Source organism: Meriones unguiculatus, chromosome 8 (genome assembly GCF_030254825.1).
Source record: "Meriones unguiculatus strain TT.TT164.6M chromosome 8, Bangor_MerUng_6.1, whole genome shotgun sequence".
Classification (NCBI taxonomy): Eukaryota; Metazoa; Chordata; class Mammalia; order Rodentia; family Muridae; genus Meriones; species Meriones unguiculatus.
Window position 1 is genome coordinate 66857889 of NC_083356.1, and position 142905 is coordinate 67000793.

Genomic DNA, 142905 nt, shown 5'->3' on the forward strand with positions numbered 1-142905 from the left:
CCATGATGGACATGAGCTGTGTCAGAATAAACCCTTAAGTTTTCTCCTTAACTTGATTCTGTCAGATATTTTGTCACAGCAAAGCAAAAAGCAACTAAAAGGAACTAGTACCCCGTACCAAAAGCAGAAACCCATTGCATGAATTTCTGTTCTTTCCTGTTCCTGCTTTTTCTGTTGTTCAGGACTAGAGTAGAACCTGAATTTCAGATTTATGGCTCCTCTTTACCCTATCACTGTTTCTGTGGCCATTTGAGTTTTTGACCAGTATGATCATCCTGGCTTTTCAGATTTGATTGTATTCATATAGAGACCTCCCCTGACCACTGGAAATTTTGAGGTGGAAAATGCTCCCCAACGCTTTGATCCCAGCTGAGGACCTGGGAAGGCAACATGGGGCTAGCACTAATAACTCTCTGCCCACCCACCAGAGGGTTACAGCCTAATGCCCTCTAGCCAAAGAGAAAGCTTGGTCAAAAGATTACCAGACAATGCTTCTCCCACCCATCTCCAGCAGTGCTTCCATCCCAGTCCTCTCTCCCTGGAACTTCTGGGAAGAGGTGCTCCCCACCCAAGGGCAACCTGAACTCCTCCACTCTATCTACCATACCACATCGCGCAAGAAGTTCTGTTGGACTGAATTACTTTACTGAATTACACTGGGTTGTTGAAATGATGACTTCATGAAATCTTCCTTAAATATGGCACTTGGTAGGTACAACAAAGATTCAAATATATCTTCAGGCTCCAATTGCAAACTTGAAAAGATTATTTAGGGCAAAAAAGATGGCTCAGCAGGTGAATGTACTTACTGTTAAATCTGATGACCTGAGTTCAACACCCAGGACCCACCTGGGTGTAGTATGGATGGAAAAGACCATCTTTTACAAGCAAGCTGCCTTCTGGTCTTTAACACCCAGAAAGGACATGTTGCAGAAACATGTTCTAAAAATAGTTTGGTAAATTTTGATTTTTGATCCCACTTAAAAATTTGATGCCTAGAACTGGTATTATCTTGATAACTTTCTGAGCTGTTGGCTGTGGCTTTTTCTCTTCTATCTGCTGGGTCTTGAGAAATCTGACTCGTGGGGTGACAGGAGAAACTCCCTACTCACCAATACTTCTTGCATTCATAATGATCTCTCATCTGTCTGGCACAGCATCTGACACTTTCAGAAAGCCTCTTTTTGATGTTTTCAAGGTCTACAGCTCAGTCAATGCTCTCTACCTGCTCCTCAGATTGCCAACAACAGGAGACGATGCATTCTGCTTTCTTTTGGAAAGGCCAAGAAAACTTCTTATATGCCAGCCGACTGCAGTACACATAGTGTTTTGAGGGGACAGTAAAAACAATCTTTGGTGCAGTGCATAGCCACAAGCACGAAGCAATGGTAGCAACTACAACACAGAGGGCGGTGACAGCCTGGGCTAACTTCTCACCCAGGAAGAACTTGTTAAAACCCAAATTTATTTTCTCCTTTTCCTGCACTAAAATCCCTCTGCTCTTAGTACAAAGTCTAAACTCCTTAACATGTTTCCAGGGACCCATGACCCAATCCTGTAACTTTCCAGACACCCCCCCAGAGGTCACTCCCTACCACATACACTCCACCATACCATACACTTTATTCATACCACGCAGACCCCTCACTGCACCACACATACCCACCACAGACCTACCACAGACGTACTACCTTTACCCTCCACCGCACCACACGCCCCATCACTATGCCACATATATGCACATGCATTATTCACACCGCATACACTGTAGTAAGCACACATGCCCCATTATACCATACATATCCTAAACAGACCCCACCACTCACACGCTGCACATGCCATGTACCCACCACGCATATCTGCTGTGCACATATGCTTTCCCTGCATATCACCATCCTACCACCTACACATACTCCATATCATATACAGCACATGTCACACACATACCCCCTGTACCCCACTATACCACATGCTAACATACATACCCTGCACTGCACATTCCACCATAGCAAACACACACACTACCCCACACACATACACATACACGTGTCTTACACCACATGTCCTACCACACATGCTCAAGAATACCACTTACCTATGTATACCACATACACAGACACACACAGGACCTGTACATAACACTTAGGCACAACACATCACACACACTAGTCTTTCACACTTTTATAGACCCATCCTATACCTCACATATCACACTACACATATGCCGCACAGTACACACACCGCACAGCCCACAAACACACTTAACTCCAGCTCTAGTGGGACCCAACACTTTCTTCTGGCCTCTTCTGGCACCTGTACAAATGTCTGCACACAGACCATTTTTATTGATTCTCTGGAGGTCTCACATCATGCATCCCAATCCCTTCCCTGTGGCTACTGCCTAGAAGTAAAAAAATAAAAATAAAAATAAGAGAAAACAAACAAACAAGACCCTTTTCTGTTGTCTATATACTCACTGGAGCATGATCAAGCTCTCAGTTATCTGCCCCTTACATAGACCTGGGTCCTTCGCCTCCCATACCTCCACCAGACGCCATCCATTGTGGAGAGCTTCTCATCATCTCCATTACACTCTATTTATTTGTTTGTTTGTTTTGAGACAGGGTTTCTCTGTGTAGTTATAGCTGTCTTGGAACTGACTATGTAGACCAGGCCGGCCTTGAACTCGCAAACACAGCCCCCTGCTGCAATAGGACCCAGATGCGGCCCTCGGCAGCAGTGTAGGCCACTCCCATCATTATGCCCTCCCAGCCCTATCAGGTGGCAGCATGGCACACAGACATCGACATGGTTTCAGGCAGACCACAGACCTTTGAATGGCCTTCAGTAGAAGCTCGGACTGTGAACATTAACACAGACCCTGGCTGCAGCAGGGCCTCAGACCCAGATATGACCTTCGGTGAGAGCAAGGACTGGACATCACCATGGCCTCAGGTTACAGTGCGGGCCACTCCAATCAATATGGCCCCCAGTGGTATGGCCTACAGACACCGACATGGATTCAGGCTGCAGCTATCAGGCCGTCATGGGCCTGCCTGGTTGCTCGCCCTTTTATCATGTGCCCACCAGCAACAATTTTTTTAAATAAAATAATAATTGTTAATAATTAAAACCAGATAGAAAACAGTCTTCTGAGTGTATTTCAATAATTCAAGTAGGTCACTACAAAACTAAGCTGAAGACTCTATCCCAAGGCACACACCTCTAGAAATGAGGAACATTGTCTGGAAGTAGACTCCTCCTCACTCAGCTCCAGCTGAGGAACGTGACCGGGCAATAGAGAGATTAAGCAGGCTCTACCCATGAATGTGGACATGTGCGTTGGAGGATAGAGGCCTCAGACCTGGTGAATACCTGCTCTGACCCTCAGAGTGTAGGGGAAAACACAGCTCACTCACACCTGTGACATCTTGTCCCCAGGTCCTTCTCTATCCTTTTCTGTGCTGAGCCTGAGGGAAGTGATTTTTCTTGAAAAAGAGAAAGAAAGAAGGAAAGAAAGAAAGGAAGGCTTGAAGGACAAACTGACAGACACATGATGGGAATGTGAGCAAAGTAAATAGATGTACCTTGGGTTTCAGCATATAGCAGGAAACGTAGAGGGGCATTTGGGCCACGGAAGGGAAATGCCTAAAATTAGAAAGGGTTTTCACTTAGGAAAAGGAAGCTGGGTGACTGATTCTCAAACAAATGTCTGCAATATCTGTGCTTTGCAAATGCTGGGAGTGTTCAGGTGGGAAACAGACACAGTCCAGTCCACAACATTTGAATCTTTTCTTTCTTTCACGTGCCAGCTTCCTGAGGGCATGCAGAATACAAGCCTTCTCACTATGGGCAGAGCGTCCTCCCAATGCCACTGTGTCCTTGAAACTGACACATACTCTCTGCTTTACTTTTTAGTAAAGAGCTTCCTTGGAGTCATGGCTACTATTCATGCCCTAATATCAGTTGGAGGAAAGCATGTTGGACTGGGTATTAGTTGTGTCTGAGATCAGACTGAGAGGCCACCACTCAGCAGCTGAGTGACCCAGAGCAAGGTCTATGCCCAATGCACCTCCAGACACTGACTCCTCTTGGTGGTATAATAAACAAATGAGGCCATCAATAGAGTAGTCGGTCTTACTAGCATTTTGAAATACTTAGCAAGTATTAGTAAGCTCTTAATACAAGGATCCCCTACTTGGCATTCTCTCAAGATGATACTCCATCCAACTCAAAAGTAGCAAGGAGAGCCATCAAACAAGAAAGGAGAAAACAAGGTCTCAAGTCTTACCTTGGGGCTAATATTACAGACACAGTGAGGACAGTGGCTGTTGAAACCTAGGTCCACAGGGGAGTAGACAATGCAACTTAGCTTGTTCTGGGCAGAATGTGCCAGAAGTTTTTCAGAGGACAGGTGGAGAGATTGGGGACAAAACTCAGGTTAGATCTCCTGAATATTCTTTACACTTCGAGCTCTTTTTACAACTCCGCTCAACCCCCAACTATTAAAGTTGATGGTTCCTCTATCAGTACCCTGGGCACTGCCTGGGACTGAGGAGGGCTGATCCTGCTTTGTTGTTTCTGCTAATAGCAGGAACCTCTGGCATTCCAGGCCCACAGAGGATAGAGTCAGCCCTGGCTCTGGTTTTTTTCCTTGGCATGTCCCCAAGAACAGCTGTCAGGAAGGTAGCCCACTTGGTGCCTTGGAATGGGCGAAAGGATTCCTGCAACCTGACTCCTGCTGTTCTAGGCTGGATCACAGGGTCCCGCCAGGGGAGGGCATTCCTGTTTGCTGATCTGCTTGCTCTACCTCTCTAGCAGGGTTCTACTCCCTCCATGGGGTCTGACCTCACTCTAGCCACACCCTGGCTTCTAGAAGCCTTCTTCCTAATGGGAGAATGGTAGGTGCTGGGAAGAGGGAGGAACCAGGTTGAAATGAGCAGGATTGCCAGCACCTAATACAAGCCTAGGTCATTGGTGCTTATTTGATCTTGCCAGCAGGGTTCCCTTAGTCTCCATTGATTCTGTAAGCTCAGTTTTCTCGTTTACAAAGCAGATTTCAGAAAGGGTGCAGCTCATTGTTTGTAGCTTTAAAACTATTATTAGTAGAGAAAAATGTGAATTTCCCCTCTTGCCCTTGTATAACTCCTTTAATCATTTCCCCTCTTCTGCTACCCCAGTGAGGATTTTTCTTATTTATCCCCAGGAGCATCAGGTCCCCCTCTAGCAGCCAAGGTGGATCCTGCCAAGGGGCTACAAGAATGGGCAAAACCCCAAGGGATGTGTGCCAGGTCACATGCCCAACCTTCCCCAGCTGGACAAGTGCCACTGGGGGCTTTTTCCAAACTGCCTTTCCAGCCAGTGGCCCCTTTCCTCTCACCTGCCAGGACCTGTATTTCTATTTCTGTTTTGAAAGCCTCAGGGAAGTGGACCAGAATAATTAATGATTGATTCTCAGGCACAGCCACCAGGAGGCCCCAGGGCAGGCTGCTGGCCATTTCCCCAAAGTGTGAGGACAGAGAAGAAATCCCATGAGGCTGTGGCAGGATTGGGCTTGTTCCTGGGAGAGTGGTGAGAAGACTATAGGTGCTCAGACCACGTCCACTCTCTGCATACTAAAGCTAGAAAGTTTGCAGACTGAAAGAGGCCATAGCACTGGCCTCTGTTTCTTCCTGGATCACTGTTTCCTTCCTTTTAGGAAGGACATTTACTGCTCCTCTCACAGCAGCCCCACATCACCACAGTCCAGGGTGCACAACTGCGCTCTCACTGGCCTCTTTATCTTGAAGTTCTCACCCAGAAGGTTTTGAAAATCTGATCATGCATTGGGGGAAAGGATTAAAGGAACCAATGTCGACTGAAAAAATGCTAGAGGAGTTTTAACTCTGCCCTTCTTGGGCGTATTGCCTCTGCCTTTGTTGTCTAATAATAATTAACTTTTGTACCTAGCTGGTTTTCAAAGGGCTTTCACATTTGTAAGTCTATTCATCCTCACAACAAAGTGCAAGGTAGGCCTACCCTTTCTCTCTACTTCACTGCATCTTATTTCCCACAGAAAAGGAAACTGAGGCTCAGAGAGAAGAAACGATCCCATTTCACACAATCAGGTCTGGAACACTCACCTTTTTATGCAGAGCAGAGAGCTCTCTTATTTCTAAAAAGCACATGCTAGTGCAGGAATGCTCATTAAGTAGGGGAGCTAGGCTGTTAAGGTGGGGAACCTTATGCCAGGCCTGCCCCCAGGAAAACTGCACAGAGAACCTTCTGGGCCTTCATATCCAGAAGGAAGATGAGGTTCCAGATCTACTCTGCTGTGGTACTTGGGGTACCACTAAGAGGATGCTGGAAAAAGTACAAGGAGTGAGCTAAGCTAGCAGGCATCAGGATTCCACCTGTATAGCCACACACTCATAATCACAGCATTCAGCTGAAACTCTGGGCTCCTTTCAAAGAATCCCAAACCACTTGGCTTTAACCAGGTAGTGTAACTAACTCAACTTGGTCTGCCAGAACAGCCCCATTTTAGTGTTGGAAAAACTCACAACCAGGAGCATTCAGGTGAAATTCCACTCCACCACTATCAGTGTTATGGTGCCAAAAGACCATTTTTGAAATCACCAGATCAATGTTGCATTAAAGCACCAGAATATTATGTAAACTCAAAAAGTTATCAATTGTTGCGTAGGATTGTCACATTCACATGGAATGAATGGAAAGTTAAGCCTAAAGGAATATTTATTTCCACAAACAATGAAACATGCAGCCAGATTTCTCAGATTTTAGAAGCCAACCAGCATTATTCATTATCGCATTTTAATACTGGCAACAAATTAAATTTTCTTGGGAAAACACAGAATATAAAACTTGTAACTGAAGAAAAAGAGAGAGAGAGAAAAAAAGTAAAAGAAACAAGGAAAGGAAGGGAGGAAGAAAGCCAGGCGGTGCTGGCAAACCCCTTTAATCTCAGCACTTGGAAGACAGAGGCAGGAAGAGTTCGAGGCTGGCCTGGTCAGCAGAGTGAGTTCTAGGACAGGCAGGAGTACACAAAGAAACCCTGTCCTTGTTCCCCTCCCCCAGAAACCCTGGTCCCCCAAACTCAAAACACTAAAGCCAAAACCAAAAATTTGTAACTGGGTTTAAGTTATAGTTTAAACTACAGCCCCGGGGGAGAAGCCTATGTGTGCCGAGCTGAAGAAGACTAGGTGGGGGCGGAGTGGGCAGTATTGGTATTTTAAAAGGAACTCTTTAATTTCTTACTGAACTGAAAATCAAGATGTAAATATAATTTGAAATTTTAAGCAAAGTCAAAGAGAGGATTGAGACTTAAAGGCTTGAAGAAAAGGTTTTTGTAAACACATTTCTTTCAAACATTTTCTTTTCCAAAAAAAGAGACTGACACTAGAGATGCTGCATTTAGGTGCCTGGGGACTGTTTAATGATATTTCTGCTTCTGCTTAGTTGCCGAAAACTAGGGAGTGCAAAGGGATTGGGGTCTGATTTCCAGTTGTAATTAGAAAACAAGGCATGGTGTTCTTACTACTGGCTGGTTCTAGAAGATCAACCCTGCTCAGGGTCCTCCTGGCCATCTATGTCGCCTGCAGCCTGAAGCAGGGGTGCCCTTGAGGCATGTGGGCCTGTTCTTCCTTATAAGTAGCTCAGTGCAGCTGCACATTACATTCTCACATTAGAATACTGTAATGAGTTGCTGTTGGTCTAAATATAAAGAAAAAAAGAGTATTTTGTTGGTCAGTTAAAAAAAGAGTATTGGGTAAAATTGATTCATTAGCTTTAATGGTTATTAGACCCCTGACTTCAGTGGAACTTCTGAGGTTTTCAAAACCATGTGGGCAAGGCTTCTCAGACAGCCTAGAGTACTTCCTCCTGAGAGGAGAGAGCAGTGTGACCTCTGCAGTGGCCTGCTGACCCCACAGCTTCCCCCCAGTGGCAGGGCAGAAGCAGACAGACCCCTGGGGTCTTTGGGTCCTGTACCAATATCCACTTCCAACCTGACACACTTGACTCTTTTCTCCCTGGGAGGATCTTATAGTAAGTCAGAAGATCTGGACCTTGCCAAACTACAGAGCAGTCTTAAAGAACAGTACAGAAGCCTTTAAGACAATAATGCATTTGGTGCTTTCATTTAGAACCCTTTAATGATGTTAAAGATTCATTTACGCGCGCGCGCACACACACACACACACACACACACACACACACCTTTCTTTTCACAGAATGACTAAATTTCTCCTAAATTGAGATATGAGAAAGGATAGATAAGCAGTGGCATAACTTTTTTTCACACACAGGTGCATGCATACATCTTCCTGAACATCCCAGTGTCTAACCCCCTGTACTACCTTCCTCCTCATTCCAGCACTTTATTCCATCCCTCAAGGCAGAACAGTCCCTACTGCCCCACAGGGCTGTCCTCTGAGCTGTAATCCTAAATCCTGAGATCTAGTCTGAGATTGCTGGGGGAAAGGGAGCATGACTCACTGGCCTGTAGGTTCTCCAGAACATTTTCTCCCACATTCTCATAATGTCCCCTGGTACAGTGATTCGGAATCACCGAGAATACTGTGAAGGTGAAGTGGCAGCCAGTGCCACCTCTTATTCCTTCTACATCACAGAAGCCTGGATCATGGCCACAGGTCAGCCCAAACCTGTCCTTTTTTAAGGCACAGGATAAGGTAGAATCTAAGTTCTAATGGCTCCCTTTAATTCCAAAGACTGAAAAAGAGGACTGAGCTGATTTACTGTGCATGTTTGAGAAGAGAGAAAAGCCCCTGTGGTCTTAGGGAAACACCATTTTTCTTAACCTAGTAGTGGCTAAGTCTCTGTAGCCCAGAGAAAGTGGCTTGGTGTTCATTAGGCATCTGTTCTAGAGAAGGCCACACCAGCAAGTAAGTCCATCTTGTTGCAGCTGCATGAGGGGACTTCTACTGAGACTCATGCCCTCAGCCAGAAGTTCTCACCCAGAAAAGAAAGGGCCCCTTTCCCATGAGCAGGAGCAAAGGAGGTTTGAGGGGTTATCACATAGCAACCTTGAGCTCACTCTGGTGGTCAGCGACCCCAAGAGTTTCCAAAGAACCACATCCCAGGCCCTGAGGCTTTCATCTTCCACTCCCCCAGGACTTCCTGGCCTGCTGAGTTAGGACTCCCTGGCCGCCCTCTCTTCCCTCCGCTGGAAACAGAAGCTCCTGCAAATGTTTCTAACTCCTGAGTCCACTCAGCCATGTCCCCCTTGCAAAATCCTCCCCTTCCTTCACCCCCCTGCACCCAGCCAGCCAATCCGCGGCCTGAGAGCCTCACCAGACACATCTCCCAGGGCCTCGGCGGGATAAAACTGGTTGGCGATGCCAGGTGGATGGGAGCAAACTTCAGAAGGAGGAAGAGACGCCTGGGCCCTGGGCACCCTCAGGGGCAGACCCAGGCAGAAAGGGCCTGAGGCCAGCCGGCCAGGTACGTTGCCTAGGGGCTAGAAGGGAGCTGGTTGGGAAACAGCTGTCCTGTGAGAAAGGAGAGGGTCCCAAGAAGACTAGCAGCCTTTTTCCCTGCCAAGTTTTATGTGGGACAAGGCAGGGACAGTAGAGGGATAGGGTACCTGGGCTGAAGTTTGGGGCTTCCTGGTGCACTCCTAACCATGGGACAGGCACATTCCTTAGGCCAGGCTGAGGGTTGGCCTCACTTTAACCAAAACTCGCCTACTCTTGGCTCTCAAATGGGAGTCAAAAGACCTGGCTTGGGCAGGGGATGTGGGGTTGGGGCCTTGAGTCTCATGCCCTTTGCCCTGGGTCTATACGCAGGGTAGTAGCGTGGCAGCCGACACTGCCAGGACCTGCGTAAGAAAACCGCGAGTGTTCCGCAGGCCGTCAGCGACTCCCCAGCGATGCCTCACAACTCGATCCGATCCGGTAAGGTCCGCAGAGGGGCTGGACCCCGAGCCCTCGCGCCGAGCCGCGCTGGTATGTGAGAGAGCTCACCCTCCAGGCTGGCAGGACCCACCTGTGTGGGGGCATAGCTGGTGGGCGCCTCGGGCCTGGCGCTCTCTCCTCTGGGGACTGCCTGCTGTCCGGTTCTTGGGTCCCCCTGTGTCAGTGTCCGACTGCGCTGTCCTTCCCCGGCCTTGGTTTCTGAGAATTATAGGAAGCAGTGAGGGGTCAAAAGGGTTGTCTTTCTGCACTCCACAACCATCTTGTACAGCATATTAGGGTGAACATTCTGCATGCTTTCAGGCCTTAGGCCAAGTAGATTTTAGACTTGCCGCGACCTCTAATCTTTGGTCTCTGGGTGCACGCAGTTTTTCTCAAGACTCCCCTAGGGTGCCGTGAGCACCTCCCCTCCCTACTCCGTAAGTCTCAGCCCAAAGGAAAAGGAGGATGGGGTCTGCGGTCTTGGAAAGGTTGCGCACTGGATTCCTTCCTACCAGGTTTGAGCCAGGCGGGGACCCACGCTCAGGGCTTCCACTAGTGCAGACTATGCGGGCCGCCAAAAGATCCCAATTTTCCTCCCCACCTGCGTCCCAGCCCAGGGCCTTCAACAGCCCCCAAGCTTCCTTCAGCTGTGCTTGATCGCGGCCGGGGCCAGCGTTTACCCGGGGAAGGACTCCTAGGGTCGAGACTGGCGAGCGCGGTGGGCGCCCGCCACCCGGTCGCACTGCCAGGGCGGATCGCCGGCGGTGATGGATGGAGGCAAGTCTGGCGCGAGGAAAGCGATTTATGGGGCCAGGGCTCATCGCGATCGATTTGGGCCGGCCAAGTGAGAGGAAATCAATATTTCAGATGAATTCTCTGCGAATATGAAGTCGCGCTTAGCAAACGGGACATTTGTTATAATAAGGAGGGTCGGATGCCGCGCACCGCGCGGTTGAGATCTTTATTTGGCCGCCAGGGTCGGGCAGTGCAGCGCAGTCTCTGATCCGAGGGCCCAGACCGCGCAGGAAGGACTCGCCAAACCCCCGGTGCGCGGAAAGGCTTCCCCACCCTTTCGCTGCAGTAAAGCAGTGGAGGATTCCGCAGAATGCTCACTCCCCACCCTCTGCCCCGCTCCGAAAGTGGGGCCTTAGGGGTCTTAGCTCCCTGGCCGACTAGGGCAGCGTCAGGCATCGCGGCGAGGAGAGGTCCGGCGCTGCCCTGGCGCCGCCGGTGAAGCTGCGTGGTGAAGCTGCCTGCCCTCACTGATTTGGCTGCTCCTAGCGTCTCCCTGTGCGGCTTTCCAAGCCCAGGGCAAAATTTTAGCGCCTTCGTCTTTAGACAGACTAATGTGTGCATCGCCCCTGCCCCAGGAGCTGGGTGGTTTCCAGGCCGAGCGGGGTCTCGGGTCTAGCGGCTGCTACCCTCCCTGGCTAAGCTTTTGGCGATTCGGGGTTACTCTGCTTCAATCTCCTCCTGACAAACCTCAAAATGAGGAGGATGAGCGAGTCTCTTCGCAAACGCTGCTTAAGAAATAAGGACGTCAGAATTTCTCCAGATTGGCTTGCTCTTATTCTAAAAACGCTCATTAGAATAAAGTAAAATAAAAGAAGGGAAGACAAAAGGCACAATGACCCTTTACTTCACTCTCTATCAGCAACTGCCCCAGAGGCTGAAAGAAAGGCACTTTTCCCCTCAGCTCAGCTCGCCCTTAGGTTTGAGTGCCTCCCTTTCTGTCTCCAGCCCGCCAGGTATTTTCTGTCTGAGGAAGCCAGAGGAGCATCTTCTCCCTCCTCCAAACAAAAGAAGAAATAAAGCCGCGAAGGAGGGAAAGAGAAAGTTCCTCCTCCATCCATATACAATGATTTTTAAAAAGATGAAAAATACCTAAAGGAACCCCAATAGTTTAAATCTGTCCCGCGTTTCTTTCCTGATCCCTGTGTAGGCAAAGCTGTCTTTCAGATCATTGATTTGACACCATATCCCTTATTTAGAGAGGAATTCCTAGTTGACCCCTCTTTTGTTGTTGTTGTTTTGTTTTTTGTTTTTTTGGTTTTTTTGGTTTTTTTTTTTTTTTTTTTTTGAAAAGCCCATTCTTTAGGTTTAGCGGCTGGTCATCCCATTTCTGCCTGCGGCTGAGTCTGCGGGTGTAAGTTTTCTGTGGAGCAGACGCCAGAGCACAAGAGCCCTCTCAGGTTTTGGCTAGAGCCAAGCTAGGCTCCCTGGTCCAGCCTTCCAGCTCCTCCAGGAAAAGTTTCCTTCGCACTGGCGCCCAGACTGAGACGGCTCACCCCTCAACCTCCACTCTCGTCCCGGGCTAATCTAGTCTTGCAGAAAGATTCTAACATCTTTATAGCTTTATTCTCAAGGATGGTTCGTGCTGTGAGTGAATTATTTTGACATCTGTAGGTCAGCGTTGGGCTGAGTGGTCTGTAAATGAGCAGGATTTTTTGTTGCACCGGGGGACAATATTCTCTCAAGGCAGAAGCTTAAAAAAACATTTGGAAAGATGCGTGAGAAATGATCAATGCCACTTAAATATTAAAATGTAAATAACAGTTTCCACAAAGAAGAGAGTTTGATAAAAAAGCAAGCAGATTGTCATTAATAATAATAATATTAAAAAACTTGTGGAGAACCTCCTTCCATCCTGAAAACATGTCATTCTAGCGGCAAATGAGAAGGTCAAAGGAAAAGATCGCATTTATTGCCATCAAACACCTAAAACTAGTGTCTCCTGGGAGAGAAGTGGAAAAAATTCAGCTGGAAAGGATCTCTTTCTTTCCAGGTTTCTTGCCCGGTTTGCGGGGGGGGGGGGGGAACCAAACCAAACCAAACCAAAAAAACCAAAACAACAACAACAAAAAAAACAACAACACAAGAAAACAAGATAACAACAACAACAATACAAGGTTTTCTTGGGAGATGAACCGGTGTCCGGTAATATAAAAAGGTATTGGGGTTCCTCAATTCATCCTTGTTTCAGGACGGTCTGTCTTCCCACCCTCTGAAAGTTAATTAGGAGATAATTTAGTTGCCTTGTGAATTAGTTTTAAGATAAGTATCTTTTCAAGGGTTGTCACTTTAATTGCCCCACTGATTGATAAGAAGTAATTATTTCTAATTGACACTTTTTTGATGTCTATTGGAAGCATTTATTTGAGACCTTTTTGGAGTAAAAGGAAAGTTAATTAATTTTATCAATATACACCCAAAAGGACTTTGCCTTTTTTTTCTGAACAGGACAAAGGAAACGAATGAAACAAAATAAAAATCAATCCATGGGATTTTAATTATTAAGAATCAAAGGAGATCATCTATTAATATAACAAATCAAAACATCTTATGACAGCGTCAAATCTCTATTTTTAGTGAGTGCAACTATCATGAGCACAAAAATTTCCATGAGTATATTTATTAGCCCTTTGTGCACCTACATTATTTTGGAGCAGGCTCCCTCTGCTTTGTGGTTGTGGGTTTTTTGTTGTCTTTGTTTTGTTTTTCTAAAATCAATGAAACTTGGAATGCTCTGAATAGATAAAATCAGTTTTTTGTTAAGAGGTAATTGTAAGTATGATTTACTAACAGTCATTCTTGCCCTCTGTAATTATTGATGGAGCTGGGTGTAAAGGTGAAACTTTACTTATGGTGGGTGACATGCTGTCTCATACCTAAACCTTGGAGTAAACAGTTTAATCATTGACCTGCAGAACATTTTACTGTGAGAGAGAAAAAGACAGGAAAGAAAAAAAGAGAAAGAAAAGTGAAAAGATGTAGGGAATGGGGAGGTGGTTGGAAGTGACAAAAGTACAGCATTTACTTCAGAAAGGTAGCTCACTACAGGGGAAAATCCCAATTTAAGAGCACATTCTTTTGAACATAAAATCTCTACCACAGCCCCTGAGCCATCCCTAAACACCACCTAAGCGCCTCCTTTCTATGCTAAAAAAGAGGCAAACTCTTGGGCAGCCAGCTGGTTAAGACATTGCCCATCTAGCTATCAAAGTTTTGATTTGAAAAATCTACGAAAAGAAATCAATAAAATGTACACTGTGTTCTAGGAAAATACAAAAAAGGGGGAGGGTGATGTTTTTATTTTGTCCCGAAAGCCCATCTGTTTGCCTGTCTTATAGGCAGATTTGTGACTTATTGACATAAGAAGCTATTCCTGTATTAACCCAACTCTCTCTCTCTTACACACATACACACACACACACACACACACACACACACACAATTGCGCACCTCAGGAAGAGAGGAGTATAATCATGTGAAATATGCTCATCAGGTTAATTTCAGCCAGTGTCTTTTTCAATAATTTATGTGAAAAAAGAAAATCTTCTCTGCTTTTAATTCTGTTTCTTCAAGATTATGTCAAGCTGCAAGAATGAGGAAACATTTCAAATGAAAATGAAATTTAAGACGTACAAACAGCAGATAATATCACATACCAACCTCACTATTAGTGAAACTGGGAAAATATATAAATAATGCAAAAAAATCAGCAAGGGAGAGTTTAGTAATGGAAAATTCCCCTGCAATTAAATGAAACAGTAATTTAGTGGAGATATGCCTGAATGAATTAGCATTTATTAATTGGCTTTCATAAAAACAATGTGTGTGTGAGAAAGGGTAGTGTAGAAATTATAGATTCTCTGCAGGAAGAGTTGCTCAAATGTTTATATCAAATTATGTCCTTATCACATTCTTTCTTTGTGTTTGTGAAAATTTTGAGTTCTTTTACTGGCAAGTTTCACCTGTATGTAAAGAGCTTGCAGGAAGGGAAACCCCTTCTAGGGCAGAAAGAACGAAGTTGCTCCCCCTCTTTTATTGGTACATTTCTAAACAGGAAAACAAGGAGGTGCCTAATGGTGTATTTGGCTCCACTTTGCTTAGGAACATCCAAATCAGGTCTACAAAGATAACCTACCTACTCTGGGGAACAGCTAACCAAGGTAGAGAAGGCTGCTTTGTGGTTTCAGCCCTTACCCAGATTGCCAGAGCATCCTCCCGGCTCAGGCAGGAACTGTAGTTTGTAATGTCAACAGGGAGCTTGCCAGAGTTGACTGGTGTGGATGTGTGTACTTGCTCTCACCAGCTCTCAGCATTTTAAAGCCATTCTATCAGTCCAAGAAGTGCCAGGGTTCTCAGCTGGGCTGCAACGCTTTGGGTTCTGAGATTCTGAGAATAAGGAAGACAAAAGATAAAAAAGACAGTTGTGTTTGTTGGAGAGAGAGAGAAAGAGAGAGTTTTAAAAGGAGGAAGTAGGGAATGAATGAGTCCCTGTTTAAGACTGAAGATTATTTTGCCTTTTAGTTGATACACTGGTATATGCTTCCCCTCTTGAGTTTCTCCTTCCTTCAGAAGTAAAACTTCAAGGTCCAAAACACATTCTAAGAGAATGTACACCCCCCTTCCCATGCCATGGTTGTTTTCTCCTGGATTCAGGTGCCAATGCCTTCCTTAGCCCAGGTTCTTTGGGAGAAGGGAGTCAAAGCATATGAAACGTGTTCAAAGGCTGTTTCTAAGGCAATGTTAGATGGGTTGCTTTGAGGTTAAAAAGTACAAAGAACAACTGTCAGGGGGTTCTGGGCTCCTGAAAGCTGAACCAATCCCAGCTGCTCCGCCCACTAGAGTAAACCTGGAATGTAATGTCTAAAGCCAAACAGGTGGGAAAGTGTGTCAAACTGTTTTTCATCTGCACTAACAATGCTTTAAAGTACATTTGTGAGGAGAGATGACTATTTTTGCATGTACGGAGTCAGGCTAATAAGCCTACTTGGATTTCCAAAGGCCCTTCAGACCACTCCCATGACTCCATGGGAACATGACAATCAGGTTTATTATACAGGGACTAGAAAAAAAAAATCTTCCTGGTAAGGTTTTTGGGTAAACCCTTTATTCAAGTCACTGAATGCTGGCTTTGCCTTGACTGTAGATCTTTCCTTAGGAATGGGATCTGGGTAGAAACCAGCAAGCATCTTTGTTCAAGGATAAGGATAGGAAAGTTCAGGTGTCCCTCACAAACTAGTAGGTCTCTTTTCTGCATTAATTTCTAAAGATCTCATTCCATAGTACTAAATGTCATGTAAGATGCCAAAGAGTATGTCTAGGCTATGCATAGCCTTTCTGTAGCCCCCTCCTCCCTTTTTCCAGCAGTGCTGCTTTTATAGCCAAAGGAGAATAAGTCCCCAGAAACCAAACTTACTCTGGTGTTTAGTGCCAGGAAGCTGAGGTTTTCATCTGAGGACTGTTACAGGTGTGGCCCTGTGCTGAGAGCAGGTACACCTATCTTCTCATTTCATTCTCATGACTTCGCCTGGCAGGTATTGCATGGATATTTCTATAGAAATGAAGGGAACTCACGGCCAAAGAGGCAGGTTTCAATCCATTTCCTTTCCACTTCAAATCTAGCTCATCAAAATTCTGTAGCAGTAGACGAATGATCCTCACTTGCAAACTTGATAGAAACTCAGCCAGAGCACTAAGAAGCTCCAGTGCCTGTACCGGCAGGAACTGCTAGACCTTTCGCTCTGTCAGCTTGCTTGTCTCAGCCGTGTCCCCAGTCTCCAGCACTTGACTAAAATGTGTTTGCTGTCGTGTACTTCTCCGTCTTCCCACCTGTGAAGTGAGGGTTTAGTTCTCCCTGCACCTCTTGAAAGTCGCTGGGGAGAAGGAGGTGTCAATCATTAGCTAAAGCAAGGGGAGAGCATTCTTTTAGCACATTCTTCCAAAACTATCACCACATCTCCTTCTGTCCCGAGGAAGTGCCATCCTTGGGCACGTTAGGAAGTTAAAACCCACAGGAAACTAAATTCCCTCTCTTAGCATCTCAAAACCACATTCAGTCCGAGTGCTTCGGTTTATTTCAGAAATGGTGCATGAGTATCTGTAATCAAAACAGCCTTGGTGTATCCAGAAAGGCCTCCCTACTTTGCCAGGGACTAGCACTGGGTATCCAATGTCCTGGCCACGTAGCCAGGAGTGGTAGAGACACTGGGACACTGGGCACTGGGGCAGTTCCTCCAAGTTAAGTTTTGTTTCCCCTGCAGCTTCCTGGGGTCTCTCTCTCTCTTTCTCTCTCTCTCCCTCTCTTGAGCTCAAAGCCAAGGCTCTGCTCCTTTGGAGACTCTACAGAGTTTTCCTTCTAAGTTAGCTCAAAATAGGATTCATTTTAATGTCTTCATTTAACTTCTGAGATGGCTACATTTTGTGATGTTTTGATTTATGCAGAGAAACAGAAAGAAAGTGTATAACCCACATCTTTAGCTCCTACCCCTTCTCTCTGACTCCCCTCTCTTCTTTTTCTCCCCTTCCCCCATCTCCCTATTTCCCTTTCTACATCTCTCTTTCACCCCCTCTCTCTTGCTCTCTCTGTCTTCAGCCACAATGGCCACTGGTTTTGTCTTTTTCACTTGTTTTTCTAAATGGCCTTGGAGTGACCTGGCAGTTAGTGCTAATTAGTCTGCTGGGACATATTGTCACTGTCAGAACAGGCCAGCAGACACGGGTCTGGCTGAATGATGCATCTAAGAAAGAAATGGCTTAATCTGCTGTCATCCTGTGAACTGTGTGTTTGCACACACCCAGCCCTCTGTGTTGTAATTTTTATTCTCTGGTGTCTCCAATATCTGAGAAAAACCCACATCCCTGTGAGGTGTCAAGAGGGTGAAGGACTTCCGAAATGACTGTGAAGCCACAATCCTATTCCAGCCTCCCACCACCAAAGACCCTGTTCTGTAAGCAGCAGGAGGGGGCTAAGCCTGGAGGCTTTGTTCTTGACCTGGGGCCTTGCTGTTTTCTCTCTGTGTGACCTTAGGCAAGTCTGTTGTCTCTTTGGGTTTGATTATTTTCTCTATATGAAATTGGGAAACACTTTAAGGCTTCTAGAAAGCCATGTATGAAAAACCAGTGTTCAAATGAATATATATATATATATTTTTTTTTCAAAAGAAATTGTTATTCTGACTATGACACAGAGTGGCTACTCAAGATTTTTTGGTTTTGTTTTTTTTTTACTTTTTTTTTTTTTAAAGAGACTTATGTAGTCCAGGTAGCAGAAGATAGCATAAACTTCTGATGCGTTTGCCTCTATCTCCTGAATTACAAACATGAGCCACCACTACTGCATTACAAGGTGCTGGGGATCAAATCTGAGGATTCCTGAATGCCAGGCAAACCCTCTAAAAATTGGACTACATCATTACCCAAAGCAACAAATAAGTAAGTAAATAAATAAGGAAGGAAATAAATAAGTTTGAAAAATACTTTTTACAATATGGCCATCAGGAAATGAAGTGTAGAGGCTACATTTTCAGATATCCAATTGTTTTATGCAGATTATCCTAAACATCAAACGGATAACTTGAAACCCAGAACTGAAACTTTGTTCTTCGTAGATTTAGGAGAGACCTCTCTATATTTCACTTGGATGAAACAGTAGGCCCATCCCACAGGGGTGTTGAGATGAAATAAAAAGCTACTTGGGCAATGTTGACTAAGATCCCCACAGTCACTGTCAGCTGTTACGCTGTGCTAGCTAGAAACCTATTTCTTGCTTCTTTTACAAGAAAACCCCGTAGTAGCAGGAGCACTGAAATGTGTGCGCTCTGTACTTTAGGTTGAAATCAAAACAGTCCAGGGCAGCGGCTCTCACCTCATGGGTCACAATCCCTTTGACCAACCTCTGTCTCCAAGGATATCTGCAGGATTACAGTTAGGAAGTGGCAACAAAAGTAACTTTATGGTGGGGGGGAGGGTCTGCTACAACATGAGAGACTGTATTAAAGGGCCGCAGCATTAGGAAGGCTTGATGGGATCTGCCTGAGAGCTCTGGTGGGTCTGCAGTTATGCTATGTGTGCAGCTAAGTCAGGGCATGCAAACACTTGCCTTGGAAACTTGTTTTTAGTGCAGAACCATACCATTTAGTCTTTAGCAGTTAAAAATCACCTATTTTCTGATTTCTTCCCCCCCCCCTTTTTTAACCACCTCCTTCTCTATCCATCTCCGTCTTAAATTTTCCTGCTTTGTGTAATAATAATCTAGTTTGAGCCTGATGGCAAACCCTGGTTGATATTTAAGTCGTAGTAACTGAACACTAATTGCTGACTTCAGCTTGGCTTTGCTTCTTCGTCCTAACACTGACTTTCTTGAGAAGCCTCAGAATGGAGGTGACAGTTGTGAGTGACCCCTCCATACTCACAGATCCATCTTGCAATGAGCACCTGATTTTTAACTCAGATGGAAACGAGGAGGAGGATGTCGGCAAGAAACAGCAGTAGAGTCAATCTAGAAAGCAGCTGGAATCTGAGAACCAGCACTTTATTTCAGCTTAACTAGCCTATATGACGTGCCACCTACCATGTTCAGGGCACTATGCCAGCAAAGGTGACATTGGTGGCCAGGAGAAGAAAACGTGAATGACTGGGCTTTCCTCATGAAGAGATGAGACACTACTCAGGGCAGGGAAATGGAGTCTTATGAATCCCTTTACAGAGAACAGACCCATGTACCAGGAGGGGGAGTGAGCAGACCGAGCAGTTCAGGGGCAGGACAAGGACAAACACTGTCAAATAGGTCATTTATCTTGAACAACCACCAGAGAGAAACCACATCATCATGGCTGACATATAAACCTCTGGGGTCTGGTAGTCCCTGAAGCACTCTGCTCCAGAAAGGTAGCCTGGAAGCCTGGATAGGACCAGCAAGCTACAGGCAAGTCTACACTGGAGTTTCATCTCCATTTGAATGGACATCTCAGAATGAGACAGAATTATAGGTGCCAGGATCATGGACAGATGCCCACTTCTGCAGAGCTAAAATGCTAGATGCTGTTTGCTGTCAGGGGTCCTTTGCCTGGGAACAACTGAGGCTCAGGAGCACTTCTGGCTCCTGCCCACGCTGTGATGTTTTATTTCATTTCTCTAGAAGTTGTTCTCTGCATAATGCAGTGTAGACACAATTGTACCAACCTCTGATTGTTTACAGACTATTTGTGTGGTGTGTTTGTCAATCTGCCCCACATTGACAGCACCTATCTTGAGTCTAGAAAACCTACGTTTCCCTTTGATAGAAGATAAAGGGATTCTTAAAAGGCTGGCCTCTAGGGTCATGCATGCCTAGCTTTGAAGCTCTTCCCAACTGCTTATATTATGTGAGCTCAGGAACTCTTTATTTTGTCAATCAATTGGGACTCACTGGCCCTGCCTCAAAGGGTTGACATGTACGTAAAGCACTTGCTGCCTATATTTGAGCCATCTATCCTCAGCAGACCCACCACCGCCTATAACCTTTCCAGGATACTCTCTTCCTCCCCAATTCCCCCAAGAAATCTTAGTGCTGTGCTTTTTATGGCCATTTGTAGTCTACTTTGCTTAGGGGTGTTTATCTTTTGTGACACCTACATTCTAGGCTTGAGTTGCTTGAGGATCTGTCAGGATACCCACACACAGACTCCAAGAGCTTCATAGGATTTAATAGTTTCAGTAACTATTCCGATTGGTCCGAGGAGTGTTGAGGTCTAGGGGAGTCACAGATGAGGCCTTGACATCACAGTGTACCAACAGGGGACTGAAGGTTTGAACACTTGGATCCAGGCCTTACAGTCCTTGTGGTAGATCAGGGGATCCTTCTCTCAGTGTCTTTGTGGAACACCCTAAAGTGGAGTATGGGTGGATTAGAAGCTTTAAGATGAGAGAGAGAGAGAGAGAGGAAGAGAGAGAGATGAAGAGGGAGAGAGAGAGAGAGGAAGAGAGAGAGATGAAGAGGGAGGGAGAGAGAAAGAGGGAGGGAGAGAGAAAGAGAGAGAGAGAGAGAGAGAGAGAGAGAGAGAAAGAGAGAAAGAAAGAAAGAGAAAGTTGTTTGTGGCCTGTTCTGAGTGAGCAGGATTTAGAAAATGGAAAGAAAGGACCTCCCTCACAGGCTTAAGTCCAGTGAGAGCTTTGGAGGCACATATCAACACACACACACTTGATACACACCTAATACAGGAACATACTCATATAACCAGGCCTGGAACTAGAGAGAGGTATAAAGGTGCACAAGCCACTTTCTTGTGGGCTCATGCAAGGGATTGGGCAGTTCTGAGAAGGAGTGAGTGGCTACTTAAATTTTGTAGTCTGAACACCTGGCCATTTCCAGTTTAGTCCTCTGTCTCATATACACACTCTCATCTATTGGCAGATTTACATATGGACAAGTACTACCTTCTTACACACATAAATACACTGGGAATAAGACTTTATAATGCTTAGTCCTAGAACTACAGGTAATAAATGGGACAGAGATGCCCCTCTGCTCTCAGAGCCCGGTTATGTCCTAGTTGAATCCACAGTTGTAAGGAAGTGATAATAGATCAAGTGGGAAAGTAGGATCCAAGCTACCCAGGGCCTCTGCTCTGCACTGTGGGCTCATTTACGCATGGGGAAATAGCCCATACCACCTTGTTTTTGTAGCATATGGTTTCAGATCTGAGTAGATAGTGTATCCAGCCATGTCCTGCTTCCCTGAGCCCAGTCCCTTATGAAGTTAAAGAACATGGATGGTCATGGAGGTTCAGCAGACACTCCTGGACTCAGTATTATTTTTGTCAGCTGAGGCTCAGGGACAGGAGATCATCTGCGCCTCTGACATCACTAGGCCCCTGGAGTTCACGATAAATCTTCTTTGATTTGGATAAAGTTACTCATGGTAATTTCTGAAGGACTTATTTTCACAGAATCCAGCTGTTTTTGGATCCTGAGGATGAAAGCTTGCGGGCACATTGTTCAGAAGACACCATCATCTCTAACATTCTGCTCTGGCTTAGAATTCTGGAGCAGTTCTTCCCCTTGAGGCCCTTTGGCACTCTTCCCAAGCCCAATGCACATATACATCCAAACTTTCACAGGTGTCTGTTGGTCAGAATCTGAAAGGGAACAGAGAAAGTTATGAACATGTGAGACCAAGCATGTTGCAACACCCACCAGAATGGTGTCTGTGGTTATTGCAAACAATACGGTTTTACTCAGTGGACAAATAGTTACTACTTTTTGTGGTTCTCAAACAACATTTTCTTGCAGGTGAGCACATGCATACAGCAACACCTAAAGTACTAGCAGGAAGCAGTGCATCTGTAGACAAAACAGCTTCGAGTTGAAGGTGTAGGTTTTCTACTTAGGAACTTCTATGTCTGTTCTTTGGGGCCCAGGATCTAGAATCTGATTTAGCATTCCTGTCAAGCTCACTGCTTCAAGGTGTTTGTTGCAGAACAATCTGACTCTCCTGGTCTAATACATTTCAGAATAGCTGGCACTGGTGTGAAGGGGAACTTGTCTGATGTCCACAAAGAGGTTATGCTTCTCTAGTTACATGAAATAATGGGATCCACATGCATGTGCTTCCATCTTTTATAAAAGCATCTCTACACCTATTCACTCTCTGACTTTGACAACCTTTGCTTTGCTCTTTTGGCTGCCTGGGGCAAGCTCTGCAAATCCATCAGCATGCCCATTGGCATTTAATTCCATTGCCCAAATGTTCACAGTATGCTTTTACCTGATTCCATATTCCGTGGCCATGCAAACCCTGGGTTTTAATTCTAAATTATTTTAAGCAGGATTATCATTAAAGTATTCAGTTAAATAAGTAAATACTTACCAAGCCCTTCAGTGTGGTAGGCATGAAGGTAGGCTTAGTGGCTCTTGCTGGGTCAGGACAAAGCTACCAAAGGGGACACAGCCTCAGCAGCAGGACTCATCCTTCTCAGCCTCTCAGTCCCTGATGAGGGCAGAGGGTCCAAGGCTGCCATAGGCAGTATTCTTTTTTTAAATTAAATTTTTATTTTTTAATAATAGTTACAGTTTATTAACTTTGTATACCAGCTGTAGCCCCCTCCCTCATACCCTTCCAATACCATACACTCTCTCTCATCTCCTCCCTGTCCCTCTAAGTCCATGATAGAGGAGGTCCTCCTCCCCTTCCATCTGATCCTGGCCTATCAGGTCTCACCAGGCCTGGCTGCTCTGTGGCCTTTGGGCAGAGTGCAGGGCATCATATGGAAGAAGGGGGGTTAGTATGACCTGGAGAGGACATGAGCTCTACAAGAACTAAATATATCTGGGTATAGGGGTCTTTTCTGAGACTGTTTCTCCATCCAAGGACCATGTATGGCTATAACCTAGAACCCCTGCTCGGATGTAGCCCATGGCAGCTCAGTATCCAAGTGGTTTCCTTAGTAAGAAGAACAGGGACTGTTCCTGACATGAACTCGATGGCTGGCTCTTTGATCCCCTCCCCGAGGGAGGGGAAGTATTCTTAAGACTCGATCTCTCTGCCATCATGCTGACATTCCAGAGACAGAAAAGCAAAGTGGACTTTCATCTACAGCCAACGACAGGAGAGGCTTCAGTCCAGACAGTTGCAAAATGCTGAGCAGGAGGGGAACTAAGGTCTGACATGGGTGTAGCTGAAGGAGGGCCAGAGGTTAAATCTCACAAGGTAGCCCAAGCAGAGGTCCTTGTGAAGGCACTAGAAATGGGAATATGAAAGATGAATAGGGGCTAGAGCAGCTTTGTGGAACTTAAAGCTGGGCTGGGATGTTCATTCTTGTCTGCCTTCAGAAAGTCTGCTTACATTTGCCTAACCTGTTCATAAAACTTCCGTCCTGCCTGGTTGACTTCAGGTTTCTGTGTTTGGCACTTTTCATGTACTTTTCCCCTGTCTCTTGCCAGAGTCTGTTAGACATTGTGATATTTTTATTAAGGGAACAGCTGTGGCAGTAAGTTTTGATAGCTAGATTATTCACATTAATAAAATGTTTTGATTTCTCTCCTCTCCTGGCCCCATTCCAGAGAAACTTAGCCTGGTGATTTTCCAAAAATAATCTAGGAGTCTTGCTGGTACTTCCTTTTAATCCAATCATTAACAGTTTTTTGTTGTTTGTTTTTTGTTTAAGTCAACTGCTAGTGCAGGATCTGAGAAGACACCTACCACCTTACCCACCGAAGTTCCCAGTATTTTTGTATGCAAACCCATGTTTCAGCAAACTAGTCATTGTTTACAAAACACGCACATGTGTATTCCCACTGTGGGCTTTGCCCATTCAGTGCCAGACCCATGGTCACCATTCCCCCTCCTACAAAACCTTGTTCAAGTTCCACCCCTTTCGGTGAGACTCTCTCAGATGCCCTCAGACTTTAATGACTCCCATCTGACTTCCCATTTTATCTGCTCTGTTCACTCTCCAGTATTCAGCTCCTGTTACCAACATCTTTTAGCTTTTTACTGGGATGTTTTGTCTCTGAGCTAGCTGAAAGTAAAAGTCCTTTTAAACTTCTCCGTTTCCCAGCACATTGTACAGAATCTTATAGAATGAATATCTGTGAATATATGTTAACTTTCACTTAATTCTCCAATGACACGTTTTATTGTTGTAGTAACTAACTGGTTTTTCCAATGTGATGCATACCTTATTCTTTCTACATGATATGATGTAATTACTTTTTAATTTTCTTTATAATAAATGACAATCATGAGACTAAGGAAACAAGAAATGTGGTTTTGTGGAGGACCTGCTGCAGTTACCAAAGATGGAGTTGCCCCACTAGCATACCTCCTTAGTTCTGGGGAGGTCAAATTCAGGGTAGCCAGGTTGGACCACAAAGACAACTAGAAGTTGCAAACATAGGCAGACATTGGTAGTTCTGACCCAGGAACCTGCCTGATAGATATAAGCTGCTTGGCAGGATGACTAGTTATATTAAAGATAAGCACTTCTGTGAGGATGGAGGGTTTCTAGATTTCTGTAGCCTGAGAGTAAAAACAAAAACAAAAACAAACAAGAGACTCTGGTCAATACCTGGCATGGAGATGTGTGCCAAGTGATTAGTAAGAACTCGCCAGTTCAAAGGTGCTGCCTCCTCCTCCTTCTCCCCATCTTTCTCTCTTCTCCCTGTCTTGCCTTCATTTTTCTTTTCTCCATTTTTCAGGTTCTTTTTTTTCACCCTCCCAGCTATATTCTTCACACTAACAGGGATTTTTTTTTCAGTAAGTCGCTGCTACAGTGTACATGTTGATTTGAGTCCAAAGATTCATGTACTAGAGGCTTAGTGTATGTGATGGTTAACCTTCATTGTCAACTCAACTGACTTTAGAATCACCATGAAAATACATGTCTGAAAGATTTGGCTGAAGAAGGAAGAGGCACTCCGAAAGTAGGTGGCACCACCCTTATGGGGGTCCAGGACCCATAAAAAGAAGAAAGCAAGTTGAGTACAAGAGAACACTCATGTCTGTTTAGTGACTATGAGCACAGCATGGCAAGACATCTCATATTCCTGCCTTCCACATCATGATGGACTATATCTTCTAACTGTGAACCAAAATAAATCCCTCTTGCTTTTTTTTTCACAGCAATTAAAAAATAACTAATATATCCTCAAGTGTAATGGTATTGAGTAGTGATGGGACCATTGGAGATGGAACCAGAGAACAGTAATCAGCTCTTCTGTGCACTCCATGCTTGTTTCAGGAGTGAGTTAGGCATGGTCTGGTGCTTTGTATTCAGATGGTAATTGCTTGTGCCTCCCCTCCTCCCAGATTCTGACTGTTCTAAGAGCAAACCCTCACTGTAACCTTGCCTCCAAAATTATCCCTGACTGGCCAATGAAGTGCTGACACTGGGCTGAGTGGAAGAGAGGGTGCAGAGGTTTGAAGTCTTGGAGGAGAAAAGGATCTCAGGAGGAGAGGGGAAGAAAGGTGCAGGAGAGAAGGAGAATGGACTGGTTTGAGAGAAGATACTAATGCATGTATTGGGGACTATGGGTGGGAAGCTGATAGTGGGGGAGTAGATAAGATTATACTCAGCTCTGTGCTTAGCTTTGAATAAATCATAGTCTCTATGTGTGATTATTTGGAAAAATTGCTGGTTGAAGAGTCACTAAGACTTTGCTAATAATATGAATGAATATTAATTATAGTCATACAATAGGACCACTCCTGTTTTATGGGTTAGTGTTTCAGGAAGGTTGGTTATATAATAGAGGTTACAACTCAAGGCTACTTCATGAGTTTGGCATCTTCTGCACGTACCCTGGTAGGGACCCTATCTAATATGAAGCAAGAGAAGGGATTATGCTGGGGCTTTGTTGCACCAATTCACTGATGCTCTTCTGTGAAAGAAAAACAATCCTACCACAAGAAGGAAGGATCAAGAATGAAGACCAGAGTGGCAGCTTGGCAGGGAGACAGTAATGCCAGTATATGTGGGTGTCATTTTTAAGAGTTTTTCCCAAGAGTCTTGCTTGATGTAAGGAAGGTGGTGGTACATGTAATTCATAGTGACTGGCTCAAAAAGCCTTAAGGTTTGGTAACATAGTAAAGTTTATTAATGTGTATGTTTCTCAAGGGTAAGACCTTCATCTATTCTGAAGCCTTTTAACACATGTTAACGTCTCCCAGAATACTATCAGAGAGTGAGAACTCATTGAATTGAAATCTAACTAATTAAAAATTGTTTTAATATCAACTCATTTTCTAAAAAAACAACATTAATAGCCACTAGCCTCTGAACCCGGGGTGGGAGGATGGGATGAGGGAGCTGGAAGTCAAAATAAGTTCTCAGAAGGTATCTGACGTTGGCTATGTCCATCAGAAATTTCCACCATCTCCCAGGCCAGGTGTTTGGTACCAAGAATCCACAGGCCTCAGGAAGTTCCGGGGGAGGAGCCAGAGGAAAGACCTTTAAGCTACCTTCCAGGACCCTGGAAGTCTAGCTGCAAGTTCATGTTTAGTCAATTAATTAATAATTTTGGTTCATAGTTCTTTCTATTTGACAGAGTAGATATAAACTCTGAGGAACCACCAGAAAATCTTTTTAAGGACCCAGGATCAGGGACACTATGCCAAATCTTCTTCTCAAGGGTGGCTAGTGAGTAGTAAGGGTGAAGGAGGGTTCTGCTCTCCAGATGGAGCCTACACAATCAGGGGAACTGCTGCAGCTGCCTCTGAAGTCTTTGTGTCCAGGAAGAAAGCCTGGATCATGAGCTTCAGATGGGGGCCTCTGGAGAGGCAAGGCTGGCAAGGAGAGAGCTTCTGAACTTTGCTCCTGGTAGCTTCTTTCCTTAGGCCAGAGTGCAGTGTGTAGATCAGCCACATCCAGAATCATAGCCACAGAGGGCCTTCATTCACATCCTTAGCAAGGTGAAGTAACACACTTATTTTAAAAATGATTTATTTATTTTTATTTCAAGCTCATTGGTGTTTTGCCTACATATATATCTGTGTGAGGGTGCCAGATCTCCTGGAGCTGGAATTATAGACAGTTGTGAGTGGACATGTGGGTTCTGGGAATTGAATCTAGGTCCTCTGGAAAAGCAGCTAGTGCTCTTAACTATTGAGCCATTTCCCTAGCCCCCAGTAACACATGCTTATTGCTCAAGAAACTGCCAAATCTTAGCCATATGGAGAAAGTTGCCCATCTACTGCTTAGCCTACTAATAAAATATATGGGACATAAGCAAGCTGGAAACAGCCTTTAGAGATTTTGAGAGAGCCCCAAAGTTCATCCTACCTTTAGAGCCTTTGAGAGAACCCCAAAGTTCATCCTACCTAGAAAAAAGTAGGGCTTGGCAACTTTTAGGCTCAACGCAGCCCCTGTGACCCGGTTGCTTGCAGCACATGGGCCTTTGTGCTTTGGAAACCTCCAGAATGGCCTTAGGAAAAGGCCTGATCTCAAGATCAGCAGTACTTTCCCCAGGAAGCTTAGAGGCTTACTGACATTTACAGGAGCTTTATCCTTGAAAAATACAGACATTGGGTCCTTTTTTGGGAAGGAGGTAACAGGGTTAATCTGAGGGCTGGGGGAGGCAGAGAGAAAAGGGCCTTGAAACCACAATGAAGTCAACCAGATTAATAGAGGAAGAGAGGGGGGTACATCATTAGGAAGACAAAGAGAAAATCATGCTGGAGCAATAGAAAAGGAAATCTAATATCAACTAGGGAAAAATAAATGGAGATTAGGGCAAACAAATTAGCTTTAATGGGTTCAATGCTAATACAAGAATAACAGCAGAGCTGTGAATGCCTTTGAGGGGAGATGGGATAAAGAACCTGGGCAGTCATGCAGGCAGTGGAGATTATGCAGGGAAAGAGTGTGGCCAAGGAGCCAGGGGAGGGAGAGAAAGGAGAGGCAGATGAAGGAGCATGAGGAGAGGTGGCATAGAAGGGGCCTGCTGTCTTTGATAGGGTCTAGTGCTACTAGGTCAGAGGGACAATTAAGACTGGGTAGAAATAAGGTAAAGCAACTGGAAGAGACTGAGGGCAGGGGGAAAGCCTACAGCTGGAAAGACAAAAGAGCGGTGGAAACAGACTTAAAGACAGCAGAGGAAAATAAGCCAATATGGAAGAGTAAGAGAGAAAAAAAAAGTTGTTTTTTTTTTTTTTCCTTACTGGAAAGAAACCAACAGTGAAGACATGGACATCAATCCTCCAACAAATAGAAACCTGGAAAGGATTTTAAAGTGGTTTGTGAAGCATACGCACTTGGGAATGAGGTGCTGAAGGCGTGTTCACTCTAAGGTGTTGTCTGACTAAATGTGGAATAGCCACCTTGCTGCCAGGGCTGGCAGGAGGAGGGCGGCAGGAGCCACCAAGTACAGAGCATTTTGCTTAGGCATCACCCGGAGAGATGGGAGCTTGAGGGTCAGTTCTGGCCCTATTGTAACATGCAGCCTTGGGCAAATTACCATCTCTGCTCCACAAGCTGTCATGTGTAATGTGGAGGGATGTGCTTTCTACCTCTGTGAGTTAAATGGAAAGATGCACTTACATTGTTCTGCTTGACTCAGGAACAGTTCTAAGTATTACCTAACCCAGGAAAGAGGATGAATACAGAACACAACCCACTCTCTTATTCCTTCTCTTTTCATGTTTTTAGGGCCAATATTGGTAAAACACAAGTTAAGTTTTCATTTCATTTTCAGCTATTGCCTAATCTAAGGGAAAGCTCTTTATCTACCCCCTCTCTGTACCTGACTACCAGAGATGAAGTAACAGTACTAAACCTTCACAGCAACACCCGATCCGAGCAAGGGCATCTTCCCCTGCTTTCTAAGGGAAGCCTTTTAATCCTATTTGGAGATATTCTTCAATTTGGCTGAGCCTCAGACCTTAGGAGACTTCGAGTTGCTATTGGTTTTCCCAACTGCCTTAGAGCTTGTGGAGAAACAGAGCCAGGCAGATCAGAGGTAGGCATCCAAAAGAATGCCCAGGAGTCAATGGATAACCACCTAGTCATGCGCTTCGGGAGGAAAAGGAGTACTGGCATTATTCTTGACCCCTAAGGATTCCAGAACCAAGCTTTTCTCATCACTAAGGATTCTAAAATAACGAGAACAGAAAACAAATCAGACAAGAGGGGCAAATGTGATAGGGGAATTTGCTATTTGCTGAGATGTGAAAAATTAAACTGAAACTATTACAGAAAGAACCGTTCATGAAACCATAACCCACAAAAGAATGGATATCAAAAATGGAGACAAATGGAATGCGAACCTTTGTGGAGGGTCTACCAAGCCCACGTTCCATGCTAAGTTCCATGGTGTCTCATATCCAAACAGCATACCTAAATGGAGGGCAGTTAAGGTCATGCCAAGGTCGTAACTTAGAGGTTTCTGTGCAGATTTTCTGGTCTCTCTCTTATACAGCTTCAGAGGATGAAAATCAATGAATATATAAACCTCATCCAGGAATCATTGCCAAATTACATGCTGGGAAGCTGCTTATCAGATGGAGTATCTGTCTATTGTGGACTGCTAAATGGGCCAACTGGTAGGCAGTAGTAGGCTGAAGGACTTCCTTCTTGCTCCACGTGGTTGTTGGCAGCATCACCTCAGCAGCAGCAGTTGCTGGAGATTCCAGTTCTCCTAGAGACAGCCTCACATGTCTCCTAGAAGCATCTGGGCAAAGCCACCAGCTGTCGCTCCAAGCCCCAGCTCCCATACAGCTTCCTTAAAGCACCGAGATTCTCACATTATCAGGTCTCCCTTTGCTTCTGCCTAGGGACAGTGGCTGCTCCCAGTGATAGTGCATCTGTTATTCAAGAGCTTAGACCAGGAGGCTTTCAAATTTCAGATCTTTCTAGACTTTGGATTATTTGCACATATATATGTACACACATATACACATACACATTTTTCTTCTTGAGGATGAGACCCTGTTATCATTCATCTATCTCTCTCATATTTTTTATGCATATAGCATGAAGACTGTTTTGTGTAAGATTTCCATGAACCTATGTTTTTTACTCATACCCTTCAGAGAAGTCAGGTAATGAACATTTAACTTCTTGGTACTAAAGAAGTTTATGATTTTTGAAAACATTTCATATTTTGGGAATTTGGATTAGGAATGACCAACTTGTGTCTCAGAGGCACTACCGTTCTTCCTGTGTGCTTTTATATTCCTTGACATCCAGGAAATGTCAAAATCCATCTGCTGAAATTCCTAGGAACAGGCCTCTGTCTTCTGACCAAACTCTAAATGATGTTACCAGAGAATTTGGAGGAAACAAGGTTCTAGAATTGAATTGATTATGTCTTTGAAGTTAGTGTTGAGCTTCAAGGTAATGAGGTGCAGGGAGCAGTTTCTTTTCTTTTTTACTGACTGAAGGGAAAGACACAAAGTAGCACTGCTCATAGTCACGGTCAAAAATTTCTCCTCCAGCAGGTGTCTGAGCTCTGAGGAAAGCACAGCATCTGCAGGAATCCTCTGTCTCCCTAGCTCCAGCTGTGCCTTATGAATCTTCTCCCAACAGAACTGGAAGCCTCATAGGCCAGTGCTGTGTAGTCACCCCGGCATTCTTCATGTAACCTTTGCAACCAGGGTTAGAAGCAAAAGGCTTCGCAACTAGGAACTTCAAGACCCACATTTGGTGATAATTTCCTTATAGGTGAAAAATTGTAACAATAAAATAGCCCTTATTTTTCCACAGGCTCTTGCAGAACATGCAGGTACATTCATCCATAAATCTGGCTCTTCACAAAAGTATGAATCCCAGAAGGGCTCATACACTTAACGTGAACACCAGAGGCTTGATTTAAGAGCCAGCAGAATGGCCACTGCATTCATTTCATAGGTCCTTCAGAAGCAAATGAAAACCTCTCTTTTCCCAGGCTGTGATATGTTGAGCTACTTCTTTAAATACTTATATCTAAGAATCTGTGGAAAACAGAATTCTCTTGAAGGCAAAAAATACATAGTCTTCTCTAGACCTCCTCTGGGTCTGCCTTCTTCCCTCTTTTCTCTGTTCATCCTTGTTTTCCTTCACTTTTTCTTTTTCCTTCTTCCATTTACTTTCCTTATTTCTTCCAATAATGAATTAAATAAACGTGATTCAGTATCACTCTGTATCAAGCATTACTCTGGATGCTAGGGTTTCAGTAATTAATAATAATGATAATCATCATCATCATCCCTCAAGAAATAGTCTATGCAATGGGGCACAGTCAGCAGCTGGGCACTTATAGTATGCTAAATGTGGTAGTAGAGCTTGGGCCTTGGCACCTTTAATAGAAAGAACCAGAGGGTGCAGGCAAGAAAAAAACATGGAGGACCTCCTTAGGAGGCTAACTCTTAAGATATAGATGAAATGAAAGTAAGGTAATGGCACTCCAGGCATAGGCCATGGCATGGACGAGGACCCAGGAAAGGACTTAGGTACTCTGACAAAAATAGTAAGCCATTATGTGTACTATAACATTGATTTTAAGGCTTAGACAGGTGGGAAATGAGTCAAGAGAGAAAAGAAATGTCATGATGGGTCTTTTTTTGCCAAATTTAGAAGCTTGGGTTTACCATGAATGAAAGGAAGCCATGCCTTTAAACATTGAAGAATGTTTAAAGAAACATTTAAATGGGAACGGTACATCCAGACACGGGTTTAGAGGTATTCCAACTGCATAACAAAGGGTCTCCTGGGGAAGGCTGGAGGGAACCAATGAGCCCAGGTAACCACTCCTACCTGTCTGGATTATGTGTCATCTACGGGGATTTTTCCTCGTGCTCCTTGAAATGATTCCAACTTTTCCTAATTCTATATCCATTGTACCGTGTATGCATCTTAAGTGTTAAACATTTACTTGTGCGTTTATTGGCCAAATATAGAACTCTTCCTAGACTGTCACTAGACTAAAAGCTTCATGAAGGTAGAGACTGATTTTATGTGCTCACTCTACTAAAGTGTTTGGTATGAATAAGACAATGTTGAATACATGGATTTTTGAATGGTGAAGACAGCTAGAGGATATTGGTATAAAAATATTTAGAAATAGAAAGGATGTAGTCTGGTGAGTATTCTGTATGGGAGAATGGAAGATGCTAAAAGCAGTTGGCTAATTCATGTGGGATATATTTATTTAACATGAGATACACATAATTTACCAATAAGCAAAACCTAAATATTTTTGACATCATGTAGCTTTCAATCTGGTAACAAAAAGGTCATTTTTCATTTATATGCAAAGAGATTTGGATCATCTCAGATACCCTTCTCCTCATTCAAATTTTGTCTGGACTATGGAAGTTTCCCTCATTATTTTCAAACAAGTTTCTCATAAAAAGCCATACTCAATTTTGATCAACACTATGTAAAAAATGTAAAGAATGCTAGGAAAGCATCTAAACAGAGGTTCAGCCTAGTCTGTAAATGAAAGCAAAGCTCCTTAAGGCCGGTGACTCCATGCTGAATACAAGGTTAACAGGGTTAATTAGACAAAAGGGGAAGGCAAAAGTTCTAAGTGGATGAAACAGCATGTGCTAAGGCCCAAAGGCAACAGATGCACAACAGTACAAAAGACCGGCAATGAAGAAGATGGAAGAAAACGTGATGAAGCTGAATGTATGTACTCACAGGGCTGCTGTTGTCATCAGCTAAGATGGCTTGGGGAGATTTATTACTTAAGAGATTTCCTATAGGAGGGGAGACTCTTTATTCACAAGGCTATGAAAAGATAGGTAGTAGATAAAACTACTCCTAAATACTTGGCTGCCCAGTAAAGGTTTGTAGAGTGAGAACAGCACTGGTATTTGAGAGAAGTTGTGGAAAGAAACAGACATGGTGCAAAACAAAATGAAGATATGCTAGAGAGAAATGAAAAGCCTAGGCTGGTCATGAAAGGAACCAGGAGATAAGCATGGAGGCCTCTTTAAGAGGGAGAGCATGGCACCTTCTACCGACATATCACTAAGTGTTTGAGCAGGTGAAGAGAGATGACCCCTGAGTGGGAAGGGAAGAAATGTGAGGAACAGGAAAGGCAAATAGGATTATTTAAGTCATTTGGCTTGAAAGCAATAGGAAGAAAGAGTTTCACAACCAAGAAAATAATTTTCAGGCAGGGGCTAGAGAGAGAGAGAGAGATTGATTTCATTTTATTTGTACATCCAGAGTATGGGCCTAGTAGAAAATGAGTGATAAAAATTGGCTCTTTTTAATAGGACAATAAGTTATAGAGTGAGTTTCAGGAGCATCTGAAACCCAAGAGATCTATAGAAATTAATGAGAAAAGTAAACAGTAGGCACTGTCTCTCTTCTCTAGCTTCCTTTAGAAGGACAAGTGACAGGCACAGAGACATCAAAGGTCATGCAGAGAACTGGAGGCAGAGTGGATGCATGATGCTGCTTTCCAGCAGGACAGCTTATTTTCTCTAAGTCCAAGGATGTGACAGGCACTTAACCTCATGGACTAAGGTGATCTGGTATACCAACTTGGGACAGTGGTATCCCACAGTCCTAGAACAATTTTTTAGACACAATTTGAGACAAAGTTCTTGGATTTTTATTCCATAAAGGTGTAAAGCCAAGATGGAGAAGCTGGGAGGTTGTAGCCATTGCCTGCGAGCCAGTGTTCCTGGTTCCAGAGTGAGGGCTTCAGAGACAAATCAGCATCAGCAAGGCTTATTCTTCATGGAAAGGAGTATACAGTAGGATTTGAAGGGTACCCATGGCAGTCACTGCACTCCTTGCTAAGGGCTGCCCACTTTCATTTTCTTTGGAGGAAAAGCATAAAAATAAATAAATAAATAAAATCCACAGATAGTAAAATTCTTTTCTTTTCTTCTTTCTTTTTTTTTTTTTTTTTGTACAGTTCACTGAGATGAAAAAAGAAAAAAGTATTGTGGGATGAGATTTGAGGGTCCCTCAATAGGACTCAGAGTCATATAAACAAAGACTTTGCCTCTACTCGGGGAATTCATAAAGAAACCAAAAAGATAAAGTTTTTGGTCAGAAGTCAGTGATATGATATATAATGGTGCAAAAGATTGTGGGGGATCAGGAAAGGTACTTAGTGTTTTGACATCAGTTCATATGAGAGTTTTAAGTGATGTCTCTGTTTTTGTCCATCCTTACTCTTGGAACCTTCTGGTGGAGAAGAAATTGCCAAACAGTGTCTGTGAGCTCCTGGAGTAGAGCTTCTAGATAGTGAACTTCACCTAAAGCTTTACAGACCTGCAAATTCATTTAAGTCAAGCTAAGCTCCCCCTGATTGGTAAAGCTTGCATTTTCTATCTGAAGATACATACTCAAGAGCTTTCTTACAATCTGGCCAGGCTTCGTCTATCTCTACCTCTCCCCACCCACAGTTCTCTAGACATGCAAAAAGCCTTTGCTTATGAAGCTTCAAACCTCTTCCTGAATTATACTTTCCCCAACCCTACCTGTGGACCAAACATGGATCTCCTACTTATCACTGGCTTCCGGCCTTCAGGCCCACCTATCCATAAAGTACAAAGCATCATGGAAAGAAAGTCAGTACAGTGGGCATCAGTCCCTCTCTGAGGGCAGGAAGGAAGCCTGCACCCACCTCTGGGCATTTGGTGGTGAATCACCTACAGAAGTGCACTCCCCCACACCGGACACAGAAAATGCAAAAGCCTGTCCATCACAGAACTTAGTTCAAAACCTCAGCTCATAGGGCCACCTTCATACTCAGCCACTTGTCCTTCCCAAGCTTTCTTTCATGCATGATCTATGGAGGCAGCAAATAACATTCAATTTGGTCAAAGCCTCAAGACTTTATGTAAGGAATTTTTCTTAGTTCCTGTGGTTATTTTCCTAGTCATTTCTTCAACTCCTCTATGCCTGTGTGCTCCTCCAAGGGATTTCTACCATAACACAGAGATTCCTAATTAATCTGGCTGTGTCTCCCAAAAAGGGTATAAATATTCATTTCTTGTTCAAGGTTACATACACAGGACCTTGTGCTTGAGTCACCATTAGCATTTTGTTAATGTGTTGAATTGAGATGAAAGCCACTAAATACATGTAGTAATTGCAATTCTTGGGAAAAGACGGGAGAAAGAGAGAATATAATCTTGTTTGTTTTGTTAGCCATTGCTCAATGCCCACTATAAATCAGTGGTTCCAAAGTATCAGTGTTCACACAATCTGGAAGTTTCTTTGAAACACACTTAAAAAAATTCTTTGAGAATTTCCTACAGTGAATTTTTTAAAATTTATTTATTTTTTATATTAATCACAGGTTATTTACTTTGTATCCCAGATGTAGCACCCTCCCTCCTTCCCTCCCAAACCCACCCTCTCTCCCTCATCTTCTCCCTGCCCCTTTCCAAGTCCACTGATAGGGGAGGACCTCCTCCCCTTCCATCTGACCCTAGCTTATCAAGTCTCTTCAGGCCTGGCTGCAACGTCCTCTTCTGTGGCCTAGCAAGGCTGCTCCTCCCTGGGAGGTGGGGGGTGGTTCGAAGAGCTTGGCGTTGAGTTCATGTCTGAAATAGTCCCTGTTCCCCTTATTAGAGAACCAATTTGGACACTGAGCTACCATGGGCTATATCTGAGCAGGGGTTCTAGGTTATATCCATACATGGTCCTTGGTTGGAGAAACAGTCTCAGAAAAGACCCCTGTGCCCTGATATATTTGGTCCTTGTGGAGCTCCTGTACTTCCAGGTCTTACTAACTCCCCATTCTTTCATATGAGTGCTTGCACTCTATCGAAGGTTTGGTTATGAGTCTTAATATCTGCTTTGATACACTGCTAGGTAGAGTCTTTCAGAGGCCCTCTGCTGTAGGCTCCTGTCCTGTTACTTGTTTTCTCCTACATCCCATTTGTCTTTCTAAGTGAGGATTGGTCATCTTACCCCGAGTTTTCTTTCTTGTTTATCTTCTTTAGGTATATAGATTTCAGTATATTTATCCTACAGTGAATCTTGATCATATTAATCCCACTTCCCCAGCTCTTCCCAGATCATCCTCCACCACCCTATCCAACCAACCCTCCATTTTGTGTGTTTGTGTGTGTGCACATGCAAGCTAATCCATTGTATCCAGTTTGTTTGGGCTGACTACTCCTGGAGGTGGACTCAGATGTTACACCATTAAAAAAACAACCCAACTTTTCCTCTCCTATCAGCAATCAAATACCAACAGATCCTCAGCCAGGGTTGGGTCTTCATGTTTTCTTTCCCTCTTCCATGCTGGGCTTTTGGATGGCTTGCACTTGTGCAGGTCTTGTGCCTTCTATCACAATCTTTGTGAGTCTGTATGTGCACCTGATTTGTTGAGTACAGAAAACACTGTTTCCTTGAATTTATCTACCACCTCTGGCTCTCACAGTCTTTCCACTCCGTTTCTGTGCAGATCTCTGTACCTTGAGGGGAAGAAGGGATATTTATACTCTGTTTAGCACTCCAGAGTTACTTCTCTTCATAATGAACAATTGTGGGTCTCTGACAAACACAAATTCTTTGTTCCACTCTGAATCCACTGATTTAAAAACTTAAGATATTGGATGCAATAGGTTTTTATTCAATAAACCCTACAAGTGACTTTGGTTGTGTTTCAGTTCACATTTGTTCAAATTTTAGGTCCAAGCCGGGGTGGTAGCATTCAACCATGTTAATGTTATAATGAAAACCTTTATATTTACATCAAGACTTTCAGCTAATGAAATACTTCTCCTCCTCCTTCCGATAGCAGTTGTTACTAGCTTACACTAGCTGGTACAATGAGAAATGCTGTCAAACTCCATTTCAAGCATACAGTTACAAACAACCAAATCCACCTAAATGATGTGACTAAAATGATATGACAGAGTCAAAGCCAATATCTGACCCAAGCTCCTCTCCAGTAAAATAATGCCCTAGAGAAGTCACAGTTCAGGGGCCAGAGATGTGCTGACTGCTCTGTAGTAAGCTTCAGTAGGGACCTGAGCATCTGGGTTTCTATGGATACTGAGTCAGCCTTTAGGATAATTTAGGACCCTAGTTTGTACTACCTGTATTGGAAAATTACAGGAGTATTTTGTGCTTGTTTTGTTTTGAGGAAAAATGCTCAGTTTGTGCCACCTCTATAAAATACACACACACACACACACACACACACACACACACACGCATATGCAATTATGAAATCTGACTTCCAGATAGAGAGACTCTAGCACAAAGATCTATGCTTCATGCAGCAAGAGTTCTGGGAAATAGGGACAAAGCAGGGCTACCTAAAGTCTTTTACATTTGGATAGCTGTCCTATGTGCCCTGGTGTTCAGTGTCTAGACCCTAAAGAATCAAAAGGCATCAATGAGGAAGTGAGGGAAATTTTTCTACAAAGAGCAGCATGGCCAGTGAGGGATCAGAGGAACAAGTTCAAGAGCAGGTAAGAGACATATTTCTTACCTGGGGCTGGGCTGAAGGTCCTGCAACTCATCTAACCCATGGAAAAGTACTCATCAGGACAGGTGAACTACAACAGGACAGGGAGAAGCTGTCCTGGAAGATGGACCATCACGTCCCTCACGCTTGGTGCACAGCCAGTGGCTTTTCCTCCTCACTTATTGCCCAGGACAGAGGCTCATGACCTTGTTTGTTTGTTTGTTTTAAGGGAAATTATCTGTTCTGCTGAAGACATCTTGGGCCCCTGAGGAGAAACTGAGAGGCAGTTCTGCATGTGCTAAGTCAGTGGGTGATAATGGGCACAGTGTGCCCAGCAAAGGCACTTCTTCCACTTGCTCATAAATATTGTTAGATGATGCCACTGGCCTGGTATCAACTTTCCCTTCTTAGGCTGACCTTCTGTGACTTCCAACCCTCCTGTACAATACCAGCTGCTGTGCAGTAAGCTTCAGTCGGGCCCTAAGCATTTGGGCTTAGACCATTGTGTTTCACCTCAACCTCCAGAGTTCTTAGACTTCCCCACCCTAAGCTGGTCACTAGATCCCACCCTGGGGGTGAAAAGATGCTATTCATGCCTAGGCAATGACCTGTCATTGCAGAGACAGGGTCAGCTCCAGCCATCAATCAAGAGCCTACCCTGAAGCCGCAGTGATTGGGGCCATAAGCTTTGTTTGCATCCTTGGCTGCTCTTCGAATAAGCTGAACCAATTGAGTCAAGCTACTAAAACGCTTTTTATGGACTTCATTTTGGAAATTGTATATCTCAGTCCTAAAATTAACCCACCATGGATCTTAGAGTCAAAACCATTGCAATCTAATAGAAATCTAATAGCCTCAAAACCTTTGCAGGTACTATTCCCATGGCTCAAACAGGATCTCCTTTCTCTCATCTAGAACTTCCTACCTTGAGTCTCAGCTTGGACTTTTATAAGTACCCTTCTGTGCTTCTCTGACCAGAGCCAGGTCTATTGATTCAATAATTACTTCTCTAAGAATGGGATTCCAGAAAAGATCCTGGGGGTGTTAATTAGCTGGGCTAGGCTCCTACTGTGATAAGCCCTGGAGGTGGGTACAAATATGCAGATGGATTTATTCACCTTAGGGCTTCAGAACCTGGTAAAGTACCTGACACACAGTAGGCACTAAGTAGATAAGGGTCTGACTAGCTATCTATGGTCGGAATGAAGTACAGAATCAGTCCAAACAGTGGGAGCCAGGTCAGGGAAACAGCCCAGGCTTGGCTTGCCATGCACTGTACTATCCCACCCCCACCCCTAGCCTGACACAATGGTACTGAACTCACGGGATGTGTCCAAATGAGTTCTCAGCCTGGTGGTTTTAGTTCTTTGATCTGTCAAAGAGAGAAGAGAACTTGGGGTTGCTTAGGCAAGATAGTCACAGACGGCTCAGTCCATTCTGACATATCTCAACCAGAAACTCCTTTGTTTCTTTTGTATTTGTGTTATAAAATATGGTTCTGTGTTTTAAGAGGAGCAATACAAATGGAAAGACTACTTATTTCATCCTGTACTTTTATTTTAATTAAAAGAAAAGGAAACTCAGGCAGAAGGGAGATATTTTCTCTAGTATCAACTTAAGAAAACTGAATTCTCCATTGCTACACATCTGCAGAGGGAGGGGAATGTGGGAAAGAGGGCGTTGATGATACTTGGCATAGAGGGCTGGGCTCCTGAGTGAGATGGAGCAGATCCAAAGGGTCCCCAAATAGTGATGTGCTCCTTTTGAACCCTCACATGACAGATGGGGTAAGCAGCTTATAACACTTCCCAGCAGCTGTGTTTTTGAGTAAGACTCAAGTGGAATCTTTGAGGGATTCAAGTAGAGGGACCTGACCATATAATGCCCAGTAATGGTCAGAACTCATACTCAAGAATAATTCTCACCCAACATTTACCACCTGGTCTAACAACTGTCCCTGACAATGCTGTCTTTTCAGGCCATGGAGGGCTGAATCAGTTAGGAGGGGCCTTTGTGAATGGCAGGCCCCTGCCGGAAGTTGTCCGTCAACGCATTGTAGACCTGGCCCACCAGGGTGTAAGGCCCTGTGATATCTCTCGCCAGCTCCGTGTCAGCCATGGCTGTGTAAGCAAGATCCTTGGCAGGTAAGCACGAACTTCACCACACACTACCTTTCCTGTAAGGCTTGCTTCTGTGGTCAACCTCACAGCTGCAGGCTCATGTACCATCTGATTTTGCTTGTTTGTTTGTTTTTGTATTTATTATAGGTTTTTTTTTTTGAGACAGGGTTTCTCTGTGTAGCCTTGGCTGTCCTGGACTCACTTTGTAGATCAGGCTGGCATCAAACTTACAGAGATCTGTCTGCCTGAGTGCTGGGATTACAGTTGTGTGTCACTGCACCTAGCTGATTTTGTGTTTCTAAAGCCACAACTTTCAGAGTATCTGTTAGAGAAGTAGTGAGAATATTTGATGAGATTTACAGCCCAGCCCTACTAAATCAGCCCCTGAGCTAGACCTGTGGCTTTTGTAAGATGAGCAGGAAGCATGACACTCAGAAACGTGGAGGCTTGGGAACCATTGATCTTTAAGACTCAGGGTGGTAGTTCACAGCTCTGCCTGTACCAGGAAACTCTAAACTCTAACACAGATAAGAAAGCCAGGATCTAGGCTCCAGCACAGAGCAATAAAAGGGAATGGACTCAAATGTATGTATAACATTAGCTTCCATTTCACCCAAGTGATTCTAATTTTCAGTTGGAAATCTGAGTCCTGAGAGCCACAGGAAACAGTTTCAGAAGGACAAGGGACACCAAAGTCTTTGATCCTTCCATCAGAAATATTAAGTAGAGAATTTGGGAATTTCAGAGTTCCATATCCTGTCTACCTTATTCCCCAGTGCAATGCACACAGACACACAGACACACAGACACACAGACCCATTCAAGAGAAACTTTGCTTCAGGGAGATAAAGGAGCTAGGATATAGAGAGCCCTGGCTCTCCTCCCGAAATTGCTAGAGGGAAAGTTGCCTTTTCTTAGGGCCAAGGACAGAGTATTATTTAGGTGATTGTGGAGTCCCAGAGATAAGAGCTTTGAGTGACAATGACGAAGGTGTTTTAAAAGACCCAGGTATTGATTGGCAGAAGAGACCAGAGAAGACAAAAACCAGAAGGCCTCTTGATCAAGCCACTCATCTATCAGCCAGCTAGGGGTTGAATCAGGCCAGGGAGTCAAAGTAAGGCTAGACTAGAGAAGCAGCTTCAACTTGAACTACAGAACCTTGTAGAAAACCAGAGAGTAAAGGGTGAGGGAGATGGCTCAGACTTGGACAAGGCAAAGGTGGCCCAGCAAGACATCAGGAGGTTCAGTGACTCAAGCTGGCTTCCTTGAGTGAGGCCAGGAGAACAAAGGAGCAGGGTCAACCATGCTAAGAAAAGATGGATGAGAAAAACATGAAGACCTGTGACTCTCCAGGGTCAATTCTGAAACATCCTTTCTTACAAGGGAAAGCTTTGTGTGTTTTCTGATACAAATAGAAGCTGAGCAGGAGTGGTGGGGGTCAGGGCTGGGAGTTGGAAGCATGTCTCAGTCCCATACCTCTCCTTGGTAGACTCAGAGGGGACAGAGGCTTACGTCAGGTCTGTGTTCAAAGGCCCCACCTGCTTATCGGGTAATTTTGGGGGGTTCTCTATTGGAGTAGGTACTACGAGACTGGCAGCATCCGGCCTGGAGTGATAGGGGGCTCCAAGCCCAAGGTGGCCACCCCGAAGGTGGTGGAGAAAATCGGGGACTATAAGCGGCAGAACCCTACCATGTTTGCCTGGGAGATCCGGGACCGGCTCCTGGCCGAAGGTGTTTGTGACAATGACACTGTGCCCAGTGTCAGCTCCATCAACAGGTGAGAGACAGCAGTTCTTGGCATCCTCCTAGGCCCTAGAGTTCTGGGAAATTCCTGTAAGAAACACAAAGGGGGCCTGGCCTGGGTAGATAGACTAGGGGTTCTGGGGAGAGGCTTTACTTTGGAGAAGCAGGCAGGAGGTGCTAGGCCTGGCATGTCACCATTCCAGCCTTCTCTTGTGGCACCTCTGTCAGTCCCCACACTAAGTTGTGTTGTATCTGGTTTGCTTCCTCAAACACCGCATCCTCTTCTGTGAAAGAAATTTCTTGAGCAGATATGTTTCTGGCTCTCATTGAGTACTTTGTCACTCGTTTTACTTTTTCAATCAATTGCTTACTGCCCTTTCATCAGTCATTTACTCATTCATTCACACATAGTTCATTCAGTTTACTCTCTATTAGTTCCCAGAGCATAAAATCCTTGTCCTTATGAAGTTTACAGTCTAATGGTAACGCAGAGTACCCACACAGACACGTCAAAAATACAGCTACTTGTCCTGCTGAGGCTAGGAGCCTGATGGCAGTGGGGTAGCCTATGGTAACTTGTTTTAGGGAAATCATGAAAGCCTTTCCTTAAGAAGCAGAGAGTGGGAATTCACTACATGGAAAGGGATACCGGAGGAACTCTGAAATGGCATTACAAAAATCCTGTAGTTAATGAGAGCTTGCATAGGAAATGAAAGAAAGTTAGTCAAGAGACAAGAAAGGCCTGAAGTACAGTGAGTATAAGATGCCAGAAGAAACTACCCCCAAGAAGCTTCGGCCACTGTATCTTACTCCTGCCTTTGATCCATGCACAGTGGGCAGCCACTGATATATTTTAAGCAAGAAGCTGATTTATATTTGAAGAGGCTCACTCTGGTTAGAAGGAGAGAATCAATGGGAGTATGTGGGGTGGGCCACTTTGGGCCACTGGAGGAATAGAGCAGTGGCACACACTCACATCTTAACAAGGAGATACAAAACAGGATCAATTGTGCGGAGCCTATCAAGGTCAAAGCTACAGGACCTCTTTAAGCTGCAACTATGTTTCCGCCTTGAAAGAACTGTTTCTAATAATGACATGGGACCCGAAGAAGCAGGTATGAAGAATGAGGTGAGGTCAGTGTTTGTGGACTCAGAATTAGAGACACATTTAAGATATTTAAATGGGTTGTCATGAAGTTGAGTGGGACCAGGACTGCCATAGCTCCTGATTCATCTTTTTCTAATGGTCCTTCTGCTTCCTCATAGAATCATCCGAACCAAAGTGCAGCAACCTTTCAACCTCCCCATGGAGAGCTGCGTGGCCACCAAGTCTCTGAGCCCAGGACACTCACTGAGTAAGTGTTCAGAGATTTGGCTGTCCCGATACCTTTGAATGTAGACCCAATCTACACACCCATACAGATACAGACAAGAACATTCGAATGCTCATAAACCTGTGTGTGCACTGAGTTATTACCCTGAGGCAAAGTCTATGTTAATGTTCATGGGAGACTCATAGGAACATGAGAAAATGGACACACTTAAGACAAATGCCATTCTAGAAAGCCTTTCCATCAGCAGGCAGTTGGAGTGAAGGACTCTAGCTCTTCAGAGCCCCTGTCCACAACATAGCCTGCTGCTTGGGATCCATGGTGGTGGTAGGAGCTGTGAGGAGTGTTGCCTCCCATTTCTGACCCTCTCCTTATTCCTTTGCAGTCCCTAGCTCAGCTGTAACACCCCCTGAGTCACCCCAGTCGGATTCCTTGGGCTCTACCTACTCTATCAACGGGCTTCTGGGAATTGCTCAGCCTGGCAGTGACAACAAGAGAAAGATGGATGATAGTGAGTGCTCAGGGGACCTGTGGGCGGCATGAGACACAGGAGACTACTTTGTTCAAGCTTTGATAGGAAGGAAAGCCTTCCTTCCATGCCCCAAGACTTGGTAGGGCTCTGAGACTCTACTCACAGGAGCCTGGCTCTTCTCCCTTAGCTAGTCCTGTTCCCACCTCTGCAGCCCATCCACTCCTTTGCTTTGGCCACTTTGGTCTGATGGCTTAGTAGAGGAGTTTCCTGAAAGCTTTCTTCTTGCCTGGGGGCACTAGGTGACCAGGACAGCTGTCGGTTGAGCATCGACTCACAGAGCAGCAGCAGCGGTCCTCGAAAGCACCTCCGTACAGACACCTTCAGCCAGCACCATCTTGAGCCACTTGAGTGTCCATTTGAGCGGCAGCACTACCCAGAGGCCTACGCCTCTCCAAGCCACACCAAAGGCGAGCAGGTAAGAAGGGGTGCAGGAGATAGGCAGAACAGACAAGGATCAGAGTAAAGCATGTTCTCTAGCCATCAAAAACAACTGCAAATTGCTCCCATGGGCTAAGAGCACCCACTTGATACAGTGTTTAGCTGCGTGCACACCTTATTTACAAGCCTCCAGACCTCCTTCTTCTCACCAAATCAGAACTTTGAACCTAGTTTTTGCTTGTAGGGCCATCTTTTTGCCATCAGTGGCTTCCTCCAACAATACAAGCCCACATTTGTAGTTAAAGTTCACACCTCAATACCACTCTTAGCCCCACCTTTGGTCTCTCCCTTTGCATAGTCTAGGATTCTGTGTGACTCCTGTACCGAAGCACACCAACCTCATTCATCATGTGCCCTCCTTGTAGGATGCCTTCCTTCTTACTACTCTACCTGGAAAAATACCAGCTGGCTATGGCTCAGCTCAATCACCCTCCCCATGATTTTGTCCCTGATTCTCACCTATGATTTACTCCTTTGGTCCCTGTCATCCTTCCTGTCTCATACACAGCTTCTCTTCACGTCTCACAATGCTTCCTAATAATCTAATGAGTAGGGTGTGAAGGCAACAGACTTAAGAACAGGGCAGACTCTTGAGACACCCCCCATCTCTAGACCCTTATTATTTATTATTAATGTTACTTTTGTGTGGTTATAGAGAAGAAACTTAGGGCTTCACACACACTAGACAAACTCCCTTTGAGTAGCATCCCAAACCCAGTACTTTAATTTGACAAACCTACTCAACCTAGGTATATCAAACGAATGAACCAATGACTCAATTGAGAAATCAAGAATGATAAGACACAAGCTACAGGGAGGTTTCCCCTCCGGATCTTAGGACATGGACTACAATTGGATTGCTTCTGTGAAAAGCAGGCAGAGATATGAACATTCCCATAGTGAAGCCAACAAATGTCCCATAATGCTAACAACCACTGAGAGACATTTAATATTATCTGTCAATGGTTCCAGGGTCTCTTCCATCCTACCTAGTCAAACAGCCCAGGAAACTCTTTGGGAGTATGGCCTATCACTCTTCTCGGCTTGGGGAAAGCCTACAAGTACACCTTTAAGACCTGAGGGAGATGATGATGATGCTAACAAGCAGTTGAAACATTGCCAATGAATGGCTGGGCTGCTGGCCCTGTGCCAACCCCCACAGCTGGGTAGACAATATGCGTCAGTGATTTTTATCAGCCTTGGCTATGACAGCTGTGAATGTTGTAGACAAAATCGGTTATCAGCAATCCCAGGGAGAGGGCCTGGGTGCACAGCTGATAATCAGAGCATGGCAACAGAAGGCAAGTGTTGAGCCTGCAGGAAGCTTATTCTATGGTGGTAAGCTGGAAAATGCAATGTGCATGTACGAGCTACCTTTGGAGAATAATGAAGTCCTACTGAGGAGATCCTGGGTATCCACTAGGTCCCAGAGCCATTTCCTGGCTTCATCCATAAGTCCTCCAAAGGACCCTATTTGGTTAGAGAGCCCCTGTGCCGTGCTGGTGGATGTGCATGGAGGATCTTAGGATGAAAGACTGTTAGAACTACAGGAGACTTAGTGACCACAAAGCCTAGCTTTTCAGTTTGTATGAGGATAACTCAGGGCCTGGAGCTTGGGAGGACTTGGGAACGGATGGCTGAGGGTTTAGCACTGCCAGCCCTAGTTTGATTCATATGGAATAACCCACTCTTGATTCCATGGATGCTCTTTTTGTTGTTGTTTTTTTAGGGGGGTGAGGTTGTGTGTGTGTGTGTAGGGGGTTCCAGACAGGGTTTCTCTGTGTAGCCTTGGCTGTCCTGAAAGTCGCTTTGTAGACCATGCTGGCCTTGAACTCACAGAGAATTACCTTCCATTTGCCTTCTGAGTGCAGGGATTAAAGTGTACCAGGTCTGTTTGAACTCTCTGAGCCTTGACTTTTTCTTACCTTTAACAATAGGGCATCTAGCACCCTCCTCCATTGCTTGTGGGAATGTAAACTTGTACAACCACTTTGGAAATCAATTTGGCACTTTCTCAGTTAGGAAGAGTGCCGCCTCAAGATCCAGCTATACCATGCCTAGGCATATATCCAAAAGATGCTCAAGTACACAACAAGGACATTTGCTCAACCATGTTTGTAGCAGCTTTATTCGTAATAGCCATATCTGGAAACAACCCAGATGTCCCTCAACTGAGGAATGGATACAGAAATTGTGGTATATTTACACAATGGAAAATACTCACAATCATGAAATTTGCAGGCAAATGGTGGGAACTAGAAAAGATCATCCTGAGTGAGGTATCCCAGAAGCAGAAAGACACACATGATATATCACACTTATAAGTGGATATTAGACCTATAAGATAGGATAAACATACTAAAATCTGTACACCTAAAGAAGCTAATCAAGAAGGAGGACCCTGGGTAAGATGCTCAATTTTCATTCAGAAAGGCAAACTGGATAGACATCGGAAGAAGGTGAAAATAAGGAACAAGACAGGAGCCTACCACAGAGGGCCTCTGAAAGACTCTACCCAGCAGAGTATTAAAGAAGATACTGAGACTCTCAGCCAAACTTTGGGTAGAGCGCAGGGAATCTTATGAAAGAAGCAGGAGATAGAAAGACCTGGAAGAACAAAAGAACAAAAGAACTGAAAAATCTGGGCGTATGGGTCTTTTCTGAGACTGATACTCCAACCAAGGACCATTTATGGAGATAACCTAGACCCCTTGCACAGCTGTAGCTGGAAACTCAGTCTCCAAACAGACACCCTATTAAGTGGAACAGGGACTGTCTCTGACATGAACTCAGTGGCTGGCTCTTCGATCACCTCCCCCTGAGGGGGGAGCAGCCTTAGCAGGCCACAGAGGAAGACTATGAAAGACAGTCCTGATGAGACCTGATAGGCTAGGGTCAGATGGAAGGGGAGGAGGTCCTCCACTATCAGTGGACTGGGGAAGGGGCGTGGGAGGAGATGAGGTAGGGAGAGAAGGAGGGTAGGGTTAGGAGGGGACAAGGATGGGGCTACAGTTGGGATACAAAGTGAATAAATTGTAATAAATAAATAAATAAATAAGGAAAATGAAAGAATAGGGGTCTAACCTTATTTCTTTTGGTGGAAGGAAAATAACATTCCTAAAAGCTGAAAACAAAACAAAAACAAAACAAAACAAAAAAAGAATAGGGGTCTAGCCTGGCACTTCGGTGTGCACCTATAATCCCAGAACTCGGGGAGGCAGAGGCAAGCAGATCTCTGTGAGTTCAAAGCCAGCCTGGTCTACAAAGTGAGTCCAGGACAGCCAAGGCTACACAAGATAAAACCCTGTCTCAAATAAATAAATAAATAAATAAATAAATAAATAAATAAACAAACAAGAGAGAAAGAAAGAAAGAAAGAGAAAAGGGGGGTCTAGAATCTAGAATCTACTGCATAAGGCTGATTAATTGTTATTTTAAATAAAGTGTTGCTTGGCAAGAATACTCAGCGAGCATAGCTGTTCAGCAAGCCGTGATAATAGGTGTATTGTTTTAACCACTATGGAAAGAGTTAGTAACCGCCACATTCTTGGTCTGTCTTTAAAACATTCTCTCTTATTCTGTTGATTCACATGGTAGTAGACTTAAAATACAGAGGAAGAGTACCCAGATTTATTTTCCTTTTTTGTGTTTATTATTATTATTTACAATTTATTCACTTTGTATCCCAGTCATAGTCCCCTCCCCCATCTCCTTCCAGTCCCACCCTCCCTCCCTCTTTCTCCTCTATCCCTCTTCCCTAGTCCACTCATAGGGGAAGTCCTCCTCTCTTACTGTGTGACCCTAGCCTATCAGGTCCCATCAGGACTACCTGGATCTTCTTCCTCTGTGGGCTGGCTAGGTCACCCCACCAGGGAGAAGTGATCAAGGAGCAGGCAACTGAGGTCATGTCAGACTGTTTTCTCCTCTTACTAGGGAACCCACATGGAGACTGAGCTGTCTATGAGCTACATCTGAGCAGGGGGTCTAGGTTCTCTGCATGCATGGTCCTCCACTGCTGGTGGGAATGTAAACTTGTACAACCACTTTGGAAATCAATTTGGCACTTTCTCAAAAAACTGGGAATAGTGCTACCTCAAGACCCAGCTATACCACCCCTGGGCATATATCTGAAAGATGCTCACCCATACAACAAGGACATTTGCTCAACCATATTTGTAGCAGCTTTATTCATAATAGCTAAAATCTGGAGACAACCTAGATGTCCCTCAACTGAAGGATGGATACAGACATTGTGATACATTTTCACAATGGAACACTACTCAGCTATTAAAAACAAGGAAATCATGAAATTTGCAGGCAAATGGGTGGAACTGGAAAAGATCATCCTGAGGGAGGTATCTCAGAAGCAAAAAGACATGCATGGTATATACTCACTTATAAGTGGATATTAGCCATATTATATAGGATAAACATACTAAAAATCTACATTCAGAAGGGAAAGCAGATTAGACACTGGAAGTGGTAGAAGAGATGGAACAGGACTGGAGGCAAGCACAGACTAGCAGGGGATCAAAGCAGATGCAGAGACTCACAGCCAAATTTTGGACAGAGTGCAGGGAATCTTATGGAGGAAGGGGGATATAAAAGGACCCAGAGGGGACAGGAGCCACACAAGGAGACAAACAAAGCCAAAAAAGCTGGGGCCCCGGGGGGTACTGCAGAGTACACAGATTTCTAACAACACCTGGGGGTGACACTGTAATGAGAAATGAGGTCACTTCCACCCTTGTTGATTTCCCAGACAAGAAGTGTGTATCTTTGTCCCATCTGAGAGCAGGCATAAGTACCTATTTTTATCTTACCTCCCAAAGACACAAACCTTCTGTGCCTGGATGAGCAAGCATGCAGATTGTTTCAGTTTGGAATCATTATGCCCTCCTGTCCCCAATTCAAGTTTAAGGTCAGAAAAAAATTCTAGTCATCATTAGCATGTTTAAGATATTGAATGCAACACCACTTTCTTTAACTATATAGCTTTACTTTTCTCTTTGGCCTGGGTTTAGAACAGAAACTTGATTTTGAGTGAGTATTTTGCTGTCAAATCAACACATTCACAGGCATTTCAAACCATTTTTTTGCACTTACTAAAAATTAGATATTTTGTTCAATTTCATTAGAGTCTAGCTCTGAGCAACTCCACCCTGCCTCTAAGTAGGCCCGCTCGGAAGAATGGAACCAAAGTGCCATTTACTCAGTAATTGCTGCTATGTGCTGATGGTGCCCTGGTGGCCTCCAGAATTGACTGCAGCTTCCAAAAGTGCCCTGCATGCAACCAGCAAGTTTTGTGACTCCTTGGAGAACTGAGCTCAATGGAAATTACTGAAAACAGTTGTCTTCATCAGAGCTGTTATATAACTATGGACCATTCCTTGATTCCAGTCTTGTACACAAGTTCAAATAGTGCTTTGTGAAATGTGTGGCCTGTGTATGTGTGGAGTGTATGTGTGTTGTGTTTTTTGGGAGAAGGACAGCAGAGAGCCGAAAGGAAGGTGGGCTATCCTCATTCATGCCTTTAGCCTAACAAACTATAGCCTAACAAATTATTTTCTCAAGGAATGCCTTAGGCCATAAACATGCTTATACCAGGTAACACCAGTTATGCTTAACTCTTATTGAGCATAACACCAAGTACTTGATAGAACAAAATGAGTCTTTTGAAACAAAATGAGTCTTATAAATCTGTCACAATGGAACTAAATGTTTCTATCTGCGTGTGTAATGTAAATGTGGCATAGTCTTGCTGGTTTGTATCACTGGGTTGCTCAATAAGAATGACAGCAGCAGAGTCCAACTGTGAGCAAGTGTAAGAAGTGATCACTGTCATCAGTTTAGGGCAGCCATTGACAGTAGGAACCCCAGAGCCTGAATCCTCACTCCACCTCACAGGAGAGGGTTTGAGTCTTCAGCTGAATTTGCATTTCCTAAGCAGGAATCAATTATTAGTGAAAGATTCTGAGCATCTTCACCTACTATCAGATCCAGCCCTATGTGAAGAAATAGGAAAGAGACCAGCACCCAGTCAGGATAGGATCCTCTGAGGGCCACTCTCCATCAAATACCTGAGCTTCCTTGGCACCAGTGGGTCTTGAATTCTGGAACTTGGAAAGGAGAGCCCTAAGCCAGGTCCTGGGAGAGTTCCAGGGCTTTGAGTGGGGGAACTTGCCATGTTGAGCTAAGAGAGAGCAAGAGGATAGTACATCGAGCAAGAAAGCTTTTGCTAGAAAGACTAGTGTTACCCACTCCAGAGACAGACAGTATGATCAGTAGGAAGACAGGCTTGCTCTGGGGCCTTGCTCTACCCCTGCTGACTTCCCTTTGTTCTCCAGGGGCTGTACCCACTGCCCTTACTCAACAGTGCCCTGGATGATGGGAAGGCCACCCTGACGCCTTCCAGTACACCTCTGGGACGCAACCTCTCGACTCATCAGACCTACCCTGTGGTGGCAGGTAGGATGCTTAGAGGCTCCTGAACCATCTGGACTCTACTCTGAGGGTCAGGATGGGCTTGGGGCAGGGGAAGGCAAGGCATCTGGCTGGCAGGAGGAAGGTGTTGGGGTACTGGCCTGGAAAGGAGAAGTAGGCAATGCTGACTGGGCCTCAAAGTGGAGCAAAGGGTTGGTGCCTTCAGTCTTTGGCCCCTCTGCATCTCCTCACTTGCCCTTGCAGGGAGGGGCGGAGCGCACACATACTTTAATCTTTCCATCCATCTATACTGGCAGAAGGCACAGCAGGGAGGTAGAGCCTCCAGCTACTCCATTTCATTCCATCTGAGGAACACTGTGTAGCCATGGCTCCCCATCCTAGACTCCTCCTACAGCATCCAGGCCTGCCTGTCCCCATACCCTTGCCCCATCTCATGGCTTGGTTTGTGCATGTTCCCGCCTCATCATCTCACACCCCTTTCTCCTTGTTGTCTCCCTCCCTCCGGCAGATCCTCATTCACCCTTCGCCATAAAGCAGGAAACCCCAGAGCTCTCCAGTTCTAGCTCCACCCCTTCCTCTTTATCTAGCTCCGCCTTTTTGGATCTGCAGCAAGTCGGCTCTGGGGGCCCAGCAGGTGCCTCGGTCCCACCCTTCAATGCCTTTCCCCATGCTGCCTCCGTGTATGGGCAGTTCACGGGCCAGGCCCTCCTCTCAGGTATGACAGGGAGGTCCTGGGCTCTGTAGATGTCGTGGGGTGGGAGGGAGGTCCTTAAATCCCCTGAGACCAAAGTCCTCTGGTCCGAGGCTAATCCCATCTTTAGTCCGAATCTAGCCCATCACCGCCTTATTCTCTAATTTATCAAGCACATGGTTCTCTCCCTGTTGGAGAAGTCAAGAGTCAGAAATAGCCACTTTGCGGGTGCTAGCAAGTGGGAAATATCACTCCAAAAGTGCTAGGGGCTGTAAAATGTGAACCTTTTGTATAGATTCAAGAAAGAAATAAAGACAAAATGTGGAGGAAAAAAGACTCTTGAACCAATTTCTGGATCAACTTCCTGAAAAGGAATGTTGAGTCACCATTTGTGACTATCTTCCCGCCCAGGGGAGTGGCAGCACCATCGATGGGCACGGGAGCATCTCTCATTGCCTTAGCTTTGGTGACTGCACAGCTTCACAGTTGGAGGTGTTGAGGGGCTTGCTCTAAGGCTTAAAGCCTGAAGTAGGTTAGGGACATCTGGAGCAAACCTCTTGTATCCTGAAAAAGAAACAGCCCACAGTCTCCAGAACAGAGCAAGGGCTGACGCCCTATACATCTAATCCCAACTGGATCTTCCAAAGAAAGCATCTTCCTAACCAATCAATGTCTGAACAAATGTCTGAAAGAATCAAGGTTTGATTTGGGCCCAGGCAGAGCCACTTTAAAGTCTTCAGATATCTGACTGACTGTTGACACAGGGACTCTGGGGGTGGGGTGGGGGCGGTCCCAGAACCAAGAAAGGAAGAGAGCTAGTTTCCAGTTGGGCATTGGAAGACTCCTGTGTGAGAGAGCCATCTCCACTGAATATAGATAGTAAGTGACAGAGAACATGCCTGCCTGTTTCCAGCTCTCTGGCCCTATCGTCTTGAGAGGTTAAATCAGAGATGAAACAGGGAGACACAGCCCAGAGACAAGCCAGAGTTGGACAGTCAAGGCCATCTGGACCAGTAGTTTTTCAATATTGTAGACCTCTCTTGGAATTTAAGATGAAAGTCTTCACCAGTGCCAGGTGTCCTACCAGAGCAGCAGACTGGCTCCATCTGAGTGCTGCCTCCTGCAGGCCTGAGAAACCACAGCAGTGTGACCACTGGATCTAAAGGGCCTGTGACCTAAGCCAAAGCATACTTTCTTATAAGCGACAGCATTTTCAGTCTGTCTGACAACTGGTATTTCTTCCCTTCTCCATCCATGCATCGTTGTAATGGATATGGACAATGTAAGGGCAGAGAGGCAGTGGAAGAAAGGAAAAGAGTGTTGAGTTGGAGTTTGAATTTTCAAAAGGGTGAAATCAGCAGAGATGGGTCATTTGTTTTGAGCAAAGTGATTAAAATGCACAAACCTGTGAGCTGAGTGAAATTCTGTCAGCCAGAGAACATGGAGTGGGGAGTGGAAGAGAGAAAGAAATGGCTTGTTTACTGTGGGAGCATGCAGGTTGCACAACAGGGCACACGTGTCTATCTCATGGGAATAGGAGGCCAGGAAGCAGGTAAACGATGTGGCTGAGGGTAAGGGCACGTGATTCAGAGCAATTCTTCCATTATTGTTTGAGCTGCAGACTTGGCTGAGAGAGGACAAACAGTAAGTATAGAGAAGTCATCACAGACACGAGCTATGATATATATTATAGTTGGAACAGCCCAGGGTGAACTTCCTCACTTTATAGCCCACATTCTCTCCCATCCTTTCACCTTTCTAGCGTTGGAAGTATCCCTGTAAACACATGATCAGGACTGATGCTTCCAGATTCTGCTGTCTGCTATTTAATGGACATGCCCACTGTCTAAGTCAGCTGCAGGACTAGGAGGTCATCCAGTCCATGGACTAAAGCACCTGACAACAGATCCCAGGTGGTCACCAAGCCATTAGGTAACCAAAGATGTAGTTTAGTTCATCCTCTGCCAGGTGATGCCCCACTCCTTGAATGGCTGGCCACAATGTGAAAAATTCAGTATAGAGGCAAAGGCCCTAAGAGTGACCAGGCTTATGGGATCTGGGAGTCCATGTATTTAAGAACAAGAAACAAGTGAAGACTGTAGTTTGGAGAGGCAAGCCCAGATCTTCACCTTAAGGACAACGTAGATGAGTGCTAATGCTTAGCAGGGGATCAGTGCAGACCTCCTCAGAGACTTCCCACCTAAGGCCTGGCCTGACCTAAATACCTGTCCCTTGGCTGAGCCCTCATGGGGTTGAGAGAACATGGTAGGGTGGAGGAATGTTAGAAATGAGCTTAAGAGCCTGAGAACTGTAACCTATCCACCCAGGAATGAGGTAAATCTTAAGAGAAGGAGAAAGGAGCAGAGAGCAAATCTCTCCCAAGATATGCTTCAGGAAGGGAGGGGAGAAGGAAGAGTCAAGGAGTTTTCATTCTGAAATTAGCTAAACTCAATCCTGCATGGATCTCCCTAATCCCCTCCATTTTTCTTCTTGCCTTAAGAAGCCCCTGTCACCGGCTCAAACATTTTTACCTACCTCACAGACTTCTGCACTGAGTGATCCTCTTAGCCTGAGGGTTCTATGAGTACCGTCTCCAGAATGACTCCCCTGAGCCCTGGCTCTTTTTCTGGCCAGCCAGAAACATTAGAGACTTGAGAAAGAATGAGACTTACCTACCATTCCTAGAACACCCCCATCCCTTTCCCGTTGATTCCCATCCCCCAGTCATGACAGTGACATCAAGGACATCCTTGTTCTTGCTCTTGTAAGGCTGACTACAGCTCAGCTGATGGGAAAGCTGCAGCTAGTCTTTTATCATCAAGGAGCCCAGTATCCTCCTCCATTCTTTTGTAAAAAATATATTTAGTCTTGCCAAAGAGATTTCTGGGTTGCCATAAATTCTCCTTGCTATCAGAACAAGATAAGGCATTGAAAAGGGGTTACACAGAGGGCAGACATCAAAGGGGTCAAATGAAATAGTCTCAAATCACCTCTACCCTCTAGATTCCTTCCTCTAGCTAATGGCTTTCTGTTCCTGCTCTCTACCTCTAATTAGAATATTGACCAAGAATTCTGTGGTACCAGAATTTTCCTAGAGAATTCCACTTTGTAGCCAGCCAACCTATGTTGACGCCTAAGTCAACATTTTTAAAAGAGGCCCCCACTGGAAGTCTATTGGAATGCAAAGGATCTGGAATTAGACAGCAAGGATAAATTTATTATGAAGAGTCTTTGAAAGCGAATGGGTAAGAGGGTGTGTCTGACCAGAAGGAAGCACCTCCAGCTGGTGGCTTCTTTTGTTTTGTTTCTTGGATTGTTCAAGATTCTTTTTGTTGTTGTTGTTTGGTTGGTTGTTTTTTTGTTTTGAGACAGGGTCTTACTATGTAGCTCTGGCTGTCCTGGAACTCATTATCGATCAGGCTGGACTGGAACTCACAGAGATCTGCTTGCCTCTGCCTCCTGAGTGTTGGAGTTAAAGGCATATGCCACCACACTTGACACTGTTGAAAGTTCTTGAATGTCTGAAAGACTTTTTTTTTTAGTGCTGGGCATTAAATCCAAACCATACAGGTGCTCTGCCACTGAGCTACACTTCAAAATCTTGTTTTTTAAGACATTAAAGCAGAGGGGTTAGAGGGATGACTCAGCAATTAAAAGCACTGACTGCTGTTCAATTCCTAGCTCCCACATAGTAACTCACAACCTTCAATAACTGTAGTCCCATAGGATCTGATTCCCTCTTATGGTGTAAGGATGTACAAAACTCCATATACATAAAATACACGAGTAAACACATATTTTTGAATAAAAAATGAAAGACAGTTTTGTGGAGCAGTTAAGACAATCTTTTAAGGCACAGTTTGGTTAAGCTGGTGTCCTAGAAAAAATTTTATTTGTCTTTCCAGGAGGGCCAGGTTTTATTAGGGGAAGTCTTCAGTGAGCTGTTTGGACTATTGATTCTCAAATCTTTCTTACTGGGAGAAAATTAGATAACTGAAGAGAAATGAAGATTAAAATCCTTGAGTAGAGGGACAGAGACCAGTGAATTCTTTTGCAAGCACTAGCATTCATGAGGTGAGGCCCCAATGAGAGAGATCATGGGTTAAACTGTGACCTGAAGTATGTGTCCAGGAACGTTGTGTAGTAGACAGCTGAGATGAAGAAGCTATAGGTTCAGGTGGCAGAAGATGGCCAGAAGGGCAAGGGACAGTGCCAGAAAGGGCCCAAGGAACAAGACTAGCTTTAGGAAGAAGATGGCCAGAGGGCCAAAACTTTAATTCATGGGAAGCATGCAACCTGCCTTAAAATCATCCCCACAGTATGCCAAGAAGCCCCTGTCTCCGCCAGCCAAGAGTAAGGTGAGTCCAAGTCACAGGTTCTCCTCTGAATTACATCCGTGTGTGGCAGATAGGGAGATTGTAGTTCAGAGAAATTAAATAATTTGTTCATAGTCTTTCCTGGATCTAGTATTTAGTCTCAGTTTTAAAATCTCTGTCTGTCTGTCCCTCTTCCCCATTCCCCTCCCCCCTCCTCTCTCCTACCCTCCCTCTAGTTCTTTTTCCTCTAACTCTCTTCCTCTCTTCCTTCTCCCCCCTTTCTTGCTTCTTCCCTCCCTCCCACAATAGGTAAGAAAGAAGAAAGGCAGAAGCATGAAGCCTGAGTCAGCCACCCCTCTTCCATTCCTACTACCCTGCTGCCCATCACCCTGCTCCCCTTCCTGGATAGACCCACATCACTTTCCAGTGCTTAGCCAGGTGCTTCACACAGGGGGCGCAAGGGGACAACTCCTTTATATGAAACTCAAAGTTCATTTTGGGCAAATCTAATGTTTATTCCCTATTCTAAATATGCCAAAGTCCATGCCCAACTGCACCTCCCCCACACATTTCCAGTCTTTCCTTTGTTCTTCTGCCCTTATGTCAGGTGAACAGAAACCACGTGTTTAGTCCAGTACCATCTAGAGCTAGATGCTGAATAAAGACAGATCAGTTTGAGCCTAGTGTTCTGGTGTCAAAAAATCCTAATGCTATTTTTAATAATAAACACTAACAACTTGTTTCTGCCAGGGTGTTTTTCTGCAAGAATTTCATTTCTGGTATGTGAAAGTTGCACTAACCAGAGTCTACCCAGAGCATGAGGCAACAGATTAAATTATACTGATAACCTCGGAGTTATAGGATTAGTGTGTGTACAGCCACCCACATTCCACACAACTCCTATTTGGCTGGTCTATAGGCAAATAGGAAGCCATAAAAGCAGGATGTGTATTCCTAGCCCTTTGATTCTTAGCCCCTTTTCTCTGGAAAAAGGGCAGAACTTGAATGTATAGGTGTTGTTTGCTGGGTTGGCCCTAAAGCCCATCTTAGTCTAAGGTCCATCTCAACTTACTGCCAAGCTCTCTTCTCCTCTCTCTCTGTGTCTGTCTCTCTGTCTCTCTGTCTGCTAAGTCCCCACATGACTTAGCCCTTAGGACTTTCTCAATAAGTACTTCTTGAATGAAGAAAATCTGTGCGGCTGAAAATCTGTAGGGTTTCATTGTATGCATTTTCCCATATGTTATCACTAACAAGGTACCCCTTTAAGAGGTTTAGATCTGGGAGGGCATTAGTGGAAGAAGGAACAATCTGTGACATAGAGAAGATAGGTCTGGTGAGTTGGTTGATAGGGCTCACAGGCAACCCTAGAAAGGTGGCAGAAAGTACTAGGGCCAAATGGCTATCATCTAACACTGTGGTCTTTCTACCAGGAATGATTTTTATCTCCTGATTCCTTCATATTGGGAACATACAGCAATGTCTGGAGATACTTTGAGTTGTCATAGTGGGTGGGAAATTGTACTGGAATCAGTTTGGTAGAGGCCAGGATTCCATTCAATACCCTGTAATGTACAGGATAGCTGCACAACAAAGAATCTACCAGTAAATAATGTCAGTACCACTGAGATGGAATTCTACAAACATCACTAAGAAATAGTTTGCCAAAATAATTCATTATTCACATTGGAGCATTTTAAGAGTGGGATGACCATTGTTAATAAATATTCTGAGTCAGTGGTCATCATACGGATAGACCTCAGAAAACCAGGATATGTAGATTCTGGTCTGGACCCACAGAACAGGGGTGATGAGAGGCAATCAGTCAAAGGATTCTGGTTATTGGGCAGGGGCAAGTGGGGAGAACATCAACAGGTCAGGCGAGGGCTCCCAAAAAGGGAGCTTTCACTTCCTGGTGTGAAGGAAAGACAGATCCAAGGAGATGGAACGTCAAAGGAATGCCTCGGTGTCACTAGGATGTAGGCATGACAAAAATCACAGATGAACAGAGATAGAACAAGGATGAAACATACTAAAAATCGATTTTTAAAGAAGTATAGTTGATAAGAATGCCATTTATGATCACGTGTAGAAGTTAGCAATCTCTTAGTGGTGTTTCCTATTATGTTGGAATAGTCAACATGTTTCATGTCGTTACTATTCTGATTAATTATAGCTACCTGGAAGTCCAGGCCAATCAGTAGGAGCTTCCTCTCTGGTTGATTAGCAACGTCTGCCTCATATCCCCAAAAGAACAGTGATGGATCCTCATCTACTTTATTTCACAAGGCCTAGTTGTTTTATTCCTTTGAAAGCTGGGTGAAAGTGATGCACTGAGTCCGTTGTTCTTGTGTATTTATTTAGTCCATTTGTGAAAGATACTGTGCTGGGCAGGGAGATAAAGACTAAGGACACCACCCTGGCACCTAATACCTGGACATTTTTGTGGAGCAATATAATAGTATTTGTGAAAAGAAAGCTACTAGGGAAGGAAGAACAAAGCAGGACTACAGTTGCAAGAGCACCTTGCTTAGTGAGCCTCTACCCTCCAGAGGAAACAAGAACCTGGGCTCAGAGGAAAGAGGAAGGAGTCTTGGAGAATGTCCATGGTTTCAGCAGTACTGGCTGAGGAGAGACTTGATGAGCCTCAGGAGGGTGGGACAGTAAGAATGGGAGCCACCTATACAGCAACTAATGACTCTTTGGTGTCTTTTACCAGGTCGAGAGATGGTGGGGCCCACGCTGCCTGGATACCCACCTCACATCCCCACCAGTGGACAGGGAAGCTATGCCTCTTCTGCTATCGCAGGCATGGTGGCAGGTAAGGGTTGAGGGAATGGGCATAAGCATTGCAAAAGGGAGGTGTTGAAGGAATAAGGAGATGATAGGTGACAAAAGATAGATTGTGTCCCATTCATAGGCTTCTGAAAGGACGCTAAAGGATGGCTCAACTAAAGGATGGGTCAACCTTCATATAAGCACCTAGAGAAAACCCCCACTGCCATCTTAGCTCCTTGATGCCTCTCATCTTAGTATTCTTCTCCCTAGATCTCCATGTAGACAGACCTGTGCTCACACCAAGCTTCCCTACCTCCTCCTCTTCCACTGCATCAAGGAGGAAGAGAATGCAGCAATCAGTGTGAGATAAACATGAGCCAACCCCTGGCTTCATGTGGTTTACATCAAATCAGATGAATCTCAGTTCACCTCTCCAGTAAAACCTGAATTTGAATGATAATGATGGTGAAGATGATGATGGTGATAGTGAACATGATGATGATGAAATACATATTCCTTTGCATTCCACACTCACTCAGTGTTGAATAGGGCCCAGGTTCTAACTACTTTGAGGATACCACAGAGTATGAGATAAGAGTCCTTCTTCACACTCATTTGGAATGAGTGGACTGTCCTGGAATTTTGTTTGACAGTCCATTTGATGTCTGTCTGCTACCGTGATCTAATGATGACTCAGGATTTCAGGGTCTGGACAAATGAGTACGGCAATGACAGTTTCTTTGGGAAAGTCCCAGTCTTTTAGGAGCACTGTAGGAAAGCTTCAGGGATGGATAGGTGGTTAGAATAGAACCATTTCCTCTGCCCAAGGAATAAGGGCATGAAAGTTTAGGGAAGGGCTCTGAACTCAGGCCATGTGTGACCCCTAATACCCACCCTCTTCCAACTTCCCTGGCTCTGACCCTAAAGATTTGGCCCTAGTCCACCAAGCCTGCTTCCCCTTGGCAGGGGTTAATCTTTGCCAGCCAGCCACCCACCCACTCTGGGCACCCTGTGCACAGGCAGGTGGGCTGAGTTCTCTTAGGCTGAGAGAGAGGAGGGAGCAAGGAGTGGAGGCTTTGCTCCCTGGGAACCTGCTGAGCTGGCACTTGTTGCTGCCTGGTTACCGTGGCGATGTGCTTAATGCAGCGTTGAAAATACAGAATACTGACTCCTCTCTCCCTCCTGGCCCAGGCTTCCTCTCTCCCTCCCTGTCTCCCTCTTGTGGAGCGTGAAATGAGATTGGTCAAGATAAAAAAGGAAAAGATTCAGTTATTTTTTTGAGTGTGGATAATGGGGTCTCTCAATCAAAATCCTAGGTTCCAGTCTGCTTCCTCTGCCCACCCCCCCAAGCCCTCTACTTTCCCTGCTGCTGCTTAGAGGAGAAGGAAGCAACATAAGACGTGACTTTTTTTTCTCTCTCTCTCTCTTAATTATGAATGATTCTTAGGGCCAGGACCAGATCAAGGGGTTCCTGGGGCCAGAATATGACCTGGAATGTGGCTGGAAGGCAGGGGAAGGATTGCTAGAGGAAGATCTCACCTTGCTATGAAGAAGTACTTTTTCACACACAAGCATACATTTACAGTGTGTGTATGCATGTACACACACATACATGTAAACAGACATGAGCACTCACAACACCCACCACATAGACTAAGTAAATTGCAAAAGGGAAGGGTCTCATCATACACAGTCGATGGCTTTGTATATACTAGTTTTCAGGAAATGCAAGGCCATTAAAATGAATCACGTGGTTCCTACGAGTGCTTTTGTGCAAATGACTTCTGAAGGAATGTCTTTTGTAGAAAAATAACATCCTATCCATCTCTTACTACTGCCTATGATCTCTCAGTTGACTGAGTGGGGATTCTTTCCATTTCATTAGCATCTACTGCATATATGTAAAGCATATAATAAGGGCTTCTGAAAAGACATGTCAGCTACATTCTTTAATCAGTTTTGTAAAGGAATAAGTGGTAATTTATTATACATTTCTGTATACCTGGCCATTTATATGCATAACTTTATTTTTCTTTAGTCCTTACAATAAATCTTGGAGACTGGTAGAATCCAAGTTTTACAGTTAGGGAAAGCAACGTTTACAAGAGCCAAAAGGTGTGCTCAGGGATGAAGCTAAGCGACTATGCTTTTCAAACACAAATTTATTGATTTAACATCTGTGACATTTTCCATCTATTCATGCTTTCTTCTACCCTTTCATTTTCTCTTTTCGTCCAACTATCTTTTTTCTATCCTTCCTTCTGCTTATTTTATTCATCTGCCTTTATATATACATATAAGTCATTCCATGCATTTCCTACCCATCAGTCCTTTTATCCACCTATCTATCCAAGCATGCATACCTCTTCCTCCTTCTAGTATATCTGTACTTTACTCTTCTCCAGCCATCTTCCCAGCATCTACTCTCTCATTGCTAACACTTCTATTAACCATATTCTAGCCAACCTTGAACCCTTTTCAATTAACAAATACTACAAATATCTACTGTGCCTGCAGAAATGCACAAAGCATGTCCCTCTGTTTGTCACAATGGACAAGAATAAGCAGTGTTGGTCAATAAATGAATAAACATAATATCACATAAAGATAACTATGCAAAGGCAATAAAATGTGGTGATGCAATGAAGAGCTACAGGGAGAGGAGATAACTACTTTAGATTGAATATACAGGAAACCTTTCTGAAAAGATTTTCAAAGTGGTCAGCCAAGTGATAAATTGAGGCTGACCATCCCTAGCCCAAAAGAAGACCAAGTACAAAGGCCCTGAGGCAGGAGAAGCTAATTTAGCATGACAGTATATGTAAAGAAGGCAAGCATGGTAAAGAGTAGTGGATATTAGAGTGAGCACTGCAGTGTGGGGAAAACTGGGCGGCAGTAAGGCCATGTTTTAGAACACTACTCAGATGCTTGGAGAAATAGAGTGTAGACACAGAGATAAGTTACGGGATCATTGCTGTAGGTTTTTTGTAGGAGACAACAGTTGCTTTAGCTAAGAAAGTAGCCCTGAAGGATAGGAAAGGCACTTAATATGTTTTCATGATAAGTGGAACAAAACCTGACTATAGAGATGAGAAATAAAGGCAAAACTATAGATTGGGCTTGGGAAACATCATCAGTGATGGTGAGAATCCATGTGGGGCAGCAGGAGAAGCGATGTAGTAGAAATCAAGAGTTCAGAGGCCATAACAGAGTTGAGAGGGTTAACTAAATGCCAAGCTTTATATCTCAGATAGGCTTTAAAATGAAGTTGGGGTTGATTCTTCTACATAATTTGGAGTTCTGATAAAGAAGGGGCCAGAAGAGAGTATGTAGAAAAAAGCAGGCAAGTTGCAAAGAAATTCAGGTGACTGAGTGACACAGATTCCAAAGGAAGTAAGGGACTAGGAGGCCAAGGGAATTGCTGCTGTTGAAGCTATCATTGGAATTATCAGATCCGATTCTAAGACACTTTGCGTAGATTGGCACTAGCCTGATTAGAATAGATTATGAAGTGAGGGCAGAAACCCTGAGGCAGAGAAAGAGGCTAGTAGCATCTGATATAAGAGCAAGGGGAACTGGCAGTGACATTTCATTACCTGTGGCTGTACACAGGTTGACAGATCTGGGAGCAGACAGATGCCACACTCCAAGATGTACCATCTACCCAGATGCAACCTCTATCCCAGCTTCCCAGTGACTGAGGTAGTCATGTAGTGTCTATTAAATAAATTAAATGCCGAGTGAGTGAATGCATTAATGAGTGACTCAAAGGGAGGGCTCACACACTGAATTCCTCAGCTCTTTTCCTTGTCCTTTAGAGATGCCAATGTTCAGCATTGGGAGGCCAGAGTAAGAGCACAGGATGGGAGCCCTCACTGTAAAGCTAGAATAGAATTGGCCTCCAAGGGAATGCTGAAACCAGGGAAGTGAGAGCACAGCAAGAGTAAACAGGCTTACTTCCCACTGTAGGCTATAGGAGCAAACACTGGTCATGGTAACCAGGAGGCTCTTTAGCATTGTGGCATTGGCAAAAAGCCTTGAGGACTTCTGCATAGAAGTTTCTTCATTTGGGCTGGAGAGATGGCTCAGCCATTAAAGGCTAGGCTCACAACCAAAAATATAAGAAGTTTCTTCATTCATAAGTAAATAGTTAGATTAGATAATTTCTTAGTTTTTTTCTCTCCTTCCCAACCCCCTTTCTTCTTATACATGTATTTTCTTCCAGATCTGTCCCTAACCCAAACACTGTGAGCTTGCTGCCTGGTATGAAACCCCTAGACACATAGAGGGTTCAGCAACCTTTACCTTCCCAAGGCTCTTCTCCGGCTTCCATTCCTCCTATGGAATGAACATTCCTCAATAGGGATTCCTGCCTTAAAGTCCAGCCCATGCTTTAAGATTTACTGTGTGACTGATCTGAGTATTTACTGAAGTTTTTTAAAAGCACCTGTTTCAGGAGAATATAAGGAGAAGCCAACCTTTATTGATGCTGCTTTTATCAAGAGCATGACTCTAAGCATGTAATACCATTTCATTTAATTCTCACCAAAATCCCATGAGATAGGGACAAGAGTTTGCCCCATTTAATAGCCAAGAACACTGAGGCTCACACATGGAGAGAGAGAGAGGGAGAGAGGGGGAGGGAGAGAGAGAGAAACAGACAGAGACAGAGAGATACAGAGAGACACAGAGACAGATTATATCCAAGCCTAGAAGTAGAAGATGGAGACTGGACTTCAGACCATGAATTGCAGAGCTGAGGAGTTTTAAACCTTCACTCCAAAGTCTGAAGGAGGCGAAAAAAAAATCATAGAAAGGACTTAGCATCACAATCACAGTTGGTAGAAGACTGTGTAAACATACTTTTGAATATTAATTTACCTAGAATCTGGCTGTATCTGTAAATGAAGTCATCTGGTAAATGTTTGAAGGAATTACCTGGAATTTATGATCATGAGTTCTAAGGTTAAGGTCATGCACCATCATTGGTCAACAGTGTAAGTGGAGACAAATCACTTACTCAGGCTTCACTTGAGTTTCCCATTTTGCAAATTGGTGGTGTGGGAGACCACTTCATAGGATGGTTGGGAGAGATGTAGAGGGCATGATTTGCAGAAACATGCTTTGCAAGCTCTAAATTACACAACAAATGATAGGCGTAGTAGTCAGCTCAACTTCTACTTCATCGCTGTTGTATAAAGGAATTCTTCAGTAAATTCTTTGACAATTCTTTTGGGAAAACTAAGGATCAGCTCACAGAAAGAGGTAGCCTGACATACCTTGTGTAAATTCATGCACTGAATTTACCTAAAGCAAGGGCACAGTTCTTCTGAGAACAGATTTCCTCTTTGATCACAAGCCTCCTCTTCCTGCCATGGGCTCCTCTGAAAAGTCACTTCTGTACAAAGTCCAGGTAGCCGAGAAAATCGAATTTGAATCTGACTCCTAGAGTTTTGGCAATTTCCACACTACATCAGATTTTCAACTTGTGTGGGTTTCTGAAGTCTCACTTTATTCATCTGGAAAATGGAGAATATGACATCTACCTCCCAGGGATTTGGGGGGTATATGAAGGAACTACCCAAAGTGACCCATACTTGGGGACCTCCTCAGTGCCACTATCCCTGTTAAGGTTTTACTTGCCTTGTCCAGTAAAACCTTACTCCCTGCCAGCCCTACAGACCTGTCTCCCTGTCCCAATCCCCATACTGGTATCATGAACCTCACAGGTCTCTTGCCTGTGTGTTCCAACAGGAAGTGAATATTCTGGCAATGCCTATAGCCACACTCCGTACTCCTCCTACAGCGAAGCCTGGCGCTTTCCCAACTCCAGCCTGCTGAGTAAGTTCCTGGGGCTGTAAGGCCCTTTGATGGGCAGGGGAGGGTTGGGGTGAAGAAAGAAGCCAGACCAAAGAGTTGGCTGGCTCCAGTTTAGATGGAATGTCTAGAGAAATGGCAATTGTTTGTCATAGAAAAAGTAATCAGCAGATCACAGTATCTGGTGGGTTTAGGGGAGAGAACAGAAGGCCAAACATTCTTCGGCTTTTGTATCTCTCCTTTCCACAGCCATATTTGTTAACATTTTGTGTAAAATTTAAGAATCAAGCCTTGAAGAGCAAGGGTAGAGAAGGGCAAAGTTACACTCAGGCAAAGCCGGAGGGAGGCTGTCCTGCCCGCAGGGGCTTATAATCCTGCCAGGAGACACGATTCAGTTCTCTGCACATCGCCTGCTGCTCTCCTTCCTGGGAGCTGAGGCCAAGATGCCATCTTGTTCATTAGTCATCTAAATATGTTGAGAATAGTCATGAGTCACCACCAAACTTTGTTCCATCCAGTTCCTCATATTTGGCTTGAGAAGTGACTAGTATTCAGGGTGGATATCTGGAAAGTGAGTCGCAGTAAGCTTTCAGACTGCTTTTCCACCCCTGCTCTGTGTCCATGAACTGTTTAGGGAAGATTTTGAGGAAAATAAGTCCACAAAGACCTTATGAAATTCTTCCAGAATCTTCCCAAGTGGTTGCCCTATCAATTGTCAGATCAAACCTGAACCAGAGAGAAGCAGTGGTCTCAAAGATGTCCAGTTTCACAGACATGTTGGCAAACTGGCTGGACCACCCATTTCCTAAAATCCCTTTTCCTATTGTCCTATATCTTAGAAATGAGGGGAATTACTTGTGCTGTTTTAGCCAGATACATTCATTTCCCAGACAGATGTGTTTAACTCCAAGTTTAGCTAGAAAGGGCAAAGACAATGAAATTGCTGGGGTTAAATGGACTTTCCTGGTGAGTTTGGTGGGAGTCCCTCAAGCCTAAAACATCTTGGGCTGGCCAGGAGTACAATTCTTTTGGGTGTTCAGAAGATGATGTTCTGACCTGCCATTATTTAGGCAAGGTTAGCAAGCATCCCAGTGGCTCCCACTGTGTTCAGTTTTGAGGTTTCACATATAACTGTTCTCTGTTGCCTACTCCTTGAAGCAAGAGTGTTGAAGGTCAAAGCGGTTATGAGTAGGGGACAGGAAGCCATCATTTTCAGGCTAGAAACTCAAAGGTGAAGCCAGAGGAGGAAAGGCGGGAGAGGAGTTAATCTTTGAGGATCAGATGGGCTGGGGGTAAATGATTAACGTGTGCTGTCTTAAAGGTCAGCAGATGTAGAGGAACGCTACAGCATAACTTCCCCTCTGACCAGGATGTTGTTGTTTTAATGTCCAGGTTCCCCATATTATTACAGCTCTACAACAAGGCCAAGTGCACCACCCACCTCTGCCACAGCCTTTGACCATCTGTAGTTGTCATGGGGACAGTGGGAACAGCCAGGCAACAGGAGGACTTGGCCTGAGACAGGCCCCAGAGAGTCACACAAAGGAATCTTTATTTATTACATGAAAAATAACCACAATTCCAGCACTCCCTGTGTGGTCAATTAAATGAACCATGAAAGTCAGGATGACCTTGGAGAAGGCCAAACTGTCCTTCAAGATTCCTTTTGTGAGTGACAGGAGTTCCAGGAAACAAGAACCATCCCATTTCAAAAAGAGACAAAATTAGAGGAGGCTTATACCCAGGCTGGTACCCACCAAAGGAGAGAAAAAGGGTTCACAAAGAACTTAGAGGCAGACGTGTCTGAGGGTGTGCAAGGGCCGCCTGTGTGATCTTCATCAGTACAACTTCAACAATTATGGACTGTAAGCAAGTCCTCTGGCCCACAGTCCTAGTCCAGGGCCAAGGCTCTACCTATCAACCATTCCAGGAGTTGTTACCACGGTTAGCCTCTACCACCTGCTGGGCAGCAACTTTCTGGGGCTGTCAGCTGACCTTCCCTTCCCTGTTGCTGTGAGCCTACAAGCACCCTCTAGCCTCTCATCCAGTGGGTCATCCCTTTGGCAGCATGAACCTGTCCTCTGGGAAGGGCAGTGAGGCTCTACACGGAGCACAGCAAGACATGACAGCTGCAGCTGGGACCACGTCCTCTTCTCAACAGCCCTGCCAACTCAAGTGTGCTTTCTGCAGCTTCAGCCCACACAGCCACCGAAGAGGCTAGCAACAAGATTCCTGGCTCCTCAGCTTCCCCCCCCCCAATCTCACTGTAAATACCGTAAATGAAGCTCTGTTTGGGTCAAGCTTCCTTCTTTCCATCCCCCAGACTTTGGCCTCTGAATTGTCTCCCTACTATGTGGGCTTTTCTCCTTGACCCCTCCCCCCTTTTTTTAACAACCCATCATTACCACATGACTCAATAAACCATTACTCTTGGTCTCAGGTTTTGGGGCATGTTGGGGATGGACTCCTATAAGCATAGAACCAAGTGACTAACACACTCACTTTGAAGATAGAGATTAGAAGGGACATTTTAGATATCCTGGCTTAGTAGTCTCTCCTTGCCCTTAGTCTCTCCTTGCCCTTAGATGTCCAGTGCTGGGTAAACCAGTTATTCCTAGTTTTAGGTTGATCCGATAAGTCCATGGTAGCATAAGGTAAATGTGTGTCACAGGGCCATGCCAGTCATACTCTCCATATGCAGTTGGTATTATCTGAAATCCGGAGTTGGGTTGTGAGTTGGAGAAGATCCACAAATAACTACCAGGGGTGGGGCTCCCACATAAATAGCAGTTTTGCTCTTCATGGTGCTGAAGGAGCAAGAAGACAGACTTCTCTTTCGTGTCAGGCACATTGTGGGGGCCATTGAGGAAGACAAGTTCAGGTCAGCCCAATTTTACATATGAGAAAACTGAGCTTTGGAAGACATGGGATGATGTGGTAAAAGTGGGAAGCCATGGATTCAACTAGATCTTATTCTAAATCCAGCACTTTCAAACACCACAGGACCCTCCCTCTTCAGGAATACTGGAGGGTCCTAGATACAAGCAAGGATTGGGCAGGGAGCTTGCTACCAATGCTTTCTTTTCTTTTGCTCTCCACATAGGAGGGGAGCTGTTTCCATCTATGTGAACCCTCCCCTCAGCTGGACCCAGATGGAAAGAGGGGCAGGATACCTGGGAAGATAGTTAGGTCAAGTTTGGTGAAAGGGAGAATTTGTCACTCCAATACTCTATTCAAGGTGCTTACTGTATCCTCCATGCTTGGGAGGCTAGACATTGAGAGCTAAAGCTGTTACCTCTTCAGGTCTACCCCAAAGGAGGTTTCAGGAACATGCAACGGGCAAGTGTGGGATGGGCCTAATTGTGTCATGAGGAGAAACTTCCCACGAAAAAATCCTGTCCCCATTGTTCATGGGTATCTGGAATGAGGCTCATCTTTTTAAAACAGGAATTTCCTGTCTGTAAGCTTGGAAGTAGGAATCTGGAGCCTAGCTTACTGAAGCTTTTCATGGCTCTGAACCACTGGATTCATGACCACCCTAAGGCAATCAACAACTGAGAATCACTTTGAGATTCATGGTGTTCCTACAGAGTGATCCTTGCATTTATAAACAAGACTCCTTCAGAAACACTATGTGCCTCTGACAGTCACGCTCATGTCCCAAATGACCAGAGGGATCTGACATAATTGTTTGATGCAAAGCTTAACTTCCCTTTTCTGAGCTCGGCTAGTCACTGCAGAAAACTAAGTGCAGAGTGGGAAATTGTGTGGTATAAGCCAGCATCAGCAGGTACTTGCCAAGATCTATTCTAATACTCTATCAAAGGTCAAACTAGAGACCCCTTTGGGGTTCAGAAAGCATTCTGATGTATATTGTGTGAGTGAGACTAATCAAAGTACCTCAGCACTTAGGGTGGTTCTGGGTGAAGGCTGGTTGTGGCATATGAGGACACAAAGAAGAAAGGTTGGGAAGTGGTTCTGAGGCTGAGCTAGAAGGCCATGCTCACATCGGGGGTATGTGAGGGAAACATCTGTGGGTGACTACAAGTTGAGAGGACTAGTTCACTCTTCAGGGGGAGTTGAGGGCCCTGGTTTCTGTGGACTATGGAGGAATAACCTTTGTTATCAGGAGGACTTAGGATGAGGTATTTGCCCTGAGAACCTACCTCACTCTTTTCCATGGCACTTGAAACAACCATTTCCACTGCCCTGGTAAAGAGACTTCAGCTTTAAAGGCAGCATTTCCTGTCCATTACCTGTTCCCCCCATCCTCAATCTTCCCTGCTTCCCAGTAACTTTTAGCAGAGTGCCAGGTCACCAGGAGCTTACAGCAAGCCCAAGATGGTAAAACGAGCAATGACTAGGTTTCTTGCTGGAGGAAGAGTGGGCCCCAGGTACACAGGCAGGGCTGCCAAACTCTAAGCTAGGAAGGTGGTTGGGGAAGAGAAGACGTTTTGATTTGTCCCTCCAAGGCCTGCCCTTGGGCTGTCTGTAAGTCTACCTTTCCCCACCTTCCCAGGCTGTATGTAAAGCTCTTCTTTCCCTACCTTACTTAGGCTGTCTTCAATCCCCCCTTTCCCCACCTTTCCTAGGCTGTCTGTAAGCCCCCATTTCCCTACCTTCCCTAGGTTGTCTGTATGCCCCCTTCTTCCTCACTTTTCCTAGACTGTATGTGAGGTACCCTTCTCCCTTCCCTACATTGCTTTCCCTGTCTCCCTAGGCTGTCTGTATGTCCTGCCCTTTCCCCTCTTTCCCTAGGCTGTCTGTAAGCTCCCCCTTCCCCTCTTTCCCTAGGCTGTCTGTAAGTTCCCCCTTCCCCTCTTTCCCTAGGCTGTCTGTAAGCTCCCCCTTCCCCTCTTTCCCTAGGCTGTCTGTAAGCTCCCCCTTCCCCTCTTCCCCTAGGCTGTCTGTAAGCTCCCCCTTCCCCTCTTTCCCTAGGCTGTCTGTAAGACCCCTTTCCCTACCTTCACTAATTTCTCCAGAATTCTTGCCACAAGTTGTTACTGCAAAATAGTAACTGACCTACTGTGTGCAAGGCACATATTCAACTTAAAGCTCAAGGAATAATGCTCAGTGACCATAGTCCACAAATGCTGAAATAAAATAGAGTGATAGACTCAACAAGGTTTCCTCGTTCCCATCTGCCCCCTCTGTCTGGTGCCTTACTTTTCCCCAAATATCTTTCTCCAGAGTTTACTGTAATTGCCCCTTGAGATAATTCCCTTGGGAATGGGCACAGGAAGAAGGACTGAAGATCTCGGTGTCCACTCTCAGTGAGCTTGTGCCTCACCATTGGCCTGTCAGATGGGGCTGTGGACAGTGTTTCTGGTCCTCCTCAATCTCAGCCCTCCTTGAGCCTTACAGTAGCCCCCACATACACAAAGGTCTGCTTTCATTTGTTCACATTCTCTAATGTTTCTCATTCTGAACAATGGTCCCTTTTTGCACTTGGAGAAACTGAGACCAAGAGCTAATTTAACGAGGTCATCATCTAATTCATAAAATTGTTGAAAGCAGTACTGAATCCCTTAGTAGAGGCCTAATAGTCACTCAGTTTTAAGGCTGTGTGAGTATGGGTGTGGCCATGCTTCAGAGAGACCTCACATGCCCTTCTCTTCATGGGGAGGGATAGAGGTTACTGGGTCAGTTATGGCTACTCAGCAGTAGCTCTGGATAAAAGGCCAAGGCAGAGGCAGAAGGCATTATGGGATCTGCTGAGGCGTGGCTGTGTCAGGCTGTTCAATAATTCCCTTCTGCTCTTGGTCCCAAGTTCTCCCAGATACCTACCCTTTAGAATCAGAAAGCATTCCCTCTGTGGGGAGCTGATTACTCCTTCATAATTACTTTGTGAGGTAATTATGAGCCCAAGCGACTCTGGGGAAAGCCCCTCCCTCCCACAACGGCCTTTTCTCTCTCTTCATCTTTCTACTTTTTTTGTTGTTTCTCTTCTGCTGAGTTCCAAGCAGTCATTCCTTTCCTCTTTGTGAAGGAGCTTGGCATCTTTAGTGGTGTAGATTCATGTTTGAGAACAGCTTGGAGGTCTTGTATAGGCTCAGGCAAGGAGGCCTTCTCCTCCCTCTCCCTCATTGCTTTGGCTCTCTGGGGCCCTCTGCAACACAGACCCTGGAATGGGTACTGCCTTGTCCCTGGGGCTCTGGGCAGACTCATAGCATGTGTGCACAGGCACTATTCGTTACCTCACCACCAGTAACCTCTCCAAAAACAGAGTTCAGGTGCCTGGTGTTCTCTGGAGGACGCAGGCAGCTCCCCTTTCTCGGGCAGCTTTCCCTGGGCAACCTCCTTCTCCTCTTGAGCCACCAGGCCATGCAGCAGCTTTGGAAGATTTGGGGTGCAGGGTTCAGACACTCAGGGAGGAGGCCCAGGGGAGGAGGAGTGGGAGCTCCTCCACATCTGTGCCCTGTGGCAATGGGCCAGGCTGGGGAGTGAAGCACTGCCTGCGGCTCTCCCAGGGAAATGTGATTTCCCTTGAGTGAAGCGGACTATGCAGCGTGGAAATTGGCTCTTTTCTGAGCGAGCAGCCGCTGTTGCTGCGAAGTCGGGGTGGGCTTGGCCCACAGGAGGCTGAGTTGGCCCCTGGAGTGAGCCGGGAGCAGCCATGTGCTGAGAACTCATTAGGGATAAATCAAACTAGTAACAGCATGAAGCCAACACCCGCCCCCTCATCAAGCCTCCCTTCCCACCCTCTCCCCTCTCTGAGATCCCCTGCTCCCTCCTTTTCTTCCACAATTTCCTCTCCAATGGACTTCTCCCCAGAGCCAGGCCACCTTTCCTCAGTTAAGGCCACTGTCCTCCCACCCCACGCCAGGGCACCTTCCCATAACTAGCAGATCCTCCCAGAAGCAGGGCACCTCCCCCAGGCATGGCTCTCCCCACCCAGTCTAGGGACCCTGATCCCCTGCCAAGGGTGTCCTTCCCACAGCCCTGCCATTTTCAAATCCTCCCTAGGGCATCCTCTCCTCAACTAAGACACACCTTACCACCTAGTTTCAGGAGTGCTTGCACACACACACACACACACACACACACACACACACCTTCTCCTAAAACTCCAGGAACTAATGAGAAAGTTGTTCATTCAGAAATACAGCATTTTTGGTTTTGTCTATTTACTTACTTTTTCAATAGAGGCCAAGATCCTGATCACAAATGTCACTGACAGTTCCAGGCCCCACTAGGAGCATGGACAGGAAGCTCACATCCTAGAGCCCTGTATCTTTCCACCACTAAGGTGGCTCTGCCCCATCCCTTTTAGCCTCTGTCCTAACAGTGTTCCTGCCGGCCCAGAGCAGGGAGGTTCCCAGCTGTGGGCAGCATTAGTTCCTCTGACACTCGTGTCCCTGGGGAGGTGAGAGAACCCAGAAGACTTACTTGCTGAGGGAGGAAAAGAAATTGTCCATAAAATGAATGAGCTTGATCAGAAAGTAAACCTGCTTTCCACCAGGGCAGAACAGAATCAGAAAGGGAACTGAGATAGGAGGGTGGGAAGTGGGGGTGAGGAGCGCAGGTCTGGCCTTCTGTCTCTGGGAGAGAAGGTCAGGAGGTGTTTACTGTAACAGTGAGACAGTTTCTACCCTGAATTGCCTCTGGCTGATAAGGGGACTACAGTCTCCTTTGTCTTATTTCTGGGTGTCATGAGAACTTGTTAGCTATTGTTTCAAGATGGTCTTTACCTAGTTTCCTTTGGTGAAAAGACTTTGCTAAATGAACCCAGGCACAGAGTTTAGAGGGTGGCTGGCTTCTGTCCCCTCTGGCTGGCATTCTTTCTCAGTTCCTTCTGACTTCCCTCAGAGTGGTGTTTTCCTTGAGCCTTTGATGGGATTGCAGTAGAGTTGGTAAAACCTGACCTTCTTGGGCAAGCCTCTTCTAAATTTGCAAATAGTTTTCTATCCATCAAATAAATATTGTATTTCTATGTCTGGGTGTTTGTTTTGTTCTTTACTTTTTGAGACATGGTCTCTGTTCCTTGAACTTGTTGTATAGCTTACAATGACCTTGACCTCTTGATCTTCCTGCCTCTACCTCCTGGTTATATGTGTGGCAACACATCCATATTTGGAATGTGGCTTTTGTTTGGGATGGCTTCTGGTGCCCCACCTACCCAGACTTGGGCTTAATTTGTGTAACTACAGCCAGACTTCTAAAGGATGCTGGGATGGGGCAGAAGCTAGGGAACCCTGGCTTGACATAATCTATCGAAGCAGGAACGTGAAGATTCTGCTTCCACTCTTGTTAACTCATCAGTCCACTCATTTAGAAGTCTTCCATGAATCACCTGCAATGGAGCAATTTCCTTTGGCAAACACATGAGAAACAATAACAAAACAAACAAAACAAAAACCCCAAGATAAACCAAATAGGAATTATCACACATATACTCCAAAAAGAACAAAAATCCTAGTGTTTAGAAATGGGAATTTTACACAATCATAGAGCCAAACAGGAAAGTAATGAAAACCACAAGGAATACATATAGTTGAAAGCCTCTCAGCTGCTTCAGGCCTCTGGGAAACTGACTGCCTCCTTCTGCTGGCCACCAGGGGCAGTGCCTGTAAGCTTGCCTCTGCAGATGACCCAGAGAGGGAGCAGGGAAGCTCCTTGGCTAAGGATGTGTAGCTTAGTGGAAGAATGCTTGCCTACCACATAGGACTTCTGAGCTCAATCCTTAGTATTAGAAAAATAAAACGATGTCATCGTCATTTCCCAAATGCCCACCTGGCCATTCTAACCATCCTTTTTGGTCTTGTCCTAACTCTAGCTCATGGGAAAAGCTGGCACTTAGGCCCTTAGACTGAGCCCACTTAGACTTTCTTCTTCGTTCTTGAACCTGGGTAAGGAAATGGGAGAAGGACCATCACAGGTTGTAAACAACACAACACAAGATGGATGTCCCTTCCTGCATCATTTTACTGGTACACCGTCCCTCATCTTCCCTGGCCACAGGCCCATATCACTGGAGAGAATACAGTGAGATTAGGAGAACCAGTGGGGAGCTAGAGATGACAAGCTCAGCAAAGGAGAAAAAGTGTGTGTGGTGAGTAGAATATGGAGTGGAGATATCACCTAGCAGTGAGTTTCAGGACTCCGGAGGATGGTGACAGTGATAGGGCCTGAAGACAAGCCCTGCCTCCATGATTGCCCACTCCTCTCACATGTGCTTTATCAGGACTCTACTTGGAAGATGGAGGGAGGTTACTTAAAAGCTAGAACATAAGGATTTGGAGAGTTGCAGCCCCCAGAGGCCCTGGGTGAGAGAGCAAAGGACTTAGAGGAGGGGGAGCAGGTGCCTTCTCTCAGCAGCCAGCCAGGGAGGGGCTTTGTGGGGTGGGGGTGGCCAGACCCAGGCCAAGGCTGAGGATCCATCTGAGCATGTCGACTGCTAAGGAGGAGTAGAGGTGGGGGAAGGGGAGGGCGGGGAGGTGAATAAATAATAGGAAATAAAACTTCATGAAGCAGAAAATAAAAGGCAGATTATACAGATGTGGCAATTTGAAGGATCATTGCCTCTGTCCTCTTTTTAACTGCTGCATCTGGAGTTTTGAAGGCAGCTTATCCTCTCCCTCCCTCTGCCAGGTCCCTGCCTGGCTGAGGCCCCCACAGGGCCAAGGCACATGTGGGGACAGGAACCTCAAACTCCTCTGCTGGTGGCCTTTCCTAGGAAATGTGTGGCTGCCCAGCCTTGAGCAAGCCTGCTGGGTCAGGGCAGTGTGTGAGAGGCTAGGTGAGTTGTTTAGGGGTGAAGCTCTGAGCCAGGCATGGGTGTGGCCTTGTCTGGGAATGACAAGTAGCAGTTGTGAATTCAGCATGTGCAAGGAGCAGGTAGGTTATAACAAGTATGGGGACATGTGGGATTGGCAGGCCAACCTGAGTGGTCAGAAGCAGCATGAGAATCTATGGTCAGCATGAGGACACAGCCTCTAGCAAAGAGGGTGTTGGAGGATGGAGACAGAGAGTTCATGCAGTTTCTTCCCTCTATTCATCTAAATTCATTTGTTAAGCTTTAATTTGACACTGTGCCAGGTGCTATATAAATAGACATGGTCTTTGCCCTTAAGGAATTTTCAGACTAACCCCCCCCACACTGACACTTTGTTTATTTTATTTTAAATAATAATGTATTCCCCATGTTGTTCCATGGAGAATTTGAGACAGCTCACAGGAAATGCATGTAGTAAATTAGTTAGATATGAATAATAATAATAATAATAAAAAAATTGAGATCACAGAAAATATACCAGGGTAGGAAGTGGGTCTTGAGTGGTAGCAGAGCTGGTTTAGTTGGCCTTGAGTCTTCCAGCTGTGGACTGAAAAGGTGACCATAGTCACAGAGCTGGGTCTCATTCAGTGTCTGGTTCTCAGGAGAAGTACTATTCCGATAGTATTTGGGGCTTTAAAGGAAATTATTCACCTTGCCCCTGATAAAAGGAAGCTAAGTGAGATTGAGTCCCTCAAAGACACAGCAGCCAATCCAGGCTCAATTTCCCATAGTGGATGCCTATGGTAACATCCACCAGGAACAGCCAAGATGGACACTCCCAGGCTCTGCCCAGTGGGAGCACAAAGATTCAGAACATCTTGAGCAAAGAAGGTCTCAATGCTCTCTCTCCTGTTCCTCACCACTGGGACATTATTTGGAGCACAGACATAGGAGACAGACAAGGTCAGGGTCTCAAGGGAGATACTAGTAGATGAAATCAAGGTTTCAAGCTAGATCCAACCCAAGGTTAAAGTGGGGAATGAATACAGGAAGAAAGAGGGGCTAGGACACATGGGCAGCATGGCCTACATAGTTCAGATGAGGGAGGTGTCTCTTCCCTGTCCAACCTTGTGGCAGGTCCTAGACAGAAACAAAGATCCACAAGGCAAAGAGCCACTGGGTAACAATACTTTTGTGTTCCAAGGTATTGTGTTTCAAAGCTGGGGAAGAATTATCTCAGAATAATTCCTAGTATGGGGAGTCAGAAGACAATTCTTGGAGAGACGAAGCTAAGTCCAATTGTGTGTGTGTGGGTAGTAAATGACATCTACCGAGTGCTCTATACTTCCAGAAAGATGTACTGAATAGGGATGTCTTATAGACAGAACTCCAGGCCCAAAATTCAGATGAATAAGGTTCCCTTCAGAGACACTTCCCCCAAGTTCTTCTGAAAGTCCAATGAGTCAGCCAACGAGGGCCTCTGAGGGTGCATGGTCCTTGTAGAGAGCTGAGTTTAAAGCAGAAACAAATAGGAAAGGACCATAGGAGGAAGAAGCCCTGAGGAGTGCTGACAGGCCCAGGAGTAAAGGATTTTTTTTTTTTTTTTGAGATGTGTTTTCTTTGACACTACAGACCCTTGAAAGGCCCTTGAAAAGTGGTTCCTCTTAGAGCAGAGAGCTGAGAGCTGGGTAGGGGACACAGAGAAGGAAAACATGGGAAAAGATAAAGAAAGGGAATAATTTATTTCAGAGTAACTGTAGGAGACCCGAGGAGTACTTGGTTGGGGGAGTGGCATGTAGGTTTTTTTCCTAAGTTTGTCCAATCATGCAGTCTTTCAGTGTTTGCAAATTCTCAGCCCGTGTCTTTTGGATGATCCTGGCCTCACTCACGCCATCTCTAAAGGTGGAACTGGTTTAAATTATTGACTCAGGTATGGACCCACAGCTGCTAACTCAGACAGACTCATGGATTTGGGATGGATCTTCCAGGAAGGAGATAAGTATTATTTATTAGATTTGTACTGCCAGGATCTACAGGGGTCCTCCTTGTATCCTTCAGGTTGTTCCTACCTTCTAGGTCAGGATATGGCACCTCAGAGGAATAAGAGAAAAACTTCATCTGTGTTCTAAACATGGACACAGATACTGTTAAGGCCTATACAAGACAAAATTCATTACCTGCAACCTCTGGGCAGAGGGAAAGTCAAGTGTAGAGGACCAATTCCAAACAAGATGGCTGTTTGAAGCCAATGCCAGGAGGAGGCAAGGAGGCTTGAGGTGATGCAGAGAGGCTCCAAGCTAATAGTTAACCTGGCAGGCACTGTGTGAGGTGTTTACGTGCACCATTCCACTCCCTCTTCTGTGAAGTAAGTAGTGTTATTGTCCCTATGTTTTGGAGAAGCAAATAGAAATCTAAGAGGCAGAATAACTGGCCCACAGCCATTCAGCTAACAAAAGCAAAGCAAAGCAAAGCAAAACTAAACATCATGCAGCAGGGATTCAACCTGAGGCGGCCTGATTGTAGGGCCTCAGTGTAGTACACACAGATCATGTGGCCTACAGGGTCAAAGGCTGCTTGGTGTGAGTTTGGATGAAGGCTGAGAAGACAATGTATTTGCTGACTGAAGGTCATGGATGGTTTTAGTGGGTGTTTCACAGAGGGGCTAGGGAGGAAAGGAAGAAAAGAAGAGAGCCGGGTAGAAATGTGGATCAGACAAGGAAGAAGCAGCTGGTAAGGCCCAGCCACCCTGGAAATTCATCACAAACAGGAGGAAGAACAATGACAGTAATAGGAAGCAACAGTCCAAGGAAGGCTTTTTGTCCTTTTCATCTTGTTGGTGTCACTGGAAGGCATCTGCCAGGCAACATAATGGGATGGATAGAAAGTGAGCCAACTGAGGGATGGAGAGAGGTCCATGCTGGCCCTGTAATCACAGCATACAAGCACCATCCTTTCTTCAGGAGAGAAAAAAAGAGACGAGCAGGTAACTGGGTAAGCCAGTTAAATGGTGAGGCACACTGGCAGCCAGAAAAGCTAGAGGCAAAGGTGTTGCCAGGGAGTGATGCAGACTGGCTACTAGAGTGCACTGGGAAGACCAGGCTGCTCCAAGACTGTAGACTTTATATTTTATATATTTTACAAATTTATTTATGTATTTATATTTGTCTTTACATTTTGCCCCTATTTTTACATTTAAAAAGTTTTGAAATAATTTAGACATATGTAAAAATTGCAAAAGTGGGATCATGGTTTGGCCCTATTCCTTGGCCTTACTTATTCATCTCATTTTTGTTTTGTTGTTTGAGACAAATGAAGCCCAGGCTTGCCTGGAACTTATTCTGTAGCCAAGAAACTTGCTTTGTAGCTGGCCTGGACTCATGGTAATCCTTTTACATCACCTTCCAGGTGCTGGGATTGCAGGCATGAGGCAGAGCCACCATGACTGGCTCATCCCTCTAAAAGCAAGCCACACCCCTGGTGGTCCTGTGCTTAAAACACTGCACTGTGCAAAAGCCACACTTGATTATATTCAAAATCCTTCTCTCTCCAGGTTCTGTGTCCCCTGACACTTGGCCCATTTCCTCTGGCCCTTTTTTTTCTGACCTTCTACCTGCTTTCAACTCCCACATAGTTCCCTTGTCTCTAGTTGTATAAGACACGGAGCTCCTTAAAGGAGAGGGTCCAGGCCTCAGGCCACAGTGATTTTAATCTTGCATGATGGCCGACAACAAATGAATGCCCCTTACAGAAAGCTATCAGAGCAGGGACGTAGGAAATCAGGAAGAGGTTACATCAGATATCACCCTGGGTTATATAGTAGTCCCTAGGGTCCTGGGACTAAGCTCCCTTAGATGGAAGAAGGGCTGGGGTACAAAGCAACCCTCTTGCAGGAGCTGCACTCATGACTAGGAGCTTTTGCCATCTATCCTCGTCTTCCTGGAGAAGGTGGGCTCTTACAGCACATAGGTGGAAAATAGACCTTTCCATCCCTGGGACTGTCAGTGGGGCTCACTCAGCTTTCTGTTCCTGGCAATTAGGTGCAGTCTGAGGGGAGCTCTTGGCTTCCTCCATAAAGCTGGAAAAAGATACCAGCATCTCAAGCCTTTGCCAGGGATAGTTTTCCTCATATAGTGAGAGCCATAGCTTGAGTCACTGTAAGTTTGAAGACAAGGAAGAGTCTGGTTAACAAGCTGGGCTCTTTAGGTAAGCATCTGACCTGCCCAGTGATTGGGAGGTGTGTGCTTGCCCTCCAGTGGCCACATGTTAGAACTGCAGCCCAACAATCACATCAACTCTGCTCACTGCTCAGGTTGACAAGCCAGACACGATGGACCAGGTGATCAGTCTCCCAACTCCAAAGGCATCCAAATGAGATAAATGTTCTATATGAGCAAAGGAGTGGGTCACTCACAATGTGGACAAACCTTTACTTTTTAGTTTGGCATTAGAAATTAGGATGAACCGTTAATGAGGACAAAGAGCACACTGACATCCACTTAGCCTGTAAGCCTCCATCCTGGGCCATGTCATATCTACCTATGCTAAGTTTTCTTCTCAATACAATGAGACACTTGGACTCATGTGTGGCCGTTAAATTCTGTTAAAATGTCTGAGTTGCTTAAGAACTTTCAAACATGTGTACACATCAACCTGACAGGCCTACTGAGTCAGGTGAGGCAGGAATAGGAATAGATGTTTCACCAGAAGGATAAAGTGCATCTTAATACTGGCAGCTGGGAAACAGTGGGTAAGACTGACAATTCATGAGGTCAGGGACATCTTGTTCATTTCAAACCCCCTAGTACTGGGCATTTGTGAAATGAAAAGAAAAAAAAAAACAATGAAAAAAATTTGAGGTTCAGTAGCTTGTAACTGTGTATCATGGTACATACATGAATGCAAAGAGCCCTCTATACACATACACAAGCATATTATCACACAAAGGCAAAGGAAGATGTAGCCTGCCACACTGAAGGTGGCCCTAGCTACCTGACACCCTGTTTCTCACACACTTAGACATATGCTTCTTTGGTAGGCTCTATTTATTGCACACCCATTGGGTGCCTGGGCCAGCCCCAGGCCCTGGCCAGAGACTCCCCTGGTCCACAGGACTAGCTCCACTTGGTGGAGCTCCAAGCCCCCAGAGTTGTAACAAGCATTATTGGAGGGGAGGATGTGTGGCCCAGCAGGAAGGCAGGAGAGGCACCATGTCAGCTAAAGGGTGGGCAAGCAGAGGCCCCCAGTTGGCCAGAAATCTCTTTGCACACATGGCTGAACAGAGACAATGGTGGCTGCTCCCAGAGCCTAGCCTCCTCCTCCTCACAGGCACAGCCCTAAGTCTCCAAGTCTCCAGAGCCTCCCCTGGAGAACAGGCATACCTGGGAAGAAGCCAAAAGAAGTACAAGGGGATTCCCCAAGGCAGGGCAGCAAAGCCCTGGGAGTTGCCTGGGAATGAGAAATAGGTCCTGACACTCTCAGGAATGCAGCTTTGAGGGGCATCGAGGGTGGGGGTGTCTGCAGAAAGCGGTGTCCCAAATCTGGCTAAGAACCCAGGTCTCCAATCTCCACCTCCACCGCCTGGCAGACTCCCAACAGTTAGCACTCTTTCACCCCCTCTCCCTCCACAGTGGTCTACACTTGAAGAGCCAGTCTCATTGCCCTCAGGAAACAAAGGCTTCTTGTTCCAAGAGTTCTCCAAAGAACACAAGAGGGCCCCACTCCTGACCCGGGCTCAGGCCACAGGCTCTGCTCTGCTGATTAACACCTGGGCATGCGGTGTTCTTATCTGCACACACCCCCTCCAGGGGGTACTGGCTGATGGTAGCCAGAAGATCAGAAGCTTGGGGCCCCACAGCCTACTTGAGCCCTGAACCTGCCAAGGCCTTTGATATAAAGCTGCCTTCTAGTGGGTCATGCTGTAGAAACATTGCTCCCTGGGTCAAAAGATGCTGGTTAGGAATTCCTGAGAGATCCTGCCCTGCCTGTCCTCCTGGGACCTTCCCTTGCTAGGTTGTCTAATTCCCAAAGCAAGACTGTTCCCAGTGATGTAGCTGTCCTGGCTAGACTGCCTCAAGCTACCTCCCAGAAACCCAGGTTCACTTGTGTCCAGGAAATGAAACTGCTCTGTTTCTTAGGGATGGAGGCCATATGGGACAAACTCTGCAAGTGGAGCCATGTCCTCACTCAACTTTGCTCATGAATGGTCAGGGATGGGCTGATGGAGGAACTGCCATGGAGGATAGTGAGCAAGTATGGCAGGATTAAAAACGTTCTAAAGAGCCAGAGAATGGGTGACACAGGAACGTGAGCCCTGGCCTTCATCACAGAAAGGGGGGATGCCTCATCCCTCATCATGGTCCTGGCAACAGCAGGTGCTGGTGTCTGTGGGATGGCAATGGCTTCACAGCTGATTGCGGTTTCTCTTGGGAATGATCTTCCTGTATGTTCTGCGCTCGGAGATGTTGCGTTTTACCTTGGCCGTAGTAGGGGCCTCATCCTGGTGCAGGGATGGGCTTGAGTGAGACTTCTTTAGGCTGGGTTTGGAATCCTGAGTGCCTTCAGCTTCCTTCCCAAGCTGATCTTCCCACATAGCCAGGTCCCCCAAAGGAAAGTGTAGCCGGGCCACCAGAAGCTGCACGTATGTCTCATATCGAGTTTTCTACAACATATAACCACACTTTAGCACAGTCCTGACTCCTGAAGGGCAGACAGTTCAGAGGTGTTTGAAGCTATGGCAGTAGAGGGACAGCTCCTAAGCTTCTACTGGGGTCGAGCCACACCTCAGAACAACTGGCATCTGTGGAACAGGATGCTGACAACCCCCATCGGCTTATACAATTCAGGCCTCTGTGACTAGTATACCACTATCTGGAATACTATTCTAGATTCACAATCCCACTGGCCCCAACCTGGGCAGTTAGCTGGGTGTGAATTATTTTCATGTGCTTTATAAAGGATGAATTGGTCAATGGATAAAAGGCCCAATTGGGTTGTGATAAGGACAAACTGGGTCTTTACCTTACCCAAAGACCTCTGGGAAGTGGGCAGTCATCGTTATGAAGACAACCAATAAGGCAAAAGGATGAGCAGTGACTCTGCAAGCTAGGGAGGGAGTGGGCTACAAAAGGGCCAGGTGGGCATGAGCAGGAAGCCTATTGATGATGCCCCCTAGGTCTCCACCTCCAGATGCTGTCTGACTCACTCTTCCTACATTGTACCTTGCCAAGCCACCTTCCTTTCTTGTGGGTCTTTACCCTGATCAGTGTCTTTGATGCCTCAGAAGCCAGTACTTGGCATTAGGGTCCCAGATTGTGCACTGAATCAAGGCCATGGCAGAACAGGAGTGTATGTAGATGGGGAGACTAAGATGAATAAAATCAACTCCAATTGAGACCGTGTGTGAGGTGCATGTGTGACTTGAGGTTGAACTAACCAGGCTTCAGTTCTTTCATCTATAAACGAAGGTTATAGACTATATTATACTAATGTTACCTATCCTAGAATTGTTAATTGAGATAATCCTTGCAGGCAATAAAAGCATTAGGAGGGATAATACAGTATCTAGTTTTTTCATCTTAGGGAAAGCTAAATATACTCCTAAGAGAGTAAAGTATCCTGTAAGTGTTCTTGGGATGGAAGGCAAAGGGTGCTGACAGACCCCACTCACTTTGCGTCTGTTCCTGCATGCTTTTGTGCCCCAAGCCTTCCTGGTTCCTAGCCAGGAGAGGGCGACAGAGAATCCAGCAAATAGGAGGGCTGGCCAGGGCAAAGACAGCACGCAGCTCACCTCGTGCTCCAGATACTCCTTCCGCAAGCGGTACTCCTCCAGCTCACGGCTGCGGCCCCGTCGCTCCGGCAGCTTCCTCTGCAAATCCAGCAAGTCATCAGAGGCAGCATCTAGGCAGTTCTCGTGGGAACGATGCTGCTCCTCCTAGATAGAAGACAAAAGAGAAGGAGAAACTGACCCTGTCTTCCTAATCCTCACTGTTCCCTTCCTCTCTCAAACTTCTGATCCAGGTTGTGCAGCCCCTCTCCCCAACTCCGGTTCCTGGTGCAGAGCGCTGCCCCTCCCCCAGTCTGCCCCATGCCTAGTGCTCTGCTTGAATCACCTCCTCCCTCCTGCTGGGTGTCTACCCAGGATGCCCTGCATCCTCTTCTGCCCTCCCCACACCCCTTGTTATTGAGGAGAGGTAGTACCAGGGAGCTCTGGGCCGGGCTCATGGGCAGGATGGGCCTCACGAATCTGCGCTGGGAGCCCACTGCGGCTGGAAATGGGGGTGCTGAGTGTGTGGCAGCCGCCAAGTTGATGCGTGCGATCCAGGAGGCCATTTCCTTGGCAGTGCTGCAGGCAAAGGAGGTCATGTGTCCTGAGGAGTGTCATCCTATCATCTGCCTCCCCTCACACCTCTACTGCTTCCCCAAGCCAGAAGCCCCAAATTAGTAGGGGTGAGGGGTAGGGGGTGACTGAGTTTTATCTGTCAGAGGAAAATCCAGGATAGAAATAGAGTTTATATCAAGTGCCCAGAACAGTCTCGGGGGCATTCTAACATCTTCTGTTAGTATCTTCTGTTAAGGAAGAGGGTAGTGCATTAACCAAGGGACTGCAAGGAGTCAGAGCATCCCCAGCACCTTTCTGTCTGCATCCCCCAGCACAGAATTTGAAGGTTTCCCGGTCTCGGTAGTAGGGTAGTAGCTCTGTCCAGTCAGGGTTGGGACCAGCAGACACTGCTTGTCAACACTGAGCCTGGCCACTTCCCTCCTGCTGTAGGGACTCACGGTGCCTGAAAGAGGTAGAGCCGCCAGTCTGCTGTCCGAAGCTGGAAGACATGTGGCTTCTTGGTGTAGTGGGTAGCCGGGCTGGCTAGCGAGTGGTGCACTCCCACGGGCTCATCCACCATATGTCCCACTAAACTCTCTCCATCCAGCCAGTGGCCTTCTCCCTGCCACAGACACAGGGGCTCAGTGAAAAGGTTATCAGCTGCTCACCTACCCCACAGTTCTGGACTTCTCCTTGAAGACCCCATTAGCTGGATTTTACATAGCACTTTAACAACTGGCATGCTTCCAGAATAATGCCGTTCCCATCAACTTTACACTCCTAAAGATGCTGTAACTAGTGTCCTAAGATACCTTTCCCAGTCTAAAAAGGGTTCCCTCCTTCCCCGCCTTCTTCACCCCGGCCCTAGAAGGTCAGCAGTCGGTGCTGTTGACTCCCTTCCTACCTTCAGGAAGTAGAGAGCCATCCCTCTCAGCAAGGTGTGAAACATCTTCCAGCCTCGCTTGCCCCATGGCGCTGTCCCAAGGGGAGACACAAAAAGGTGGGTGGTGGCACTACATCCAGATATACTCAATACATGTATGCTCAGAGTTCTGGCACCCAGTCCCCCGCAAGGAGGCATGTGAGTACACAGAGGTCACCAACAAAAGAAAACACATACAACCAAAATGCACATCCAAAGTCTTCATGCACAGAAACAAAACCAGAGAACTACTGACATATAAATGTTCATGCACAGAAACAAAACCAGAGAACTACTGACATATAAATGTTCATGCACAGAAACAAAACCAGAGAACTACTGACATATAAATGTTCATGCACAGAAACAAAACCAGAGAACTACTGACATATAAATGTTCATGCAGACCAGCTCTCCCTGAATCTCAGGTGCACGTACTTAGGCACAAATCATTCTACTCAGACCCCTTCCTACAAACTGATGTGTTTGCCCACTCAGGGAGCACATGGAGACCACCCCTAACATCTCTTCCTAATTTCCTCATCCCAGCCTTGTAGGGTAAAACCTGTTCTAAGCTCCTGGCCAGAGGGAGGCCTGGTTTCCTGTGATCATCCTTGGGAGCCCCATTCAGGACAGTGCTGGCCACCACATAGGTTCTAGAGTAGCTTACAGGGATTACTGCTGGTCAGGCAGCTGCCAAGCTCAAGAGCTTTCAATTGCCCTGGGATGAGCCTCAATGTCAATGTAGTAGATTTTGTCCCTGCCATCCCCTTTCAAACATACCATATTCGGAGTGGATTCTGTAGTGCTCTTTGCTCTGTAAGGGGTGTACTCAGACAATATAGAAATTCAAACCCTCTTATCTTACAAGATCATTCAGGTACCAACATTTGCCAGCACCTCCCTTATTCCTGTCCCTTAGCCAGTCCTCAGAACCAAACCCCAAACATCTCTACCTCCTGCTGCCCCCATACTCAACACAGCCCCCTTCCACCTTCATTTGAGACACTGGTGTGCTTGTGTAGTCATGGCTTTAGCACACGGTGCTGGGGCCTGGGAATAACCAGACCTGATTTGTTCAGCATTCAGTTACCATACAGGAAGAAAACGCAGGTTGCTCATTCTTCTGTGTACCACAATATAGGGCAAGGTCCCTAAGTAGACCTGTCCCTACATACACCTTTGTTCCCAGGCAGCAGATACTCACTCTTCTTGCCATCGGCATCGTGGTGCATCTTCCGAGCCAGGATGCCTTGCTTGTAGGTGGGCATTGTGGGGTCATGAGCCATCTGGAGGAAGGGACTGCTTATCTTGCCAGCTGATGCACAGGGCTGATCCTTTTCAGGTCTGGCTGCATCTTCTTCATCTCTGATGGCAGAGAATCAGGTTGGGAATGCTGGTGGGCAAGTGCCCTCCGCCTCTTGGGGGTTCAGCACCATCTTTTAATGTGGAGGAACCATGATATGAGCCCCCTTAAGGAAAATCTTCTCAAAAGCCAATCCATTCATCCCTGCTATATGTACCACCTCTTCCCTCTCATCAACCTTGGCTTCTCCAGTGTCACCCAAGTTCCTCTGCCCTCCCCTACACTGGCCCAGCGCCCTGCCTCTGACACCACCCACTCAGAGGGAGGACTCTGTAGTCCCCTCAGTTCCTCCAGTTCTCAGGTGGGAAACAGGTTCAGAGGCAGTGATGAGGGCAAGAAGCAGAGGGAAGGAGGATGTCTCACTTACACAGCCCACTCAAGCTTCTCACTTCGGATAGACCAGTAGAGGGCCTGGGAGAGAAGCATGCATATGAACAGAGGATTGATTGACTCATTTTGTTGGCACACATCTGTGGCCATATGTACCACCTCTTCCCTCTACACCATCATAGCTGTCCTTCTCCCAAGCAGGCAGCATTCATGAACCATTTATCCATCTGTCCACCCATCCATCCCTGTGCCTGATACCGGAGACATAAAGATATGAAAGTAGCCAAGACCATTGCACAAGTCTAGTAAATTCTAAACTAGTCCTTTGAGAGAGAATATCACTTATCCACATACAGTTTTCTCCAAGGGTATCTGACAGAGAAGAAAATGGCTAAACAACACAAAAACATATTTGGTAAATGAAGGAGTGAATGCTGGGTTAGAACTTTGAAGTAATGTCCAGGTGGATTATTATAGATGCATCTTGCTTGCTTTTGTAGCACTTGCTGTTCCTCTCAAGGTACTTGGTATATAGGAAATGTCCAATAAATGATTACTAAGTCAATGAAAGAGCCAGTGGTCCAATTGCTTATGAGGCATGTGTGAGCCAGGAAGAGTGCATGGCACCTGACAGCTTTCATTTCATCTTGATAATGATACCGTGAGGTAGTCATTTCCCCCAAAAGGAACTTGAGTTGACCAAGGGGCATGCTGCTTAAGCCTAGGATTCAAATCAGGAACACCCAGGTCCCAAGCCTGAGCTCAGGATTTTCCTTACATGGAACTTTATGTCTCATACATTCAATCAATACACTAGCATTTGTCAGACTTCAAAGGGGTAACAATCCCCTGAGAATATAACAAAACATTTTCAGATGCATATAGTATGGCTCTATAGGTCCAGGGGTGTCAATTTGCACAGCCAAAAAATCCCAAGATACCACTGACACTACCGGACAGGGATACACAGGCAAACATTGTTCTATAAAGACCTTTTATCTAAGTCACATGTGAGCACTTATTTGCCCTTGGAACTAGAGAGTTCCAGGCTGCAGACAGAGAAGACAGGGAGCCGTACCTTCAGCAGCTCCTTGGGGAAGTTCCCACCATCCTGCAGGCCATTCAAGTTGGTTATGAATTCCTGACAGCTCATGCTCTTTCCAATGTTCTGTGGCCATGGAGAAGTGGGGCAGTTTGAACATGCCACCCTGATAGAATATACCCCCAGGAAGTCACTGGAGAACTCCAGGGCCCTGCCCTGACATATTCTCGGTCTCTGGTCCTTTCTTCCCCTCACCATGCCAGATCTTCCCCCCATCCCCCACACAGGCCCCTCCATCAGTGCTCTAGGTGCTCCACGTCTTACCTGTCCATGTAGGTCTGTGTTAAGGAGCATGATGGCACAGGTCAAAGTGTGTATGGAATCTGTCCCAGAGAGGCAAGTACAGAGCTCATTGGAATCTGGACCACACTAAGGGTGACATCCTCCCACCCACCCTATTTCTCTACAGCCCCAATACACTCACAGGGCTGCTGCCCAATGAATCCCCAAAGTCCTGCCTCACCCTCAGACCCACACTCCATACCTACTGAGGGGAAGGCTCCAGGATTGCAGTAATGGAAGCGTTTTGAAAACTGGTAGAGAATTCGTTCCCTCTCCTGAGTCTCTCCACTGAGCACCAGGGCCTGGAGGAAACCACTGCCCAAGAAGGCCAAGATTGAACAGAGCCACACATTCCAGGAATTTGAGACCACTGCCCTGCAACTGTCCCTAACCACCCCACACACTCGACTCCTGCCTCCTCAGAGGGCCAGGATGTCTTACCGGAGGGCTCTGTCCAGGCTCTGACCTTCAAAGTGGAAAAAGGACAAGTACGCCTCAGCCACAGCCCTGCTGAAGTCATTGCTGCAGAAGACAATGGAGATAAAGATGGTGCTGGGATCAGGCTGGGGATCTGTAGGCACAGAGGGGCCCCAGGATGGCAAGAGATAAATAAGTACAACCAGGCTAGGTGCCAGGTCCCAAGAGAACAGTCAGTGGCTAGCCTGCCCTTCTACTTGGGTCAGTGTTACCTGTAGTAGGCCATGTAGAGTCTGGGGCAGGCAAGGGGAGGTGTCAGGGGTGTGGAGAAGAAGTGTTTTAAGAGAGACAGAGAAGAAGGTGGAGCTGGCCAAGAATGGGTGTGGAGAGGTAAGCTGGCATGGGGAGGAGCTAGGACAGACCTAAGGTAGATAAGGGAAACAAAGGGCTGATAGGTCAGGGAAAGAGCAAGAGTGGGATGGCCTGGTAGGAAGCCTATGGGTAGCTCCCTCCTGCACTGTCTCACCCGTGTATCTCAGAAGCCTCTTACTTCTTTTGTAGGTGGGCAGCCACTTCAGACTTCCGGAAACCATTCAGCTGATAGAGGCGCAATGCTAGGTTCCAGGCCCCCTTGTCATTTCTGATGTTATTAGCCAACTTGTTTCCAGATGATGGCCTCCGGAATTCCTCTGGAGATTGAGCTTGGGGCATGAGGCTCTCAGGAAGCCTAGAAAAATCAACTTGTGTCCTCAGGCTCACGTTTGTGGTGGATATGCATGTCACATGTTCTCCAAGCCCATGGGAAGTGGCCAGAGCTCAGGATTAGAACTACAACTCTTGCAATGTGCAGAAGCTGAACCCAGGTCCTCAGCATGGAGAGACAGGGTCAAACTCAGCCTGGCCTGGCCTAGCTGGGACCAGGATCTCAGAGATGAGGTACTAAAACAAGACCCACAGGACAGAGCCACGCTGCTGCTACACTTCCCGAAGGTGACCACAAAGATGTTTCAAGCTTGTCTCATCTCGAGTGGCAGGTGGAGCCCTTTGACGACTTCAGTGGTGTGCTGTCCACCCAGGATGAGGTTAGTGTCTTGGCTAATTTTATGTCAACTTGACACAAGTGGTCTGAAAGGAGGGAACCTTAATTGTCAAAAATCCCCCATAAGATCCAGCTGTAAGGCATTTTCTCTCTTAGTGATTGATCGGGGAGGGCCCAGCCCATGATGGCTGGTGCTATCCCAGGACTAGTGGTCCTGTGTTTGACAAGAAAGGAAGCTGCGCCAAACCATGGAAGCAAGCCGGTAAGCAGCACCCCTCCATGGCTTCTGCATCAGCTCCTGCCTCCAGGATCCTGCCTTGTTTGAGTTCCTGTTCTGATTTCCTTTAATGATGAACAGTGATGTGGAAGTGTGAGCAGAAACAAAACAAACCCTTTCCTTCCTAAGTTTCTTTGGTCATGATGTTTCATCACAGCTCCAGAAATTTTAACTAATACAAGTAGCATTATTTCTCTCATCTGCAGCTATTCTCACATATCTCCAAGCCCCAGCATCAGCCCCATCCCACATAAGCTGTAAGGTGTGAAGATCAAGCTGAGAACAGGGAGCCAGGCTCACTTTAGCAATGGCAAAAACTGGGGGAGTCAGAGTAAGTTTCGGATTTACCCTTTCCCTGGCCTAACAGCTCTTACCATAAGACTGGCTGGTGACCTGTACGATAGGCATATGCAGACCCGGGTAATCCTCACCACAGAGAACACCTGAAACTAAAATTCTCAATTCCAGCCCCACCTGACTCCTATTACCCTGAAACCCTACTCCCTAGTTCCCACCCACAATCCTCCAAGCCTTCACAGGGCTCTAGTCAGTTCCCCAAACATCTCGCCTTCCTCTCCTGGTGTCTAGCTGGGGACACTAATGATTCTACTTCTATATGTTTAAGTCTTGACTCTTAACTTTCTGATCTGTGTGTTTTTAAACATTCCAGTTTTCTGAAACTATTCATATAATCAATCCTGTTTTATCATAGGAGACTGAAACAAACTGAAATACACTCGTTAATCAATCCTATTTTATCATGGAGACTGAAATAAACATTAGCACATTAAATTCAGTGTGCATTTCTTATACCCCACCCAAACTAGGCTGTTTTTATTACAATGAAATTAGGAGCCCAGGACTAGTTGGCCTGAGACTCACCCTTCTGCAGAAGTCAAGTGAACTTGGTGCTGGGCAGCTGGAGCTTCTTCAGTCCTGGCTGTGTCTTCATACTCCACCTCCTGCCTTAGGTTTGGGACCTCTGCTGTCTCCTCTTTTTTCAGGGAACTTAACTCTAATTCATCCTTCTCCAGGAGTGAAGGGTGGGAGGCATCTTTTGGCCACTTGAGATTGCAGAGCTGAACCTGTGAACCACCTTCCTGGGAAGACACAGGGCTGGGCCTGGGGCCAGAGCCTCTGCCCTCAGTTTCTGGGGAGCCAGACTCCAGGTGAGACACTTGGCTTCCCCAGGGGGCCAAGGTACAGGGCATGGGCTCCTGGAAACAGCCAGCATCCCTCTCACCTGTGGAATGGCAGGAATGAGCATGCTCAGGGCTGGAGACAGGAAACAGCTGGCTGCTGCCTCCAGCCCTCCTTCCCTCAAGTACTTCCCCAGCACTGGGCAGGATGTCCTGTCCTGCGGCAAACAGTGATCTCTCCCTGTCTATCTGGTGGCAGCTCCCAGGACTCCAGTCCCCAGATAGCTCAGGGCTCAGGGCTTGCTGAGCTAGCAAGACTCAAGCATTAAAATGCTGTATCTTCTCTATAGCCCTTCACTGTATAAGTATTGGAAAGCTCATTTTATGTATGAAGGCACAGAAGAATTAATCCTAAGCATGTCTGGCTCCAACACAGTACAACGAATCCAACAAAGACTTCTGCCTCCACTCTGAGTCCCAGAAGCCTTCCATCACTCAGTTTCCCAGATCCCCACATTGGGTCTCACCTCTGTTCTGGGAGATAAGAAGCTCCTGGGGCCAGGAAGAATCTTCTGTCTGCAGGTTCTCAAGTATGGGTGGAGCCAGGTCAGAGAGGCTTTGGGGTGTCTGTGAGTCCTGGAAACAAGAGAAATGAATGATGTTAAGACTATATGGAAGCCCTTCCCTCCTAGAACTCCTTCCTCCCAGAACCCATGGAAACAGTCTGGGTCCTCCGTTCAGAACTGTGATTGGGAGAAGCACTGCACCACAGAAACCTTGGCAATCAGTGGGTTCATGGTTCTTCACAGAGGGAGAAGGTAAGACACAGAGGGAAAGACACTTGCCCAAGGCTGTACAGGATGTGTGGTGGCAGGTCTAAGGTCAAATCCAAAGTTCTGTGATTCCTGGATGGATTCATGGTCCACAGAGGGTGCTTTAGGTGAGCCTGGACTAAGATCGTCTTCCCCAGAAGTATGAAATAAGAGACCCTTGATCTGGCTATGAAATTGTTCCAGGCCTTTTCCACACCTCATAAGACCCTTCCTCCTTACAGGCTGTTCCCACCCCAGATGGGGTCTGTTGTAGAAAGGATGATGGCCATCTCCTCCTGGGTGGAGTTCCCAGGCTTCCCTCTAAGAAAGGAAAACCTTGGAAGAAGATCCTGGGACAAGTATCTCTAGCGACTGCCTCTGATCACCATTGTTCTTTGGGAATGGAGAGATTAGGAGATTACAACAATCTTCTGTCATCTTGAGCTGCCCTTGTCTCTAAAGCAGAGAATTTCTGGGAAAACTGTCCCCCTGACTGCATCACATAACTTGTGACAAACCCTGATTGATATCAAGGCTCCTATGTCATTGTTGTAAGGGCTGATCTATCGACCCTGCACAATGAAAATGAAGGATCCTGAGCTGAAAGTAAAAAGATGCTGAAATCTCTCAAAAGAGAAGACAAGATTCCTAAAATAGCTCTCTGGAGGCTGCTCAGGCTGCTCTGTGACAGCCAGAGATTCCTGGGAAGTAGAAAGGAGGATCCCAGAATGACTTGGACCATGAAGGGAAGGGCTGCCTGTTTTCTAAGTCAGTTCTTCTAGTCTTACTTAGCTCCTTGGAGCTGGTGACATGGAGATTCCAGGACTCAACTGCATCTGTGTTCCAAATGGCATTGTTGTACTGATAAAACCTCCCATTATTCTGAAGTCTACATGAGTCAGTCTTTATGAGAGTATGTGTCTGTGTGCATCTGTGTATGAGTGTGTGCCTGTATGTGTCTGCATATGTCCATGTCTCTCTCTCTTCCCCTCCTTCCTGTGTGTGTGTGTGTGCGCGCGTGTGCGCGCGTGCGTGTGCGTGTGTGGTGTTTACAGATGAGTATGTCCAGTTTGGAGAATACAGAGGCTGATGTTAGTGTCCTCTTGTGTGGCTCTCTGTGGAGAGAGTATTTTTTTTCAGACAGAGTATCTCTTACTAAACCTGAGGCTTGCTATTTTGGCTAGATTGGCTGGCCATTGAGATCCTGGGCTTCTCCTGTCTCCACTCTCTTCCCTGCAGTGTTGGGTTACAGGTGTACATTGACACACCCAGCTTGTACATGGAATTTGGGGACCCAAACTCAGGTCCTCAAGCTGGCATTTTATCCACTCAGCCATCTCCCCAGTGACACACACACTGGCAACTTTGGTGTTCTTTTATCTCAGATCCCCCAAAACTCTATCTTTTGAACACTGTCCCATGTATGATTCCCCCCCCCCCAAGGCCCTTCCTGCCATGTTCCCAGCCCAGCCCTCAGATGGCTTTCTCGGATAACTTACCTCACCCTTCTGATCAAGAGGTACTGTGGGAGCTTCTTCAGTGGACCCCAAGGCCATGCAAGGGTGCATCTTATAGGGAGGCACAGGGAATGGAGGGGTGGTGCACCCACCATGGTCAGCAGTGTTGCTCCCCAAACACAGCTCACTTCCTGGCCTCCAGAGCCCTGTGCCTTCTTGGAGTGGAGAATCCAGAGTTTCAGGACTGTGAGGCCAGGTCTTCCCATCTGGGTACCCCCAGGAAAAGCATTCCCCTTCAGCACTGGTGTCTGAGCAAGGGCTCTCCAGGAAGAGAGGATTGTCAAAGAAGATGCTATCCTCCTCAGCACCCCACTCTGGGGAGGAGCCTGGCATTTGCCCTTTCGGCCAGGTCTGGTTCTCCTCTTCAGGCCCACTGCTGTCATCCTCAGGGTCTTCATCCGCCGTGGGCAGGCTGGGGCTCAGGTCCACATCACCAAGGAAGTCCTTAGAAGATGGAGGGATGCAACACCTCAGTTCTGCTCTGAGTCCCTCTGTTTTCTCCAGCTCCTCCTCGAGGTCCAGGACACACATCTGGGCCTGCAGGATGCCAGCCCAGAACACCACCTGTGTGGATGAGCTCTGATTCTGCTGTGGACTCCCCAAAGGGCAGCTGTCCCCTACTGACCTCAGTGATGCTGGAGTCTTCCTGGCCTCCCCCTGAAAAGAGCAGTCTTCCAGGCGAGTGGGCTCCATGCCAGAGTTACCATGATGAGCATCAGGCCTGGTGGACTGAGGGGGGTCAAAGGGCCAGGCGTATTCCTGGCAAGGTTCATCAGGGCCTGGATGGCTACATATCTCACTTGGACATGTCCCTGGGCAGGGCTGTAGGTTATCTTCCAAGCAAATGTTGAGAAATTCCATGTGTCTGAGGTGGTCCAGGGGTCTGTTGTCACCCATCATCCACAGAGGGAAAGTTGAGCAGAAGCCCTTGGTAGTGTCTGTTTTCACAATCCCATTTCATGAATTAGTAGGTGCATAAGGCAAGGAGGGAACTGGAAAACCACATGCAGCCTGTAAATGCCCAAAGTGAGTGCAGGTTAGAGAGGGACTATAAGCCACTAAAGTCTTGTTCCCAAAGTGCTAGACACACCAGAACTCATGCCTGGGATGATCTGCCAAAGAACCCTGCCCTCTCATCCCTGCAAGACATGCCTTGTGGCCTCACAACCTCAAATTGGCATCAGAATGGCACTTATTCCAAAGACTCTCATCTGTTGGCTGAAGGATTCCCATGTGGCTCCGCACAAAGAGAAGCATCGGTCAAATCAGGGCTTTCTTTTGGGAGTTTAGTTTAGACAATGAAGAGACAGAGGGAGGTACATCAGAAACAGCTAGAGCACCTGAGGGCAGCAGAAAACGGAAAAGACATGTAAGTGAGAATGTGCAAGAGTCAGACATAGGCTATGGAGGCAAGAGAAAGGAACAAGTTCACAGGAGCAGCAGGCACCAGGAGAGCAAAGCCATGGCCTGCCTCCTTTCTCAAGGTTTGAGTCCTGTTTGTGGGCCTTCACATTCACAAGGCCATCTCCTAAGCTGCTTCCTTATGTGCTATGCACAGTTGTACAACTTAAGGCAGAAGCACTGAAGGGCTCCCCACTCAGTCTCATGAAGGAGAAGCTTTAGCCCTTCTGTCCCACCAAGGAGTATCACACTTGTTTCATAAAGGGGAGAGTCTTGACTTCCAGAGAGGGTGAGACCAGGAAGCAATGGCCACATGTGCTTGAGGCTTCAAATGTGAAGCAAGCTTTCTGGTACATCCATGACTCCCTGTAGCAGTGGAGACCAGTCCTCATCAGACGCATCCAAGGAACATATGAGAATGTTGCTGTGAGTCTCCACCATCTGTGTGAAATGCAAGCTTAGCTGGTTGTCAGAGTGGCCCTGATCGTCTTAGTGACTGGCCTGTTTAAATCTACTGGACACTGAAACTCATGATCTGTGGCCAGTTTCCCTCTTGTGCTGCTTCCAGGAAGTGCAGAGGAAAGCACACAGATGTATGACATGTATTTGTAGTTAAACACCTCTTGTTTCATCAAATGCTTCTTTATTTTTCTCTTGTCTCACTTTCTTCTAACATAATTCTTGAAAGACTGTAGGTGTGCTTGCAAGCTCCTGACATGGGAAAACAGAGTATGAATGAACATGTGAGATGAGTTCCCAGCCTACAACTACAGCTGACTCTCACACAGCCAAGAATGACAGCCCCTTCTATGTGTCCAGCTAGATATGCCCATCTTCTCTACCATACATATAACCTGGCACCTGGAAGATAACTATACACTTGTTGCCTTCCTATCACACAGACAAGGAAGCCACAGTCTGAGCCGGGCTTGTCGACCCAGAGCTGGAAACAGAGGCCCAGCTCTGACTTCAGAGCCCTGCCTTTCATTCCATGATATGCTCATCCCTCTCCTGCTGAAGAAACTTCCCCCTGAGTCACAGTAGTGTGTTACCCAGCTGGTCATCCCTAACATCACTCTCTCTGGAGCCTTTCTAGACCTTAAACTATGTTCCTCCTCCAGGCAGGTGGTAAAGAGGGTGGGATGTGTTTTACCTGAAGTGTAGTGCCCCAAGAATATATAAGAAACCCATGGCGTCAGTTCAATTCCTCCATGCCAAGCAGTAGAAAGTGTGGGGATGAATGAATGGCCACAGGCCTTGGAGCTACCCCTCCTTGCAACTGAGAGATGAGTGGATGAGTCATCCCTGTGACTGAGGGTCACTTATAAAAGACCCCACCTCAGAGGAAAGCTGCCACATGGTCAGCCCAGGCTTGGACTACTCGTTGATGCTAATCCTCAGCGCTTACACGCTAAGGCTGGGTGGCATCTACATACTCTTCAAGATCACTTAAAGGATGTGGCTTTGCCTGCAACTGCCAGAGAGAGATGAGGTGGGGCTAACATGTACATCAGTCTCCTCATCTGCAAAGTCTCCTCCTGAAAGACTGGAACATAGAGCCCCGAGCTGGGTTTTCCCTTTTCACTCTGTCCTGACACCACATTCCTTGCTTTATTATGAACCTGGAGTTGCTCAGTAATAATAAAGTTCTGGAATTTTAGCATCCTGAGAAAGGACCCTGACCAGGCTTCAAGTCCCTCTATCATTTAGTGATAAATCAGTCCCTCCCAAAGACAGAGTTCAGAAAAGAAGAGCCACTGTCTTTAACTTTATCTCTGAGTCAAATGAATTGAAATTAGCCTCGCCTGTCAGTCTTCTCTGGATGTTGTAGGTTGGCCTCCACTCATCACCCTTGCTTCTGTCTCTCATCACATCTCCAACCCCAGACTGTAGGCTGAGAACTTACAACCTTTGCTATCTCTGTCAAAGGCAAGATAGGTGAACTTGTCCCTATGCAGCTACTCATTTCTGCCCTCACTGTTCTCTGTGTAAGAGGCCTCAGACAGTCCTACTTCCAATAGGAAACTGACAAATATACCTCAGAACCCACTATAGTCTGGGCCCTCAAAGGCCTATGCATCGGGCTTGTCTCCAGCTGGCACTAGTAGGTGGCACTAGAGACTTTGTAAGACCTCCTCTGGGAAGGCATGTCTATGAAGGGGACGGGCCATGAGCTGAATGGCTTTGCTCTGCCATGTGCTTCATACCATGATCTGATGCCTTGCCCCAAAATAGTTGGGCCAGTCAGCCATGGGCTAGAACCTTCACAACTGTGACCTTTACAACTGTGAGCCAAAACATAGTTTTGATATGCTCTCATGTTAGCGAGTTTCCTAAATCATAATCATCACCCTTGGGCCTGCCTTATAGAAAATGATCAAGTCAAAGATGAACATGGAATATCCATGTTAAAGCCTCCTCAAGTAAACAGACCATAGGGCACAATAAATAACGGGGACAAATGATCCACACTGAAGCTAGAGAAGGATGGAGAGAAGCACTTGGTTACAGGTGCTAGATTAGGCGTCAGTGAAGCCCCACCCTCCCTTTCTTCCCAGACCCCAAGGCAGGGCTTCAGACCCTCCTTTTCCCAGCTAAGGCCTGATCCCTGTGTATCTGCCTGGCTCTTTTCCTGTGTGTAGTCCCTTCTCTTTTCCTCATTCTCTGACCCCCATACATCACATCTTAATGTGTTTCTGCCTCTAAGTCCCATCTAACCATGTAGCCAGGATGACTCACTCTCACTATGGAATTCATTTGACAAGACATGTGCATGTGTTCTCTTGGGAATAGAAATGAGGCACCAAAACCTAGATGGTGTCCCATGTTTCTCTTATCAAGTAGGTACTTATACATACATACATACATACATACATACATGCATGTACGTGCATAAAGCACCAATAATGGCATATGTGTGTGGTACCATGGGCATCACGGAATACTGGGTTTTATTGGGTTTGCCTTCCCAGAAGAAATCCAGTATTTCTCCCTGAAGTTTTCAAAGATGGGGGTGTGGTAGGGTATGAGAGAAATTATAATTTTCTAGAGACCAAAGAGGAGAGAGTAGATCCCTGAAGTCTGGTATATGAAAGACCTAGGGAGAGAAGAGTCTAGGAGGACAAGGGAAATTGGGGTAAAGGGGCAGAAAGGGGAGTTAAGAAAGCTCAAAGCCAACTGGTTGGCATGTTGTTTGACTGGGCCAACATTCTTTTAAAGCAATTAAAGTCAACCTGACTGCATTCCACATTGCTCTATTTCAGTGTTCAACTCTCAGTGTTTACTCAAAGGGCTCTTGTTGCCTGGAGTAAGCACGGAAAATTCTTACTTCTCCTGAGCTTCCTATTCACTGTGGAGACTCTCAGTACTGGGTGGGGGATCATGCTCTCCGCAGTGCAACCCTCAGATTTCTTGGAATCATATCATTATTCTTTAGTTCAAGTCTGGTTTTGACCTGAGATGTTCAGGTCTCTCTCTACAATCCCAGAGCTCAGGTGAGCCTCAGTCCCTGGAGGTCAGGACATATGGAAGGCGTACACCTTCACGGTAGGGTTGCCAGTTAGTGGATAAACATGTGATGGAGCCGGGCGCATGGATGACAGAGTATTTGTCTATCATGTCCAAGACCATGAGTTGATACCCAATAATGTTTTCAAAAGAATGAAAAACAAAACAATAATCCAGCACTCCCAATGTCTGTGACATGCTTGAAAAAAACCCTACTATTTGGATGTTTATTTATCAAACATCCAAATTTAACTGGGTATTCTATGTTTTATTTGACAACCCAATGCCATGGGAGAAGGTACAGATAATAGTCTCTAGCCCCTGCAAACAGACTACTTATCCAGCTGTATAGCCAAGAGCTCATCTCTCACCAGGCACCCCGTAAATGAAGCAAAGAAAACACCCCTTCTTTCTAACAAAAAAGCTAAGGTTTGGAGGGGTTCACAGAGTTTTCTAGGTAGCTCAGCAAACACATGAGAGCTGAGGTTCCAACCCAGGCGTGAGGCTCCTCTAGACAATACTCTTATTTATTCCCACCCACAAGTCCGTGTGTCTCTTCCTTTTTTTTTTTTTTTTTTTTTTTTTTTAGCTTTTCAATATTCCTCCATGAATGGGCAGGATAGATGACCTGAAGGGTTTAGTCCTTCTGATGGCCATCATAGCTGCCCTTGCAGTCATCTGGGGTGAAATCTGAGACCAGCCTTTTTTCTCTGGGTGAAGAAAGGCATCTCCTAGACAGAAGCAATCCAGTAACAAAAGAGCAGAGCACATGCATGAATTAGGCAGGCATCCTCCACCCCTTTCTTACATGTATTGTGTTTGTGTGAGGATAACTTAGGGAAATCAGTACTCTCCTTCCACCAGTTGGATCCCAGGGATAGAGCTCTGGTCTTTGGGCTTGGTGGCAAGCTCCTTTACTGGCTAAACTATTTGACCATCCCAGTAAAATCTTTTTTGAAATCTCTCATCTCAGGTACTGAACAAAGCTGCAAAGAAAGAATTCAGCAATAAAAGGCTAAGTTGGGTTCTCTTGCCTCTAACATAAAGTGGCCTTTCAATTTGTCGAAGTACTTTGAAGACTTGAGAAGTTGACAGAGACATTCTGGGAGAAGCAGAATGTCTCTATAAGCCCAGGAAAAGACTTAGGGTTCTAGAAAACACAGGGGGAGGAGTCACCAGGCAGTCAGGTAGGAAAGAGAGCAGCACTGTTTCACTTTACACCCTGTTTCAGTCTTGAGTTCTACATTTCAGTTAATTTTCACCAGGAGGATATTTTTAGGGAGAATATTTCAGGGGCTAAGCTGTGCATCCAGCTGCTGGGAGAAAGTGATACACAGGGGTCAGGAGGTCAGTCTCTCTTACCTTGCCCTAGATTGTCAAGGATTTTTGTCTTTCAGTTTTTCATAACAGGGTCTCCTGGCTGGCCTCAAACTCATGGGTGGTACTAATGCCTCTGCCCTCCTGAATGCTAGAATTACAGGTGTGTTCTCATGTTCCTGCTTTATATGGTGTTGGGGATCAAGCCCAGGGCTTTGTGTATGCTAGGCAAAGACTACCAACTGAACAACATCCTAAGCTCAGCATGATATTTGGAGGGCAGGGGTGGCAAGAGGATACCTGAATTATGCTTTTAGTTTTGTTTTTTTTTTACACTGGATTTGCTCTTTGTTCTTGGCTTATGGACCTAGCTTTGTATCTTTGTATTCTAGTTTAAGAATGACAGACTGAGTACAGAGACAAGCCATTCCTCAGCAGGAAGAGAAACAGCCTAGATCAGGGTGACAGTGAAGAATGCTGATAGAGAGGCTCACAGACTATATTCACATTGTAACTCTACAATTGACTAGCCTTGTGACAGAGGGAAATGTCACCTGCTCCCGTATCTGTAGAATAAGAGAATGAAGAGCCACTCAGCAGGTTTGCTATGTAATGGGAAATGATCTGAGTGTTAATGCTGGGCCTGGTCCTTAGGAGGTACTCAAGACATTGCTATGTCTTCTCAGCTTAACACTGTGGCTCTGCACCCAGAGAAGCCAACAAATTACACACATGCACACATGCATACACCCACACACTCCACCTTTTGTCATGCTCATCCAGATCCACATGCTGTCAGCTCTTGGCCTGCTGGAGGAAATGGCCCTCAGTCTGTGTGTCTGGAACATGACCTGCTCCCCCCTCTGACCCCAACGCACCCACTCCATTTTAAGCTGTCAGATTCAGCAAGGCGACCTGCTTCCTCCTTTACTCTATAACTGCCTTGCCCTTCCAGAGACATGGGAATTGAGCTGTTTTGTCCTTGTATAGCCCAAGCCAGGGCAGTGTCCCCAGGGGAAGGAGCCACAACAAATGCAGTTTTCTGGAATAGAGTGTACAGGCCTGGTGCTGCTACCTGAACTTGGGCCCAGAGCACCATGAGAACTGACTAGGGGAGGCCCCACATTCTGCTCCCAAGGGAGCCTTCATGCAAATGGGGAGGTAAGGGGCCCCATAGCACATGGTGAAAGCAGCTGAGGCTCAAAAAAGAGAGCAAAGAGTAATGGGGCGGGTAGAGGGAGCTGGCTTAAAGCTCAGGAAGGCCTCGGAAGGTGAAGGACCCCCAAGAGGTCAGTCAGGTCTTCTTCCAAGCCTCTTCCAAGCCTCTTCTTCCTTGGTCCTCTCACCCCAGAACCCAAGGTGATCTCTATGCTACCAGTCCTTATCCACAGCTGGCGGGGTGCTATTATGTTCCAGCAGTCCCAGAGGGCTGGGGACATGCCTGCTTGGAGACTATTCTTTCAAGCTAGTCTAAGGTTTAAGAGTCCTGGTCCCATTGACCCAGCCTTTTAGTAGAAGAACAACCCTAACTGTGAAATTGTAGGCCTGAAATATGAGAGCAGGAGCTGAAGGTCAGTTCTGAGGGACACTAACAGGCCCTACAGTGTCTCATAAAAAGACACTTTTGAGAGTGACATGGTTCCTCTTACACATCATAAAAATAGTACTAACTCAGGGTTAAACACGTTGGGGGGGGTGTCTCCTGCATCTAACGCCAGTCTTTTTGGGTAGGACCTGGGGATAGAATGGAGCAGGGAGCACCTTAAGGGCGGAAGCTCAGACTCCATTTCTGCTGCGACCACACCCAGAGCTGCTCTAGCACCCTCCTGGGACTCCAGCCTTCCAGAGTCTACGGTCAGGTTGAAACCTCAACCACAGCAATCATGAGGATTTCAGGCAGGTTGCTTTGTCCCTTCACCTTCTAGAGGTTTCTAGAGATTTCTAGAGGCCCTGGTGAAAGGAGGGGGAAAAGACATCAGAGAAGGGCCACACAGAGAGTTAGAGAGAAGATAGACAGCATGGAGGAAAGGTAAGGAAAGGCAAGAGTCCAGTGAAGTTAGACTCATGTCAGGTACCCAAGCAGTAATCAAGTCCAGAAACTCGTCTCCATCCGGCATACCTGACCCTAGCCCCAGCCACGAGGGCCCACATAAAACACTCTATTTTCTGGTCCCCTAACTCAGATTCCCCAGCCTCATCCCCAGCAAGCCCACCTAGCTCACCTTGAGTGAATAGAAGTTGGAGGCTCTCCTGGACTCCCCTGCCCCAGGAAGACTTTCCGCTGCATAGATGCCCGCCTGTGAATGTGGTCACTGAAGCTTCCGACTTCCGTTCCCCTCACCACTCCTCCTGCTCCGCAGAGCTCCCTAGCCCTCACAGTAGTTAAGCACCTCACACTTCCTGCCTACACGACAAGGGGATCCACTTCCAGCTCCAGCATCTCCCAGGGCCCCATGTCCTATCGATGTGTCTGCTCCTTGGAAGCTGCTACCCTGAAGCACTAACCCAGAACCAACCTGCCACAGATTGGCCTTCTCCCCAACACACCAGAGCCAGAGATAAAGGGGAAGAACAGGAGGCCGGGGCTGTGAACAGGCCCCTCCTCCTTCCTCCTTGTGGTTTTGCACCAGGTCCTGCCTCTGCCTCAGCTTAGTCCCCCAGAGGGTTAGCAATGAAGGCAAGGTCCTCAAATCAAGTATTTTGTTTCTCACATATGTCATTTCAAATTTCATATGGTTATGTCCCGTGTCATATAATAACACCTGAGATATTATCAAGGGCCCCTGCACAAACTCCTTAACCAGCTCTTACTCTGACCTCATAAAGCATGACTCCTTCAGTCATCGTACAGATCCAGCTGCTGCCTCAGGTTGCACAAATGGAAAGTTGCAAGGCTAGGATTCAAACTAAGCCCTTTGAGCACATGAACCGATCATTGCCCATGCCCAACAGTTGAAGTCCAGACGCAAGTCCCTGGGGCAGGCTACAGTGTTTAGGAGTATGATACAGAGGCCAGGGGGACGCCATACTCAATGCAAACAGTCCATACATTCATTCTCAGCTCCACCATTTTTCTGCTGAGGCTCCAAAGATTTTACCCCAGCCATAGCTCTAGCTTCCACCTACTTTCCCTGGGCCCTCTAGACTGGCCTGCCCATAAGAGTGGTGTTGTTAAGGCCTCAGCCATAGGCCTTGCGCCCATGGCCTACATGAAAGGGCCTGACTGTAGCTCAGGCCCTCCTCCAGCTGTCCCCCTTTCACATATAGAGTTTACCACAAACTTTTGTGGGTATGAAAAGTCTTTTGTGGGTATGCTCTGTTCTGGGCCTGTATTCCCCACAGGCACATTGCAGCTTTGTACAGCCCAAGAAGGGTTTAGGGAGGCTAGAGTATTCATAGGAGAGGGTGGGGTAGAGGGTAAGGCTTAGAGTCATGCTCCCGTCACCCCTCTTCCCATCTTGTCAATCAGGATCAGTGTGGGGAATAGAAAGAGAGGTGGGGCCAGGCAGGGATTCTGCTACAGGAGCCACAAAGATAAGAGAATGATTCTGCTTCAGATGTGGACCCACAAGCTGCTAGTAAGGCAAGACTTAGAGAATGAAAGTAGGAGGACATGACACAGTTAATATGAAGATTGTCAGCCTCACCAACTTGTATATATTTGATACATCAGATGAGACCCTTCTGGCCCTGGCAGGTTCAAACCACCCACTTTCTAAGACTAGCAAAGGTTGTACACAGTTACAGCGCGCAAACACCTCCAACGCATCCCGGTAGATGCCTCCAAGCTGCAACAGTTTCTGTATTCAGGATTTTATGACTCTCCACACAGCTGGGTAAACCTGAAATCTAAGTGTATCACCTAGAAGCAAACCTTTTCTCAGGCTGTAGCCTTGCCTTTGGTATGCAGCCCTCTAGCCGGCACCTTCTGTATTTCCATCCCCACACTAGAAGCTTCTGGCCAACCAGGAATGAAACATGCTGCCTGCTCACATAAGCAGGCACAGAGGCAGAACTTAAGCAGGCACACCAGTTTAACCAGCATCTGCTCATAAGAAGCCTAGACTGCTAGGGGAAAGGGTTGGGGAGAAACCAGGGAGGGTGACAGGGTGAGCTCATGGCCATGCAGGTCAGGGAAGGCCTAGGCAGAGATATATTATATTCACGCGAAGAAGGCCCAATAGCGAAGAGTGATTTAGGCTGCAGGTCTAATTCCTTATCTGGGATGGAAAAAGTCTAATGTCCTGGTAATACTCTGTAGTCCTGGCACTGGGAGAAGTCCAGGGACAGGAGAAGCAGGGCCCACCAGAGTTTACTGAGTCCACTACTGTAGACCAAGCTGTATTTGAAGTTGAGAGTTGAGGGCCAAAGAAGTATGTACGCATCTATTTTTATTATCATTTGTCTACTAAATTAAGAACAACCATCAGGGCCTACTTAAGAGCAAAACCCCAGTTATGTAGTTTTGGGGGTAGGGTGCGGGTCCAGGTAAGGGAGGACATTGTCTTCAGGCAAGAGCAATGATGGCATAGAAGGGAGAGCCTGTCACTGGCGACAACTAGGGAGTCTGGCTGCTTAAGCAGAAGGGAGTACAGAAGGTGGAGGGAATCAGGGGCGACCTCCAGACTCCGTCTCATACTCTGCTCATTTATGGGTTAACAGCCTCCCCCATGACCACAACTGAATTCACTTGACAACAGAGTGCTTAAAATAAGATTGTCCCTTGGCCTTTTGACTGACTGCTCATCTCTTTCCTAATCACTTCAAAATGAAAGGGAAATCTGCTTCTCCCTCACCAGGCATATTAGAAGGACTTCCCTGCCTGCTGGAGTCTTCGGTGTACATGCTTCTCTTAGAACTTTTATCCCCCGATTTTATTTTTATATTAAATTAATTTTTATTATTTATTACAATTTATTAACTTTTTGTCCTGACTGTATCCCCCTTCCTCATCTCCTTCCAGTCCCACCCACCCTCCCTCTTTTCCCCCTATGCCCATCCCCTAGTCCACTGATAGGGGAGGTCCTCCTCCCCTTCTATCTGACCCTAGCCTGTCAGGTCTCATCAGTACTGGCTGCATTGTCTTCCTTTGTCGCCTTGTAAGGCTGCTCCCCCAGGAGGAGGATCGCCTGATATTATAAGAAGCAAAACTCTGGGTGGAGGATCCCTTGTTGGAGGCCCTTTTAGCCTCCAACTAGAGTTACATTATTGTTCCTGGTCCCACAGTCTCAAGCTTTATTTCCAGCATTCTCCCTTCACTCATGGAGTCTCTTCCCAGTCTATCCACCATCCTTTTCCAAGAACCCAAAAGCATCCTGATCCAAGCACACAGTCTGCAGCACACACACAGTCCACACAGCCCAATGCATGCAGCATGGCCAGAATCTTTCATGTTCCTGAGTGGTGAGCTACTTCCTGTTTGCCCACAGACTAAGCCCTTCATCACAGATGGTGGCAGTGACAGGTGTCTTCTCACACACTGAGCATGGGAGTGGGAGGGGACATCCCTGGAGAGAAGAGCCCCTCATGAGGCCCAGAGGGAGGAGTAGGAGACCTGACTTACTACAGCGCCCTTTCCTGAAGCTCCCTGTGCACAGACGTTTACAGACATTGGCCATGCTTTTTTAAGGCACTGGTAGTTTCCCTCAGGAGCTCATGGATGGAGAACCACTCTCCCCATGCTCCAGGCAGATGAGGAGACTGGGGGATCAGAAAGTCAACAGCACTGCAGAGCCCAGGAAATGCCCTTCCTCTACCTTGCTACCATCCATATGCTGCAGATACAAGCATTGCAACACTGAGGTATATATAGGGCAGGCCTTCTCTTTCAGCCAGTGGGGCTCCTGTGTTGTAACCGGAACCCTTTTCTCCCAATCAAAGCTTCTCAAAACTAGGGCTGGTAGAGCTGAAATACTGAACGCCGGCGCAAGTAGCAGGCAGAGTGGCAGGGAGCCCTGATGCACCTCACAGTTTCCTCTATCTGTCTTTAAATCTGCCCCTGGAGAAGCCCTTTCCTTTGGAGAAGCCTGAAGTAAGGCAGCTGAGTGATCCATCTCCAGGCAGAGTCCTATTCCTTAGGAGCAGTTTGAGTTCTACAAGCATGAGTCCTCAGAAAGGACAGAAAGGAGGACACTAGCCTCCCAGACCACTCTCTGGCAAGGCAGGTGTTTATACCACACTGGCCAGGATATGGGTTCCCAGGGATCACAGTAAAGAGCTGGAGGAGGGTTGGCCAGGTCTTTAATGGCTCACACCCTTGCAGGGGCCAAAGGTACTACCTCCTGGGTGCTGTGGCTTAGAACTGGGAGGTGGAATATTCCTCAGAGTCAGGACAAAGGATGGGAATCCATAGGTAGTGTCACTGTCAACCTCCCAAAACATCCATGGGTATCAGTGCTGCCCTGGCTTCCAGAAGAAGCTGAAAGTGCCTACTTCTAGAAGGGAACACAGAAAATAAACCTCAACCACCCCTGCTCTGGGACAGTTTTACGGTCCTGAAGACAGCAAGGCCATTCATGGCTATATAAACAGTCTCACAAACGTTCATTTGTTCTCCCTCTCATGTATCTTTCTTCCCAAGAGAAACTTGTGTATTCTTCCTATAGAAGCCTTTTCCTGCTTCTCTTTTTCTCTAAGTTAGATATATTGACTTTTAATGCAATCATTTAAAAATCCAGCCCCTTCCATTAATCTCTCTCTTGTCCATTTCATTTTCAGTTCCAGTCACTCAGAAGGTAGAGGAAACCTTTTATTCTCTCATGCACAGGGTTAGGAAAAAGGTTTCTGCTCCAAGATTCTCCCTCTGTGAATGCACAAATCCAAGGCTGTGTCTGCGTAAGTGGGTTTGTAATATATGCATTGAGCATTTTAAATAGCTCAGCATTTATGTGAATATGCATTAGGAAAATTACAACTACTATAGCAAGCCTCACAGTAAGATGCTAAAAATAGGTAATGCCTGCTTTCTACATTAGAAAAAAAAAAACCTATTAAATTAAAAACTCTCATGCCAAAAGTCATGACAAAGACACATAACTGCCCAGACATTTTGTATAGAGTTTGAGCATTTCTTGTACTTTTCCTTTTGGAGAAAGGACAGAATGTCTTCTTCACAGTGCCCATTCATTCTGATAAGCCGTTAATCATTTACTAGAAAGCCAGGTGCGTATAGTTAGCAGCAAAGCATAGTATTATAAAAAAAAGAACAGGTATACATTGACAGGGTGAAGGAGAAAGAAAACCCAAGGCATTTTCCGGGTTTCCAGAAAGGTCACATGGTGCCCTGGGCGTGCCCATGCTTAGCACTGCCTGTAGTAGAGCTCTGTGTGTGGTACTGAAGACAGACCCACGCTGCTCCAGCCTGGTCACCCTCAGGGCTGGTAGCTAGCTTCAGGAGCAGTGTTCAGAGCTCCCAGCCTCTACCTGAGGGGCGGAGCCAGCACATGGAGCTTCTTAAAACAGTTGCCTTCTTCTGCCCAAGCACGTTCTGCATCCTCCAAGGCAGGCAGGAAGGGGTGGTTCCTCAGGCCTTGTCTATAACCCACTCTCTACTTAGGCTCAAATCCAGAATGGCAGAGAGTCCATTAAAAAGTACCATGTCTCAGCCAGTCCAGCCTGTCCATCCACTTCTTCTATAGTTGCCGCAGGGCTCTTGTTCTGGCCAGGCCTCTCTAGCCTTCACTCTGCTCTTCCGGGTGATCTCACCGTCATGTGTTCCCCTCCCAGCCACTTGCTGAGGACTCATCAATCCCTGTCCAGCCCAGAGTCCTATCCACAGACAAACTCTCCACAGGACTTCAGACCTTGCCTGCTAATATGCCAAGAGTGCCGTCTCCACCCTTGCGTTGCAGCCTGGCCTTCCCAGGTCCTATCTAGCAAATAGACTCAGTTGGTTTTTCTTGTGAGCAGTCTTATTACCACTCTGGGCCTTTTCCTTTCATGCCTGGGGGGCTCAGTGCTACTGTGATCTCTCCTGTCTAACTTGAGACCTGCAGCTGCTCCTGGCCTCTCAGATATCATGTCCTCAGCCCACCTTAATTATCCCGGAAATCACACTGACTAGAAACACTTTATACACGCCCTCCCCAAAAACCCCTTATGGTGTGGGCCCTCCTCTTAGTCAGCTCTATTTCTTTCTCGTATTCTCATACGACCTTCTCCACCCTTCAAGGCTTCCATAATACCCCGACCCACCCTTTCTAGACTAGTCCAATAATAACTGACTGTTAGAATACTCCCCAAACTCCAGTTATGTGGCTATCAGAAAAATAAAGCTTAATGTTCAGCACTGGCAAATGAATTTAAAAAAAAACAACAAAACTTTCTTTAGCGAGTAAGAAAAAGATCATGGGGCCAGCAATATGCCTCGGTGGGTGAAGGTGCCAACCACGAAGCCTGAGGACTTTTGGCACCCCCCCCCAATCCATACAAATACTCTCAAATAAAAGATTTTTAAAGAAAAACTATAATGTACAGCACAATGTAATTTATGTGACTCATGCATAGATAACATATATCTACATAACATATATAACATATATATATATATTTTTTTTTCTAAAATAGGCCCAGCTAAAGGATAAACCCACCACAGTCACATTGGGGTTGCTGCTACCCACAGGCTGGGGTGGGGGAGATAGCAGACATGAGACTTCCAACTTAAAGCACAGGGCAAGTGCTGTAGTTTCTGTCTTCAACTGTCATGCACCAAAGGCCCAGTCCTTAGCAGCCCTGAAAGAGGCAGGACTAAGGGAGGGTTAGCTCACTGGAGGCATCTCAAACAGAACAGTTAGAGCCAGTAGGTTCTTTCTCTCCACTTCTCAGGCAGGAGGTGGGGAGCGTCATTCTCCTTCACACTCCTGTCATCATGTGCTGTCTCACCACAGGCGAAGTGACCACAGATTAAGACCTGCAAAACTGTGAGCCCAAATAAACCCTTCCTCTTTACAAGTGGATGGTCTCTTGGTATTTACAAACACACCAAGGATATGGAGAGTACACAGAAAGACAAACAGCTTAAAATACATGGAAAATTGATGAAATGATTCATCCAAAAATAATCATCAGAAAACAATGTGACAACATTTTGAAGTTAACAAGACCAACAAGTTGATGCCACTGTGGGTTGGTAGAAGTACTGGGAAATCATTACTTTCATAAGTAAAAGTCATGCTCTGTCAATTGGAGAGTGCCTGGCAGCATCAAAAGTCTAATGCACACATAACTTTTAAGCCACATTTCTAAGTTTCTTTGACTACTGAAACAGTAGTCAAAGAAACAGTAGAATAAACGCACTATGGTTTATTCTAGCAAACAAGGGAAAATAACCTGTCACCCACGGGACTTGCTTGATAAATGTGGCATACTAGTCCAGCAAGCTAATTCAACATTTGTTTAGAAATGATGAAATTCATTTATATATCTTGAAGATTAATTGTTGAGAATGGCTGCTAAGTTTACAAAAAGGTACATGCTTGTGTATTATTTTTTTACTATCTGTAAAAGGAAAACAGGAAAAGAAAGAGGAGGGCTCTCTCTCTCTCCCTGTGTGTGTGTTTATGTAGCCATGTTTATGGTTTAGCCCACAACCTCCATGTTGTACTTATGGATATTTCTATCCATTGCTAGAAGAGTTTGTAGTTTGTGTCTTGTATAGCCTTTGTTAATCATTTAAAGTCAGAGCACAGGATTGATTTTCCTAGAACTTCCTGAATCTCTCTTTTATCCCTTTAAAACTGATGCAGATTAACATGTGACCAGGTACAGGTTTTTTATGTATTCCTTCCTATGAATAAAGGGAGCTTAAAGTTTCTGTTAAGGGTTAGGGGGTGCAGATCAGTTGGTAGAGTGCTTGTCTACTGAGCCCAGCACCATATAAAACTGGTCATGGTAGCACATGCCTGTAACCCCCATTTATTCATTCATTCATTCATTCATTCATTCATTCATTCACTCATTTATTTATTTATTTATCTATTCATTCATGTATTTATTTATTTATTTAATCTATCTATCTATCTATCTATCTATCTATCTACCTGTTTTTTGAGACAGGGTTTCTTTGTGTAGCCCTGGCTGTTCTGGAACTCCCTTTGTAGACCAGGCTGAACCTGACTGCCACCTGAGTGCTGGGATCAAAGGTGTGTACCATCACTGTCATCTCTCCCTGCTTCCTGACTGCAGACACAATGTGATCTGCTACCTCAGGCTCCTACCACTATGGCTTTCTTACCATAATGTCCTCTACCTTCAAACTATGAGCCAAAATAGCCTTTTCCTTACCTTGTTTTTGTCAGTGGGGACAAAAGTACAGGCACTCACCCTGCTTAGTATAGACCTGGAGTTTTATCCGGAGTTTGTAAACCTTCCTAGAGGCAGCTAGGAAAAGTACTGCCTGCTTTTCTAAGTGTTTCTGGTTCCTGTCTGTCTCAGGACTACTCTGGCCTCCTTCCTCTCTTCCCACATGGTCAATGAACCCACAACTTGCTCATATCTCTATGCCTTTTCACTCACTATTCCATTGGTGGGAATCTTCTGGGCAGTCACATGGCTATGTCCTGTCTTCATTCAAGTCCCTGCCCAAATTGAACCCCTTCTATTCAGTCTGCACTGACCACTCTGGTAAACATAGGAGCTCCTGTACCCTGGGGAGTCTGAGGCAGGAGGACCAAGAATTCAAGGCTAGCTGGTGTAACACAGCACACAGCAAGACTCTCATAAATACACAGCTTATTACTCACTTCTTTCCAACAGAAAAGAATATCTATTAAGAAAATAACTATTGGGCTGGAGAGATGGCTCAGAGGTTAAGAGCACTGGCTGCTCTTCCAGAGGTCCTGAGTTCAATTCCCAGCAACCACATGGTGGCTCACAACCATCTATAATAGATTGGATATTGTTTTCTGGTGAGCAAGTGTACATGCAGACAGAACACTGTATACATAATAAATAAATAAATTAAAAAAAAAAGAAAATAACTATTTTGTTCATTAATGAGTTTTAAAATAAAATTCCATTCACTCTGCCCAACAGTTGAACACAGGGAACTTCCCAGAGACTCATACTCCAACCAAGGACTATTCATGGAGATAACCTAGAACCCCTGCACAGATGTAGCCCATGGCAGCTCAGTGTCCAAGTGGGTTACATAGTAATGTGGAGAGGTACTGCCTCTGACATAATCTGATTGGCCTGCTCTTTGATCACCTCCCCCTGGGGGGGAGCAGCCTTAACAGGCCATAGTAGAGGACAATGCAGCCACTTGTGATGTGAACCGATGGACTAAGATCAGAAAGGAGAGGAGAACCTCCCCTATCAGTGGACTTGGGGAGTGGCATGCATGCAGAAAGGGAAGGGAGGGTGGGATTGGGAGGGGAGGAGGGAGGGGCTTATGGGGGGATGCAGAATGAATAAAGTGTAATTGATGAAAAATTAAAAAATAAAAGAAAAAAATGAGTTTTAAAACCAGAAGATATAGATTGTTGTGTAAATATTTGTTAAATGGATGAACAAATAAGACAACAGAACCTGTCTCCTGGGAAGATACAGCTTTATATTAGATTTAAACATCCCAACAAGAAATGCTCTTGGGACTTGAGGGAGGGCTCCTCCCCAGCTCATTCATGCACTGCTCACTGAGGCCTTATAAGCAGTTTGTAACTCTCCATCACTGTTCTATGCGGCCAGATTTGTAGGCCCTGAGGAAGGCACTACTTCCTAGCTCACTCAGGATGTCTGCTGCTACCCTTCCTGGCCAACGGATAGCTTCTCTCACTTTCATACCTCTCCTCACACTGTTTTGTTTTATAGCAGTCATCACTCTGAGGTAACATAATTCATCTGCTTGCTTCTTTTCTCCAGTAAACCATATCTAAGGGAGAGCAATGCGTTCACGGTGCCTCTGTACCTGGCAGCAGCTGCTGTTTAGCAAGTATCTGTTGAAGAAATGCATAAAGGAATGGCTTTTCCCATCACCCTCCACAAACAGAATACACTATGTTGGGGAGAAAATGAACCACAGCACTCCAAGCTGTCTAAACTTGACGTTGAGGTATTTCTCATGTAGAGGAATTATAGGCATCCAATTATATGCTAATGATATCCAGTCAGCTCTGGGCTTGGGGAAGGGGCTGGGTTAATGAGGTTTACAGGCACATGAGACTGGAGATGTCCAGCACTTGACATTGATACTGGCCTCATAAGTGAGACATACAGGCCATGGATTCAGAGAGGTCTGTTGGATGCAACACATGCCATTCTGTATCCTGGAAAACCCCAGCATAACTCACATCCCTGGTTCCACCATCATTCTACTGAAAGGAAAAATGAGTCTGAATCCTAGAACCCAAAGATGAGAGGAAGATGTCTTATCAGCTGAATGGATGATGTTTGCATTCCCAAGAATGACTGCTGTTTTCTGGACATACCAAGAAGAACTCAGGAGAGGTGTCTGTGTCAACCATGTGGGAAAGAGCTGCCCTAGTCTCCAAGATGTCAGTGCCTTCCCAGGGAAGCCCCTAAGCTCCCACCAAATGTATCACCAGGATGTACCCCAGATGTTACAGGTACCAGAGAACATTGGGAAGATTTGAGGCAAAGCCCTCCATAGCTTTAAAGGCTCCTGCTTTGCTGATGACTTCGACCCTACCTTAGCTAGAGGACCCCATGCCAGGACTGATCAGTGGGGTGCAAACAAACCTTCTCTTCAGTTAGGCCTTATTCTTGAGGTCCCTACTAGCTCTCCAGCCTCCTGCAGCTTCTCCCCAGCTCAGACCCCTTGCCCTTGATATCATGGCTCCAGAGCAGCTCTCTTCAGGTACTCACCTGCTGGTTTTGACCAGAGCACCAAGCAGCCACAGTGGAGACACCATCAGGAGGAGGACATAGCGAATCCTTGCCACTGCAGCCCCGTCCTTTGCACGTGCCTTTATCCACGTCCCGCTGGGCTCCTGCTGCCCGGGCGCCCCCTTAGCCCCGCGCCCAGGCGCTGGCCCGGGCCGCGAGGGCTGCGGGAAGGCGCAGCGCGGAACCGGGTTTCCGGGAGAGCTGTGCTCGGCGGGTCGGGGCGGGCCGGGCTGGAGCGAAGCCGTCCTACTGGTCTGACCGCGGTGCAGGGCTGGGCGGCGGCGATGGGCCGGGCGCAACCTGCGCGCATCTGGTTGATTTTGTCAAGCACATAAACCGGAAACTGTGGCTAGACTCACATAACCTGCACGCCTGCGGTGGGACAATAATTGAGCATTATTTCTTACTTATTGAGTAGACATAGGCAAAGAATGGATTATTGGAGCTCAGAACTTCCCCTGCTTGCAACTGTTGGCCCACTGTGAACTTTTGCTAACTGGTTTGGATTGGCGGCCAACAGCTGTGACTTGAAAGGCAAAGACATTTTTTCCAAACTTATCCTTAAATATAGACTAGCACTTTGCAAGAAGTTCTGAATTGTTAATACTTCCCTCTCTGGGGCCTTACTATATGTAATAGCGTGGGATTTGTTGTTGTGCTTCTGGGCTCTTTATTTAAACATTTTTAAATTTATTTTTTACATTAATTACAGTTTATTCACTTTGTATCTCAGCTGTAACCCCCTTCCCCATTTCCTCCCAAGCCCCTCTAAAGTCCACTGATAGGGAAGGTCCTCCTCCCCTTCCATCTGACCCTAGCTTATCAAGTCTCATCAGGACTGGCTGCATTGTCCTTCTCTGTGGCCTGGCCTGGCTGCTGCCCCCTCAGGGGGAGGTCGTCAATAAGCCAGCCACTGAGTTCATGTCAGAGACAGTCCCTGCTCCCATTACTAGGGAACTCATTTGGATACTGAGCTGCCATGGGCTACATCTGAGCAGTGTATCAAAGCAGAGTGGGATTTTGAATGAAGTGACTCCATGTTTTTTTGTGCACCCAGTGACATTTTAGCTGTCCTAGAGACAACTTGGAAAAACCAGTTGCCAAACAGCGTGTTTTAAGCGACAGCAACAGCCAATATGTATGGAGCACTGGATTCAGGTTATAAATTATGTGTCTTAACACATCTAGTTCCCACAACCTTCAAGGCAGGAATCAGGAAGTAATGTCACTAAGTACTCAGAAAGAGAGACACTTGGGACCTAAAGACCATGCTTGTGACAGCTGCTTTGCTTTTTTGAGACACGCCTGATGCAAAGTTATCAATTCTGACGGGCTCTGAACCATTTCTTGGGTATCTTCTATGAGTATGCCAGACAGTTGGGCACTATGGGATGAGAGAGGGGACCATGCACATCCAAAGCTGTAATCTCCCTGGCAGATAAGCACTAGTTGATATAAGCATGCTCTCTCTCTCTCTCTCTCTCTCTCTCTCTGTCTCTCTTTCTCTCTGTGTGTAAGTAGGGTGATGGTGGTAACATACTTTTTTCTCTGAGAATAGAAAGGAACCACCTATGGGAAGCCGGCATATACCTACAAACTCCTTTAAAATCTCTGGGACTCTTGAGTGAATGCACATTTTGGATTTAAGAATTAAGGAATTAAAAAAAAAATCAAAACTATGATCAACTTCATCAAGATCCTTGAGGGGGAAAGAATATAATGGATAAAAGGATAAGGAATCTTAGCAAAATAGTTGTTCAACACAGTACTGAGTAGAACATAAGAAAATGTGTCCCTGTGATGGTGATGATGGTCTCTAATGTCAACCTTTGCCACCCGAAGAGAGGGCTGGACAGGCTTCCAACAGTCGTAAGATTAATACCTCCTACCACTGGGGTTCTCTCCTGTAGTGTACTCTTCTGTGTTCTTGGAGCGCGTGGTCCTCAGCACACACTCTGAATTAGTCATCTTTTATGCTATGACAGAGTACCCCAGATAAATCACTTACAAGGAGAGAAAAAAAAAAAAAAAGAGAGAGAGAGATTTTGACTTATGGTTGCTAAGGTTTCTGCCCATGGTCACTTGACCTGTCAGGTTTGGTCCTGTGACATGGAAGCACATCATGATGGGGCATGACTGGCAGAAGATGCTGTTGACACCATGGTAGCCAGGAAACAGAGGCAGATGGGAAGGGAACAGTACACCCTCACAAACGCATACTCCTAGTGATGTAACTTCCTTCTTCCTATTGCCCCACCTCCTAAAGGTTCACCTCTGCTCAATGCACTATCTGCTGGGGACCAAGCCTGTAGCATATGTGCCTTTAGGGACATTTAAGAGCTAAGAGCATACAGTGCTGTGGACACTGGGACTCAGGGAGCTGATTCGGCAATATTGCTCTGCTTTTGCTGTAAAGAACAGTCTTCTATGACACTGTGACAGGACAACCGGCTAGCTTTAAAAACAATAACGATTGAAACCATTTCATGTAACTTAACTGTGTTAAGTTGCTCACTTAACAAATAAACAGGAAAACCCAACAAGCATCCAGAGGGAAAAATAATATAGATTGCACGAAGGACTGAGCTTACATTTCATTAGAAGTCATAATTCAGGGAGACAATAAAATGGCATTTTTAAGGTGATGAAAAAATAATCTGGGGCTGGAGAGACATGTCAATGATTAAAAGCATATATTGCTCTTGCAGAGGACCTCAGTTCAGTTTCCAATACCCATGTTGGGTTGCTCACACTTCCTGTAACTAGCTCCATGGGATCTGACACCCTCCCTGGTCTCCTTAAAGACCTGCACACATGTGGTTTATACACACGGAGACAAATATGCACGCATACAGATAAACAAAAATATTAAATAATAATCTGTCACCTTGTTCTGTATTCATTAAATCTTAATTTTTCAAAATCTGAAAAAATGAATAAATATTTAAATAAATTATATTACAATTTATTGAATTATTTTATATTTATAATTTGTTATAAGTACTACAATATAAAATTTTAAGTATTAATTATTAAATATTATAATGAATAAATTATAATAATGAGAGGGACAATACAGATGTAACTTAGAAGAACACTAGAAAGATAACTCTATAACTTTTTATTTCTATTACATTATCTAAAAGCTTATTCACTAAAAATAGTAACATATTATGATGAGGTTTATTAGCTTACATAGAAGCAGAATGTATAAAAGTCACCAAGCACAAAAGGGGAATATAAATGGAAAAATATTGTCACAGGATTCTTATGTTATATATATAATTTAAATTCGGAACATGCCAGTAGAATATATAAAAGTAATCACTATTAGACAAACAGGATATTAAAAAATGAGTCAATAATGTTGTTAAGGACCTCAATTAAAATGCAAAGCTATCAAAAGGGCTAATAAAACAAGGCCTACTTGGACTGTAAGTCACAAAAGACATACTCTCACCAAATATGTACACTTGTTGAAATGAAAAGAATGTGGGAAACATACTATGTAATGCTTAATTTTGAATAAAGCAAAATTTAATACTAAGGTAATATCATAAATAAAAAGGGCCAGTCTAAAGTGACAAAGGTGTTAAGTTACTAAGAAGATACACAATTCCTAATATGTATGAACTCAACAATGAGTTACCAAACACACCGAGTAAAAACTGACAGAACTGAGAGAAATGAAAGAAAAAACACAGTCATTACTGTGTAATCCCAAACTCCTTCCTTATATATAACTAATGACGTAGGTGCACAGAGTACCTGCGAGGGTGCTGTCGGTGCACAGAGTACCTGCGAGGGTGCTGTCGGTGCACAGAGTACCTGCGAGGGTGCTGTCGGTGCACAGAGTACCTGCGAGGGTGCTGTCGGTGCACAGAGTACCTGCGAGGGTGCTGTCGGTGCACAGAGTACCTGCGAGGGTGCTGTCGGTGCACAGAGCACCTGCGAGGGTGCTGAGCTACACTGCTACTCAGTTTGACCAAACTGACTTCATGAGATTTTACAGCAAGAGCACACACACACATTTTTTGCAGGTGTGCAGGAAACATTCAACGAGATGGAGCATGTAAGCTGTTACCAGAGACTCTAAATTGCCATGAAGAAAATCATATGGCTATGTCTTCCACTCCTAAGGTCATCAAGTTAACAAAACACAACAGCATCTCACCTAGGAACCACACAAGGCTTATGGAAATTGAGCAGTACACTTCTAAGCAAGGTATGGGTCAAAGAATAAGCCCCAGGAAATATGAGCAAATGCTCCAAACTGAAATGACAGAAAAACTGACTAAAACAGCACTGGCATGTCTAACTTTAGATTTCAAACCTTGTAACCAAAGTAGCAGGGTAATTTGTAGGGAAGGGAAGGCATCTTCAATAGTGGTTCAGGTACACACAGGACTTGTGACTTATGTTACTATCTGAGTCTTATAACTCAATATAAAAAGGACAATTCAGTTTTAAAAATAGGCAAAAGGCCAGGGCTGGTGTCAACGGCCTGCAATCCCACATGCTTAACAGATTTAATAACTTAGTGTGACCCTGTAGGAGGGTGGTCCAGGGGTCCAGTGTTTGCTTAGCATGCAAGAGGCCCTGAGGAAAAAAAGTAGGCAAAGGACCTGAACAGAGTATCTGTAAATAAGATGGACAAATAACCAATAATCACACACACACACACACATGCAAACGCCCAATTTCATTGGCTATCGGGGAAATGAAAAAAAAAAAAAGTTTGGCAGTGCCTAAGAATACTATGCATAGAATGTACATGTGATTCCGTGATTCCAATCAGATGCATTTGCCACCACAAAAATCTATGCTTGACTGTCTGGAGCAATATAATACACAATAATAAAAAGGGGCCACAGGAACAAAATGTAGCATATCCATGAAAAGAATTATAAATCAAACATAAGATAGAGTACTGCTTATTCTATTCTGTAATATGAATGAACCTTGAAACATGCTAAGTGATGTGCTTACTATGAAATTGTATAATGAAATGTACATCAAAAGCTCAAAACACAGAGCTAGAATGTGGGTGTGAAGATGTTGGGGTCTAGAAAGGAGATGGAAGACTGCTTCCAATCAGCACAAAATTCCTTTATGAGTGATAATTTTAAATTTTTATTTATTTTAAATTTATGAGTGTTTTTCTGCATTAGGGTCTGTACATCACATTCATGCCTGGTGCCTTCAGAGGTCAGGAATGACCACTGAATTCCCTAGGACTGGAGTTACGGATAGTTGTGAGCCACCCTGTGGGTGCTGGGAATTGAACCCATTTCCTCTGGAAGAGCAATCAGTGCTCTTAACCACTGAGCCATCTCACCAGCCGCTACAGTGATAAAATTTTTATAAAATCAGCTATGGAAATTATTATTCAGCTCCAGATGTTACCAAACTGATTGGATTATATAGCAAATGGATGAATCAAGTATCATGCATTAATAAATCTGTGTTTTGTTTTTAAGTTTTTCGAGACAAGGTTTCTCTGTGCAGCCTTGTCTGTCCTGGACTCACTTTTGTAGACCAGGCTGGCCTCAAACTCACAGAAATCTGCCAGTCTCTGCTTCCCCAAGTGCTGGGATTATAGGCATGCACCACTGTGCCTGGCTAAAAATCTGTGATTTAATAAAAGAACTGTGTATAACTTTTCTCCATGCACCTGACATGGAAATTATTCCTGAAATGACTCACAGGCATAAACGTAAACTCTAGAATCTGTCTAAATCCCAGCACTGGAAACTGGAAAGGAGGAAATAAAAGGAAAGCAAGTTCAGACCAGTCTAAGAGACCCATCAAAAGAACAGAAAAAAAAACCCAGAATATTTATATGAAAATTAACATGTCAAGAGCTCACAAGCCTTGTAAGTCTTATAAAAACACTACTACATGTTAAACTGTTTAGCATAAAGCTGTTTCTACATTTCTAAATCTGGCCTAAAGATTTCTCTGTAAGTGGCAAATCACAGCCTAACCTGAATGCAAATGACCTCACTGTTGTCAGGGTGTCAACCAATTAAAGGGGAAGGGGGCTGTCCAATTGTTCAAACCGTGTCCAAGCAAAATAGATGCCAGAGGGACCTACTCTTTAGTCATTGTATATCACTTCCGTTTTCTGTATGTCGTTTCCTTTTTGATGGCTATAAATATAACCAACTGATGTTTTGGGACTTTCAAATAGTTTTTGGATGCTTGGATTAAAGCGGCAAGCCACATCTGGCTAGAACTGTAATTTTCAAGATCTGTTCTTCTGGAACAAACAGTCCTGTGTTTGTAGGGCCAAAGGTGCCTTTGAACCTTTGAGTGGGAGAGGGAGAAACGCCAGCTTCCTCTCAGAAGATAACAACAGAAAGGAGAATTAGGATCTAGGAGCTAGCAAGCCCTGAGTAATGGTCCCCAGGATCAACACAGGATAAGGCAATCCTGGGGACACAATCCTGAGGTGTGGTAAGGGGTTGGGTCGTACACTTTATCAAGTAATTATCTTAAATTGGCTTGACTGGTGAAGAAGAATAAACCTAGAATGGGGGTGGTGGTAGTGGGGACAAAGCAGATTTTTCTTGAGGAGTCTGAAAAACAATCAAACAAAGAAATAAACCACTTTGACCAGTCTGAGGCATGAACTAAACTTTTAAGAGGCATGTACCCAAGATTTTTGGAAGGCTTCCCTCTAGTGGAAATTTTCTGAACTTCTTTTCTTGCCCCCTTGTGCAGGAGACCTCAACTTCGTAAAGCTAAGGACCCCAATTCTACTTCACAATCTTTCCATACTTTTTTGAGATTTGATATGAAACATTTTGAGATTTGCTTCTGGAGCTTTAGATATTTTTATACACAAAACTACATTATTTGGTCTTCCCAAGATTTGCAAAAATCTACACCAATTCAACATCAATTATTGTGACATTGTTTAAACTATAAGCCAAACAAGTGAAGTTCCAAGCTGTCAGGCACCCTGCAAGCCTCCTGACTGGCAGGCAGATGATACACAGGAGACGAAGAATGAAGGTCTTTGCAGGCACTGGGTCAAAACAGGCAGAGGCAGGCAGATCTCTGTGAGTTCAAGGTAAGCCTGGTCTACAAAGTGAGTTCTAGGACGTCAGGGTTGTTACACATGAACCCTGTCTTGAAAAGCCAAACCAACCAACCAACTGAACAAACAAACAGAACCAAAAACCCTCTAGGGTCTGACCTCATCATTTATCCTTCTTACACTTTAAGCATGGTAAAATTTTGAAAAGGTTTCCACATGACAATTGTAACAATAAAGCTTTAGGCATAGTTACATCAAAATGCCCTAGCAAGGTAGCAAAGCACCTGACCTTTACAGTAAGAGTGGGTTCTATTAGCTGATACAGAGTTCAGGGCTACAGCCCTGGGGGGATGTGGGATGTGTTTGCCTAAGGACAGATTCTATTGGCGGAGGATGCAGAGTGCATGCCATCCTCCTTTCATAGGGATGAGTTCTAGTCACTGGCAGCAAAGCCCAGGATTAGAATCTAAACAATTTTCCATGTCAGGGAAATTCAGGTGGAGGTTGGCTCCTAATGGGATAGCAAAGGATTGTTTGTCCGGTCCAGCGTTCCAGGTCACCAGGTGCCATTCATTTCATTCTGTTGAAGAACATAGCTGCCCTCCAGCCCCTCCCCCACTACGCCTTCCTGTGATTGACAAGCTGGTTTCTCCAATGCTTACTCTAAGCTGTGCTTCCTACACCAAGCATCTTAGCCACCCTTATGATTTGAAAAGCAGGAAATTATCAAATCTCTCTTTCTTTAAAGCATTGTCAGCTCCAATCAAGTACCATACATGGAGGTAACCTAGAACCCCTGCACAGATGTAGCCCATGGCAGTTCAGTGTCCAAGTGGGTTCCATAGTAATGGGAATAGGGACTGCCTCTGACATGACTGATTGGCCTGCTCTTTGATCACCTTCCCCTGAGTGGGGAGTAGCCTTACAGGGTACAGAAGAAGACAATGCAGCCACTCCTGATGAGATCTGATAGGCTAGGATCAGAACGAAGGAGAGGGGGACCTCCCTTATCAGTAGACTTGGGGAGGGGCATTCATGAAGAAGGGGGAAGGAAGGTGGGATTAGGAAGGGAGGAGGTGTTTATGGGGGGATACAAAGTGAATAAAGTGTAATTAATAAAGGTTAAAAAAAAGAAAGATAGGGTAAGCCAATTGAAGTAAGTTTTATATGTTGTAAAATCAATGTAAAACTTCTCTAATTGGGAAGACATTTTATATATACTTTAATTTACATAGCTTTAAATTATGAAATTAATATATTACAAGACAATTGGAAAAGTAATAGAAAAGTTAATTGCAACCCCACCTCTTTTAAACAGTCATGATTTGCATTTCACCCGGTTAAAAAATATCCCCTCCTGATCTTTCTGTCTCTCCCTTCTTTCATAGGATTTCTTGCACTCTGCCCAAAATTTGACAGTGAGTCTCAGCATATGCCAAAATATCTGGGCACAGGGTCTTTTCTGAGACTGATACTCCAACCAAAGATCATGCATGGAGACAACCTAGAACCCCTGCACAGATGTAGCCCATGGCAGCTCAGTGTCCAAGGAGATTCCCCAGTAATAGGAACAGGGACTGTCTCTGACATGTACTTAGTGGCTGGCTCTTTGATCACCTCCACCTGAGGGGGAAGCAGCCTTACCAGGCCACAGAGGAGGACAATGAAGCCAGTCCTGATGAGACCTGATAGACTAGGGTCAGGTGGAAGGGGAGGAGGACCTCCCTACCATTGGACTGGGGGAGGGGCATGGGAGAAGAGGAGGGAGGGAGGAAGGATGGGATTGGGAGGGGGTGGTGAAGGGGCTACAATTGGGATACAAAGAGAATAAACTGTAATTAATAAAAATAAAATAAAAAAGCAGTCTCAGTTTGCAATCCATGCAGTCGCCAACTCACAATCCTCCTGCACCAGCCACCCAAGTGGTGATATCACAGGTTTACACTACATGCTTCTGAAGAATCAGCAATTTTCTCATTCCTACCCATCGGAACTAGGGGCAGGACCCATGACATCATAAGTATCAGCCAAGTACTGTCTTTATGGTCAGTCTAAATGAGTGCACAGTGGGAGTGCATGGCCGCCTTAGTAAGGAACCCTTTTCTGCAATGAGAGGGCACCCCAGCCTTTGTGCCAACAGATGCTGCCAGGCAGGAACAACAGGGAGAACCTGACCTCAGGGCTCCTGGAGGGTGTCAGCCTTGGCATCCTGAGGTCTTCGTTCCACTCCAAAACCAAGTGAACCAGAATCTCCATGCAGAGCTAGAAGTCAGGCATGGCACCCTTTGAAAATAAACTTCATAACACAGAGGGAGTCTAGTCTTCTCCTTTCCAAATGAGGAAATAGAGGTCCAGGATCCAGGTTGCTTGACTAAAGCCACAATGACTAGACTGTGAAAGCTAGAGATTCTCATAATTGCTTTTGGATTTTTGTCTATTTTAACAAGTCAGATCGTGAACTCACAATCCTCCTCCAGAGTGCTGAGGCTTCAGGGGTGTACCACTCTGACTCACCTGCATTTAGATTTATGAGCTGCATTTATCTATGATGCTATAGTTGATCAGCCCTAGAGGCAGAAAAAAAAAAGACCATTTTGCTTATAGCACTTGTCTAGGTTCCCCCCCTCTCTTTTTTCTGTACCCTCCTGAGACGCTTCTGACTCTCAGTTGAATGAAAAAAGAAATAAAAAACAAAGGAAAGGACATGGCTGTTTCTAGGTATTGTGGATGAGAAAGTTTGTTATAGCTATGTGGGACAGCATAGCCAGAGACACAGGGATATCTGGGACAGTCCAGAGAGGACATGACCAGGCTAAGCTAGGCCATGTTGGGACAGGGGAGGGGATCGGAGAAGACAGAGATGGGAACAAGCTGTGGCAGCCAGGAGGCCAAAGGTACAAAAAATGGTGGACAACCAAAATGTCTGGATTATTTAAGGCAGAGCATCCCAGCCTGTTAGCAAACAGGCATTCCCACTGGCCTGCCCTCAGGGACCTATCAACAACTTATGTCATCACATGCCATCGCCAGGTGCGCCAGGTGTGCTAGGTGCTATGCATAAAAGGCCCCACCCACCCCAGATTTGTCTCCCCTTTTCTGGACTCTCTCTCTCTCTCTCTCTCTCTCTCTCTCTCTCTCTCTCTCCTCTTTCTGCCTTCTCTTGCCTACCTCTTTCTCTCTTTGGTTCCTCCCTGTCTCCTTGTCTCTGCCTGTCAGCCTCTGTCTCTCTCTCATGTCCCCCTCCAAGATGGCCTTTCATTCTCATTCCTCCCCCAGTAAAACTCTTACATTAAGTCTGTTATGTGGCATAATTTCTCAGCAGCACACTTGGACAAGGGCCTACCAAAAGTACCCCTGCCTCCCTTGCCACATTTATCCAACCACAGCCCCCTGGGCTGGAGAGTTCAGGGTAGGCGGTGGGTTATGCAAGCTGGGAGTACTCCATTTAAGAAGTAGGGACTGAGAGATGCTAAGAGAACCTTGTGGCCAGGTCCACTTTGGTATGTTAAATGTCAATTGTCTGGGAATGGAGGGCAGAGTGGAGGTGAGGTGCTGAAACTTAACACACAAGCCTCTGCCCCTCATAATAAATGAATGATAAGGGGAGTCATAATCTTCTATGACTACTTCCTGCTGATATTGAGGCATTGTTGTTGGGGACCCAAAAAGTTGGAATATTGGCCAAGTCCAAGAAAAGCAGGCTTTATCATTCATCGTCCAGGGTCTATAGAACCATCTGGGGATCTGGGGCTAGGGACATGCAGGCAACAGTTGGTGCAGTTTGCAGTAATTGATTGGAAATCTGCTGGAATATATATATATATATATATATGGGACCAAAGGTAAAGTTAAGGAGTTTAGGGTGAATATTTTATTCAGGGTGTATATTTGAAACTTTTAGGCCCATGTTCCTGGTAATTGAAAGAGGAGAGTTTCAAGAACAGGGAAAGGGAGAGAAATTCCACCATCAAGATAGGCAGTAGGTAGGGAAACAGGCTGATGTTGACAGGAGTATGTTTGACCTGTGTGAAGTGAATCAAAGTGGATTTCTTGAAGCTTATAAAAAGAAATAAAATATTTTAAAATTTAAATTCATTTTTTATAATTTATTCACTTTCCATCCCGATTGTAGTCTCCCCTGGGCCCACATTTCCTCTCTCTCTCTTGCTACCATCCTTCTTCCCTAGTCCTCAAAAGGGGGGAGCCCTCCTCTCCTACCATCAGACTGTGGTCTATCAAGTCTCATAGGACTTCCTGCATTCTCTTCTTCTGTGGCCTGGCAAGACGGGGGCGGGGGTCCCCATCAGGGGAAGTGACCAAAGAGCTGGCAACAGAGTCCATGTCAGAGATAGCTCCTGCTCCCCTTACTAAGGATCCCACACGGAAACTGAGCTGCCTGTCACATCTGGGCAGGGGTCTAGGTCTTTTACATGCATGGTCCTTGGCTGGTGCATCGGTCTCTACAGGCTCCCCTGGGCCCAGATTTGTTGGCTCTGTTGGTCTTCTTATGGAACTCCTCTCCCCTCCATGTCCTTCTGTCCCCCACTCTTTCTTATGACTTGCTGTGCTCTGCCCAAAGTTTGGCTGTGAGTTTTAGAATCTGCTTCAACCCCTTGCTCGGTGGAATCTTTTAGAGGAACTCTATGGTAAGGTTTGGGTAGCTCAAATGATAAGGCTCCTGACCTTGAATCTGAGAGATACAAGTTCTAGATATGTTAGCATTTCCACTGTTTGAGCTCTGTACTGAAATCCACATTATAGAAAGAGCAGTAGACTCATGCCTTCGCATCATAATAAAAGCTTGTAAACCCAAAAATGATTTTGGTTGAAAGCATTAACACTTTTTTTCTCTATCCAGAAGACCGAGTGTATATAGATTGGACAGATGTTTTTAGCATGAGAAGTAAGTTTTAAGTCTATTTTTAGAAGACAACCAAAGAAAATTTAAAATCTTAAGCTTGTGATTATAGTAATAGTAGTCAGTGCTTACCTGAGCTAGATTAATATAGTGTTAGGATAAGGTGGTGAAAGGTAGCTTGGCGGGATGAGGCCAAGAAAAGACACCATATAATAGATTCAACACAACAGGTTTATTGGGGAGGTAGAAGAGTGAAAGACTGTCTTGGAGTGGGGACTTGATAGAGGGATAAAGACAGACAGACAGAGACTAGGAGACAGAGAGAATGAAAACATGGACAAGACAGAGAAATCTGGGTGGCCAGGACCTTTTCAAGGGTGTACCTGTTGCACAGGAAAGTATACAATTAGTCATGACATAGAAAAAAAACAGCATTTGGTGGTGGGTGATGATGTAAGCAGCTGGTGCTGAGTCTCTGGAAGGCTGGCTGGAGAGCGCCCGACTTACAGTAAACAGCTTATCAGATTGTTAGAATTCTGAACTTTTGAAGTCTTGGTATAACAATAGCATACTGAGGGAAAGAAACCTGTCATTTTTATGTACTTTAACTCACTTTCTTATGTCGTTACAAGTTGCATTTACACACCTTAAAATACCTTAGACCTCACAACTTAAGCTTTCATATCCTCAGACTTAACACCAGTTTCACCGTTTTACTGCCTCCTAATTAAAAAGAGACCTCCTGCCTGTCAAAGGTGGCACAAACCTTTAATCCCAGCACTTGGGAGGCAGAGGCAGTCTGGTCTACAGAGTAGGTACCAGGACAGCCAGGGCTACACTGAAAAACTCTGTTGACAGAGAGAGAAACAGAGAGAGACAGAGGGCCCTCTTGGATATGCTATCCAAGCCTGGACTCTCCAAGCTGTGGACATACTATTATTTCTTGTGTAATATAAATGAACCAAAGATGGATTTTGTGTACTGATATCTACATGGCTAGTTTCTTCAGTGCCAGATCCAAAAGCTCCAAACCCAGACAATTTCAAAACTCAAATGTTTGCACATTGTTGCTTTAAATATAGCTCAAATAAGCAGGTGTTTGTCCACTAAGAGCCTGTCTGCTACCAAAATACAGACCTCCATGAAACCCAACATCTTTATGCCAAGGTTTTAAAACCTTAGACAAAAAGTTGTTTCCCTTCGGAGACTAAAGCAGGTATTTCTTAGGCATAGAACCCTCCTCTTCAACTCCCACATACCCTGGGAATCCTTTGTTCTCTTCCCCTTCTGTGTGGGACCTCACTTCCATCAGGCTTGGGCAGATCCTGGTGGTGAGACCACCTTGAAACTTGAAAGAGCATTGCTCACTAAAACTCATGAGTGCTATTGCCACCTAGTGGTCACTTTCCCTGCTCAGCTCCCGCTTTTTCTTGGTTTATGAGCTCCTTCAAAACTAGATTGGGAAACAATCTTCACCAACCCTCTATGTGACAGAGGGCTAATATCCAGTATATATAAAGAACTAAAGAAGCTAAAAAGCAACAAACCAAGTAATCCAATTAAAAAATGGGGAACAGAGCTAAACAGAGAATTCTCGATATATGAATATCGAATGGCAGAGAAACACTTAAAGAAATGCTCAACCTCATTAGCCATCAGGGAAATGCAAATCAAAACGACCCTGAGATTTCACCTTACACCCATCATAATGGCCAAGATAAAAAACTCAAGTGACAACACATGCTGGAGAGGTTGTGGAGAAAGGGGAACCCTCCTCCACTGCTGGTGGGAATGTAAACTTGTACAACAATTCTGGAAATCAATCTGGCACTTTCTAAGACAACTAGGAATAGCGCTTCCTCAAGATCCAGTTAAACCACTCCTAGGCATACATCCAAAAGAGGCTCAAGTACACAATAAGGACATTTGCTCAACCATGTTTGTAGCAGCTTTATTTGTAATAGCCAGAAGCTGGAAACAACCCATATGCCCCTCAACTGAAGAATGGATATAGAAATTGTGGTACATCTACACAATGGAATATTAGTCAGCAATGAAAAACAAGGAAATCATGAAATTTTCAGGTAAATGGAGGGAACTGGAAAAGATCATCCTGAGTGAGCTATCCCAGAAGCCGAAAGACACACACGGTATATACTCACTCATATAGACATATAATATAGGATAAACCTACTAAAATCTGTACATTTAAAGAAACTAATCAAGAGGGAGGACTCTGGCTAAAATGCTCAATCCTCATCCTGAAAGGCAAAGAGGACAGACATCAGAAGAAGAAGAAATCAGGAAACAAGTTAGGAACCTGCCACAGAGGGTCTCTGAAAGGCTCTGCCCTGCAGACTATCAAAGCAGATGCTGAGACTCATGGCCAACTGTTGGGCAGTGTGCATGGAATCTTATGAAAGAAGTGGGAAATAGTAAGATCTAGAGAGGACAGGAGGTCCACAAGGAGAGCAACTGAACCAAAAAAATTGAACACAGGGGTCTTTCCAGAGACTCATACTCCAACCAAGTACCATGCATGGAGATAACCTAGAACCCCTGCACAGATGCAGCCCATGGCAGTTCAGTGCCCAAGTGGGTTACATAGTAATGGGAAGAGAGACTGCCTCTGACATGAACTGATTGGCCTGCTCTTTGATCACCTCCCCCTGAGGGGGGAGCAGACTTACCAGGCCACAGAAGATGACAATGCAGCCACTCCTGATGAAATCTGATAGGCTAGGATCAGAAGGAAGGAGAGGGGGACCTCCCCTATCAGCTGACTTAGGGAGGGGCATGCGTGGAGAAGGGTGAGGGAAAAATGGGATTAGAAGGGGAGGAGAGAGGGGTTAATGGGGGGATACAAAGTGAATAAAGTGTAATTAATAAAAGTTAAATTAAAAAATAATAGAAAGAAAACTAGCCTGGTCTCAATCCACCCTGGCTGGCTGACTTAGTCCATGAATTCTTCCTAATTCAAGTGGCTAATTCCAAGCCTGCTGTTCACAAGGTATTGATGTATATATGCATGAGACAGAAACTTGTGGATGTGTTGGGCTGACGTTTTTGCAGATGATGGTGACCTAAAGCTTTCCTTTAAGAATATTTTATTTCGGGAAGACCTGAGGCAGTAAGAAGAGGTTCTGGTATGGTCATAAGATAGTGTGCTGGGGAGACAGGAGAAGGCTGAATTTATAATTATGCTAATCATGTTGGTAAATGTGCTGGAATTTATACACTGCATGATAGCAGTTTTGGAGAGCAGTGCCTTTCTTGCATCTTTCTCTTCTTTCTCTCCCTTCTCTCTTTTCTTTCTTACTTCTGGTCTTTTTTTTTTTTTTTGAGACAGTTTTTCTGTATAGCCATGGTGGTCCTGGAACTCACTTTGTAGACCAGACTGGGCTCAAACTCAGAGTTCTTTGCCTTTGAGTTCTGGGATTAAAGGTATGAGCACAAAACCTGTCAAAAGCAGTGCTTTTCAAACTTTGGCCTTTGTGGTTCCCTTGGGGGTCTGGCTAAGGTAAGCTCCTAAGACAGGAAGTCTTGGGCAAAGCCCAGAGACCAGTATTTTTATTCCCAATTGATGCTGTTGCCAATTTTGAATCATTCTTGAAGCAAGGAAGCTTTGAGCCCTGATTCCCCCAGGACTGATAATAGCAACATATCACTACTCATTAGAGAGGGGTGTTGCAAAGACTAAAGTGTTCTGCGTTAGCTTTTGTTTGTGTGTTGAGATGGGAAAACCGAACCCCAGAGCATTTTAATGAGCTCACCCTGAGCACACATGGCAAACAGGAGATCAAAACATGACCACAGGATCACAGGATTCAGTGCAGCATTTGTTTCCCCTCTGTGTTGGTTATTGTCTTGTTACCTGCTGTTTGACCCGGGAGCATTCAAGCTTTAGTGAATTTTGAACCACGTGTTTATTAAGATTCTTGTATTGTGTTGGGGGGAGCTGGCTGTGGATTGTTTTTATCTTTGCCATTGTGGAGTGTTGAGTTGAGTGCAGATCTGATACTTACATGTTTACTTATCCATAATAAGTATTTGGGTTGTTTTCACTTAGAGGATTCATAGTGGACAACAATGTTTGGTGTCCGGTTACCCAGGCAGTGAGAACCAATAAGGAAGAAGACTTTCAGAGAGAAAACAACTATTCTCTAGCCAAAGAGTTAAAAAGATCCCCTCGCCTCCCCATTTTACTGGCACCCTATGCCTTAGGCCTAGGCACATAGTCACAACCAACGAAGTAGACATTTTCAGAGTTTTATTGTAAAATAGAGATAAAGTCACAGGGAGGAATAAGAACCTTTCCACCCAGCACGTACATATTCACTGAGTACCTGCCAAGAACCAAAGTAGGTGCTCCTCCCTGTAGAGACCCAACACACACACACACACACACACACACACACACACACACACACACTCACACTCACACACAAGCACCACGTGTGCTGCTCCCTGCTTTCTGGACCTCACATTCTGGCAGAGGAAACACAAGTCTCAAGGCTAGAAGTGCTAAAATGGCCAAGAAGTAATCAGTGGGTTCATTCGCACAGTACGAAGGACCCGAGAGCCACATCTGCACAGTGACTTGGGGAACTTCTCCAGGCAGAGGTGGTAGGTTTGGAGTGCAGATGGTGTTTCAGCTGGACAGGGGGATGAAGACTATTGAAATAAAAAAGGGGGGGAGGGGAAGAATTATGGGGATAATATAGTCCAACAATTTTTAATTTTTCAGTTAGGGCATCATATAAAGAAGGAAAAGAGGAAATTTTATTTTCACCTATTTTCCCATGCTTATTCATTTCACAAATTCAGGAACATCTAATTCTCAGCCCCTCTCGGAAGACCTCTGCCCCACACAGAGTAAGGCTGGCCTAATAAAATAACTTTGAGTTCCTTAATTTCTGGTTTCTAGATCCTTACAGGTTTCTCTGTGGGATGGAAGCATAGCTGGGTGGTAGAGCACATGTGATGCTTTGATGGGTTTCACCTCAAGCACTAAAACCAAAATGAACAACAAGGAGAGTAGAACAAAAACCTTCTCCATAGTCTGGCACAGGTTTATAAAGCAGGGCAAGGGAGCCACTTGGGAGGTATAGCCAAGAGATTTGATTGGTCTGGGCTGAGAACATGTAGAACAATGGATGAAAAAAAAAGTTTGGGGAGCAGAAGGCACCTAGGCCAAGCAAGTGGTCTAGACTTCATCCAGAGGCAATAAGAAAAGGTTTTGAACAAGGGCCTGCCATGATCCAATTTGAAAGATCACTCTGGAAGTGCCATGGGGATTGGGTTAGCCAACAGACTGAGGGCAGAGATCCGTCATCAGGGTTCTTTTCCTCCTTCTACTTTACACTCTGCAAAAGTTGTTCTTCAGACCATAATGATGACCAGAGTGAGGAGGCAGTTGGTGGCAGTGTTGATGGCCTGGGAGTGGGGAAGGACAGGTCTAGGTGGTACTACTGGTCTTCGTGGAAGTAGAACTTCGTGACTGTAAGGGGCTCTTCAGGTGTGTTGGTGAGGCTTACAGGCCGGTCAGCCTCTAGTGCTGTGCAGAGGAACCAGCCTGGACAGGCAGCCGACTCAAAGCTGGTGGTGGTGCCTTTCTCTGAGCGGATGAAGGTGAAACGTTTGTCTTGTTCCTTGTTCCTGCTCAGATCAGTGATGCTAATTTCCTGGAAGTCAAGAAATGGTCAGGTGATTGCTGAGGGCCCAGAAGGTCCTGGTTGTCTATCTCCACACCTCCTTTAATGCTGCTACTCTCTGAGGGTTCAGAAATGTTCTCTTGGAGATCCAGCCAAAGAGCATAGGCTCCAAAATTCTTAAGACAGCACAAATAGAAGAGGCTGTCCTGTTGTCATTTTTTGCATTGAAAAAATCATGCCATCGCGGTCATAGTACAGTAAGTATAGCAGATTCATGATCCCATCAGCACAGACTGAAGCCATAGAGGCAGTGACCTGTCAGGATATGACTCCTTTAAGGAGAGAGAGTTGTAAAGAAGGGGGAGGGTGTCTTGAAGCCCATAGGATATGTTATATGAGATACCCTGGCTGTCCTTATTACATTTAGAATAAACAGTCATTCCTTTCCACCTACTCTCAAAAGGTGGTCCTGTCCATTGGTAAGAGTTAGTGACAAACTCAAGGTTGTGGCTATTTGCAGTTGAGTTAAAAGTTTGTTCAGCTAGCCCTCAAGATAATGTCTGAGCAGCCCATTACTATTGAATAGGTAAAGGAGTGACATAGCTCTGTGTGGGATGCCAACTAGTAGCATAGATAATGATTGATGATTGACGTATATAGTCTTGAGAATTGACCTAGCTAGATGCAGGTAGGTTCAGGTGGGTTAGGAGGCCCAGCACAAGACCCATGGTGGTTCAGGTCCTGTGATAGTGTCATAGAGGTGTTTCTCCATGAAAAAAATGCCTTCTCCTAGAGTTCAAACCCTTGTGCAGTGCCTTTCTATAATGAGTCCATATCAACCATGTCACAGGCTTTTGCCAACAAACTATGTAAGTCCAAGTTTAATAAGCATTTTCACATTGAGGCTCATCTTTCTGGAATAATCTCTCATAAAAGTTGGCCACCACGCTACAAGGAAGCTCAGGGTGTCTGCTTAATGATAATAAGTCACATAGAGGGTGGTTTAGCGGATGAGAAGCCACCTTGGACACCCAATACCATCCAACAACATTATTGGGAGCTACTTCAGCAGTTACTTAAACATGATTCTTTGAGAAAGAAAGAACCTGCCTCATCCTTCCATTCACACAGTTATGAGAACTGCTTGTGGTTGTCATAAGCCATTGGGGTTTAGAATGGTTTGATAGCTAAACCAGATTCTTACCTCCAGCTGGAGCTTCATAGCATCTCCAGACTTGACACAAGACAGGCACAGCTTCCCCCCGTGGATCCCCAAATACACACTATGGAGGTCAATAGGCACCATGTCTATTTTTTCTGGAGAAGAGCAGAGGGTGGAGTCAGAAGGAGAGAAGAGGCAGTGGTGGGGCAGAGTCTGTGGGTATTTTATATCTCCTTTTTAAACTAAAATTTCAAGGTCAGAGGGTCAGGAAGGCTCTGTCTTTCTAGCCTGCAAAAGATCCCACTGAGCACACTTCACCTAGATATTCCTAAGGCCTGCCTCTTCCACACTGTTCCCAGCCTTCCTTTACTTTCTCCAGTGAACATGTCTTTCAGGTCAACAGATACACTGTTAATAGACAGGTGCAAAAGCTTACAAGGCCCATGAGCAGGCTCCAGGAGCCTGTGGACTTAGAGTCTGCTTTCCCACCTGCTGCTGAGTAGCAGCAGAAAACCCAGCCTCCCATGTTGAGCATGCTGATGAGATCATTACTAGAAAGACAGGAAAGGACAGTTTCATAACTACTGAATAAGACAGGAAAATGGAGAAAGGGCTTTGGGAATACTGAGGAGATACAGGTAATGCCTCTCTGTAACACAAACAGAGATGTAGGAACATTAAACTCCAGAGCTAAAGGAAATTCAAATTCTGTCAACTAACTGCTCTCATTTTTCTAAAAGAAAAGGTGAAGAATCTGGGTGATGTTCCTCCAAGTTCATCTAGCTTTGTCCCTAAGGTAGCTGGGTACATGATGAGGGTGGTATCAACAACAAAAAATTATTATTCATTCATGTACATGGTATATTAGCTTAGGGTGAGGGTAGGGTTTGAATAACACAGGAGCATGGTAGTCTACCAGCTCAGAAGGACTGAGGAAGTTCAGCTGTGTTTTCTGGCCCCTATTCCTCCTAGGTGTATCCCTGGGGCATTGTGACACAGTCTATACCTTTTCCCACTCTCTTGAGGCCATTTCCATGTGTTCCCTCTGGTGGCCGTGTCTCATTTCCAACTCAACAGAAATGAGGACATCCCACCTACAGCTAGAGGAGCAGGGCAAGTGACCTTGTATCCACATTACACTAGCTTCCCTGCTATCCACTCACCTTCTAATTTAGTATTTGGTCCTTGTAAGTACCCAGCAATGAGTTGGTTGTTCCTCAGATAGAAGGTCTTCTGGTTAATATCCCATATTCTGAAAAACAAAATGGCCTGGCTGCAGTAGGCAGGATAGCACCCTTTCCTATTTCCTCAGAGCCACCTAACTTGCATCTAGATCTGCTGGAATTGTGGTGCTTAGCAAGTTCATAATACAAATGAGAAGATTCAAGACAACACTGTATAAAAGATATCACACAGCTGGTGAACAGAAAACCTCTTCTTCTTGCTCCTCACCCTAGAATCCCAGCATACACACCACTGCTTCAGCAGAATTTTCTAGACAGCATCACCATCTGGGAGACCCTTAGGCAACGCAAACACATCTTATTCACCCTACTAAGCAGGAGAGCTGCCAGCTACATAACTTTCTTCTGTTTTCATGCATTTATGTGTAAATTTAGATGGCCTTCTGAAACTAGTAGCCACCACAGTATTACAAGTTCAAGAGTTAGAATATATTGCAGACAATCTTAGACCTGGAAATCTGTAGCTAGAACTTTTACTTCTCTTGCCTGTCACTTAATCTGGATCTGGCAGGGACAGTTGTCCCTGGGAACAAGTCAGCTTCCTTTCTAGCTCATGCAGTGGCCTGTGGGTCATTCTCTGTCTTCTTGGTGAAGGGCTTTCTGGCTTCCAGAGAAGCAGGCAACTGTGAAATGTGAAAATAGTGTGCTGATGATATGACATTGGACCTTTTCCAGTCAAAAGAGCTGACAGGACTCCTTGGCTAGCTTGGAGCAGCCCAGGAGCTCAAGGCTGGGCAGGACAAACTAGGTACTCTGCATGTGAAGAGACATATGTACCTTTGGGACTGGCTTCTACTCCTATGGTGAGTTTCGCACTGAAGGGACATAGTAGCCTTGCTTGAAGGACTCCAGGGACCTCTCTTGGGGGTGCTAAGAGGATGTTGTGGGAAATCTCACAAAGCAGTTACCATATCTGTGGGACAGATTTGCCTTGGCTAGATGGGTATACACACACAGTCAGAGTCCCAGTCTCCAGCTGTGGGAGCAGAAAGAGTCAATAGGGAAGTGACTCAACACAGACCTCACTCTCTGGAAGGATCAAGGACAGATCTTGCAACAACAATCTCTTTATTTATTTTTTAATCAAAATGAAGTCCTGTAATTTTTACTATAAGGTTGATAATATCTCCCAAGGCTCTTGATCCAATTTGAAAAGTCAAGTAATTTTTCAGGCACTTTACAGTTCTCAGAGCACCAGTCTCAGAACATGGTTACAGTATCACTCATGCATTTAATTTTCACAGCCCTGAAAGGCACACAAGGCTTTATCACTAAGTCAGTATCATATTACGGGAGACTCCAAAGAGAGATCTTCCAAGTCAACACAGACACAGGCTGTTGACTATTGGTCTGAGCCTTTGATTGTGTCCTTCTAAGTTTTCTTCTTTGCTAGATCCCAAAGCTAGCATTATTCCTGGACGACTGTCCCTCACTTACTGAACACCTAAGTGTCTGGGAAAGTGAGGACAATTGACTGCCCTGTTGTCCATATATGAAATAGTTTAAAACATAAGCCTAAAGACTGTGCTTGAATCAAGGATATCTGTGTCCATCCCATCCCTGTGGAGTCAGTGCCTTGGACATATGGCATGTGTCTCAGGTCCCTGATCTATGCAACTGTTTGTCTTTGGAAGACTTACCGGAAGGCTTGTATCTTGCAGGGTCTTCTCCCAGAAGGGCGGCAGGCTGCCTCTGAATGAAACAGAAGGAAGAGGAGGAGAGAGATTAGGTGACTGCACAGTCCCCTGCAGATTTCCATTCTGAGGCTCCAGCAAGACAATAGAGACTAGAGACTGCCATTTCAGGTTTAAGGTGGTTGCTTATAAAGAAAGATTCACCAGCCTGTGCTGCTCTCATTCCGTCCCACTGTCAGAAGCGGAAAAACCCTCATATTTCCAAAAAGAGAAACCCTTGCTGTTGTCACTTTCAACCCTGCCGAGTGTCGCAATGGTGTGTTGTAACTGATCTCCTCCCCCTTTTACCCTTTGCAATTTCCCCAAAATTGAGCTCTCTGTTTCCCCTTCATGGTGTTCCTGGGAAGACGCAATGAAAACCATGCTCCCTCATTTGCATGACAGGTGCTCTGAGTCTGTTAGTGTTCCTGCCCCTGTCTCTGCTGCCCTCCACAAAACAGATCTGAGCAGAAATGTTTCCTTTTCATCAGAAGGCAAGTGATAGGGCCTGATGAACAAAGGACAGTTTCACGTCACTATTACTTGTGTTCTTTGGAGAAGGGACAGTTGGCTAGACTATGGATAAACATTGTGTGTCCAGAAACGGATGGTAAATATTTAGTGTTTTGTGAACCATCCAAGCTCAACATAATACTCAGCTCAGCTGTCATAGTGCAAAATCACAAGCAATTATAAGCCTGAAAACTCAACTCTGTTCCAACATGCCTTATTTTCAAAACAGGTCAGGTCATATGTAGCACATAAGTTTGTTGACCCCTGCTCTAGAGAAATAGGTCCCTCCCAAGAGACACTTTCCTCAATTCCACAAATGGAAAGTTGGAATCTTTCTTACTTACTTACTTACTTATTATTTTTAACATTTTATGCACTTTGTATCCCAGCTGTAGCCTTCTGTCTTTTCCTCCCAGTCCCACCCTCCTTCCCTCCCTCCTTTTCCTCCCGATATGCCTCTTGCCTAGTCCAGATCTCATCAGGAATGGCTTCATCCTCTTCCTCTGTGGCCTGGTAAGGTTGCCACCTTCCCCCCCTGGGGAGGTGATCAAAGAACTAGCCACTGAATCCATGTCAGATACAGCCCTTGTTCCTCTTACTAGGAAGTGGTCTAGGTCCTCTCCATGGACAGTTGGAATTTTTTAGAGGTGATTTCATTCCCAAATCATGGTCTCAGAAAAGTGGATGAAGAATGTGGACAGCAACAGATCCAGATTCCTTCTCTGCCACTTGTCACTACCAGCTATGTGACCTTGAAAATATCACTTCATTTATTTGTGTCTCTGTCTCTTCATTCTCAGAATGGGGAGGATCATGTGTTCTCTGAAGGCAGAAGGAAAGAAGGAAGTTAAGTTTGGTCCCAAGTGGATGTTAATAAACATTAACTTCCTTTCATGCCATTTTCTGGACAGTTGGGGAAAGGTAAAGACCTTCCTAGTTTATGTTTTGAAAAGGTGAAGAGTCTTTATGTGTTCCCCTAAGGGAGAGTGCTTTCCCAGGAGTACAGGCAAAGCTGTACTTTCAGAACTGGATTGGAGCATAGTGGGCACCTTATCTCAACCTCCCACTAAAGAGATGCACAAAGATAAGTAAAGGGAAGGGTCGCAGAGCTTGTTAATGGCAAAGAACCGACAAACCAGTTCTTGCGACCAGGTCATCCCACACCCATTGAGCATAATGCATCTGACATTATTTTCTTTTTGGTTTTAGAGAGTTTCTTTGTGTATCCCTGGATGTCCTAGAACTTGCTTTGCAAACCAGGCTGGTCTTGAAATCAGAGATCCACCTACCTCTGCCTCCTGAGTGCTGGAAGTAATGATGTGTGCCACCACTGCTCAGTGGCTGTGTTTGATCTTATTTTCAACCCAAGAACCAGAGGAGAGTTAAATTCATTCACGGAGAAGCTTCAGAACACATGTCAAGTCTTTAAAGACCCCCTCCCCTCAACAAATGAAACATTCCTGCTACTATAACACTGATTAGTTTTGGAGTCGACATGGCAATTACATATTCTTCTTGTGTTAGTGTACAGAAATGCTATCTACCTGTGAGGGCCAAGGGGATGTTCTGTTTGCTCATTTCTTTATTCATTTTGAAAATCTTTCCTTGAAGCTGGCTGAAGCAGGGTGATGTGTTTGAACTTGCCTAGTTATTTACAACTTCCAGAGACTACTGAATTAATTAAGCTTTAACGTTTCTGAAAGATTAGTCACCAGCTGCATACTGTTGTCATCACACCTGCTGAAAAGAGAAGTAGCTGGCACCCAGCTCCCACAAGCTCTCTCTCATGCTTGCTTAGTGTATTTCTGAAGCTACCCTGGACTCTTTTATTATGTATTATTTATTTGTACAAAATTACATCTTACGTATTAAAAAAATTCACATTGAAACTCATAGAAACAAACAATAGGTTGGTGATTGCCAGAGGCAGGAGATGGTAGAGAATGGATAGAGAGTTAAACATGGTGCTAGAGTGCCTCCATGATAAAGCAGGGTTCCTAAAAGAGTGCAGATGACTTTGTGCTCAACTGTTAACAGTAATCCCAGAAGGGATAGTCTGCCTGCCTTGGCCTGGAGCAAAGAATTTCAAGGAGAGACCTGCAGGCCCCTACAGCTAGAACAATTTCCTCATTCCCAAGTTCCTCACCCCATCCTTATAAAGGTTTGCAGCTCCTTTTCCTCCTGGTAGTGAGAGAGTGTGTGCCTTGCGCTAACAAACACAGCACCATTTCTTGAGGGTCAGATACCTGTCTCCCTTCTGTTTCCATGCTGCTCCACAAATCTAACGGATGCCAAGTGGATAAGAGGAGTGAGTTCTGGGCATCTGGGGATCACATGATAGTAACAGTGGTACTTACTACACACTGGAAATGTGCTGAGACTGGTTGTTAAGTGGCCTCCTACCTCTCCCCTCTAAAAGGAAAGGAAAAGAAAAATGAAATGGACAGAAGGAGAAAGGGAGAGAGGAATCAGGAAGGAGAAAGAAAATGGGAACTATGAGAGGAGGTAGCTATGTTAATTAGCTTGATTGTGGTGACAATTTTACAACTTATATCAAGATATTAAGTATATACCTAAAATGTATCCAGCTTATTAAAATGCATTTACAGAAAAACAAAAGTACAAGACAATTTAACAACAAAAACAATTCCCCAAATGCTATGTAGTAGAAGTGAAGCACAAATGTTTGCATAACATTGCCCTGTAAATATGATTATATCTACAAATTTTGTGATTTCTATATATAGTATACAAGAATGTCATTAAGCTCTAAAGTTTTGTCAGTTTCTTACTATGTAATTTCCTATGTGATTTTTTTTTCATTCCATTTTTAGACTTTTCAGATAGTAACATGTGTTTTGAAAATCCAACCTTTGGCACCTGCTAACATAGCAATGAATGAAAAAACTAGAGACTGCTTAATGAAGATAAATATCTAAAAGAGCCAACTTTAGAAAACTGGTGAAACTTTGTTAAAACACCAAATCAGTATCATCTCAAACATCTGTGAAGACTGAGGAAGAGAAGCGACATGCCAAAGTGAATAGAGCTGCTCTGCACTAGCCTCTGCTAGTGTGGAGGCTGGCAGAATCCCACCCACGTCACGGCTGCTGGGCAAGTGTTTCCCTGCCCTCAGCCCAAATGCAGTCAGGAAGAGCCTGGTCTGAGCCTTCTTCCCATGACCACATCCACCTGCAGTACATCATTTCTGAGGGGGCTTAGAAGAAGGCCCTGGGCTGACCCAAAGTTTCAATCCTCTTACATCATTTTGAGCTGTACTACCTTAGACAAGGTGTGAAGACTCTCTCGATCTCAGTTTCATTACCCATTAACCAGTTTTAATACTGGAAACCACAACATAGGTTGCTATGAGAATTAAATGCCCTTACCCCTGACCCTGGCACGTGGGAATGACTCAAACAGTAGTGATTGCACATATTTCTTTACTTCAGGTAAAATGGGAGAGATGAGTCACAGTGTCTACCACCCCTGCATCCCTGTCCCACATGTTCTGCATGTACAATCCGTCCTCTCCTTCCTACTGATCCAAGCTCCTTCCTCAATTTCCTGTGGTGAGCCTAAGTGCTTCCCCCCACTGGAGGGAGAAGAAGAGGAAGGTAAAAGTCCTCTTTCATTCCTTACATTTTAGCCTCAATTCCACTCTTAATTTTTTCTGATGGTGCTATTGTTGGTGATCTTGACAATTCTGCTCATCAATTCTGAGGGCTCAGTTAAAATGCTACTTCCTGAACAAAGCTTAAGTATCTCAACACAAATAGAACTTACTAATTTCCCTCTGGGCTCTATGGAGGCAGGGAGATAGCGAAGCCAAGCTCTCCACATGTCAGGAGTGGCAATAGGCATAACAGGTAGCTTTGAGAACACAGCAGGGAATAAACAAAAGTGTTCTCACACATGGGTCAGGGGCCTTAAGAGTCCTTTGCATCAAGTTGCAAAGGGACCACCTTCACAATTTCTTATGTTGAAGCCTACAGTATAGTAAGCACAGCACTAGCCACACGGAAAGTTTCTGGTAAATCTTAGCTATTAATAAACTGCATTGAAAAAAAAAATCTTAGCTATTTCTCAATGTCTGTTGATTAGTTCTTTCAGTTCTAGAACTTCCGCTTGATCCCCCCTCCTTTTGGTATATTTTGTAGTTCTCTATCAAACATTTTAAACTTATCTTCTAAATCTTTGGAAATATTATGCCTGGACCTGTGTGTGTGTGTGTGTGCATGATGTTGTGAGTCTTCACCTTTAATTTTTTTGAGACAGGGTCTTTCACTGAACAGTGAGCTCCAGAGCCCTCCTTTCTCCACCTACCCAGTATTGGTGTTACAGGCTTACAAGTGACACCCAGCTTTAACATGGACACTGGGGATTTGAAATCAGTTCCTCATGCGTGTTCAGCAAGCCCATTACCAACTGAGCCATCTTCTCCTCCTTGCATGGGCATCTTAAAGGCTGTCCCCAATGACCCCATTATTTGAATTCCTATTGTATGTTTTCCTTTAATGTACAAACTGCCTTGCAAACATAGTATGGTTTGGTTAAGTGCTCCCAGAATGGTGTTAGTGAGGTATAGTAGACCCTGCCCAGGTGTCTATTATAGGTCACTGGAGGCGTGCCCTTGAAAGGAATTTCTCTGTCTTTTTCTTGTTCTTTACTTCCTGGGTAATGAGGTGAGTACCCTGCAGTATTGCTATCCGGTATACTCACAAAACCCTAAGCAATGAGTACACTTTGGAGTAGAGGCTCCAAAGCTGTGACCCAACTAAATCCCTTCTCTTGTAAGTTAATTGTATCAGGTATTTTCTTTTTTTTTTTTTTTTTAAAGATTTATTTATTTATTATATATACAATGTCCTGCCTGCATGTATACCTGCACACCAGAAGAGGGCACCATATGTCATTATAGGTGGTTGTGAGCCACCATATGGTTGCTGGGAATTGAACTCAGGACCTCTGGAAGAACAGCCAGTGCTCTTAACCTCTGAGCCATCTCTCCAGCCCAGGTATTTTCTTATATGAACACAAAGCTGACTAACACAGCATTCTGGTTATTTTACATTTGCTCAGGGATACTGTGTATATTTAAACTGTGGAGATTTTTTTTTTAAGGCTGTGTATGATATCTTCATCCTTAGCTTGGTCATCTTGCTCCTGCTGGGCAATTGGGCCAGAACACTTGAAGTCCTAGGTAACATTTATCCAAATAAGACTTGTGGTCATTTGTAAATGGGCTCAGGTACTTAAAAGGGTTGTTCCATTTTTGGTTTACTTTTAACGCTCTGGGAGTCTCACCCAGTCTGCATGGAGTTTATCAGGACCCCTTTTCCTATACAGAACATAATGTACACATTTTAATCAGTTTGTTCCAAGCTCTCCAAGTCAAGGTTTATGAATTCTCAGAAAGCTCAGCTTGGGGAGAGATTTCCCAGGGACTGAACTCTTGGGCCTCTCACATAATAAAGGCATGCTTTGCCCTGGGATATACTCCCAGTGGCTCTGTAGACTTTGAAACTTGTAGATGTCCAGGGGTAAAGAGACCCAAAGCCAGCCTCCACCTCCCTGCACCTCAAGTAGTTTCTTATAATCTTGGCCATTCTGTTGTGGATTCAAAAAGATATTTTAAAAATATTTATCATCTGCCTGTTTCAGTTATAAACAGGAAGGTTGGTCATAGATGGAAACTGATGTTACCCAATACGAAGTCTTGTTACCCACTGTATTACTTCTCATGTCTATGATTAAACACCTGAATAAAGCAAAAGGCAGGAAGGCTTTGTCTTGGCTCATGGTTTGAATGTATGTTATGGTGGAGAAAGCACACAGAAGGCCTATGAGGCAGTTAGTCACATTCAACCATAGTTAAGCAGAGAGCAATGGCTGCTAGTGCATAGCTCTCTGTTTTCATATTATTCAGTCCTGGGCCTGGCTTAGGCTGGTGAGGGCCACAAACTGGTACATCTTCCCACCCCAACTAACTCAGTCTACAAACTACCATACATACCATACATCAGTCTACAAACTACAAGTCCCCAGAGGTTTGTCTTCTAGGTGATTCTAGATCCTACAGATTGACAATATTAGCACTCATGCTCACCATGTTTCGGGGAGAGGCAGAAGAGGTAATGGAAAATCTGGATGGGAGGCAGGACAAGAGAGGCCATTAATGCTACCCCAAGGATCTAGGATGTGCTTTAGGGAAAATCACATTGGAGAATGTTGTCATGCTTATTTTATTTGGGTACTCATGGGGACAGTGCATAGATTACACTTGAAGTGGGGTGACTGAGCCTGAAGTATGCTGTGTTGACAAATCTGTCTCTCCTGTAAGTTGCCATTTCTCAGTTGCTGTGGCTCAAGTATCCCCACCAAGGATGATTTAATGCCATCAACATTGTTCCACTGGAAAGTTGGCTGCTGGATGTTGCCAGTCCCATTCTAGTCCCCTGTTCCAGGCAGGAGGCCTTTCCTTCTTTCTAGAGAGAAAACAGCTTTCTTTGTTCCCATACCAAACTCCTCTAAGCTTCAAATAGTTCCCTCTCAGGTCTCACACCACTTGTATTCTTGCTGATGAATCCACATTATCAGAAAATGTTAATGATTCCTGATGCAAGCATCTGCTCTGCCTATTGGAACTGCACTTGTGTCACCCAAGTACCATTTATGAGATGGTCAACAAGTGTGAACCCCGAGTTGTAACACAATCATCTCATAGCCTCTAGCCAACACTTGGATGGCTGAGCATTAAAGTATATATCACACAGTAGTGCCAGTATTATCCTAACTTTGCTGTTTTTTACTAAAATAATGGCCCAAAGTTGTTCTTTCCAAGTGATGTATAAATACACTGGTATGAGAGGAAGTTCTCCCAAGGGGAAGAACACCTCATGGTATAGCCTGATGTTTACTTTGTCCATCCTAGTTATCCTGTCAGGTATTGGAGGGCATCTTAATAATATCCCAAATTTTGTTGGGAGCTCCCTAGGGCAGAGGCCAGGCTTAGAGACAGCTGTGCTCTTGGTCACTTCTACCAAGCTTCAGCCCTCTGGCTGTCTGTCAGGGTGACCACATGTATTCTCTTGGCTAGTAAAGGCCATTCAGGAGACTGAACATAAACCAGAATTGTGAATCAGTGCTTTTCAAGAGGCTCCCTCTCTCCCCAGATCCAGACAGGAAGCCTCGCCTGCATCCATTTCTGAAGCCTTCCCAGATGGCTTTACTTCAATGGTGTCTGGGTGTAATATGGATTGTCTTTGACATTTGTCATCTGTATAGTCATCAGGTTTTCAGAGGTAAGGGATGATGGAGATGAATGGGGATTCTAAGAGAGGGCACAACTGTGATGTCATCTGCTGTGCTCCAGTCTCTCTTGCTGCATTTGCTACTTTTATGTTGCACCAAAACCTGAAGCAGCTTATAGGAAAAAAAAAAAGAATTTATTTCAGCTATGGCTCCAGAGGGGTTAGAGGTCCATCATGTAGGGGAAGCATGGTGGCTGGAAAAGGGAGTTAGGAGCTCACATTCTTCAACCACAGACACAAAGCAAAAATGAACTGGAAGTGGAGTGAGATTTGAAACTCTCCAACCATAGTAATGTTCTCCTCCAGCAAGGCTGCACATCCTAAACTCCCTGAACAGGCCACTGACAAGGAACCAAATGTTCAAACGCTGGAGCATTTATAGCGCATATTTTTCATTCAAACCACCACAGGTGTACTGCCACTGAGCCATACTCCATTGTATACTCTTTATAGCAACTGACTCTATGCAAGGTAGACATCATTGAACTCACTTTCATGGTGTAATTGTGCCCAGACACCTGTAGAAAAACACCTTAGGGCTCAGGAAGACTACATCTACTCTAGACACTGGGGCAAGATTTAAATTCTTTTTTTTCCCCATTTATCCCATCCTACATACAGCCCTGCCAAAGAGACCACAGAAATTTCTCTTCTTTGCTTTATTGCAAGATCAACACAAGCAAGAACTCTACTTATTCTTAGGATGTTATTTTTTGGCTATAACTTATATCCTATGGAGTAATATTAAGTTCATAACTGCTTGAAGATATGGGAAAGCAGAATGAAATGTAAGGAAAGAATGATTCTAAACTTTTGTATAGACTATAATTGAAGCCATTTTACCTGGTTATGGACTAGGATGACAAATTGCCTTGGTTTGGCCGAGACTGTTTTAGCTTTATTACTGAAAATTCTCTATCTCAGTGAACTCCTCATTCCTTGAAAACCTAGCATGATTGGTTACTCTAAATTGTGAACCCTTAAAATGAGCTTGTACCACTGGTGGGTGGTACCACAAATGGCAAACACAATTGACTTAATTACTGTCCCTTGCCAATTTAATTTGTTTTTATTGGCAGAGATCTGATTTCTGCCAGTTCACAGATGATAAATAAAACAGACAGACAAATAGATAACTGGAAAGCATACAAAAGCTAAAAATGGGCTTCTACTCAGGAAAGAGCCCACAGTAAATAAAAGAACAATCATACCCACCATTGACTCACTTCAAGTTAAGCCATTTGTCTTAAGATGATGTTAGTGTCTAGTATTTTTAAACCATTTTCAAATGCAAGTCCTAAATGCAAGTCCTAAACAGGCTCTATCCTTTCCATCACCATTGCTTTCTTTACAAACATCATCTATGAGGTAAGTAGCAGGACACCATGGATATATAGAGAAAGTAATGACCTGAGAGGTCTATGATAATCCTTGTTCCTGTCTTCACTCTGCAGGTTTTACTATCAAATCACATATTTAACTTCTCGATTCTTAGAGCTCTGTTCTCTGCTTGGCAACAGTGGGACTCTCCTACCTCTTTGGCTTTTGATGATGTTTCTGATTCCTTCTTCCAAGGACTGGGCTGTACATATTGGGCTCACTTGTACTGATTCCTGAATTCAGCCCAATTCTTCTCACCATCATGTAGCACCTATGTGTCTGCCAGCTCTATATGTTTTGTAATAAACTATTTTAAAATAAGATTCTGTCTAGTTCTGGAGATCCCCACCACTTTACTTTACAACATTTGAAAAATATATAAGACCTCAGGCTAGCATTATCATTCTTTCCACAGGAACGGAAAGTATGGCATCCACTGGGGGAAAGGAGAGGATGTGATTTTTCATTCTCCTAACAAAACACTTCCACTCTGTGATTCCTCCCTGCCGCTGTCTCTATAGCTCAGTGCAGTGGTTTAGGGAGAGAATCATCCACAATCAACACTAGCTCCTCCCCAGTGTTGGCTGTATGGCCTTGGGCAAATTACTTACTCTTTCTCCATCTATTTCATCTTCTAAAAATGTGGACACTAAGGTCCTTCCTCACATAGAATTGTGAGTATTAAATGTGGTAAGCCACCTAGGAACTTCGCGAAGTGCTTGGCTTGTAGCAAGCACTATGTAAGTATGTGCATGTGCCTCCAAGGGCTTGCTGGCTTTTCTTAACATCAAGAGTAAAGAGGGACAACAACCCCCACCCCCAGATTGACTCAGCAAGGGCCAAACTGAAATTAGAAACTGAATCTTTAGTCCTAAGATTTCTTTGTACCATATATGTTCTGAACAGGGATGGCAACCTACATTTTGTTTGCTGGTTTTTTTGTTGTTGTTATATTTAATCAGAGCCCACATGAGCCTATATTCTGTATGACAAACATGTCTAGGAGTTTTCCAGTGTCAATTCTTTAATCCTCTGCAGACCCCACCCTTCTCTAGCACTCTTCAACTTTGTGGACCTTGTCTGCTTTCTATCAATAGAGAGCTTTAAGCACACACTTCTATCCCCCATCTTATGAAGAAATTTCATCTATTTCCTGTTTCTATAAACAATGGAGAATGGCCGACCCCTCCGGTGACTTTTCTCATAACGAGCACGCACCCTCTGCCCAGCATATCTAGGGAGTTTTCTGGGATGCTGTGGCCTCCCATCAGCCAGGTTTTCAGATAGCCTGGAGCTCCACTCACTTGGCATCAAGCACTAGTGGCAGGTAATTCCTCCCTTAATTTTCAAATGAACAAATGTGACTTCAAAGAGCTTACCTGAAGCCATGGGAGAGCTTCACAGGACACAAGGTTTTCCACTGTCTTCTACTGTCTGACTCCAGAAAGGGGTGCTGTGTATAAAGAGCACCCAGGCCGTACCCGCATCACACACCTTCCCAGTGTGGAACTGCCGCTCCTTCCCAGCTACCTAAGCAGAATAAGAGGGGGAGCTGGCCCCTCCCATACACCCACGCTGGGCAGTCAGCCCTAGAGGGTGGGTTGCTGATGACTGAAGCTAGGCCAGGCCCAGCTTCCCAAAGGGTGACTCAGGAAGCAGAAGCCAAACAGGTTCTTATCTACGTAAAACTGAGGTCATATGCGGAAAAGGAGCTGGATTTATGAGGTGGGACCTTTGTTTCACTCCAAACCCAGCTGTTACCACACCATCATGTATGCATAAAGTCATTCAAAATACACCTTGACTTAGTCCTGCCTGTGGGGTGCTCTCACAAGCACTGGGGGCCAACCAAACAAGGCCACTGTGTTTTAATGAAAGAAAGTGAAGGGGGAATGAGTAAAATTAGCTAATTTCTTATGGGGGTAAGGGCCACAGAAGAAATCAAACTCACAAAATGCCTTTGATGGACCAAGGCAGAACTCTTAGAAAAAGTGACCAGA

The 142905-nt window shown here is 45.3% G+C and overlaps 3 protein-coding genes and 1 long non-coding RNA gene across 18 annotated transcripts; 2 read left to right on the forward strand and 2 right to left on the reverse strand.

Moving 5' to 3' along the window:
- The first annotated feature begins 9340 nt into the window (after positions 1-9340).
- On the forward strand, positions 9341-66201 carry Pax8 (paired box 8). 5 transcript variants are annotated; one of them, XM_021662739.2, is made up of 12 exons: positions 9341-9462; positions 9807-9914; positions 39532-39697; positions 41250-41450; positions 42683-42771; positions 43133-43258; positions 43519-43694; positions 50065-50185; positions 50670-50876; positions 57885-57986; positions 63698-63784; positions 65153-66201. In XM_021662739.2, the coding sequence occupies exons 2-12, from the start codon at positions 9890-9892 to the stop codon at positions 65227-65229; spliced, it is 1377 nt and encodes a 458-aa protein (XP_021518414.1). In that variant the 5' UTR covers positions 9341-9462; positions 9807-9889; the 3' UTR covers positions 65230-66201. The 5 variants fall into 5 exon arrangements, with proteins under 5 accessions (XP_021518414.1, XP_060245659.1, XP_060245658.1 ...); XM_021662740.1 differs by having other exon boundaries at positions 9345-9462; positions 41253-41450; XM_060389676.1 differs by lacking the exon at positions 50670-50876.
- On the reverse strand, positions 35506-110254 carry Psd4 (pleckstrin and Sec7 domain containing 4). 7 transcript variants are annotated; one of them, XM_060389673.1, is made up of 17 exons: positions 99443-99766; positions 90978-92006; positions 89194-89302; positions 88410-88770; positions 86762-86938; positions 86236-86316; positions 85997-86109; positions 85777-85835; positions 85489-85578; positions 84448-84491; positions 83922-84082; positions 82697-82767; positions 82251-82414; positions 81672-81816; positions 81262-81405; positions 79948-80133; positions 35506-36552 (listed from the first exon to the last, which is right to left on the reverse strand). In XM_060389673.1, exons 2-17 carry the CDS (start codon positions 91893-91895, stop codon positions 36493-36495), a joined length of 2883 nt encoding a protein of 960 aa, XP_060245656.1. In that variant the 5' UTR covers positions 91896-92006; positions 99443-99766; the 3' UTR covers positions 35506-36492. The 7 variants fall into 7 exon arrangements, with proteins under 7 accessions (XP_060245656.1, XP_021518673.1, XP_060245655.1 ...); XM_021662998.2 differs by lacking the exons at positions 35506-36552; positions 99443-99766 and adding an exon at positions 110043-110254 and having other exon boundaries at positions 78500-80133; XM_060389672.1 differs by lacking the exons at positions 35506-36552; positions 99443-99766 and adding an exon at positions 110043-110254 and having other exon boundaries at positions 78500-80133; positions 90978-92335.
- On the forward strand, positions 88582-90343 carry LOC132655846 (uncharacterized). The gene is made up of 3 exons (XR_009593742.1): positions 88582-88696; positions 89359-89484; positions 89721-90343. It is a non-coding gene; the product is annotated as an uncharacterized LOC132655846 (long non-coding RNA).
- Positions 110255-126221: 15967 nt separating the features above from the next.
- Positions 126222-142432, reverse strand: Il1rn (interleukin 1 receptor antagonist). 5 transcript variants are annotated; one of them, XM_021663020.2, is made up of 5 exons: positions 142285-142432; positions 131667-131718; positions 129946-130034; positions 128825-128937; positions 126222-127650 (listed from the first exon to the last, which is right to left on the reverse strand). In XM_021663020.2, the coding sequence occupies exons 1-5, from the start codon at positions 142292-142294 to the stop codon at positions 127435-127437; spliced, it is 480 nt and encodes a 159-aa protein (XP_021518695.1). In that variant the 5' UTR covers positions 142295-142432; the 3' UTR covers positions 126222-127434. The 5 variants fall into 5 exon arrangements, with proteins under 5 accessions (XP_021518695.1, XP_021518691.1, XP_021518694.2 ...); XM_021663016.2 differs by lacking the exon at positions 142285-142432 and adding an exon at positions 132812-132884; XM_021663019.2 differs by lacking the exon at positions 142285-142432 and adding an exon at positions 132676-132804.
- Between the last annotated feature and the right edge of the window lie 473 nt (positions 142433-142905).

Bases quoted from the DNA above. Each gene is read 5' to 3' on its own strand.
- Psd4 (XM_021662998.2), bottom strand. From the start codon at position 91,895: ATGATGGGTGACAACAGACCCCTGGACCACCTCAGACACATGGAATTT. The intron at 84,083-84,447 runs GTAAGTGAGACA...CTCTGCCATCAG, and splicing joins GAGAAGCTTGAGTGGGCTGT to AGATGAAGAAGATGCAGCCA. The intron at 82,768-83,921 runs GTGAGTATCTGC...CCCTTGGGACAG, and splicing joins CGATGCCGATGGCAAGAAGA to CGCCATGGGGCAAGCGAGGC.
- Pax8 (XM_021662739.2), top strand. From the start codon at position 9,890: ATGCCTCACAACTCGATCCGATCCG. The intron at 42,772-43,132 runs GTAAGTGTTCAG...ATTCCTTTGCAG, and splicing joins GAGCCCAGGACACTCACTGA to TCCCTAGCTCAGCTGTAACA. The intron at 57,987-63,697 runs GTAAGGGTTGAG...GTGTTCCAACAG, and splicing joins TATCGCAGGCATGGTGGCAG to GAAGTGAATATTCTGGCAAT.
- Il1rn (XM_021663019.2), bottom strand. From the start codon at position 132,784: ATGGATTCAGTGGCTAGTTCTTTGATCACCTCCCCAGGGGGGGAAGGT. The intron at 131,719-132,675 runs GCAAGAGGCATA...TGTTTCATTCAG, and splicing joins CCTGATGAGATCTGGACTAG to AGGCAGCCTGCCGCCCTTCT. The intron at 130,035-131,666 runs GTAAGTCTTCCA...TTTGTTTTTCAG, and splicing joins TGCAAGATACAAGCCTTCCG to AATATGGGATATTAACCAGA.